The sequence below is a fragment of the Piliocolobus tephrosceles genome, chromosome 8, assembly GCF_002776525.5.
Source record: "Piliocolobus tephrosceles isolate RC106 chromosome 8, ASM277652v3, whole genome shotgun sequence".
Classification (NCBI taxonomy): domain Eukaryota; kingdom Metazoa; phylum Chordata; class Mammalia; order Primates; family Cercopithecidae; genus Piliocolobus; species Piliocolobus tephrosceles.
The window spans coordinates 126,349,116-126,493,294 of NC_045441.1; the positions used below are offsets into that span (position 1 = coordinate 126,349,116).

General features: G+C 37.8%; 1 protein-coding gene and 1 non-coding gene across 3 annotated transcripts; one reads left to right on the plus strand and one right to left on the minus strand.

Annotated features, from left to right (window-relative positions):
- Positions 1-8,699: 8,699 nt before the first annotated feature.
- Positions 8,700-118,617, minus strand: PTN (pleiotrophin). Of its 2 annotated transcripts, none has more exons than XM_023190092.3 (5): positions 118,224-118,518; positions 36,049-36,164; positions 34,656-34,829; positions 32,365-32,526; positions 8,700-9,432 (listed from the first exon to the last, which is right to left on the minus strand). In XM_023190092.3, exons 2-5 carry the CDS (start codon positions 36,161-36,163, stop codon positions 9,380-9,382), a joined length of 504 nt encoding a protein of 167 aa, XP_023045860.1. In that variant the 5' UTR covers position 36,164; positions 118,224-118,518; the 3' UTR covers positions 8,700-9,379. The 2 variants fall into 2 exon arrangements, with proteins under 2 accessions (XP_023045860.1, XP_023045859.1); XM_023190091.3 differs by having other exon boundaries at positions 8,961-9,435; positions 118,224-118,617.
- LOC111524809 lies at positions 61,966-62,043 on the plus strand. The gene has a single exon (XR_002725879.1). It is a non-coding gene; the product is annotated as a small nucleolar RNA SNORD81 (small nucleolar RNA).
- Positions 118,618-144,179: the final 25,562 nt, after the last annotated feature.

The window sequence follows — 144,179 nt, forward strand, 5'->3', positions numbered from 1 at the left end:
TTTAAATGTTTAATATGTTAATACTTCATTGTTAATACCTCATTTCTATTTCTACAGGTGGGCCTTTCTTTGAAATATTGCCCTACTAACTTCATTTCTGTCTGATTCTGATGGGCTGCTGATTGGTTTGGCTCTGTGTCCCCACCCAAATATCACTTTTATTATAATAATCTCCATGTATTGTGGGAGGGACCTGGTGGGAGGTAATTGAATCATGGGCATGGGTTTTCCCGTGCTGCTCTACTGATAGTGAATAAGTCTCATGAGATCTAATGGTTTCATAAAAGGGAGTTCCCCTGCACATGCTCTCTTGCCTTCTACCTTGTAAGGTGTGCCTTTGCTTCTCCTTTGCCTTCTGCCATGATTGTGAGGACTCCCCAGCCATGTGGTGTGAGTCCATTAAACATCTTTCCTTTATGAATTACACAGTCTTGGGTATGTCTTTATTAGTGGCGTGAGAACAGACTAATACAGCTGGCAATCTGAAGACCATCAAGTTTTGACAACAGGGGTGTCACACAGTCCAAGTTAGGCCAACCAGAGTTGCTTTCTCGGGAGGAATATCCCAAGAATGCAAAGATGTGTAGGGACCAAAACTGATTGGAACTGAGTCATGTGAGAAATTCTTGAATTGCTGAGATGCTCAGAGTACATGTGTCGTTTATCTTTCTCAGTGTTCCTGATCTTCTATCCCTCCCTTGACTCTCTACTCAATTCTGTGAGCCACCTAATATCCTTTTAGGAAAATTCTTTACACACACACACACACACACTTCAGTCTGAGAAGAGTAGTTTCTATTGCTTGCAATAAAAAAATCACTAAATGCAAAAGTATAAGGGTGGAGAATGGAATTAATTATTGAGCTATATGTCATAAAAAAGCCATAGAACTGATATTAGTATTTTAAGCTGAGAAATTAAGAGACTAGTGATATATAGTGGAGAGCTGGTAAATAATGTTATTGATTGGACTGCCTGGGATACTAAGGATGAAATTCTTCTGAACTAGTAGTTGTTGCAATAGATGGATAAATTAAACTGAGAAAATGATGAGCTCAATGTTAAATTTTTCAACTTGAGGCATGGACTAAAATCTAGAGCCTTCCTGTCGCCATGCCCTACGTCTCTTTTTTGACAGCTGTCATAGGATGGAGGCTGATGAAAACCAAATTCAGAAATGAATCACATCGCTTGTTAAATTTGATAAGGTGAATTGACACATATCTTACATGAATCTTGAGGATAATAATGGGATATAAGCTGTTTAGGAGTTTTATTAGTGAGGATTTTAGGAACCAGAAAACCTGAACCACCAACTCTCTCCTCAACATTCCTACTTTGAATCCCTTGCTTGAGGATGCAGTGTCTCTCACAAGAAAAATAAAATGATTCCTTTAGCACCCAAACCTCAGTGGGGCCTCATTTCTCATTGCTCTGATGATCTCTTCCTCCTTTTTTCCTTTGCTTTCTTTACTTCATTCACCAGCTCCTTGTTATTCCTGGAATTTGCTAGAAACTTTTATCTCACAGCTTTTGTACTCACTGCCCTCATGGCTCTCTCTGCTTGAAATGTTCTTTTTCCCAGGAAACTGCATGAGTTACTCCCTTGCCTCCCCCAGGCTTTTGAACACTGGCATGTTGCCTGCTTCAGGCCTTGCCTGGTTACTGCATTTAAAATTCCAAACCCTGCCCAACACTATGCACTACTCTTCCCTGCTTTCTTTCTATTGAATTTACCATCATCCAACATACATTTTACTTGTTTGTATACTTTGTTCCCAAACTTGTCCTCTGATTAACTATACCTCCCAAGATTCACTTTCTTGCGTAGTCGACTCTCCTAGAATCTAGGCTGGACCTGGGACTGATTTAATTATTAAAATGTGGCAGAAATAGTGTGGGGTCAGTTCCTGGCCTAAACCTGAAGAAGGTTTGATGGCTTCCAATTGTGTGATTTGGAGAGTTCTATGCTGCCACATAAAATGGTTGGTTACCCTGACAGACAGACCATGAAGAGAGAGATTGATGCCTTGTGGGAAGAGTGAAGCTTTGAGACTACATGGAGAAAGAAAGAGACCTAGTCATTCAGTATCCCACCCGAGTCCAATTTTCAACTATTTCCACGAAGAAGTTAGACATGTGATGGATACATCCCAGCCCCTCAAGCTGACATTTCATAAAGCAAAAGAACCACCCCAAGAAGTCTGGTCAAACCACTGGGAGAGTCAGGGAGTAATAAGATGATTGTTGTTTGAAACCATTAGGTGGTTTGTTATGCAGCAGTAGATAAACAAAGCTCTACTCCCTTCTGTGTCCCCCACAGAAATGTAAACTCCATGAACACGGATTTTTGTCAATTTTGTTCTTTGCTGCATTCCCAGAACCTATGAAGTGTTGAGCATTTAATAAACATGTTAACTAAAGGAAAGCATGGATTAGTTAATGAATTTAAACTAGTAATAGTAGTCTATGGGGTGAAATGCATAATCAGAATTTGGAAAAGGAAATATACCCAAAGAGATTTTTCATGAATTAATCACCATAGTCTATATAATTAACATAGAATTGTATTTGTTCAAGTAGACTTTGGAGAATGAAATTTCTAAGAAGATAGAATATTATTTGGGATATGTTATAATTTCTTGATAAGGATGAATTCACCAGAAAGTCTGAATTCAATTTCCTCTAGTCAAGTTTCCTCATTCAATTAATGAAAACCAAACCCAAATATTGCTAAACAAAAAAATGCCTTGGATGGCCAGAGAGATTTAATCTTATTATAAAGAAAAGGCAGTCAAAGAGTTCAGACATGCTAGGTAAGAGCAATTACTCACATCTTGGCCATTCTTTCTCTTGAGTACACCTCAGAATCTCTCCCTTCATCTTTACTATGAGACAATAGAGTGATGATTCTCTAAATGAATCAGAAAGAATTTCCATTATTGGTTATTCTCTTTTGGTCTGGAAAGCTTGAAATCTAGAATGCTAGAAATTCAACTGAAGTTTCCATCAAAATAAGTTCTTTTATGCTAGCTGGAAGTGGAGAAACTCTGCTAATCAGGCCAGGAGGGGGCAATTAATATCTGAGTTGATGTGGGCTTGCTAATCCTAAAAGCACACCACATGAGGAAGGATTTCTTTTGCCTGGTGGGCATGGTACTTCACTTTTACCCTAGACACAGAAAACACCAATGTTTTGACTCCATGTCACAATCTAATTCATTGACTTCCTCAACGTACTTCCAGATATTATAAAGTTTTACAGCATTTACAGCAACATGCTGATATGACTTAAGTTGGAAAGAATAAATATTCTAGATGGATTGGTAAGATAATGTGCAAATGGCAGGAGTTAAATCTTGCAAAAAGAAAGAAGCTTGTTACAAATGAAGACTGCTTCACAATAGTCAACAGAACTTCATATTTATTTGGTTGGTGCAAAAGCAATTGCGGGTTTTAACGTTTCTTTTTTTAGTGATGGCAAAAGTAAAATGCCCAAAGTGAAGAGTCATAGTAATTTGCTCTCCAGGACAAACATTATGATTCTGTTATAGATCTTTGATGTTTTCTTCCCCTAGATGAATACTGAAACCTCCTTACAAATTCTAAATATTTTGCTAGTAGGTCTTTTCTCATATACTTATGGCTACCCTTTTCAAAGAGCATATGTGAAGTATGCTAATTTATGATTATGCATCTTCCTCATCTAATCTTCCTTAACTGTCATGAGGATCTTCATCCCCCTGCTAACCAAAAGGTAAATCTAGGAGTATATCTAATATTATACTTAGATGTAACATAAAGTTTATAGGATTGGGTGTTAAAGAAGTATCTTCCTCCAATTCAGTTCCTTTAAATGGAAAAGTTTCATTTGTATATTCAAAATTCATGTTATCACTCACAATACCAGTCACCATAGTAAATTTTCCTGGGTACAATGAGTGGGGACATGTGAAGATATTCCCTTCAAAATGAAGAACAAATTATGGACTTTACAAACCCTAACAATGGAAAGGAAGTACATTATCTCATAGTCCCCCTTGGATTTTGGAGGGAACATATGCAGTATTTGGAGTCCTAATTGCCCTACTTACCTATATCTAAAAAGCTACACATTTGAATGAGTCCCAAATCAGAAGCAGGCACTACAGTTGGTAAAAGCAGATTTTCCACTTGTCTTCTGTGACCTGGCAGATCCAATGATTCTGGAAAGCTTGAAATCTAGAATGCTAGAAGTTCAACTGAAGTTTCCATCAAAATAAGCTCTTTTATCCTAGCAGGAAGTGGAGAAACTCTGATAATCAGGTCAGGAGGGGGCAATTAATTCTGAGTTGATGTGGACTTACTAATCTTAAAAGCACACCACGTGAGGAAGGATTTCTTTTCCTTGGTAGGCATGGTGCTTCACTTTTACCGGAAAGACCCCAAAAAATATAATTAGCAGAATATTTTAGAGTTTCAAAGTAAATCACACTCCTATGTCAGTCACAGTCCTAGCAGGTAATAGATGGCATGCTCAAATAAAGAGTTTAATCAAAGGACTATTTACTTCTTAATAACCAGGAGTGCTATATACTTCTTCTGTGCACAAAGAAGTATAAGGAGAGAGAAGATACCAGAAATACAATCATGGTGAGAGAGAGAGAGAGACAGAGAGAGAGAGAGAGAGGAAGGGAAAAGAAGGGAAGAGAAGGGAAGGGAAGGGAAGGGTATGGCATTATAACAAAAATGCTAATTTACGAACAATGATGGTACATTTTTCTATTAGAGAACTTTTATTATGATAACTAATAATTTCTATTTGTTCTCAAAATGATCAATGCTTAGTAGTGCTCCTTCATATCCAATCAGCATGTGAAATACAAGTGAGACAAAATGTAGGTTGAAAAAGGCAGAGATTGCTCATAATACCAGTGGTTGCTGATGTAGAAATAATAGATAATGCTTGAATATATCTGACAAGTCCAAGGATAAGGACAGCAAGGATTATTTTTTCTAAAAGGCCAGGAAAAAAATGTTTGCTTAATCCTGAAATTTAATTGTATATTTCTTTATAAAAGTCACCACGTGATACTATCCAATAGCTCAGAGAGTAGTATATACTTTATTCCATCTTCATCAAGAGACAAAATTTAAAAGAAGATACATTCGTTCTGAAGGGTCTTGTTGCTAGTTTTTTACTCCCTCAAATTGAGTTCAAGGTTACATCCTGGTGGAGTATTCATTCAATCCTATGATCCATGAGGAACACACAAGAAAATATTTACAACTACAACTGCCATGATAACAAAAAATAATAACCTGATACTCATCGTGACAGGAATAAGTCTTCAAGAGCAGTTTAATTTACATTCACGTTCTTTAAAAAATAGTGTGGTATCTTTTTTTTTTTTTAACAGAAAGATTATCAGGCAAAAATGACTACCTTAAAAGCATGCAACTTTTAGGATTTAGAAGTCTAAAATTCATGTCATTCATTGCAAATATTTCAATCTGTTGATTATTCACAGTAAGGGATGCATTCATGTAATTATCCAAGAATCTCATGAACAAAGATAATTGAAGGTTTGCCCTATGTTTGATGGATCTGACAATCAAACAATCAAAAAAGGGAAAAAAATTATTCTCTGTGATTATTTATCTTATGTAACATCTGTATCTGCACTAAGAGCAGGTTGAATGTGTGGATACAATCTCTGTGTGTTCTCTAAGTTATCCCAGGAGTTCAGGGATAGGATGGTCAAGATTTTTCATGTTTTCATTCTCTAATAAGGTATAATATGGCTTCCATGCACATTTTCAAAGAACAAAAGAAAATATGAAGTGATAATCTACACATAAACCTCTTTAGCCAACCCCATGAGTAACTTAATACAATCATTGTAATAGATACATGTGTAAGAAATACATCAATGTTCTGCCTGTCATGGTTTCGTTCTTTTTTAAAAAAATGGCTTTACAAAAATTAAATGTTGGGAGCTAATTCTTTATTTTTCTTTTTAAATAATAATAGTTTTTAAAGTAGGTCTGCTTTTCTAATGAGTACTGGAATGCTTATGAATTACGTTGTTTTACTTGTGACCCCAACAGGATGAAGCATTTTTACTTTCCTTTTGTTTCTCTGCTTAGAAGAACAAAAGATTCGGAAGAACAGAAACAGTAGAGGACAGGTGAGTTTCTAAGAGTAAGACATGTTTTCCTCTGATTAAAAATGCTCCATATATCTTATTTCTGGTAAAAATAGAGTGCAAATTTTGAAGCAGGCATTCCTTGCTGAATGCTTAGAATAACATTATGCCCTTTTCTTCTTATATTAATATATTCCAAGACTCTTATCACTGCTTAAAAAGTAGCTTGAATGCTTTGATATTCTATATCCAAGGATATTGATCTGCCTTATTATTTTTGGAGAGGTTAATGAAAAGAAAGTCCCTTTGCTTCACTCTATTAGAAAACCCCACGACTCAATGTAGATAAAGTTCTAATTTTTATATTTGGAAACTACTTTAAAATAATTCAATTTGCAAAAGACAGTATTTTCTATTTCCTTTTTCAGTGCTTTCTATAGCCTATTTACCTCTGTTATTCACTTAAGGAAATTATATAATAATTCATTTAAGACTTTCAGAATTATGGAGCCAATAGATGTTACAGAAAAAAAAAATCTGTATCTCTTATTCTTAAAGAAGTATCTGTCTCCTCAATGGAAAAGAACTATAGCCTTTTCTTTCTCAATAAGATTTCTCATGGTCAAGTATAATTATTCAATTTTTTTCATACCCACATCTTCCCAATTTAGGAGAAATTCTCTTAAAAAATATTTAGAGCTTTAAACTCTGGTTGAGTTCCACTTCTACTAAGTTAAGAAGATGTTAATATGTCATTCCAGGAACATATGAAGTCAAAATGTCTATCCAAGATCCTCTTCTTCACAACCTATATATAGAAGAATGTGACAGCATTCATATATCCTGAATAAATTAGAAAGTCTATCAGAGAACAAGTGTGAGAGATACCAACTCTGAGCTGAATGAGGACACTTTCTCATCAGGGAAGATTTGTTTTTGTCTGCATCTTGGTAAAGTTGCTTTTTACCCTCTCAATTATTGGACAGAAAGTTTGTCTTCCCCCTAAGGCCATTTAAAGGAACACAGATGACTTCTTTACATTTTCCTTCCCTTCTTCAAGGCTTAATGAACTTTAGGGTGAAATTTATAAAGCCCAGAACAGAGAGTTTGCTCAAGAACACTGTGAAGTGCCCGATGACGGTCTATTTTTTCCTATTTGTGAGAATCAGAGACGTGGAGAGCTTGTCCTTTTGCATTTATGTTTCAACACTTCGGTGTGACTTAACAAGATGTTTAAAGCTGAGGCTGGGGTAGAATAATTCTTGAGACTTAAGGGATGTTGAATTTCACACTCTATATAAGGGAGCTTAGCATACCAATCTTTGCTTTAGGGGAGAATCAGGGAGCTATTCTAGGGCTTGCTAAGTATCATAGTTGACACAGCAGAGAAATCTTTCACTTTTGGCTTCCTGCCATGCCCTGTGAATAAAGGAGTGTGCCACAGTTATTTACAGGACTGTTTTTCCCTTGGGAGATTTAGTTCTAGTTCACCTTAACTCATTACTGATTCACGGGCTGCTGCTTTTGGCTAAATGTGTTAGAGGAGCAACATTAGCTAAGAGGTTATCAAAATTTGCAACAGGCTCTTCCATCCTCCCATCCTTTTGGAACTTTGCTGTCAAAAACTCCACTCAAGACATTGCCTTTCTTTCTTCTCTTCCATCTGTCCCCATGAGTACTTTTTCCAATTAAGGTCAGCTTATAAAAGGACTACATTTACTATTCATGTTTCTATCCTTTGCACTTTACAAGGCACTCTTTTTATTAAGCACCAGTCCATAAAATGCCTGGAAGTTCATCCTTTTTTTCTATTCCCCACTGACAGGTGGCTTTGATGTAGAAGGGAGAAATGGATCTGCTGAACATTCCTAGCTCAAGTAGAGTCATAGGCTAGATGGCAAAAGTAGTTTAGCTGCTAAGACCCTTTGGCTGCATCATTAGACCAGCATGTAATTGTGTATTTTATAGTTAGCCCGGGGTAGGCTGAAATCATCATTTCCCAAAACGGACTTAGCAATTATCTTGGTAGATTGGTGTTTGTTTATTGAGTCTTATCACTTTAGAATTAAAGAGTATGTCAAGAGAAACACTTTAAAGATAATCCCAGAGAATTTTCTATTATTCCCTGAATAATAGGATAACAGACTTGTTTACTTAAAAATTGTGCTCAGAGACCAACAGATAAGGAAGTTATACAGATTGCCTTTGGCACTCATGGCATGTAAAAAAGTGAAAATTTTCGGTTTATGGAAACTAAGCCCAAACTACCTTTTGCACATCATTACAGTGAAACTGATTTGGACTGGTGCGAACCCAAATATATCCACTGTAAGAGTGTTTTCCTGCTCCACCAAACCCTAGACTATTGTGAAACTTTTGTTGAATTCAGTAGTACCAATTTAACCTATTAATTACTGATAGAAAGTACAAAAAAACTGTGTGGCATTTGTGCCCAAGAGTGACTTAGCTAGTTTGTATGACAATTTATCTGTGCTAATAAGTTGACTGGGGGAGTATAAATGACTAAAGGAGTAGGATTACAAAAATTACATTATTGAACACAAAAGCAAATTTTTTTCAGCATCACCTTGATTTATTTTCCTAGTATTTTTTTCCTCAGATGGAAAAATAATTTCATCAAGAAAACAAATTCTTCTGCCAAAGTGAAAGAATTTTACGTTTTAATGTTTTTCTTTAAAAAAAAAAAAAAGTCAACATTGAACTAGGGCATGCGCTGCTTCCCCACCCCCATTGTGCTGACTACATTTTAAAAAATCTATTGGCAGAAAACAAGATAGTTTCTTCAAATAGAGTGATTATGTTTTATTGCTATTTTGTTTAGTATATATTTTTCTCAATTGGGAAAAAAGTCTAGGTGAAAAAAATTACCTAACAAGAGAAGTAGTTTACATAGTCATAACATTTAAATTGTTGCCCAAAAACTGTAAAAAAAAAACTTAATGTAAAATGTCACATAACTTCAAAAAACTTACCTCAATTGTCTATCATTTATCATGTACTGTAAGTCAACTTCCTAAATAAGATTACAGTCCTTTATTATAAGCCCCTAGTGGTACTATAGTATACATTTAAAAAACACTACTACAAAAATTTTCTTTTCTTTTTGTTTTTGCTTATTGTGTACTTAGCTATAGATAATTTTTGAATAAAAAGCCTACGGTACATATAAATGCAATAGTTAACTGATCCTGTTTGCTGATGTCCTTTTTATATTCCACAGGTGACATCTTTTAATCCAGCATCTTCTCCTGTTTCTTGCCTTCCTTTTTCTTCTTCTTAGATTCTGCTGTGATTACAAAAAAGAGAGAGAAAGAGAGAAAGAGAAAAATGTCAAGTTATTAAATTGCAGGGAAGAAATAGCCACATTTCTTATAATTGACCAGGAATGAAAAAATCAGATTGATACACAAGTTGCTTGCTCTTGGCAGTTCTCTTGGTAAATTGAGAAAAAACTGTGTGTGTGTGTGTGTCTGTCTGTCTGTCTGTCTGTCTGCTTTTGCCAGAAGAGTGCCTATGAGAGAGGGCAGGAGGAACATAGCCTGCTTCTGTATTAATTCTATAAATGCCTGTTATCCTACTGGTTGCCTTTGCTTGATAGGCAAGATATTGCTTAGAAGGTCCTGCTTAGAAAATAGAAATACAGCAGACATCTCTTAGTAAATTACCCAGGGCACTGCTCAATGGAAAGCTATGAGAGCTCTGCTTGGCACCTCATATCCTCTACTCCCTTTCTGTGGGACTCTTTAGTAGTATATTTTCTGAGCAAACAATTCCAAAGTGGTTCTACTCCAGGTCGGCCCTTTGCTTATATATTTAGCCACCTATCTATGTAGGAAGAACCAGCTATAAACCATATGTACTCTCTCTGAAGCTTTGCCTACAGGAACTCCTAGTTTGGGGTAAAACAAATGGAATGTGTCAACATAGGCTGTAGGAAAGTAAAACATTCAGGATTTCAATCAAAAGACTCCATTCTTTCCCATTCAATCATCTTTCCACTTCTCTTTTCCTAACAGGAGAATGCAATATAGAATAGAACACATCTAATTTGGCTCTAAAGACAAAAATGGTCAGAGTCACTGGGCTAGCAAGTGAGTGGATATTGCTAAATATTTCTGAGCCACTTCTCCAATTTGGTCCATAGTAGCGGTAGAAATAGACTGGTTAAGTACAAGCTCTGGAGTCAGACTGCTGAAGTTTAAATCCTGGCCACATCATTAAGTTACTGTGAGACACTGAGAAAGTTAATTAATGTATTTGTTTCTTAGATTACTCATCTTTCAATAGGCATATGAAAAGTATCATAGCATATGATAGTAACCACAGAGTTTATATGCAAATTAAACTTATTGTATAAAATCTACTGAGAACAGAATATGATACAATAGCATGTGGTCAGTTAAGGATAGCATTTATCATTAGTGTGGTAATAGAGCAAGAACAAGAAATCATTATCCTGTATAATTAAAATCCCTAATGATCATCAAGACATATTGATTGAGCAGGTCAACGAATGTGCTAAGCAACATAGGGTCACTGGGACAAAAACAATGACCAACAGGGATTAGGTCATTGTTCACTGGAGCATACAGCCTGTGTCCAAGAGGACCGTAAGACTTATGATGACAGAAGATATGATATGATGCCAACAGAAATATTGTATGTTTCTCAGCTCATACTTAAGTAGAACTGGAAACTTTTCCATTTCTGTGTACTATCTCCATGACCTCTTCAAGTAGGTTCCAAAGTCCATTACACCCTAGTAGTATTTCTGCTCAATGTAATTGTCCTAATCTTCCTTTACTCAAATTTCAAGGGTACACTATATGCAATTGGGTCAGCAGTTTCTAAACCCAGGCTAAATTGTTGCCCATAATTGTATTCATTTCATTCATGTCTTCCTAAGTTTGCCCCACTTCTATACTAAAGAAATTTAACCTTTCACTCTCTCTAGTTTTTTTCGTTTTCTCAAATATCTTTCTTTCACCCTGTGAGAGGTGTAATAACCAGAATTTCCAAGTGAAAGATATCTTTTAGGTCAAAGGAGATATTCCATGTAATTTCTGAAAAATTATTCAGTGTCTGAAAATGTAATAATTCCCAATTTTTGGTCAACATTTTAGGCAACAGCTGTATATTAGGATGGTATCTTCAGAGAACAATGTCAGATTTCAACTGAGACCTAACTCTGGTTTTTCCTGTCTCAGTTTCCTCATGTCCCTTCCTGGGAAACCCTCAGGAACTTGTTATCTTTTAGATCTCCAGTAGAGTGGATATCTAAGTAGCAATTTCCATATTTTGGCTAACATGTTCCTATTTCATACATAAGTCTGAGCGGATGACACACTAATCAGGTTTTTGTATAAAAGTTTCATAAAACTTAAAATTATTCTGAACATAGGACACTATTTTATCTGCTAATGTAAGGTTGTCCATTTCAAAGAACACTTTGGGAATAGGAATCTGTCACCAAATTCTTCTTGGTAAAGGCAACAGCACACTCTCTGTTACCTGAGCCTGACATTGGTGTTTTATTCATTAACTGACAACTTTCTAAATCCCAGGAAATCAACCACTTGCTTATTAAATCTGCACAATGTCAATCAACTTATTCTTCTGACACAAGTGGCAAGTCATCATGGCACTGCCTGGACACCTTGCAGAACTTGAGTCCACTCTGGGCTCAATCTAAAGAGAAAAATGAAGACTCTTCAGTAAAAAGTAGTGGAAGGAGGGAATAATTCATATTTGCAATAAGGTCAGTTTAGTTTCTTACATAAAAAAGTGTTCAAATTTTTGTGAAAAAAAATCAGGTCAGTATTATTGCTTCTAATCAAAAGCAGTTTTTTGTGACTTTTATGTGCATTCAACTGACAGACTAAATGAGCTTTGTCACTGCTTATCTCTGTGGCCTCAAAAAGTTATTAACAACCTCTCAATCTTTACCTAGTATACATGAGGGGTTTAAAATAGTATCACAAAATCTATGATCTAGAAAAAATGTGGTCCAACTGCCTTATGTAACAGATGAAGAAACTGAAACATTCACATCATCCCTCTTTACTTCCATCTTCATACTTATGCTTATTTTAGTTCCCCAAATACATCTTTCCTGTTTGTCTCTCTCTAGTCTCTGGCCTTCAAATTCACTCTTCATTCCATCAACCCCACACTTCCACTACTACATATGTCTCATTAATGCCTCCCATTCTTCAGGTACCAGCATTGACATCACTTTTAGTTTGCTGACCTCTCAGTCTGAGTTAGAAGTTGTTTCTCTTTCCTGTTCTTGTTAGAGCACCTATCTCTAGTATTGTAATTGCCACCAAAATACTAGCTGTGAGAATGTGCAGTTTCTACTCTCTGTTGTACCTCCAGCCCATGGCACAGGGCCTTGTGTATAAAAGCTGATTAGAAAAGCTTTAGTGAAAACAAATGGATCCATAACATGGCGATAATATGTCTCACCCATCTTCCTTATGAAGGTTCTTTGAATTTTCTTTGCTTCTTTCCATCTTATCCTTTTCATATTATTTCCTCTTGGCCTGAGTGTTCCTTCTCCTTTTACCCCAGTTTGCATAGTCAGCACCTAGTCATCCTTAAAATCTTAGCCTCAGCTTCATTTTCTCAGGGAAGCCCTCCAAGAGCTCTCAGATAAGCAGATTCCATGCACAGACACTCTCATTGTGCCTCTCATTGATTTTTCCAAAATTAGAACTGAACTATTAATTTTGTCTCTAATTATTTAGTATGTTTTTCCCTTCCTATGACAACAGAGACCCTATCTGTATATTCCGTGCCTGGGACATAACAAGCACTCATGAAATACTTGCTGCATGCCGAGTAGATAAATGAATACTTGAATGGGAAATAGTTCAACCCATTACTATGTAGAAAAGAGTGTTTCTCAAGGAAAGTAGGGAGTGTAAATCCAATTAGAATCTGGTCAAATTTCAGTCTATCTTTAAAGACAAATATTTTATGAAGAAGAACATTTACAAACACACGTATATGAAATTTATCCAGGTTTCTTAACACTTTGTCTTTAGAATAGAGACCTGATTAAACTCTGTGGGTAAAACTGTCCCAGTTTAGTCGCCTTTCAAGGTTAGAGTGAGAGAAATGTTTACTATGAGATGTAGGTCACAAATTAGCCTGGAGTAGGGCTATAATTAGTTAAAGTCAAATGCTTTTTTATTGAAGCCATATAGTGGCTACTCTAGAAGGTTCTGAGAGCCAATAGGATTCCTACCCTGATGTGAACAGTAGGGCACTTTAGTTCACATTGAACAGAGCCAAATCAAGAGAAGGAAGTACACACACACCACACATCAAATAACACCCAGGGCCACACGTCCCTTGTTCCTGCCTGGATTGAGGCTGCAAAGCAGAAATGGATGCAAACAGAGAATAAGCCATTGTCAACATGTAAGAGTAAAGGGCACCTGCCTGAAAGGTGACTTACTCTGTTCCTACCAGGACATCACTGCACTGGAATATCACAGTAGTGCCCTGGGTACATTTTAACTTCCTGGATTTTCAAACTTTCATCCTTTCTTTTTTTCTTTTTCTTTTTCTTTTTTCTTTTTTTTTTTTTTTTTTTTTTTTTTGAGACGAAGTCTCGCTCTGTGGCTCAGGCTGGAGTGCAGTGGCCGGATCTCATCTCACTGCAAGCTCCGCCTCCCGGGTTTACGCCATTCTCCTGCCTCAGCCTCCCGAGTAGCTGGGACTACAGGCGCCCGCCACCTCGCCCGGCTAATTTTTTGTATTTTTTAGTAGAGACGGGGTTTCACCGTGTTAGCCAGGATGGTCTTGATCTCCTGACCTCGTGATCCGCCCGTCTCGGCCTCCCAAAGTGCTGGGATTACAGGCTTGAGCCACCACGCCCGGCCAAACTTTCATCCTTTCTTTGGCCAGTTTTTGAGGTGATAGAGGCTAGTACTCATAATAATTGGGATACAGAGATGAGAAAAAAATAGTAGGTGTGTATTTTTGTATTTCTGTAACTTTGTGGGTTTTTAAAAATATAAATACATTGTTTTAAGATATGTTTGAAAGTGTTCAGAAAGTCCTAAGGCTTTCCTAAGAAAAAGTGCTCTAGAAAGGATTTCGGCTTCTTATATTGCTATGAATCATAGGATCCAAAGGGCCATGTTCACCATATTCTATCCAGAAAACTCAGAATTTACCCGAGGAAATTCTTTCAATGCATAAAAACTCCTGATAAGAAAGAAGACAGGCAGCGATATGTTTTGACTCTGTGTCCCCATCCAAATCTCACCTTGAATTGTAGTCCCCATAATCCCCACGTGTCAAGGGCAGGACCAGGTGGAGGTAATCGGATCATGGCAGCAGTTTCCCCCATGCTGTTCTGTGATAGTGAGTGAGTCTTATGAGAGTTGATGGGTTTATAAGTGTCTGGCATTTCCCCTGCTTGCACTCATTCCCTTTCCTACCACCCTGTGAAGAGGTGCCTTCCACCATGGTTTCCTGAGGCCTCCCCAGCCATGTGGAACTGTGAGGCAATTAAATCTCTTTTCTTTATAAATTACCCAGTTCTGGGTATTTCTTCATAGCAGCACGAGAATAGGCTAATCCAGTAAATAAAGTGAGAAAAATGAGTAGAAATTAAGATGAGCCATGTTACAGTAAGTTCTGAGCCCGTGTGGTTTTTTCCATGCTGAATACAAAACAAAATCTTGATAAATGCTAATGTATTAAGTGACACCATGGCCTTTAGGTACAGTGAGACAATGAAAAAATCATGAAGTTTTTGTTAGAATCATACTAAGAACTAAGTCCTAATCTAGAGAATTGGTTCAAATAGATGTCTGCCACTTACCAGCTCTGTGATCTTGTGCAAATCAATCATTCTGCCTCTGTTTCCTATAAACTGGGGATAATAAAACCTATATCCTCCTCAGGGGGCCATTGTTAGTATCATGTGAGATTACGTCTTCTGCAATCTCATCTTACCACTCATGTTCAAAACAGATTAATTTATTGATTCAGCAAATATGCACTCCATCTCCACTATTACAGATGCTAGGGTATAAAGGTAAATAAGACAAAACTCTGCCTTCACACAGCTGACATTACAAATAACACTTTCAAGGTGGCTTTATGGGAGAGTCTTTCAAAATTGTAAAGTGCTTTAAAGTACATACTAATATTAAAGATCATGGGTACGTGACAGCCATTTTTATGGTTTTGAGACCTAGTTTTCTTGTTGCTAATTTACTACTACAATCCAGAGACATGTGTTATGAAAAATAGAGCAGCTAGAAGGAGGATTAATTACTAGAAAGAAAGAGTATACCTACAGTAGATTTACCCTGAAGAAAAAGGAGGGTTCCCCCTCTTGGGGTTATTTCATTTTTCTTACAAAATATTAATTACTTGTCTCACTTAAAAAGTATTACAGACTCATAAAAACCAAAGAAACACAGACACACACACACACACACACACACAGATATATACACACACACACATACACACACACAGAGAGATTAACTTCACAATGTAGAAACAACACTTTTAACAATGAGTTCTATTTATGTTTTCTTTCTTTGACTTTACTTAGGAATACTTTGACAGTTGATATAGCATTTTATGCTAAAAATTCAATTGTATCTATTTTCCATGCCATTGCATATACCTTGAAATGTGACCAAGTAATATTCCTTTATATTATCCTACTCCATATATTTTGTAACCTTTTATCTTTTGTAGGTCAGTTGGATAGTTCTTACCTCTTGTTATTATAAATAATGATGCAATGCTGATTTTGTTCACAAATCATTGAATGTTTAAATTTTGCCTTAGTTTAGATTATTATAAAAGAATGTACTGGATCCAAGGGCAGGACATTTTAAAAACTCTAGATATGTACTGGGAAATTTAATCTTTGCAATGAAGTAGTAATTTAAATTCTTATCCGCAATTTATATGAGTCTGTCACAGCAAAGTTACTCTTGAACAGCAAATAATCAAACAATATGCATCATCTGTTTTCTATCTTTTCACCGGCCCTTTGGAAGTAGAATTGCCATGTAGTTGGTATAAGTAAACATCAACTCCCCACTTTCAACATTAAGAAAATCTCGGAGAAATCAGAATGGAAGTGGACCTTAAGAGAAAGACATCTATTTAAAGATTTTTCAAAGACCTTAAGGGGAGATATTTTTCAAGAAGTAAGAAAGTAGAGAATTCCGAAATAAGCTTATCTCATTTTCTCAGTAAAAGGTCTTGCTTTGATTACTTATTTTCAGATGGCCTGCTGTGTATACAGAAAAACTAAAAAGGAAATTAGGAGATGAAATGATTTCAGATTGAGGGGAGCCCAGATTTTAACTAAAGTGAGTCAGCCCCTGTTTGCTGCTGACTTAAATAAAGTGTCTTTGGGTCATTAAAGCAGTGAAAGGAAGTACTGATTAGAATAGAAATATAAAATTTGCACCTTCTAGGAGACAGAATTCACTTTAGCTAAAAGAAGCTAAAATCATTCAGAAATGCACATTGCAGAGGTCAAGAGAGACAGCTGAAAAGGAACAGCTGGAGGCATACCATCGAGACCACTGAAAGTTCACTTTTGAAGCCATGTTCAATAAATCACAAGGACTTATTACAGAAAAAGGATCATATCCCTGTCAAACAGTACTATCACAATGTAAATATGTTCAAAAGCCTGGATATCACCAAGATCTTTTTAATGCTTTGTGAACCTATTTAAAGTAACTCACCTGTGCTTAAGAATTAACTGCCTAGTCATCTAGAACTGCCTAATCCCTCGCCCCATGCCAGCTATGCCTCAGAACTGATAAAAAAAAAAAAAAAAAAAAAAAAAAAAAAAAAAAAAAAAAAAAAAAACTTGTCGAATTGTGAACATATGGCTCGGTGATTCAGGAACTAAAATCCAGGTACTGGTTGACTAGGCTGCCTAACATGGCACTGTTCATTCAATTTCCAAATATTTCAGTTTAAATTGGAGTAGCATAAATTAAGTGGCAAAATACAGAAAAATAATTCTGTTAAAAATCAAAAGTATAATCTTTTAAACATTTGCTTAATGTATTATTCACAGATATAGTTCAGTCTAATGCCTATGTAATAATTTTGTTGTTTCTTCTTTGATTTCTTATGTTGTAGTATCACTTCCTTCATTTCCTCTTTTATGGACTCAATGCATTTACTTCTATGATATGCGTGGAAAACATGTGTATATGCATACTGTCCCTCAGTGCTACCCACATGCTGATACTTTGCTTCCTCCACACCTCTTCTTTCCCTCACTGTCCAACTTCCTCTTCATTCATCAATCTATTTCATAACAATACCTTCTACTCCTGCTCAACTATCTGCTCTTTCGCATTCATTTGCTTTCTGATATCAAGTATATGTGAATAAAAAATAGTACACATATTTGTGTCTAGATGCAGACTAAAAAACACGTCTAGACAATTTCAGGACCTGTTTTGTCCCCACTCACTTTGGGAGCCGGCTCAGCTTTTAACTGCATCTCCTCAAAATAGAAAGTTTAGCTATGAAAGCACTAGTGAATAAAGCAGATTTAATAGAAGGTTTAGTGAAGATGAAATTACTTCATCAACCATACAGAACAAAATGAATAAAAGTCCCCAACATGTCAGTTATTTTTCAAATGAACTCACCAGTTGTATCATAGACTAATCCATCTCTCTTCACCCAAACACTTCTCTCTACCATCTTTTCAAACTCTCCCCACTCCTGTCTCTCCATTTCTCCTTCTTTATAAGAAGGAATTGAGGTATCTTTAGCTTCTCCAAGTCATAAGGGGCCCATTTAGGATGCACTTTCTTTATACAGTAGAGTCGGGGTGGGGGAATTAGCCACACATGAGCGTGTTGGGATCAGTCCCTGATCCGACCCATACGCACATGTATACCAAGTAGAAAATTGTCAATTAAACTCCTATTTGTAGCTCAAAACATGCATATCATCCTTATTTGTTATTTATGCACACACACATGCATGCATGTGTGCATGCACCCACACACATACACATAATGAGAGAGAAAACCACAGATGTGGAATTAATGCTGAGTTTCTTTTGTTTAGCAAAAGCCTCTGCCCTTCCTCAATCTGTAGACCACTCTCAAGATTTTACATTTCTTGACAGTGACCATCCCACAAGATTCATCGACTTCTATACCCAAACACAAAAGAATGATTTATCTCTGAGATGACATTTAAACATTTAAGAGCTTATTTCTGCAATAATGAGGGCAGAGGTAGAAAATTTGCCTTATTATAAATTATTGTACATTAGAAATGAAATGTAGTATTATAAACAGTAACAAGTAGTTCCCACTTAGCTAATCATTATTTTCTATGATCATATCTAACATTTACTTTAATATAATATAGCCAGTACCCCTAGGAAATCAAATTATAATTTGTGAGAAAAGGGCAAAATTTGAACTCCAATATATTTAAAATTTTAGTAGGTACAGTCTCATAAATGTTTTTCCTATTCATTACCAAATAAATGTTTCTTTTGGTTCAAAAAATTGTATATATATATAGTTAAATAGAATCAGTTATTATGGCCTGACTTGCATCCCTCCCGAAAATTCATGCTGAACTCCTAACCCTTGTTTCTCAGAGTGAGAACATATTCTAGAGATAGAGTCTTTACAGACGCAATTAAATTAAAATGAGGCCATTCAGATAGACCCTAATCCAATGTGACTGGTGCATTTACAAGAAGAGGAAATTTGAACACAGACACATATAGTGAGGACACAAGGAAAAGATAGCTGTCTATAAACCAGGGATAAGGGCCTCAGAGGGCACCAACCCTGACAATACCTTGACCTCAGACTTTCAGACTCCAGAACTATGAGAAAATAAAGTTATATTTAATCTACTGAGTCTATGGTACTCTGTCATGACAGTCCCAGCAGATGAATGCATCCGTGAATTCGATTTCAGACTATATTTCATTTTTGTGTACCTTCAGAGCATTCTCATCAGCTGTAGAGGTGCAAAATAGGATGTTAGTTTATTGTTATTTTTAAATTTGTCCTCCAGAATTAAATTAATTTTTAAATTTTCAGTCATTTAAATATGTAACTTAGGTGCTAATATAAGGTTTTATGCTCACCAGTGATTTCACAAATCTTACTGCATTAATTCCTTCACCCTCTTCAAACATGTCCTCCCAGCTGTAAGCAGGTGAGTTATTCCCCACTACGTGATTTCCTCTGCCCCAAGAGACCCAGCAGTCTGTCTATAGCAGCAGCAGCAAAAGGTAGATCTAAAGATCTTTGTTTATACTTTACATGTTTTTAGACAGCAGCCTTCAGAGCAGCTTAATTTATTACTCTTGTACATCTAGGTGAAGATCCGAAAACATTTTTTTCTATTTTCTGTAAGAGTAAAAATAATTTTTGAAAGCCTAGCAAGAGAGAGGGCCATGAATGTGTTAACCTGCCATCAATACCTGTGGGCCTTGCCGCCTGCATGCATGAACACTAGGACACTAGAACAACTTTACTTCCTTCTTGCTCTTTGGATTCCTGATGAGTTCTACAAATTGTTTGCTCCTCTAGAAAAAGTCTTTATTCTTTTATTTTCATGGCCTCTCTGCACTGAGCAACAACCAGCCTGCTCTGATTTCCCTGTAGGTTTGTGTCAGTGAGAAGCAGAGCAGACTGGGAGTGTGCCAAGTGTCCCCACCAGCAGTTCCAGTTACCAAGAGAGCCATCCCTTGAATCGTGGTGAAGCACTAGAATTGCTAGGAATCTCATAGCGGAGGGAAGACAATCATGAATCCAGGCCAGGGCCCAGCCTGGGAGAACTCTGGGTTAACAAGGCACCTTGCTGCTCACCCGTACTCTCAAGGAACATAGCTGCTGTAAAGAACCCCGGATTGAAAATGCAGCACCAAGAGCGATCATTTGTTTTCAGAGTAATTTTTATACAAAGACAAGCTCAGGCCAGAAATTATCCAACAGGACTCAATCAATCATAAATAACTCTGAATATGCTTATATGAATGTTTAGGATTATCATGGAAACAAAAAACAAATTATTAATTTCTTTTAGAATACCTAAAGAGATCCAGCAGTGATCAGTTGGTTTGGGAAGCACTGGTACAATGGAAAAGAACTCGAAACAGATTGTCCTGACTTCAAGTTCAAGTCTGATCATTCACTGTCTGGGTAACTTCGTGAAAGTTGCAACCTTAGTGTGTTATTTTGTAAAATACGAAGATAACTACTTTAGGCTGCCATGCGGCTTAAGTGAGACAATGCAGGCTAAGGGCTTATATAATGCCTGTCATATCATAAATACTCAATAAATAGGATATACTTTTATAATACTCAATAAATAACAACAGGTATAACTTAAAATACAAGTAGAAAGCCTCAATTCAGAAGTTCGAAGAGAGAAATGCAAAAGCTTCAGGAAGGAAAAAGGAGGTCCCGAAACCCAATAACTAATATGCAGCTTTCCTTAGTACTAATTATTCTATAGCTGTTTTGTGAGTATACAGCTAATGATCCCTTGAGCATGGAATGTGCTCCGGGAGATGAAAGCAGACACACAAGTTTGAAGTAAACCTACAAATATTTAAAGCTCCTAGTTCTCACATCTACCCCAGCAATTAGGACCAAAAATTCTTTAATAAGGAGGGAAGTAAAACACAAAAATGACTGATTCCAGGTGAGCTCATTGTGCCTTAACAGTGATTTCTCTACACATTTTTGAAGCCAGTGTGAATGATGTAGTCTAGTGAGCTTTACCAGGACAATTTAGTTGGATACATCATTCATTCATTCAAGTCAATATTCTTCCTTGAGTTTTCTCATGGGCGAGGGACTATGAGATGTAATTTTCTTTTTTTCTTTTCAATTATATTTTAAGTTCTAGGGTACATGTGCACAATATGCAGGTTTGTTAAATATGTATACATGTGCCATGTTGGTGTGCTGTACCCATTAACTCAATTTTCAATGGTGAATAAGAGGTAGTATTCAAAGAGTTTTCCTGTTAGGAGAGGTAAACATGCCCTCGGTACAGCATAATGGATGCCTTATCAGAGGAATGACATCTCCTCTCAGAGGAGACAGTAACTTAATATTTGGGAAGGGAAATCTGGCAAGTTTTAACACTGATCCCTTTTCTAGTCATTGCGCAAAACAAGCAGTTTTTGACCTGAAGGATTTTGAACTTCCCCTTGTTTCATTTAGAACACCAGTATGGCTAGTCCCTTCTCTCGCTTCCAAACCAACTTCAAAAGTTACCTTGTCCAAGAGGCTTTCCCGGATTACTCTATTTCACGTACTCCTTTCCTATCACTCTATCACTTGGCTCTGTTTAGTTTTTAAGGTCACTTATGCCAAGATGTGCTTGCTGATTTATTTTATTGTTATTATTTATTTCTCTCTTTCCTTCATTGTCTACTCACCACCACCACCAGTAGAACATAGCAGTCAGAGGGAAGGAAGCATGTTTGTCTAATATCACTAGCACTTAACATACTGTGTGCTCCATTGCAGGCTCTTAATAGATTTTATAAAAACCTGAATACATTAGAAACAATGCTAAAGGACTCTCCACTTCTCTCTCTCATAGCATTTGCCACTCTATGTGGTACATTGGAATTTATCCCTCTGCTTCTCCTACTACGCTGTAAGACCAGTAAGGTCACGAATTTATCCCTGGTGCTAACTAGAGCACACAGCACTTGCTCGGTAAAATATTTGTTGAAAGAGCAGTAGAAATGTGTGAAAGAATAGAAGAAGGAAAACAGTTCCAGGTTTCAAGAACTACAGATGCAAAGAAATGGACACATAAGACATCATGGCCCAGTCTGCTGTCTCCTGGAGTTTGGGAGTTTGATATGGCTGGGGCAGAGCTTGTAAGCAATGTCTAGAGAAAGGATCAGGCAAGTACCCAGCCAAGAAGATACATTAGCAAGACACCCTGGTAAGGATTCAGGGCGGGTCTAAAATTCATTTGCTTTCTGAGGTAAGAAACTTAGATACCTGTATAAAATTGACACAGAGGAAGGAGCTGTGCATGCTGCAGGAGCTCTAGAGTTGACTGCCTTGCATTTAAGTCTTCTGCATATTAGTGGTATAACTTTGTGCTAGGTATATGTATTAGTTCATTTTCACACTGCTATAAGGACACTACCTGAGACTGGGTAATATATAAACCAAAGAGGTTTAATTGACTCACAGTTCTGCATGGCTGGAGAGGTCTCAGGAAACTTACAATCACAGCTGAAGGCGAAGGGAAAATAAGGTATGTTTTACATAGCAGCAGGAGACAGCAAGAGCAAGGAAGTACCACACTTTAAAACCATCAACTCTCATGAGAACTCACTCACTATCAGGAGAACAGCAAGAGGGAAACCACCCCCATGATACAATCACATCCCACCAGGTCCCTCCTTCAACACCTAGGGGTTACAACTGGAGATGAGATGTGTGTGGGGAAACAGAGCTATATCATTGTCTAAATTCTCTATAGCCTCAGTTTCCTTGTATATAAAATTGGATATCACAGTAACTATTTCACAGAGCTTTGTGAATATTAAATGACACCCTGTGTGAGCAATGAACTAAACTTTACTCAAAACACACTAAGCTCTCCATAAATATAAACTATAATCACTATTGTTGTAATCACCATAATTCTCCTTTTGCCTGAAAAGGTGCTAAAGGAAAAACACCTACTTCAAGAAATTCATTTGGAAGAAAGGAAATAGTCTTTAAAATACTGCATATTTACCAAGCATTCTTACTTACAGTGCTTCATTTTATCTTTATAACAATGGTATGGTGTATTCGCTGTCAACTCTAATTTAGAGAAGACAAAATAGGCATCATTCTACCAAGAAAAGGACAGAATTAGATCTCTCCATTACCAGTACGGTATTATGGATGGAAAATAAAACATAGGTGTTGAAAGACGTTTTCTCAAGCAGAATAAAAAAGAAATAAAAACTTGAGACCCAACGGAGTACAAGTGTTTTCCTCTGATCAAGAGGAACAGAATTTCCACAGGGTACCCCATGTTGCCTCTTCTGGCCAAGTACAAGGGCAGTAATCATCAACATCTTTAGGGGGCCTTGGAGGGGAGGGAACCAGTCCCAGGCCAGCCTGTGGTAGGATTCTGCCCCCTCACCTCTCTCAACACAGTTAAAAGTCTCCCAGCCTAGCAAAGCCCATCCATGCAGTGTTGCCATGCTCACTCCTAAGGGATGTCAGAGCCCAGAACATAGACAGAAATGTTGGGGGGAACTTCTTTTATCTTTAAAAGAACTAACAAAAGAATCTATTTAGCTGGGGAGAGAATTGAGAATGCTGGGAATATCACTTTCCTGACCCCTTTTTTTCCCATGTAATAATCAGCTGCCAAAAGCTGTGTCCTGCACAGAGTTGAGTCTTGCACTTAAACAGTTTCTGTTCTTTTGATCTTTAAAGATGAATTGTTAAACATAAGAGAGGGCTAGGCGGCTTTCCAAAAAAGAGCAGCAAGATGGCAAAACTTTTAGAAATAGGAAGAAAGAAAAAGAATTGAGGTTATCGAGAGCAGGAAAATTGAATGAGGATCTGGTAACAGCAGTGTGTAGCTTCGTATGGACAGCAGGAGGGACTGACATTCATTCCCTGACTCACTTGTAGCACAGACATCTCTCCATGTGTTCCCATCTCTGCTGTCCCAGAAACAATCTGAGAATTTCCCTTTTCCCAACAAACTTGGAGGCTGGCTTATCTGTACTAAAAAGGGCTTCACAGTACCCTTCATTTATGTGTCTGATTAAAAAAGCAACAACTAGTAATTGCCAGGTGAACAATAACCCCAGACACTAGAATGTTCCAAATGATCATTAGGCAATATCAGCTGTGGCTGGAAGGATCCTCTCAGCTCTCACTGGAGCCTCTCACACAAGCCACAGCCCCTGCTTCAGCTTGGCTCTGCACTCCAGTGACAAATACCGGAAGCCTGCTCCATGGGCTGCACCATACCCTGACCCATGCAGACAGGACTGCCTATAGAAGAGCCACAGCACCCCCACAGATGGGTCCATCCGGGCAGGGATGCTTGTTCTTGCCATCTTCTAATTCCATCGTGAGCCATCATCTAAAGGGACCACTGAAAAACACGTGTGGCTTGGAGAAGAGTGACTTGCCCTCTGAAGAGTTCTCTGTCGCCAGACTAGAGTGCAGTGGCGCGATCTCGGCTCACTGCATCCTCTGCTTCCTGGGTTCAAGCTATATCCCTGCCTCATCTTCCCAAGTAGCTGCGACTACAGGGATGCGCCACCACACCCAGCTGGTTTTTGTATTTTAGTAGAGATGAGGTTTAACCATGTTGGCCAGGATGGTCTCAATCTCTTGACCTCGTGATCCACCCACCTCAGCCTCCCAAAGTGCTGAGATTACAGGCGTGAGCCACTGTGCCCAGCCTACTCTGACATTTTATGCAAAGCTGTTAGCAGAGACAGATTCTATTTTCCAATTTTCTTCATTGTTCGCAGTTCAATTATTCCTGCAGAAAATAAAAAGTAACTGGTAATTCCAATGAGGAGAGATCCAACTCTGTGTATAATGGTGTAATACCAGTTCTAATATAAGATTACCGTTGGCAATTTTTCCCCATGGGGTGGCATCAACGCATCATCTAGCCCCAGAGGAGAGAGAGGTAAGTCTAATGATATACTCCACCACATTTTGACATTCTTGCACACTGTGGTAGATTTGCTCACTACATGCCATGCAAGACCCTTGAAGCTTCCCTTCTTGTGTTTAGAGGTAGAATCTAGAAAGTTAAATACTCATTTTCCAGGCTCCTTCATAGCAGGATTTTCCATGTGACCAAGTTTCTATCAAGCAGGCATGCTTAAATGAGATGTGGAGGTAGAAGATACCAACTAGAAATAGGGGTCAAACGTGGGGACACTGGATAGTCCCTCAAGAAAGGGGACAGAAGTGTCTGGTTTTGGAAGGACACCTGTGGTGGACTCTCCAGTCTTCAGTTCTAAATATTGTGTGTGCTGAACAGACAGTAATTGCAGCAGAAAGGTTTCTGCTAGATCAGTGACATGTGGTGTGAGTAGATATTTCTCGCAGATCTGTTGACTTTGGCTGCATTATTCCTGGTCTTGCAGCAATCCAAGCCAGATCTTTGGCCCTCCTAGAGATTCTTTGAGCTATATAATACCCTTGAATAGACCTCTTTTGCTTAACGAGCTAGAGTAGATCTCACTGTATGTAAAAGCTTTTGACAGATACAATGTTTTATCTAATTTAATTAATCTACATTAATTAAACTCAATCTCTTTTCTTAAGAAATTAAAATCTCAAGTATCCAACACAATTGTTCACCAATTTATCCCTGCCAGACTCTGGTAATCATTAAGCAAATTCCAGCTACAATCTTTCAGTCAAGCAATGAACCTTTCCCAGAGTAATATTGCCTCCATCCCTGGGAAAGCTAAATTCCAGATGTACACCTTTCAATTCTTATTTCTGGATAAGAGCATGAATACTCTCTCTGCTTCTTAGTATAGAATATCAAAGTGGATAACTAAAAGCTCATCTCAGGTTAAGTGGGATTCCAACCCAAGACAATCTTCAACCAAGGGTTTCCAACTTCACATCTAGTGTCATCAAAATTGCAGACTGAGGCTAGAGTGTGAAATCTGTATGACATTGACATAGCAATAGGAAGGATTGCTTTTATACTTCAAGAGGTAATGCTGTTAGAATGGACTATGATGAATTTTAAGGCAATTTTTAACCAAAGTCTGTGGGATATTTAGTAATTTCCTGGTGTTTGGATAGCAACGCTCGATATTACGCTTCTCCCTACCTCCTAACCAAGTCACTTAATCTTTTAGCTTTATTATTACCAATCAAGTAGCAAAGATATTCTCCAGCCTTTCCTCAATTTAATGCTGGGTATTCACCGACTTGCCAACATATTTATGTTTCATTCTAAAATTTAAAGAGTATGATTTTCACACTGAAAACCAAGTGGTTTGCATATTAACCCACAGCCATTTCCCAAAACAAAAGTGGTCAGGAACTAAGCAAAGAAGTTCTCTAAAATGAAAAACAAACAAAAGTCAAACAAAACAGATCCTGATCGTACGTTTGATTAGAATGATAAAGACAGGAAAAGAAGGCACTTTCTGACGATGAGCTGAGTGACTAGATTATACGTAATACAGTTACGCACCACATAGCAATGTTTCAACCAAGATGGATCATGTATAGAACTGTGGTCCCATTAGGGTACAGTAGAGCTGAAGAATTCCTATCACTGATTAACATTGGAAGGCGGCACATTACTCACATGTTCATGGTGATGTGGATGTAAATAAACTTACTGCACTACCAGTCTTATAAAAGTAAGACAGACAATTATGTACAGTCATAATACTTAAGAGTGATAATAAATGACTATGTTACTGGTTTATGTATTTACTATACAATACTTTTAATCATTATTTTAGAATGTATTCCTTTTTCTTGCTAAAAAAAGTAAAAAAGCTAACTGTAAAACAGCTTCAGGCAAGTCCTCTGGAAGGTATTCCAGGAGGAGGCATTGTTATCATAGGAGATGATGTGTTACTGTCCCTGAAGACCTTCCAGTGGGACAAGATGTGGAGGTGGAAGGCAGTAATGTTGATGATCCTGACCCTGTGTACACCTAGGCTAATGTGTGTGTGTCTTAGTTTCAACAAAAAGTTTTAAATAACTAAAAATGCTTATGGAATAAAGATATAAAGAAAGAATATATTTGTTATAGTTATGCAATGTGTTTGAACTTTAAGCGTTATTTTAAAAGAGTCAAAGGTTAAAAAAATTAAAAAGTTTATAAGCTAAAAATTTACAGTAAGCTAAGGTTCATTTATCGTTGGAGAAAGAAAAATATCTTCTCGTAAATTTAGTGTAGCTTCAGTGTACCATGTTTATAGAGTCGATGGTATTGTACTCTAATGTCCTACGCCTTCACATTCACTCACTGTTCATTCAGTGACTCACCCAGAGCAACTTCCAGTCCTGCAAGCTCCATTCATGGTAAGTGCCCAACAGAGAGGTACCACGTTTTCTTGTATACCATATTTTTGCTATATCTTTTCAATAATTAGACATGTTTAGATACACAAATAGCTATCACTTAACCTACAGTATTTAGTACAGTAACATGCTGTATAGATTTGCAGCCTGGGAGCAATCGGCTATCCCTTACAGCCTGGGTGCACCGTAGGCTACACATCTAGGTTTGTATAAGTGCACCCTATGATGTTCACACGAGAATGAAATTACCTAAGGATACATTTCTCAGAACATATCCTTGTTGTTAAGTGACACATGACTGTAATTAAACTCAAATTTTGAAAACTACTGATTTTCCTCATGACTGCAATGCCCTTTACTAACCACTATAAAAAGCCCCTTTCCTATCATTCTCATGTTTGAAATAAGGCAGAAAAATGACATCAAAAGAGAACAAAACCTGGGACTGACTCCACTACCAGAAAACAGAATGGACACGGATAAGTCATTGATTTTCTCTGTCCTCATTTGTTCTATGGGTATTAGGTCAGACATTAGGCAAGGTCCCCAGAAGCTCTGCCATTGAAAGCTTCTAGACATAAAGATTCATCTAATAAATATGACCAGAGTTGCCTGAGTTTATAATACCAAGAAGCAGTATTGTACAATTGAAAGGGCAGTGGGTCTTTGGTATCCGTCTGACTTTAAATTTGAATCTGGTTGTGCAGCTTGCAAGCTGTGAAACCTCAAGTGAGTTGCTTAACATTTCTGAGCCTATGCTTTTTCATGTATAAAGTAGGATAAATAAAATGTATGCTTAAAGTTGCTTTAAGGCTTAAATTAAATGACTGGGAGCTCCTACCCCAGTGTCCAATTCAAAATTAGTGAGTTCCCGACTTCTCTCTATGTCCTTCACATATTGAATTAAAATAAGAAAAAATCTTGATGATGTACTCTTTCCTGAAGGAAGAAATAATTTATAAATGCATCATTTTGAGAAAAGCTTAGTTAAATGACTACTGCGGTTTCCACCCAAAAGAAAGGAAATCAGTATATTGAAAATGTGTCTGTACCCCTATGTTTGTTGCAGCACTGTTTACGATAGCTAAGATTTGGAAGCAACCTACGTGTCTATCAGTGCATAAACAGATAAAGAAAATGTGGTACATATACACAATGGAGTACAATTCAGCCATTCAAAAGAATGAGATTCAGTCATTTGCAACAATATGTATAGAAATGGAGGTCATTAGGTTAAGTTAAACAAGACAGGCACAGAAAGAGAAACATTGCATGTCCTCACTTATCTGTAGGATCTAAAATCAAAACAAACTCAAACTCAAGGACATAGAGAGTAGGATGGTTACCAGAGGCTGGGAAGGGTAGTGATGAGGGGTTAGGATGGTTAATGGGTACAAAAAGTAGAAAGAATGAATAAGACCTACTATTTGATAGCACAGCAGGGTGACTATATAGTCAATAATAAGTGTACATTTTAAAATAACATAAAGAGTGTGATTAGGTTGTTTGTTACTCCAATGATAAATGCCTGAGGGGATGGACACTGCATTCTCCATTATATGCTTATTTCATATTGCAGGCCTGTATCAAAACATCTCATGTACCCCATAAATATATACACCTACTATATATCCACAAAAATTAAAAAGAAAAAAGGCAAAGTTCACCTTCTCCTATTTCAAAGGAAATTAAAGCCCAGGGAGGTTAGTTCATACCCCTTTGTGATTTAGGTGAAAAATCAGCAGAATACAAAAGATCACACGGATTTAGAGTTAGACGAATCTTGGCACTGTCATTTATTAGAGATATACCTCTGGTCAAATAAATTAACCAGTGTTCCTCAGTTTCCTTCATAATAATACCCACCTGCAAGGATATATGGGACTTTCTAAGTCCCATATGAACTTTACTGTATGGAAAACACCTAGAGCAATGTATAGCAGTAGGAACTGAATAGCGATAATGATAGTACAGATTCCATTCATTACTATTTGCTTTCCCATTGACTAGTAGAATGTGAGCTATCTTAAAGTTAGAGATGTGCAAAGGAAAAGCTGTAATATCTATCCAAGTTTATTTGAGAAAAATAGTACAAAAATAAATACAACTCACATATGCCACTCATTACATTTCGGTTTAAACTAGGAAAAATATGCCATGGAATGTGTGTGTGTGTGTGTGTGTGTGTGTCCCCTACAAAGATTTTATATCTGACACATCTTCCTGGTTCAGCTCCTACAATAAGAATATTCTTTTTCCCAGGCACGGTGGCTCACGCCTGTAATCCCAGTACTTTGGGAGGCCAAGGCGGGTGGATCATTTGAGGTCTGGAGTTCAAGACCAGCCTGACCAACATGGTGAAACGCTGTCTCTACTAAAAAGACAAAAATTTAGCCGGGCATGGTAGCACATGCCGGTAATCCCAGCTACTCGGGAGGCTGAGGCAGGAGAATCACTTGAACCCAGGAGGCGGAGGTCATAGTAGGCCAAGATCGCGTCACTGCCCTCCAGCATGGGTGACAGAGTGAGACTCTATCAAAAAAAATATATATATATATATATTCTTTTTTGCAGAGTGTCTCAGTGCCAAAACAGCATTTATAAAACTGTCCACTGTGGGGATGGAAAAGACTGGTTAGTTTTAACAAAGGTATGTTATACACAATGGGAAGGATGAATTTTAACAACCTATAAATTGCATAACTGGTAGTTCGAAATGTAGAACTCAGAGTAATCACATTTTCAATTAATTATATCAATTAATTATATACCATAATTTATTTATATATGACTATTACAGAATGTCTACCCACTTGAAATATTTTAGTGTCATTTTTTCAAGCTGAAAGCCTGAAACAAACTTAACCTTCATTATTAGATGAGATACTGTATAAAGGTGAAATATATGACAGTTCAGGAAAAAGGAAGACTTCACTTATTTCCTACACATCCTTTAGGGTTCTCTCTTAATCATGTTCCCTGCTGTGTTCCATTTATTCCAAACTTTTCACCATTTTATGTGTTCATCTAGCCCCACCATCTTCCACCTAATCATGTCCCGAGTTTTTCTCCCTTATTATTAAGTTGAATTTTCTTTTTCCCATAGGAAATAACAGGACAGTGCACGTGTGTGTGTGTGTGTCTGTGTGTGTGTCTGTATGTGTGTGTGACATGTGTATGCATGTGTGTGTGTGACATGTGTATGCATGTGTGTGTGTCTGTGTGTGTGTGTGTGTGTGACGTGTATGCATGTGTGTGTGGTCTCTTGTCAATGGATTCCATACTAGGGCAGCAGTTCTCAATTTTGGCTGCATCTTGAAACCTTCTGAGATGTATTTACAATTTTTAAACTACTGATGCTGATTGGGTTAGTCTGTGCTATACTTGGGCACTGGGAATTTTGCATGTTCCCACACAATATTCTAATGTGCAGTCCAGGTTGTGCCAGAATGTGGAAGCTTCTTTAATTTCTTTTCCTTTCAATTCTGTATTGATGCTGCATATTTTGGTTCTACAGCTGGATTAAAAATAAATTATTTTGATGACAGTAACTCTGAGTTCTGCCATTTTTGGAAATGTTTCACTTAGTAGTTATGGCCCTGATTTTGCTTAGATTTATGTGGTTGTCTCTGGACAAATGACATTTGGGAAGTCAGCATAAGTACTCACTGCAGTCACTCCAGCCCCGCTTCATGCCTTCCTAAAACCATAAGACAATAGGTAGAGATTTCCATGATCTAGAAAGGGCAGCCTTAATCCTAGATTCACCATTTGCAGGTCCAGCCTGTACCTGGCCATCCTGAAGTTGGAGATAACCATTTCTATGGACAACTCCATCAGAGGCCAAAAAGCCAGGCCTATGAAAAATAAAGTCTTTTCTGGTCACCAGCAAGAAACCAGCCAATCTCCCTCAGCTTCTGCAGATTTTTTTTCTATTTTTATTTATTACGAGCATTTCTTACATGGTCATTTCTCTGAATCTCTCCTTACAATTTCTCTGGCAGTATGAATTTTCAGGACCATCTTAGAATTGAAATATATGAGTAAAGGCCAAGAAGATATTTGAATTTGGAGTTCACTGAGGCCCATTTTATTGGCTATAGCTGCCATAACAAAGTACCACAGAGTTGGTGGCTTAAAAAACAGAAATTTATTTATTTATTGTCTTGCAGTTCTGGAAGCTACAAGTCTAAGATCAAGGCATCTGTAGGGTTGATTTCTTCTGAAGGTTCTCCCTGTGGCTTATAGATGGCATTCTTCTCCCTCTGTCTTCACACCGTCTTCCCTCTACGTATTTCTGTGTCCTAATCTCCCTTCTTATAAAGACACCAGCCACACTGGATTAGGGCCTACCCTTGTGACTGCATTTCATCTCAATTACCTCTTTAAAGACCCTGTCTCCAATACAGTGACATTGTGAGGTACTGGGGGTTAAAACTTCAGCATATGAATTTGGGGAAACACAATTCAGACCATAACATCCATGATAAAAGAGTTTATTTCCCTCAGTTGGGATCCTTGTATGTATGAATTCATGGCCATAATGATTGGTTTTACCTTCTCCAGCAAGCGAGCAGAGCCTGACTTTCTGGGAGATACAGATCCCTGTCATTAAAAAATTCTGTGATGAATGTAGTTGGTAAACAAATTGAACTCAAAAAATATAAAGGCTCTGAAAAGAAGTGCAGAACCCATTAAGTTATGCAGTGATTAAAGGGAATTTTTCCTGATTTTGTGAAAACTATATTTCAGATAATCTGGGAGAAGTTTGAGTTAAAATTGTCCCCTTTATAAACATTCTGAGTTTGTTTTTCTTGTCAGGATACAGTTCCAATTAAGAGTTTGGAAAATATATGGTCATCATACAACTGTCTTAGCTGGCTTCTTTTGCTATGTTATTTATTTGGGTTAGGAGACTGTATCCCCTCATTTATGCAGAGGACTTCAATTTGCACTCACAGACTGCCTGCTTAAAAGTATTTTTGTGATTCTCAGTGTAGGGGACTTTTTCAGTCACTTTCTTCAGGTAATTCACCTAATATTTCCTTCTGGAAAAATGTGGGTTTTCCAGATCTTGCCTGAGTCCATCAATCCATTAAAATTGTGGTATAATGGCAAGGACTTACCTTGAGGTTTGGGCTTGGTCAGTTTGCCACAGGGCTTGGAGATGGTGACAGTCTTCTGGCATTCGGCATTGTGCAGGGCTCGCTTCAGACTTCCAGTTCTGGTCTTCAGGGCCGTGTTCAGGTCACATTCTCCCCAGGCCTGGAACTGGTATTTGCACTCCGCTAAAGGCAGGGTAGAAAGAAACAGAAATCCTTGAGAGATCCCATTGTACTTCCAGGATAATAAAGGCACACTTTTGTTTGTAACTTTTTTTATTGAAATAATTATAGATCCATGTGCAGCTATAAGAAATAATACAGAGTGTATGCGTCTGTATTGAGTTCTGTTCAATTCTATCACATGTGTACATGCATGCAATCGCCACCAATATACACCATTAATATACATTAATATACACCACCAATACACTGTCCCAACACAACACAGGGTCATTCTTTATAGTCATGGCCTAGCCACCTTCCTCCTTCCCCACCTCCTTAATCCCTGGCAACACCTAATCTGTTCTCTAGCTCTATCATTTTTCTAACTGAAAAATGTTGCATAAATGGAATTCTATACTATGTAAACTTCTGAGATCGGCTTTCTTTTTTACTTAGCATAATTACCTGAAGATCCACCGAAGTCAGGTGCATCAATAGTCTGTTTCTTCCTATTGCTGAGTAGTACTCTACAGTACCAATGTACCCTGGTTTGTTTAACCATTTATCGGTTGAAGGACATCCGAGTTGTTTCCAGTTTTGGGTTATTACAAATAAAACTCCTACATAAATTCATGTATAGGTTTTTGTGGAAACATAGGTTTTCATTTCTCTGGGATAAATGACCAAGAAACTGCTGTGTTACATGGTAAATGCATGTTTCATTTTGTAAAAAACTGCAATACTCTTTTTCCACTGTGGCTGTACCACGTTACAATTTCCACTGGCAACATATGAGGGATCTGGTTTCCCTGCACCCTCACTAGCATTTCGTCTTGTCACTATTTTTTATTCTAGCCACTTTGATAGATGTAGAGTGATATCTCATTATGGTTTCAATTTCTAGTTCCTTAATAAGGAAAAGATATTGAATACATTTTCAGGAGTTCATTTGTTGCCTATATATCCTCTTTGGTAAAAGGTCTGTTAATGTTTTTTCCCCACTTTCTTATTGAACTGTTAGGTTTGGTTTGTTTGGTTTTGTTGTTTTGTTTTTGTTGCTGTTGTTTTGTTGTTTACTGTTGAATTTGAGAGTTATTTAATATTCTCAATATAAGTCTTTAAGATAGACCTTTTAAACTTTTTGAAAATGGGTTTTTAAGGTGCCCAGATACAATTTAAGACCAAATGTACCTGTTCTCCATCACACTTTTATGGAACCTATCTATCTCCACTCAAATAAAAAATACTCCAAAGATTACAGAGGGAGAAAAAGATATACGTGTATACATCCATTGTCCTTCCTCACTTGTCTATAGGCCACAGTGCATTTCCACAGAACACAGGTAGGACATTTCAGGAATCATGTCCCCCCATGGCTAAGAAAGACAAAAAGTCTGGATTGTGGAAGAAACAGGTTATTTGAGGGTTCAATATTGGATATAAAGTTGAAAGTGTTGAGAGATCCTGTCTCAGATAGATAGATCAGGCCAGCATAAGACTGACTCTAGTCAGTGGGAGAAAGATCTATGAAAAGTGGCTGTGAGCAGCCCTGCTGGACTCAATAAGTGAATCTGTGAACCTGTGTGGAGGGTGGGGAGGGATCAAATGAGAGAGAAGGCCTGAAAGTGACAGGGAGGGACATGGAGAAGAAGGAGAATAAATAAGAAAAGGGGAAAGGAAAAATCAAAGGAACTTAGAAATAGAAGAAAGGAGAGAGAAGATAGATCAACGAACATTATTAGGAGGAATCAAGGATATATTTTATGTCCCTTTGGAAAGGCAGTGGTTCCCAACCAGGGATGATTTTGACCACAAGGGGACATTTGGCCATAGATATTTGGAGACATTTTTAGTTTTCACATCCGGAGTGGGTGAGGAATCCTACTGGAAACTAGTGAGTAGAAGCCAGGGATGCTGCTAAATACCCTAAAATGCACAAGACAACCTCCACAACACAGAATTGCCTAGCCTGAAATGGGACCAGTGTCAAAGTTGAGAAACACTGGGGTTGGGAAAGATGTCTGGTCACTTTGTGTCTGATAAGATAAAGTTATTTAAAATAAAAAGTACTCATCCTTAAAAAGACATTTGGTGGAAAAATTTGAGAATTATCTTAGGGTAGGAGATTAACTCAGTAGCATGAGGCTTACCTCCAAATTGCTTCTTCCAGTTGCAGGGAATCTTACATCTCTGGGTCTTCATGGTTTGCTTGCACTCAGCTCCAGTTCGAGTGCCTTCCCGCGTGCCCAGTCCACAGTCTCCACTGGTGGGCACACACACACTCCACTGCCATTCTCCACAGTCAGACTTTTTCACTTTTTTTTCTGAATGAAAGGAAGAAAACCTAATCAACATACAGAAAACTCCTTAACTTCCAGATATAACCAAGTTCATTCCTGAGAACCTTAATTGCAGGATCTATGTTTTTTTTTTTTATCTCTATCCTTATTGTCCAGTGAATAATAGAAATATGATGAATATTAACCAAAGTATTGAACCAAAGAATGATCAAGAGAAGAGAGAAAGAAAACTGATAAAAGAGCTAAAACTAGTATTAATTTAACTCCCTCTTACTATGTGCCAGAGACTTTGCTAAATGATTTAGTGGCATCTCCTTTTAGAAGCAAATATTTCTATAAAAGAAGAGATGATCAAAAATAGTTAAGACTAAAAATCGAGAAAATATTCTATCAGAAATAACAGTTGTCAGCTGGGCCCAGTGGCTCATGCCTGTAATCCCAGCACTTTGGGAGGTCGAGGCAGACAGATCATGAAGTCAAGAGATCGAGACCATCCTGGCTAACATGGTGAAACCCTAACTCTACTAAAAATACAAAAATAAGCTGGGCATGGTGGTACATGCCTGTAGCCCCAGCTACTTTGGAAGCTGAGGCAAGAGAATTGCTTGAACCGGGAGATGGAGGATACAGTGAGTTGAGATTGCACCACTGCACTCCAGCCTGGTGACAAAGCAAGACTCCATCTCAAAAAAAAAAAGGAAAGAAAGAAATAACAGTTGTCAAATGAGCCATTTCAGTGCAAGTTATTGTTCCTTTCTCTGTCTTGTAGAAGGAATGACATCATCCATATATGGTGGATCACAGATTTAAACAGACTGTCAGTTCCACAGCCTACTTATGACTTTGTGAGTGGCATAGAGAAGGTGCTTTAGGTTCTCTGTGCCTCAGTTTCCTCCTCTGTAAATCTGAAATTAAGGAGAAAAACAAGTTGCAGTGCATTTTTTTTGAGGTAGAGAGGTAACATAATAAAGCACCTGATTGCTGGTCAATGTTCTATACATAGTAGCTGCTAATTTGATCATTATATTAATCATCATCGTCGTCATGCAATCCAGGACTTGCAATGGGAGACAGGATATTTCTTAGGTTCCTCTAAATAATTATTTTTAAAAAGGGAAGATTGAAGGAATAGAGGAATAGGAAGGGAGAGAGGCAGAGTAGAAGAGAGGAAGGAAAAGCAGGTAATTAGGCTAGATGGACATTAATCAATGAAGCATCTTGCCTTCAGAACCCTACTGCTTACCTGGTTTCTCTTTCTTCCCTGCTTCAGCAGTATCCACAGCTGCCAGTATGAAAATGAATGCCAAGAAGGCAGCTGCAAATTTTCGACGCTGCTGCTGGTACTGTTGAGCCTGCATTCTAGGAATAAACAGAGAAAGAGAAGAAGGTGGCATTAACCTAAGTCAGAGAGGAAGACTCATTGAACCCCTTGATGAAAGGCTCCACTTTCCATTTCTGGAATGTTAGATTTCAGGAAGATTCATATCAATTATCTTGGGTAGAATTTTATCTATTCTCACGAACAGCCATTGAAATAAGTGCTCTTCTGCAATCAATCACGTATTCACTGACAAAATGCAACAGTTCTTCACATAAGACTTCACAACCATTTGCTAAGTATGACTCAGAGATTGTGGAAGCAAAAGAACTTTGAAGGCATGCATTTGAACACAGTTCTACAGCCTTGCTGATAGCATCACTTGGTAATATCGTCAACTATAGCCATCTTCAAAATTTCTGACAATCTTAGAAACAACCACAGCAATGGCATTGCAGTACACAAGACCAATCTGAGTAGACATGATGAATGAATTACCTATACAAGTATATGTTTACTGATTCTATTTAGATGCATACAAAACAACCAGTCTCTCTGACCTTTTTAAAATCATTGTCATAATCATCACTATCATTTTATCATTATTCCGTTACTTATCGATCTAGCAAAGAGTGAATCCCAGAAGTAGAGCTACACACCTGTGACACATCTCAAACACACTTATAAACTCACACGTGCTAAAAATCCTCAAATGTTAGGATATGGTAAAGTCTTCACATTCACCCATAATAGGAAATGCTCACATTTGATGTGAATCAAAAATCCCAAGATATCACTGGAAAGACTCTCCTAGAACTTGAAGCCACCTGTGACAGCCTAGTGTCAATATGGTCACTTGGCGGAAACACCCTTGAGGAGGTCTAGTCCAAGCTCCAGGACAACCCACTTCCCAATGGCTATACCAAATCATGGCTGTAGCAAATTGCCTGGCAGTTATTGAGCTACATCTGCTGTGTTAGCGGTGTTTTACACTTCATGTAAAAATGGTAGTAATGATCTATGGTCATAGGCTGATAATTTTTTTTCCAGAAGTAATAATAGATTAGTTTACGTGTTTTAACATTCTCTTTAGTGTGAACAATAAAACATTTCATGTATATAAGGGATTGAGGTTATTCTGTTCTCTAATTTATTTTTCTCATTCAAAAATATCTGAGATGATATCCTTGCCAGTGAATTTTTCTACTTTTCTGTGGCATTGGATATGCTGTCTCTTCTTAGTGTTACTTTTATTTATTTATTTATTTTTAATTTTACTTTAAGTTCTGGGATACATGTGCAGAACGTTACATAGGTATACATGTGCCATGGTGGTTTGCTGTGCCTATTGACCAGTCTTCTAAGCTCCCTCCCCTCACCCCCCACCCCTAAACAGGTCCTGGTATGTGTTGTCCCCCTCCCTGTGTCCATGTCTTCTCAATGTTCAACTCCCAGTTATGAGTGAGAACATGCGGTGTTTGGTTTCCTATTCCTGTGTTAGTTTGCTGTGGACGATGGCTTCCAGCTTCACCCATGTCTCTGCAAAGGACATGATCTCATTCCTTGTTATCGTTGCCTAGTATTCCATGGTATATATGTACCAAATTTTCTTTATCCAGTCTATCATTGATGGGCATTTAGGTTGGTTCAATGACTTTGCTATTGTAAATAGTGCTTCAATAAATATACGTGTGCATGTGTCTTTATAGTAAAATAATTTATATTCCTTTGGGTATATACTCAGTAATGGGATGGCTGGATCAAATGGTATTTCTGGTTCTAGATCCTTGAGGAATCACCATACTGTCTTCCACAATGGTTGAACTTAAATTCTGTAATTTCCAGAATTTACAAGAAACTTAAACAAATTTATTTTTGAAAAAACATCAAAAAGTGGGCAACGGATATGAACAGATACTTGTCAAAAGAAGACATTTATGCAGCCAACAAGCATGAAAAAGAGCTCAACATCACTGATCATTAGAGAAACGCAAATCAAAACCACCATGAGATTCCATCTCACGCCAATCAGAATGGCAATTATTAAAAAGTCAAGAAACAATAGATGCTGGCAAGACTGTGGAGAAATAAGAACGCTTTTACACTGTTGGTGGGAATGTAAATTAGTGTTGTTTTTTAAAACTGATGACTTTGAATTCCAGCGTATAGATGAAGCATACTTCACTTATCAATTAAAATTAATATTTTGAATCTTTAGTTTTTTCCCTGAATCACAAGCCTAGCTTAGCTACTCACCATCTCCAGCACTTTCTACAATATAAGATAAGGTGCTTTGGTCTTTCTCCTGAGGCTAAATTCTTATTATATTAGATTGGTGCAAAAGTAATCATGGTTTTCACCCTTAAAGCAATGGTAAAAACCACAGTTACTTTTGCACCAACCTAATTCCTCATGAATGATCATACAGAAAAGTTTCTACTGATTCTGAGGCTTTTCCTCTGCTTTTAGTTGGGTGTGAATGATAAAAGAAGCCACTCTAGACTCACTAGTTTGCAAGTTTTTTCAGAGTTCTTTGAGTTGGGCACTGGCACATCAGTACTGCTATATCTTTTCATAATGTATTCAAATATATTTAAAATTATTAAGTGTAAAGTAAACCAAAGTGGAAGTCTTTGAGCTTTCCCCAGAGGCTGCCTGAGAGCCTTCTTTCTGCCACTTTGGCAAAAACTTTTCATTTCAATTTTTTAAAAGGGCAAATTAACTTTCTGGTTCAGAACTTTTAAATTACAATACATTTCTTTCCAAGTTAAAATTCACCTGCGTTTTCAACAATTACTTACAAATATCAGAAGTATTTAGGTTGTTATGAATTAGATTACTGTGAGAATTTGGAAATTCCCATGGAGAATGCAGAACTCTTGAGAGAACTTGCTGCCCAAGCCATGGGATGCTCCTCCATAGTCCTATGATACCTACAAGCAGGAAAAGAGGCCAGAAGCACCTCAGAGCCCACTGGAGAAATATGATAACTTGGCAGAAATAGAAAGACTCCACCTTCCATAAATAATACAATAACACACATATACACACACATGCACACACAGAGTTATTCATGCCAAGGTGCTATCACTGGCAAGTTTTAACCTCAGCAGTTCTAGTTTTATTTTGTTAAACTCTTGTTTTCATTATTATTTTCAAAAAGATTTCTCTTAATCCAGTTCTATTCACTGATTTCAAGGAAAAAAAACACACAGGTCAGAATTTCCAAATCAAATAAATTTTTTAGTATAGAATAGTCTACTAAACAAGTCATTATAACTGAAATATGAGCTGACTGGAAAGAAGGAAAGATAAGTAATGGATGGGAGTTGGAGAGACAGTAGAACGGAAACACACTTTATCTGCCTCTGACGTTAATTTAGAATAATTAAGAATATTAAGAATTAAGTAAATGGTGGAATTTCAGCACTTAAATCTGTGAAAAAAATGCACACAAGTCCCTGTGTACAGTGGGTCACCTGTGTACAATACGTGTTCACCAACAGCTTTGAATTGGAGAACATGGTTCTCAACCTCTTCTCCCCTTCCTTCTATTTTGCCCATCATTCTACTTAAGCCTATATTTTGAGAGCTTAGATTTTTCTGGGTAGAGAAATCAATAAAGGTTATTTAAAAGAAGAGAGTAAGGAGGTTTAAAAATGCAATGATTAAATTTATCCAAAAATTCAAGTATGCCCAAAACAATACGCAACTAGCCTGCTGGTGCCTTGCTGTTGTAGTAAATACTTGAGTAATTAGTATATGGGTAGATAACAGTTCCCCTTGCTTGTGATATTTGCATAATTGATGGTTTATTTGTCCTTAGCACCAAATGAGGGCAAAAGCTCTTCCTGTATGAAGTTTAACCCTACCTGTTCTCCAACAGACTGAGTGTCAAATGAGAGGAGAGGCAAAAACATTGATTCTAAGGAAGTGATCAGGATCGTGTCATATTTTTTTAATCTGGGGAAAATAAAATAGTGCAAGAATAAAGCCTTACTAAATTGACTCCATTCTTTTGAAATATTTACTTATTTCTCACCCCCTTTTTTCTACTGCCATCATTCTTGTACTTGCCCTAATAGACTTAACTGCATATTAACAATTAAGTTGAAGACTACCATATTTGGGTGCTGGTGCCTGGAAATTATTGTTAAGTTATCCAATGAAATCTGAAACTCAATGATTAAAGGACATTAAAGAAACCAACTTTAAGGGAATGTGTTTATCTATTAAATCTCAATCTCTTTTCTGGATAAATAGCTGACTAGGAAAAGAAAGCTCCCCTCTTCCTTAGTATTTTAATGAGATGTAGAATTTTCAAATGGTAATATCTAAAGTAAATACACGGAAATGATGCTGGAAACTGTACTTTAGCAATCTATTTGGGGGATTAATACAGGATCTGGAGGGAAAAGTTTTGGCCCAAACTCCAGCTACACCACCTACTTTTTGAGAGTGTCCTTCAACAAATTACCAAATCACAACGGATTGAACTGTTTTGACATTTGCAAAATGGGGGTGGTTGCAACAATTACTTGAGAGACTTGTCGTGAAGATTACAAGATATAGACATAGAGATAACCAGAATATGAACAAATATAGTATTAGCTGCTGAATAAAATTAGTGTACCCCTTTACTCTTATTACTTACTACAAAGAAGTGTTTTTTTATTTAAAAAAAATTAAGCATTACACTTTGTTTTATCTAGTATTATCCAAAAGCAAGACAAAACAAACAAAAAGGGACAGAGAGAGACATTATTTAATTGAGACCAACTAAAGTTGTGTTCAGCCTTATCGGGGCACAAACTAAATCTGCCTTTGCTTCTTGGAAGCTTAATAAGAACTCAAGGACCTTCATCCCCAGTATTCCTTTTGAGTTCACTGAAGTCAAGAGGTCCAATGTTGCAATGTTGATAATTAGGAAATACGCAAATGCAACTTAACTTATATGAAATGAGAAAAAACATCTCACTTTGCAACTACATATTATACCCTTCATATGATAAAACTATTACACCTCCCACTTTTTATTTAAAGTACGTAAGATTTTAAAATAGGTACTACACATTACATATTGCTAGTGGAAAATATCACCAAAACATGGCATTAAACAGAGGAATGAATAGCCATAATAAAAGATTATCTCTGTCCTTTGTCAATATCTGGGGATATGTAATTTACCAAAGTGCTAGAAACAATCAGTTTTGAGAGCAGCCTCATATGACAGTAAATGATTTGTGATGCTTCTGCATTATTTGTTTCGCATTGCTAGATCATTCTAGATATTGTGTGATTCAGTTGTGTAAACTCTCGTGAAATAGTAATTTTCTGACCTCTTTATTGTAAAACAAAACACAAGTTATAGAAAAACTACATAAACCCACTAAAGAGCTTAGCAAATTATTATAAGATTTTTCCAGTCATGTGAGAAGGCTTTACATGTTCCCCATCCCAATGACAGTCCCATCCCTCCAAAAGTAACTCATATAGTAATTATTTATTTGTATTATTTGAAGGTTTTATTCAAGGGTGCTTCCCTAGACTTGCCTAATTTTATTTTATTTTATTTTTAAGCTGATACATCTTTCAATTTGCTTTTACTATACAGGATTATCCTTCATCACTTTCTTTTTCTTGCTTTTTACTTTTACAAAACCCAGGCCATTTAATCATTAGCATCCCATAGTCAAGATTTTGATGATTGCAAATTCATGGTGCAATTCAATATTCCTCTGTTCAGCTGCAAATTGGCAGCTGGAGGCAGAGGTTTAATCAGACTCAGGTGCTATCCCTTTGGTAAGAACATAAATAATATTGCGTTCTTTCCCCATGAGCTACAAAATATTTGGGTTTTGCTCTTTTGTGATGTTAACAGCCGTTGGTACTTAATGAGTACGGATGGGGGTTGCAAAATGATGATATTCTCATTCTAGTCTTTCATTTTCATACAATACTTGACATAATTCCGTAAAGAAATGTTTTCCTTCATCTAATATTTTGTTAAGCTGTTTAAAATTCATAAAGATATATAGGATAAATGCTTGATTCTTTCCTTCTATTTATCTAGTTTTCAAGATTATGAATTTGCTCTCTACTATTATTAAAATATGGCCAATCACTTTTTCTTTTTTTAATTTTATTATAAATTCATGCATTTATTCATATTTGATAGGTTTTAAGCCATCACATTCTTTTTATCTTTATTGAAGCTCTAATTGTCCCATCTTTGGCCTGTGTAAGCTTCACTAAATTAAGTTGTCTTGTGAATTATTTTAACACTAGCCTTATAATCTTTTACAAGTTCCATGCTTTCTGGTATATCAAGATTTTCCAGGTTTATCCTTCAAGAATCTTTGTTCATTTTGATTATAATAAATGATATTTTAAGACCAAAATCTGGGCACTAGGGATGCTCAGCTTTGATGAGTTCATCTTTATTTCCAGGCCATTTTCTGTGAGCAGAGTGAGAAAAGGACAAAGGAAATGATAGAACTAAACATAAAATTAATCATTTATCTTACATTACATAAACATTAGTCTCATGATAATAATATCAATACTAAACCTACCAATTATGAATTTTAAAAGCAGTTAAAATGATTTTACATAGGTGATCTCCTTTTGGCTCTCATTTTTATGATTGCTTGACATCTATGTAATCAGACATTTTAGTCATTACATACTTACAGGGGCCAAGGGAAAATTTCCCCTTTGCCCAGCAAAGGTTACCTAAAAATCACTGAGAAAAGGTAAATAAATAGGAGAAATGGCGTATCAATTTACTTGATCATATTTTTACGTGACATGGGAGCATTCAGAACAAAGACCCAAAGATTCAGGAGAAAAACTATTTTTATGCCTAGGCTCAACAAAATATGGACAGCTTTGTAGAAGTATGATTAGGCAAAAGGTATAATCTAGTGCTACCAACAGGCTGAATGAGGAAACCCAGCAAGGCCTCCCTGTTTAGAGTCTTCTTGTTCTCTCTCTGTGTACCTTTGCTTTCTCTGCATGTCAGGCAGGGCCCTCTCTGGAATGGAGATCTTATGATTTACATTCAAACAAAGTAGGTCAGATAATTTATTTATGGCCACTTTTTACACAGAAAGCTGTAGGGAAGTTAGAGTAATATCTTTAGGTTCTATGGCTGGTTTTGGGGAAAAAGAGTTCTAGCTTCTATGACATGCCTTGCGGAAGAGTTTCCATGACTATTCAGAATCTATTTTACTTTCCCTTATAAATATAGTATTATTCTAGCTGAGATGCCCAAAGGATTTTTTTCTTTAAAGTACAAAAATTTTCCTGAAAAATAACTAGGTGTTTTTCATTTTGGTTAAATATTTTCAGACAGTGATAGAATCTTTGCTTTGCCTATTTTCAATATTTGTCATTTTATCTCAAATCCTTTTTATATTTTTTATTTAAAAGCAATTGCTTTTTTATCTTCAATTTATCTTAAGGTATTACTTGTGTGTATTCAATCTTGTATTCCTTCTAGTTTAGTCTTCATTTCTAAAACAGATTTCTTATAATTCTTATTATTTCCTAGTTTTGTCACCTCATTGCTGAGTTTTTCTAATTATGATTTGTGATGCTCTTTTACATTTTATATCATTTTCTTAGTGTTTTCTATTTCATTTTGAAACAGTAGGTTACAAAGAATTTTGTTGTTCTGTTTCTTGAGCATATTCAGAAATTTTTGCATCGCCCATATAAATAATGGTCTTCCCCTTTTTCTGTTCATTCTCTCCTTTTAAGTTACTTTATGTGAGATTTGACCTCAATACATTTCTCTTGTTCATATTTATGTTCACATAGCTTTTCTAATTTCACTAAATCTGTTCTTCTGTTCTTTCATATAATGGTGAAAATACGGTATCTATCTTTCTGAGATTTTCAGGTTCTGTTCTCTTCTTGCTTTTATCATCTTTCTCTTTCTCTTTTGTTTCTGTTGTTGCTCTCTTGATCAATTTTCATTTTGTTCACAGCAGTTTATCCTTACAGTGGGTTCCTGTCCCAGAAGGGAGTCCTTGTGGGTCAGCTTTTATTCTCACATTGGCTCACCATGATCTGCAGTGCACTTGTGTGGGCTGTTTTGGGTTCTCTCCCTGTCAGATCTGTCTAATGTTTTGTTGCTTCTCCCTGTCTTGTTTTGTTCAAACACCAAATAGCATGCAAGTCTTGTGGTTACCAGTGGTTTGCCTCCATCCACTTTCATATTCAGGTTTGCCAGAGAAAAACTGTACTCATTTTTGCTTTAAATCTTGACCATGGGTTTTGATCTTGCTATTTGTCAAGCTGCTACATCTTTTTTTTTTTTTAGACAGAGTCTCGTTCTGTCACCAGGCTGGAGTGCAGTGGCACGACCTCTGCTCACTGCAACCTCTGCCTCCCAGGTTCTCCTGCCTCAGCCTCCCAAGTAGCTGGGATTACAAGCATGCACCACCATGCCCAGCTAATTTTTGTATTCTTAGTAGAGACAGGGTTTCACCATGTTGGCCAGGGTAGGTCTTGATCTCCTGACCTCGTGATCCGCCTTCCTCTGCCTCCCAAAGTGCTAGGATTACAGGCATGAGCCACTGCGCCCAGCCTGCTTCATCTACTTTTATGTGAAGATTCAGGAAGTTTCCAAAACTATCTTGACACCTCTTTCCAATCCTAATTAACACATTATTTCATTAAACATTTTGGGGGCACCTACCCTATGCCAACCACTGGGTGGTATTCTCAAGACACAAGAGTGACAAGTGATAAGACAGATATTTTGGCTTGTTCTCATGAAATTTGTACTCTAATAAAGCATCGGTGACAAGTAAATAGCCAATTATAATTCACTGTCCTCTCATAAGAAGTACAGAATGTCATGAAGTATAAAGGAAGGGCAATTATTTTGCATTTCCCTTTATTGATTGTCAATTTCAAGACAGGGATTCAGTTAAGGCCAAGGATTTAATTTCCCTGAAGTTCCCTATAAAGTGAACAAAATCACTTATAGGTAGAAGTTCTTTTATAAGGTATTAGCTATTAATAAATGTCCTGATTATTTTAGTCATACAGTCAAATGCTTGTCTTTTCTTACTCACCAGAAATAATTTTATTTTAGTTTAAGAAGTTACAGTATTCATTTAGTTAACAAATTTATTTATAGTACTTACCATATTCAAGGATCTGTTTTAAGTACTTTACAAATATTGACTCATGGTAATATTAAGTGATATTTGGATCATTACAAATAGTGTATCCATTTACTAAATTATTCAAAAACTTTGTATTTGTAAGAGTTGCATCCTTTGTGGCATACATTACTCTAGACAACAAAAATAAGGAGTTGAACAACATAGACAAGATTCCTGACCACACAATGCTTATGTTTAGTGGGCAAGTGAGAAAATAACATGTAAACAAACAGACGAGTAAAGAGATTCATAAACAAGGTAATTTCTGATTATGGTAAATTTGTTAAAAGAAAATAAAAATGATATCATAAAGAGTGACCCAAGGAGGACTATTTAGGTTGGGGGTTATGGGTGGCTTCATACCTACAGAAAGAGCAAGTGAGGTATGGTATCTCTACTGAAAATAGTTTGCATCATGGACTCCAAATTATCACTTTTCCTTCCTCATTATTCTGTTCTGAGACTAGAAGGCCCCCAAGCTTTTAACAAGCTTCTAGAAGTCAGTAGTTAGCCATCCATTTCTTCTGATCAACATTGTTCTCCCCAGTCTACCGCAGGCTCTGCATCCACATAATCTTCCTAGCTTTGACCAACATCAAACAATTTCTCACTCTTATTGACTCACTAAGTAGGCAATCTGATCAAACGTGAAATTGTACCAATTCATAATCTGTATTAATATCCCATGTCATATAATTTCAGAATTAAAAACAAATCACAGTTTTAAGAAATGTTTACATTTCCCAAGAAAAATAATGACCCTTTTTAAATTTAAACATGGTATCACAAAGTGTTCTTTTCCCATGTGTTCTGACTTGGTAATATAGTAGAAAATCCGTTTTGACTAAAAGCATGGAGCCTTATCACCTCTGCTCCCTATTAATCTTTACAAGGATGAGCAGGTTTCATGAAAACTGTCTTCTACTTCAAATTCATCTCTAATTACTCAGAAGCACACAGGCATAAGAAAGAAACAAATAAAGCAACCAAAACAAGTATTCAAAGAAAATGTACTGGGTTTTCTCTTTATAATATAACTGTGATAGTAAAGGTATGTTTGTTCGGCTATTCTGGGGAGCCAAATGAGTTCAAAGAAGACTCGGCTGTTTGTATTATTCCTTTACCGCTTTGATTTATTAAAATTGAAAAGAGCTGGAGACTGACTTTGAGAATCATAGAATTGCTTAGTTTCCTCCTACTCCTTTTCATGTCTATCTGCTGCAACGTGGTATAGGGGAGAAAATAAGAGTTTTAGACCAAGTCTGAGCTGAGTGAGAATCCCAACTCCGGCTAGGGAATGTGAAGCAATACATTTAATTTCTCTGAAACTTATTTTTCTTAGCAATAGACCTGGGTATAATATCTTCCCCACAAAGTTCTGGGATTAGAGATTACATATGAAAATTAAGCAGCACAGTTCCTGGCACACCGCAGACCCATAATATCTTTTCTCAGTAAGCTTTTCTAACTTCAATTGCAGCCCCCTTGCTCCTTCTTCTTTAATTTTACAAAGTCAATAAACGGACACAGCGGGTATAATTCCCGTATACCAGCATGCAAAACACTGAATGTTCCTTGGGTAAAAATAGCAATCCAATTCTTCCTTTTACCAGATTATTGTACTATCTTCCTAATTCATCTTCCTGTTGTCTTTCTTATTTCCTTCTAAACCACTAAAAGCTTTCCTTCCTGGAGGCACCTTTCAGTCTGTCTTTCCCCCTCCTGCACCCAATCTATGTATCTTTAGCCAGAAATAAGTACTTATAATTTTTTACAGCCAGAAATGTCTTAATCATCTGATCTCTATCCTGTGTGATTAGAAGTTCTTTCCCAATCCCCTTTCCTGGCAAATCCTTATCACTGTCCAAGGTTTAGCTCAAGGCTTTCACCCTCAACAAAGCCTTTGCTAAAATAATAGTATCTCTATCTCTGGAATACATTGTGCCACATCCATTCCACGGACCCTCCTCATTCACAACCCTGAATGTGCATGTGGCATATTATTGATTCCATAAAATGTGGCATATAAAACTGAAAAGGAAATGACATGAGCCATCGAGACCATTATATTTAGTAACTATCATGTCTTTAAACCTCTTCAATTTCTCTTCTTTGATTACCAATGCTAGCAATTGTCTTTCTTTTAAGGAGTTATTTCTCTCTTAAAAAACTACACTAAAAATAAAGTCCCACATTATAATTGTAATACATAAAGGAAGTAGAGAATAACAAAGCTGTCCTGAAAGGTAGATACTGAAAGTTCACTATAGTTCCTTACTAGCTGATTGATTGGTTCACATACACTAGCCAGTAAGTAAAAACTATCAGCAACACAAGTCATGGAAGTTTGAGGTCCTGTTAGAATAACTGACATTTAGAATACTGTCTGCTGATGAAGTTCTATCAAAAGCCTTTGGATAATAATGTAATTTTCTGTGCATGCATGTGTGATTGTGATTGTGTTTGTGTATGTGTATATATAATAGTGTGTATGTGTATACACAAACACTTGTATTCATCTTCCTTCAGTAATCAATACATCTTTTAAGGGAGAGAACAGTATCTCTCTGTTATTCATTTGTAAGGTTTAGAACAGTGTTGACACATAGATTTCATTTATATATTTGTTAAATAAATGAATAAAATAAAGAAGAAAAATGGCCTTGGTAGTCAATATAATAACTGACTATGGTATCTAAAATAACACCCACCTACACATCTCTGTTCCTTCACGGGCTTTACTTTTCCCTTAGCATGAATTAATGTTGGATGTTGTATTCGTCTGTTTTCACACTACTATAAAGAACTGCCTGAGACTGGGTAATTTATAAAGGAAAAAGGTTTAACTCACTCACAGTTCAGCATGGCTGGGGACACCACAGGAAAATTACCAACATGGCGGAAGTCGAAGGGACAAGGCGGCAGGAAGGAGAATGAATGCAGGAGGAACTACCAAATACTTAGGAAACCATCGGATTTCATGAAAACTCAAGTAGAAGGATCACGAAAGCAAACGTGTGGAGGTGGCATTTATAAAATATTCAGTGACAAATGTGTAGAGTCTAGAGCACACAGTAGCAAGGAACAGTGGATGCACCTCAAAAGAAGACAGTGGAAATGAGTTAATCCTGAGAGCTGTGAGGGGGAGAAGAATAGAGACAGAGTCATTAAGTAGTCTGGAGAAGAGACAAGGAAAGACCACGGAGAAAGGAAAAGGCTGTGAGCTGTATGAACATGACTAAAACCCTAAGTTACCACCAAGGGGTCAGCCGCCATATTCAAGAGTTCCTCAAGATAGCCTTTGCATAGTTCTGTGGTTATTGTCCTGGTTTGTCTTTATTTTTTATCAGTTTGTGGGTGTTTTAGGTACTTCAGTTCACTTTTACTTATTTGTTTATTACAAAAGTACTATAATTAGGAGTCCAGAATAAGCACTAAGCCCTCAAAAATTCAGAAATGCACACACACACACACAAATAGACTCTTTATTTTCATTAGGAAACAGAGCACTGGTGTTTCCACAAGGAAGCACCAAGGGCCGCAGCAAGGCATTAAGAGAGGCCTGAGAAGGTGCCCTGACCACCCCGCCACACCCAATAGCGCCCCCTCCTTACCCCAGCTGTGCCTACAGCAGCACCTCCTTCATTACTCACTGACTTCCTTGTAAAATTCCATTTGTCAAAAAAAATGAAAATTAATTAATTAATTTATTTATTTATTTTATTTTATTTTATTTTTCTGAGGCAGAGTCTCGCTCTGTCGCCCAGGAGTGCAGTAGCACGATCTCGGCTCACTACAAGGTCCGCCTCTGGGTTCACGCCATTCTCCTGACAGCCTCCCAGGTAGCTGGAACTACAGGCGCCCGCCACCATGCCCGGCTAATTTTTTTGTATTTTTAGTAGAGATGGGGTTTCACCAGGTTGACCAGGATGGTCTCAGTCTCCTGACCTCATGATCCTCCCACCTCGGCCTCTCAAAGTACTGGGATTACAGGCGTGAGCCACCACGCCCGGCTAAGGAAAACACATTTAAAAGCCACTGGTCTACCCAATGTCAAGGTCTATCTAGTTAAGAGACACAATAGTGACATAGAACAATGTTTTTCTTATATACTTTAAGTTCTGGGGTGCATGTGCAGAACATGCAGTTTTGTTACGTATACATGTGCCATGGTGCTTTGCTGCACCCATCAACCAGTCATCTAGATTAGGTATTTCTCCTAATGTTGTCCCTCCCCTAGGCCCCTACCCCCCGACAGGCCCTGGTGTGTGATGTTCCCCTCCCTGTGTCCATGTGTTCTCATCAGAACAGTATTTTCTTAAAAGATAGAATAGGAAAAATGCCTCACAGATGCTGATGTAAATATGAAATCTATTATTAGTATGAAAGATGCCTTGCTCACATTAAGGTACTCAAAAATATTTGTGAAATTATATCTAAAAATAGAAATTTTATAGTTAACTATTCTATACTTTATAAAGTCTGAAATGATTTCATCTTGTCATCAAAGATCAAACACATGCCTAACAAGTATGATTATAATCATGAAGAATTTATGACAGAACATTAGAGGCCTATTTTAATATGGTGGAAAGGGAAAAGGTTTTGAAGTCAGAATTTTTCACACTGGCTTCATCACTTATATGTAGGCAAAGTAGTCGATTTCTTTTGCTGTCAGTATCCTCATCTATGGAAACGCAGAGTTTTAATATGCACGCTTATAATTTGTTTGAAGAGTACAGTGAGATAACATATAAAATGCCTGGCATCCTGTGGGACATACATTCGGTTCTCCATCGAATGGTAGCCTTTGTGGTTCTTTGAGGAAGAGAGGGGAGGTGAAGAAATGTATATCTCCCCCCAAAAATGTCAGAGGCAGCTTCTCACAGAGGGTGATAATGCAGCCTTTTAAGATGGTTTAGACTTTGATAAGTAAATCTAGAATGGAAAGCATTTCCAGTGGAAGAAATAGAATAAGCCAAAGTTTCAGGTGAGAAATCAAGAGAACAATGCAAGTATATAGGTCAGTTTAGTAATAAAAGAAGAAAGTATAGTACAGATGAGCTGAAGCCCTGGGATTATCATTAGTATCAGCAACTATTTCATAGACCACCTACGAAGATAGTATCACAAGATAATATCCCAAGTTATGAGGGAGATACAGATGGGAATTACATATGATGTTAGAAACCCTACAAGATTACAGGCTCATTAAGAGGGTTGAGACAATAAGATTATATACCACGTCTTTGTGCAAGATATAAAAATGCTGTAACTAAAAGCAAAGTGTTTATGACAATATTCTTGCCAAAATCTCTTGTGGGAAATTAAAAGGACACTTCTCAATTTTTGGCAGTAAATCTTTAAAAACAATTGTCTGTATTGGCAAATTGAATTGAGTTCTGAAGGCAAGACTCTCTAGTATTGGCACGTTGCAAATAAATGCCCCACGTTGACTAAAAACACAAATCCATAATCATTCAGCCTAACTCAGTAAGAAACCACATATAAAATTGTAGAGATCTCAGTTTCAAATTAAAAGGTACTTCTGCCATGATTCCACCACATTTTCGTACACTTCTGAAACAACTCAGTATAGCTTTATTAGCTACTGACTTCAGGTGGCATTTCTAATAACTGGTGGCTTTATTTGTTCAGAAGAAGTGACTCAATTAAAAACGTAATTAACAAAACAGCATGCAGATTTTCAAATTCACTGCCATACAACTAAGCAAATGAAGAGTGTCCCACATTATTGTGTATTTGGGAGGAAGTAACAAATAGCTATTGCATGGCTGCTCTTGGTTATGTGTGTGAGGCAGAAATGTCTCAGGTCAGCATCAAGCCCCAACTCAGAGAAAAACCTCTCCAACAAAGGTCAAACACCTAATGAAAGTGCCCATCCAGGAAGTGAGAATTTTGAAGATGAATCTAAATTTGTTAATTGATCTGTTACAGACTATGAAATTTGTGCCAGAAAAGGAATCGATTATTGCAAGACAAGTCCCTGGATGACCCCAGAGACCCAGATCTTCCTCCTTTCTCTAATGTAGTTCAAGAGCAACTGCAGAATGTGCTGAGAATGCAGCGCCCTGAGATAAAGAGAAACTATTAGAACAGTCCAGGCTCTGTTCCCAACCCTCTTAGAAAAGGATATGCTGCAATGCTTTAGCTCGGAAATTCCAGTTACCCCTGGATATAAAACCAGGGTGAAATGGGTTTTGAGGGACCCTCAGCCGCAGTGTGATATGGGGCACATATACATAAGACTTCAACTGCCTTGGGCAGTTTTCATGAGGTTGGGGGCCTGGCTTGCCATTCATTCCAGGCATCTATTGTCCCTTGCTGCCTATCTGTGAGTAATATAGTTGCTTTGCTTCACTTGTGTGAGTGTTTTGTTTCACCAGACTCATGCAATTGACTGATACTGGTGCATGGTATTGGTGAAGTGTTTAGAGTCCTCTTCTTGGATGTATACCAGTGCACAGTGGACTTGCTTCACAATTATTGCTTTTAACAGAAAAAAAAAATCACAGAAAATATTTACTCAGTAAAGTTTGATTGTGTCTGAAAAGCTGTACCAGTTTTCTCAATTTGATACTTAGAATTATCAGAGCCTTAATGAAATAGTATTTTATTTACAATTCAATGGAATCACTAAAAAAACTACCAGAATTGATAAGTGAGTTTATTAATGCTACAGGATTCAAGGTGAGTACACATATATAAATTATATAACTATATGTTTACAAAATATGTATCTGTCAAATGAATTTTATCTATAACATATCAAGAATAGTTACAACTCAGTAGTCATAAGAACACTTAATAAAAATTATGGGCAAAAAACTGGACACTTTATCAAAGAAGATACTCAGATGGCAAATGAGGACATGAAAAGATGCCCAGCACTATTAGGAAAACTTCAATATGATACCACTATGTAGCCCACTCAACCAACCAAAACTTACAGACCGACCAAACCAAGTGTTGTCAAAAATGTGGAACTTTAACTCTCATACTTTGCTGGTAGGACTATAAAATCATTGCAACCAGTATTGAGAACATTTTAGACTTTCCTTTAAGCATATTAAAATACACCTATCATACAACCCAGCCACTTTTCCCAAGAAAAATGAAAATTTAGGTCTACTCTAAGGCATACACAAATGTTTATAGCAGCTTGCTTTATTTGTAATAGCCAAAATGTCTATCAACAGGTAAATTGATGAATAAATTGTAGAATAGTCAAATAATGTTATCTCAAGCAAGAAAAACAATTTTTTTGAGACAAGGTTTCAGTCTGCCACCCAGGATGGAGTGCAGTGGCATGATCATGGCTCACTGCAGCCTTAACCTCTCAGGTTCAAACAATCCTCCCACCTCAGCCTCTCAAGTAGCTGGGACTACAGGCACATGTCACCATACTTGGTTAATTTTTCTATTTTTCATATAGACAAGGTACCACTATGCTGCTGAAGCTGGTCTCAAACTCCTGGGTTCAAGTGATCCTTCTGGCTAAGCCTCCCAAAGTGCTTGGATTACAGGCATAAGCCACCATTCCCAGCCAAAAAATATAAATCTAGATAGACAGATAGATGCAACAACATGTTGCATGATATAAACTAAAATGTTAACCATAAATTCATTTTTTAAAAAATGACTACTAATCAGAAAGCCAGATTTTTAAATTAGATAAACAAGCAAGACCCAATTGTATGCTTTCTAGAAGAGATCTGTTTTAAATATACATATTTTCTAGAAGGTTGAATCTTAAAGGATGGAAGAAGTTATTTCACATAAATAGTTATCATAAGAAAGATGGTGTAGGTATAGCAGTATTAGTCAATTTAGACTTCAAAATAGAATTAACAAAATAAAGAGGGTTATTTTATAATTAGAAAGGTTTATATTGATCCAAAAAACATAACACTATCAAATGGATTTGCAAACAACAAACTTTCAAAATACAAGGATTAACTTGGCTGGGCAGGGTGGCTCGCACCTGTAATCCCAGCACTTTGGGAGGCCAAAGCAGGTGGATCACTTGAAGTCGGAGCTTGAAACCAACCTAGCCAACATGGCGACACCCCATCTCTACTAAAATTACAAAAAATCAGCCAGGCATGGTAGCACACACCTGTAATCCCAGCTACTCGGGAAGCTGAGGCAGGAGAATTGCTTGATTGCTTGAACCCAAGAGGTAGAGGTTGCAGTGAGCTGAGATCACACAATTGCACTCCAGCAAAGTGACAAAGTGAGACTCCATCTCAAAACAACAACAATAATAATAAAGAAACAGGCCAATCCAGACTCATAATCTGAAGTTTAAAAACAAACTGAGAAATTCACATGAGTAGAAAAAACTCAGTATGAATGAACCTGACCTGATACCAAAACCTGAAAACACATTACAAGAAATTGTATACCAATATCCTAATAAACATAAACAATAAAATCTTTAAAAAATATTATTAAAGCAAGTCCAACAAATGCAAAACTAAAGCTAATAAATCATAACTAGTGATGTTTACTCTAGGATGCAAGGTTGATTTAACAATTGAATGTCCATGTATTTTACCACTTTAATACAATACTGAAATAATGGAGAAAAATTGCATGGTCATCTAATCAGTTACAGTAAAAATATTTGATCAAACTCAATACTGTTTCCTGATGAAATTAAGATGCACTAAAATTAGAAAAGTGCTGTATTAAAATTTTCTTTTAAATTGGAATTTAATAATTACGCAAGTATGTTCATAGAACTTAAGAAAAGCTTCCAGAGGAGCATAATTTTGAGTTTAGTCTAACTTAGCAGATTAAGTTAGAAGAGGAAGAACTTTCAGAAAAAGATGTGGATTTGAGTAAGTGTGATCTATTTCAGAAGTCAACAATTAGTTAAGTATTGCTGGAGCATCCATGAGAAAAATTGGAAATAAGAAATAGACTATAGAGGTAGAAAAGACTTAGCTTATGTTTCTTTCTTGTCATATACAAGGGTTATGTAAAAAATTTAGTGACGCTATATTTTAAGAAATATGGATCCATGAAGAATTTTGAACGAAGAAAGGCCACTATTAGATGTGAATTTCTGAAAGAACACTCAGCAGGCAATAAGCAGAGTGAGTGGTGGTTGATGAGGCGAAAGCCAGACAGGCTGACAGAGGGCCACTTGACATAGTACAGGTCAAACATTACAGACTTAAACTGTGACTTTGAAAAAAGTTGCTGAGAAGAAAATAAGTTAATTTTTTTAGGAGATAAACTTATTGGACTTATCAAATTAATTGAATATTTGATGAAAGGAGAAATCTAGGATATCTCCCAGAATTCTGATCCTCAATCCAGAGATAAGTTGTCAACATATAGAATATGGGTTCATAAACAGTTCCCTAAGTAATGTATGCTATGAGCTATACTAAGGAAAATAGTCCAAGCATCTGACTTATGTTACATGTGATTTAATTCTTAGAAAATCTAATTACTTGTATTCTTTTACTCTCTCTACTTTTAATACTAATAATTATGGCTTAAATAAGTAAGTAAAGTTAAGGAAAGGTAGTAAAGTTCTGTTTGGATATATTTAATTTAAGGTGCCAGTAGGACATCTGGGTTGAAGTAGTTGGTAGATATGGATCTGGAAGAGAGCTCTAGTCTGGAGATAGAAATTAAAGCTTTGTCAAAATGTATTTGAGTAAGTAGGAGGATTTGATATTGCCCAAGGACACGATAGAATAAGAAGACATAGAGCAAGGACTGAAGAAGTAAGCAAGAGGCGGGAATTCTAGTTCTTATATAAGTGAATTAGGGGAATTAGGGGTAGCAGCCAGAAGAGTAATAAGACACAAGCAAAGATAGCAAACAGAATTTGGGAGGCCGCGGCGGGTGGATCACTTGAGGCCAGGAGCTCAAGACCAGCCTGGCCAATATAGCAAAACCCTGTCTCTACTAAAAATACAAAAAAAAAAAAAATAGCTGGGTATGGTGGCACGTGCCTGTAATCCCAGCTACTTGGAAGGCTGAGGCCCAAGAATCAGTTCAACCCAGGAGGCAGAGGCTGCAGTGAGCCGAGATCGTGCCACTGCACTCCAGCCTGGGCAACAGAGCAAGACTCTGTCTCAAAAAAAAAAAAAAAAGGAAATTTTCAAAAAAATAAGAACGCAGACCAAGGCCAAATTCTTCAGAGAGGTTCTCCATAGGGATTAGCAATAAAAAGTCACTAATAACCTTAATGAGAAGAGTTTTAATGAAATTGTGAAGTTAAAAGATCTCATAGCCGTCTCAGAAACATTCATTTAAGATAACGTTGGTCTAGAGACTATTTCTTGGCTACTGGATAGCCTGTGGGATTCAGCCAAGTTATGTTAGAACAGCCTAATAAATATGCCACATGACCTAATGAAAGTCTACAGGAGCTCATAGAATATAAGGGAAAAGACTGTCCAAGAGTCAAGGGACCAAGTGCCAACTAAGGGGCCTGGCATCATTCAAAAGGACAGAAAAAAAAAAAAAAACCACACACAACTTAGAAATAGAATCCTATGTGATTCTTCCAGATTTTGGTTAAAGCAATAAAGCTTTTACTCATAAAAGAGAAAGATATAAGAGACCATCTCACTGCTTTCATTTATGATTCAAGGAGTTCAAGGAGCAAAATCAGCTACTGTGTCTTTTATAAAGCTCTGAGGATGATATCCACACCTCTCTTCAGAATCCCTATGCAAGGCCACTCTCAGGGCAGGGTCAGAAGTGTGGGCCTCACCCAGGTGCTTGTTAGAAATGCAGACTCTCAAGTGTTACTCCAGCACTTTTGAATGAGAATTTCCATTTTGACCAGATTAAGATCCCCAGGTGAACTCTTATTTCTGCACATGAAAGTTGGAGAAACTCTTCTAAACCACAATTTCTTTAAGGATAAAAAAAATTCAATATTTGGTAATTATTTGCTTGTTGACTTATTTCATTTATTTATAGCCCAAATTCTTCAAATAGGTGTTTAAGACACTTTTTAAAGATATATATGCACTCTAGAACAATTTAAAATAAAAAAAAAATAAAGACCAAGGGAAATAAGAATAGGAACATTTAATAATCAATATGTATTAAAGACTTTGCCTATGCTAAGAGCTTTATTTCTAACTTTCATTTTCACAATAACTTTAGAAAGTAATCAACATTATTTCAATTTTTCAGGTGAGGAAAATGTGAGTTAGAGAATTTAAGTAACTTGCCTAAGATTACAAAATGTTACAAACAGGGTTTGACCTCAGGCCTGCTTAATACCAAACTACACCTGTGCTCTCAATCATAAAATTAAACAGTAAGGTCAAAATACAAACTACCTGTTATTTACTCAAATCTATTTATAATGACTCACCCTGCATTTGGCTTTAAACTTTCAGAAGCTCATGTGAAGAGAAAATATCAGTGATTACAACATTCAGAAAGTCTGTATTTAATGTTCTGCCTATCATAACATTAACTGTGTGGCAGAAGAGAGCTATCACTTTTGTTTTTAGAGAAGCTATGTATTCTTACAAAAGTGTGAGCTCTGTAAAACCTCAACAGAATGAAATGCATACCATGACATTAAGGTCCTGTTTCTTAGCTAACGTGTATATAAAATATATCCAGAGAGTTTTTAATATTTTAGCATAATCATATACAAACTTTACATAGGTGACTGATAATTTATTATTCTGAACTAGAACATGAGGAGACAGGTGTACAAGCAGTAGCACAGAGGCAGAACACAGAGTCAGGAACTTGCTCCCTCATCATGTCCACTTTATCCATCAGCCATAATAGAGCAGCCAGCACCTTAGGCTTTTTGGAGGCCATCAAAAATATTTGAGATACAAAGAAAAAAAAAGTGATGTAACTAAAACAAGAAAATACCAATAATTGAATTGATAATGCAATTAAAAAGGGCTACATCACAAAGCATCACATTAATTTAATAAAGTATGATATTTAACAATCAGAAAGTTTGCTATATTTGAAAGTCATCTTTAGATTAGATTTTCTCTCTTTGCAAGGATTTTTCAATATACTTAGTGATGAACTAAAAGTAAATTAGTTGGAGGCAAATAATTTCCAAAAGCAAAATTGCAAATAATTTCTACTCCAGAAAATGTGGGTGTGTATGTGTGTGTATGGAGACATATGTATCTCCCACAAAAATAGAAGTCCTGGCCCTTAGCATAGGTACCAAAGTGAATGAGGATGAGGCTATTTGATTTCCAGAGCTCCTAGTTTCTTCACTGTCTGTAATTTAGGCCGTGTGCTAGGCTAGAGTGGAGCAGGAAATATCAAAGAGCCTGAAGGCTACCCCCTCCACTCCTATCTCCACAAATGATGTAAAATCCCTTTCCTCACAGTTCCCACACTGCTAGGAAGTGTCCACATGGGTACTAAGGCACTGCAAGGTAAAGATGAGATGTGTATTTTCTTGGTTTAACTGGCAAAAAATAGGTTATTAATGCCTGGTTCCATACCAGGAACAAAACCCTAGAATAATCAAACAATTGCCCAGGAAGCCATTTGGATTGAAGTTAGTTACTCCTTCAAGAACGGAAGAGCTGAACTTGCCAGCTTTGATTTGCATGCCTTTCAGCTACTATTTCCAGCCGATTCAGTTCATACAACTCCAGCTTTCATTTAGGGCTGAGCTCATTGACTAAAAAAATAAAGAAGAACTGAAAAAAAAAAAAAAGAAAAAAACAAGAAAAGAAATCAAGGAAAGGCTTCATTGATTATTCAGAGTGTTGCTTTGGGAAAGAGAAAAATCTTGTTAGAAGCCTGGCAAACTTATTTCATTAGAGACCCAGTGACATCTTCCAAAACTAGAACATTACATGAGGTTAGTTTAAAACTTCAAGTGGCCTTATAGTTTGATAAGGATACCCATCCTCATCCACTCTGCTACATTGTTTGCATTCATCATATTTTTTGCAATGGTGAAAGATTTGCTACTAAAAAGTATGCCAAAAGAAAGAAGGAAATGTGACTTACTAGAAATTAGGAATGCTAAAATCAGGGACGACGATTCTGATCACTCAATGTGTCCTCTAAAAGTCCACTTTTCTTTCCTTCTAACATGGTCATTTGGACCTCATTTCACCATCCTCCTCCCTCATACACATAGTCCTACTCCATCTCCTTCTACCTAATGATTCAATGCATGCAGTGTTGATAAATGAATGTGAAAATGAGCATGAGATTTTATAATGGTATGTAAGAATCGATTGCTTCCCAACCCTTCAGAAAGACCCTTCCTGGTCTTCTGAAGTTTTGCACAATTACCATGTCAAAAGAGAGGTCTTTTCTTTTCTTTTTTTATAACTTTCTTTCCTTGGAAGCATCAAATGCTCCCACTCACTGACCTATCTCTTTCTCAGAAATAATTAGCCTAAAGGCAAAACTACCATGGAAATTTATCAAAGAGTAACTAAAAGATCAAAATGGTTTGGTCATGACAAATAAACTTCATTTAGTTCTGTGAGAAAGTGGTTAATAATAGTGATTTTATTGCCATAGAGTATCTTGGTTTCAGGAAATTATTTGACAAATACTCTGAAAATACACCACTGAGATAGTGGTGTTTTAGTTAGACAATAATATTATGAGGTACATGCACTGTTAGATGACTACATTCTGGAGAAATCAACTTGGAGAGGTGTCTACAAGAAACTGATAGAAGATTCCCTCCTTCACCTGTTCTGTAAAGACTTAATAATTAGAATAAAAAACATCAAAAGGATTCTAGTTCAAGCAGGAACATAAAATTGGAATAAATGTGGAATTACATTGGTGAGATAATCAATATTAACTATATTCTCAGTGAAGTAAATACTGACCTGAAATAAATTAACATCTAAGAATAACTTTAAAATCCTGCATTTGAATACATTTAAATCAACAGCTTAAATAAATATTAGAAGGTAACTTGTTTCACATTGGTTCATAGGATACACTGAAGGTATTACTTGACTACAAGTTTTTTATATATATATATACGGAGAGAGAGAGAGAGAGAGACAGACAGAGATGGTAAGTATACATAAAAAAGCAAAGCTAATGAGCAAATCAGTACGTTCCAATTTTGAGAAACTCAAATTGTTAGAAAGTTCTTCCTTATATTGAGCTGGATTCTATACACGAAATTTCATTTAATTTTTCTCAGTGAGAAAGGAGGTTGAATTCATAGCAACTCATACATAGATAATGGGACACAGAATTAACTCTGATTATAATATAATGTACCTGATGTGACTATGAAGCAGGAACTAACACTCAAATAGATTAGAGACTATTACCTTGCAGTTGCAAATTTTAACTGAATTTAAAGTAGTTGCTAACCTAGGTCAGGCGCGGTAGACCACGCCTGTAATCCCAGCACTTTGAGAGGCCAAGGCGGGTGGATCACTTGAGGTCAGGAGCTCGAGACCAGCCCGACCAACATGGTGAAACCCTGTCTCTACTAAAAATACAAAATTTAGACAGACATGGTGGTGTGCACCTGTAGTCCCAGCTACTCAAGAGGCTGAGGCAGGAGAATCACTTGAACCCGGGAGGTGGAGGTTGCAGTGAACTGAGATGGCACCACTGCACTCCAACCTGGGCAACAGAGTGAGACTCCATCTCAAAAATAAAAATAAAGTAGTTGCTAACCTAGATCACAGTATTTCCTTTAGACCATAAAGTAACATCTTTTTTTAATTAGAGTGTAAATCCAGCAACTTCATGTATCTAGAAATACGTGTCCTATATAATCTTCCTACCCCTGTCTCCAGTAAAGTGCCCAGACATGTGGCAAATAGTGAATAAGTGAATGAATTTTAAAAGACTGATCAGCCAAACCCAATGAAACAATAGCATGTGGCTGATACTCTTAGAATACCAATCATTATCTTTTGAATATTATGTATGTTCTACAATCTTAGTTATCTAGTTTTCAAGTCTGTAGGAAATAGAAGGAAGAAAAATAAATGCTACAGCCAAGTATATTGGTATCCAAAAAAAAATAAAGGAAAACATGGGGAAATTATTTTTAAAACTCATATGCACCTAGTTTAGAGTCATTTAGGGTAGTGTCAAATAACTCTCAATAACTCAGTTTACCCTAATAGAGGCACCCACAGACTTCACAATATTGATATTAAGATAGATAAAGCCATTGAGGTATATTTGTAAGGCATTATGTAATCAGCAATACGAGAAAGTATTGCAATACCTTTTATAAGACTATACCTGCAAGGTTTGTTAGTTGAAAAAATTAGTACATAAAGGCATGAACCCTTAGCTCTCTGAACAAATCCCACTATTCATGGTTACTTGCTCCCTCTGGCCTACTGTTTCATTACACTTTTAGAAAATCTCGATAGCAACTTATGTTACCAGCTTCCAGCAAGAGATTTTTCTTATGATCAATTCCTATTTTCACCTCAATTATCATAATACCTGAGAGGGGTAGAAAAAGAACATCATATCCAACTTATGAATATGTAAACCAAATTAACACATATAAGAGTAAAACAGGAGAAAAGTGAGCCAGTCTATCCATCGAAGATAAATAATTTTTTTACTTAATTATTCATTTAGACTGAAAAAATTTATAGTGTGAATGCATAATAAATACCAGGTACCAGGCCGAGTGGTGCAAATGTACAGATAAGCACCTTGATTGGGAAAAATACATAAATATTTGGAAGAATAGTTTCAGAATGAGTTAAAAATCAGAAGTTACCATATATATGGTACTAAACTTTCTTCTTCAAAGCATGTTTCCATACTTAGTTGGACTAAATAAGCCTTAACTACTGTTCAGTCCCCAAATGGTATGATTCTATCTTGCTCAATTCTACAAAATCACTGTGAGATAAATATGGCAGGCATTGTTAATTTGCAGTTAATAGACTATAAAATTGAAGATTTAATAGATTGCATTACTTACTCCCAACCACACAGATAGTTAATACCGAAGCCAGATAAGAAGTTAACTTGATTTGAGTCCTAATTATTCTATTTATTATGTAAAAACTCTCATTTGTGTTTCATGAAAGTTATCATCAGCTATCCCATTTCATAGATTGAAATCTTTGTGCTATGTTTACAAAGCAGCACATTGAATAAACGAGGCTTGTTCCCCCAAATGATGTGATATTTGCTGTTTGGTTAGTAAAAATGTTTCTGCTGCTTCCTTTGGCATTTCACATGCACAATTTATGAACAATTCGCTGTCACCTCGACTTACAGTGTTTCTTTCAAATAACTTCTATTTCCAGAGGACTTGTAAAAAGTAATTTAAGTGGCCCAAACCTGATCACTATGTATATTTAAAGCTTCTTGGCTATTGTTGGTATGACATGGAGTTATTTTCTGCTTAGGGTCACCCAGGATGTGAAATAAGTAAGACAAAATACGCATTTTTTTCAGATAATTTTTAAAAGGGGAGTGACCTTAAATTGGTCCTTAAACTCCTAATCCAACAACCAGAATTTGTTTAGTTCGTTATATACAAGATTCTGTGGACATATAAAATACACTATATGACCCTCATTCATAAAGAACTTAAACTAAAACTTGAAGGTTTTCATGAACATGTGATAGTGCCTATATTCAATATGACAAAATATTCCATATAATTAAAAGTCTTAAAAATACATGATGATCTCACCTCAGTTTGAACTCTCTCACTGACTACTTGATGACAATAAAAAGATCTGATATTGTGTCAAGAAAGAATAAAGAAAAAAAAGGGCTTCCATTGTATGTGCTCCAAAATGTCTATAGTACAGTTCATTCTGAAGCCAGAGTGTGTGTGGGGGGGTGCTATTAGATGACTTATTTTCTTTAATAATGTTTTTTCTAGACTATAAAAGATATATATGATAATTACTTTCAACAGTTGAGTTCCCCTAGAAAACCAACCAAAAAAATCTATTGACTAAGCAAAGCTAATTTTATTAAACCTACAGTAGCAGCAAAGAGGATAACCTTGACTACATCTTAGTGTCTCAGAAGGAATAGGTAAAAGAGGATATTTCCAGGGCTTTGGGGTCAGGTCTCAAGTGGTATAAGTTGAATCTTTCAAAGCAGGGAATTGAGTAGGATTCAGCAAAGTTCATATTATAATAGTTCAGTGAGGTGAAGGTCTTAAAGTGAGTCTTAATAAAGGAATTGCTTAATAAGCTGTTGCCCCAAATAATTTGCCCAGATGAGTTAACTGTTTGGATATATTGGCTTTCAAAAATTTTATGATGCAACAAAGTTATGAATTGGTTATACTGCCTCATTTTCTTGGCCCAACATTTGCTAAAATAATGGGAGTAACTCAGGAGCTCTGCCTGGTCTTCATCTTAATTTTGTCCCTTGGTTCTCAGGAGACATGAAACACACCTTGCCCACCCAGTTTTCTAATATGCTAAATGCAATTTGTAATTATTGTTTATGCTTTAAAGGATATTTGACCACATTCCAAGGGCCTCCAATGAAAACAGCACAGATTTTTATCATCAGATGTATTTGCTGAATTTTATCTAAAGCTAAATGTGTTTTTTAAATTTAGCATTGGGACCTTAAAATCAAAGAATAAATATTTGCATAGAGATGGAAAGAAAAAATTTGCTTCTCAGCCTTTTGGCTAAGATCAAGTGTAGAGATGGAAATAAACATTTATTTAGGGGGAAGAAACCTTTTATTTGAAGTTTGAAAACTTTAGACCTATTATTCCTCAAGAAAACTGAAGTTATACATAGCGTATTCATTAATAATGATATTATTATGGGAAAAGACTTTCAGTAAAAGTACAAAAAGGGCAGAATCATACCTTCTGCTGGATGGTGGACTTAATTTTAAAACACCAAGAGAAGAAAATACTTCAAATCAGACAATAACGAAAGCCTCCACACTGGATAATAATATAAACCTCCCCGCTGAAACAATGTTAAGATTACTATTTATTTTGCACTTACATGCTGGTGCTATAGTAAGATGTGTTTATATGCACACATATTCTTCTTTAATAGTCACAATCACCTTGTAAAGTAGGTAGAATTATTACCATTTATAGATGGCAAAGAGAATCAAACAGGTTCAGCATGTCACTCAACTCAGGAGAAGTGGTAAAAGCATGATTCAAACTTGGTATGCTTGACTTCTAAACATATTCTCTTAGGATCGATAAAAGAAAGGAACATAGCTATTGTCATGAAATTAGAGCCTTGGTATTGAAATGTGATCTCGAAGCACCCTAGCATTTTATCTTTCAAATGACTTTTACACTGGAGGGTTTCTTTTTTTATCAAAGGGAAAGAGCAGTCCTGTGAATCATTGGAAGAGAGCTTTGGCTTTCAGGTACATATTAGGCAGAATTCAAAGATACTCCCAAGAACACACGACTTCTCTTATCGATCAAGCAGCCATGAATCCAAGTGTTGCTGTAAAGGGATTTCACAGATGACACTACGGTTCCAAATCAGTCAACCTTAAAGTAGGGATATTATCTAGGTTGCCCTGACCTAATTACATAAGGCCATTAAATCTGGGTCTTGTGGTCAGAGACAGAGAAAGTCAGAAACTTCAAGTGTGAGAGGGAGCTGGCCCAAGGAAATTCTGCTGGCTTTGAGGTGGAGGGATCATATGGCCAGGATGGTCTCTATGAGCTAAGTGGCCCACAGCTGACAGCAAAGAAAGAGGGACCTCATTCCTGTAACTGCAACAGACTAAATATGGTTGATGATCTGAATCAGCTTGTAAGTTTGCTCTTCCCCAAAATTTACAGAAAGAAGCACAGTTCAACCACCATCTTGATTTCAGTTTCAAGACCCTGAGCAGAGAACTCAATCACATCATACCTGAACTTCTGATTTACGTAACTGTGAGTTAATCAATAAGAATTGTTTTAAGTCATTACATTTATAGTAATTTGTTATACAGTGTATTCGTCCATTTTCATGCTGCTGATAAAGACATACTGTAGACCAAGCAATTTACAAAACAAAGAGGTTTAATTGGACTTATAGTTCCGCATGGCTGGTGAAGCCTCACCATCATGGTGGAAGGCAAGGAGGAGCAAGTCACATCTTATATGGATGGCAGCTGCCAAAAAGAGAGAGCTCCTGCAGGGAAACTCCCCCTTTTAAAACTGCCAGATCTTGTAAGGCTTATTCACTATCATGAGAACACCATGAGAAAGACCTGCCCCCGTGATTCAATTACCTCCCACCACGTCCATCCCACAACATGTGGGAATTCCAGATGAGATTTGGGTGGGGACACAGCCAAACCATATGATATGGCAATAAAAACAAATGGTGTTCTAAGTAGGAAACAAGGGTTAACCTGTGATTGAGACTTTAATGGGTACTTCTGGTTAACGTGAAAATGAGCTTGCTTTATCTGTAAAAAATATAATCAATTTCCTACAAACACATTGCAAGAAAATATCAATAGTAGTAGGTTCATCAGATTCCTCCAGTTATCTGATCATATGGAATTATAAATAAATAATGGTTATATGAATAATATGTAAGTAGTGCTTTAGAGTGTCCAATGTATTACCACATTCATTGTATCACCTGGACCTTATTATAACCAAGTAGAGTAGACAAATTATTATTATCTCTTCTTATAGTGCAAGAAATAAATACATAGGACAAGCGACTGACTCAAAACCAACTTGAAGAATTTAGAGGTGAGCTGGGGTGGCCAGAAGATGACATTCAAGGGCTTTTGACTTCCCTCAAAACCACATTTCATTTTCAGGGCTGACTTAAAATGTTTCAGCAAAACATGGCATTATGTTCCCCTTTCCTATTCTCTTCCAATTAAAAGAAAAATAAAAAATAACATACATTTTTACTTGAAATAAGTATTTTTCTCCCCCACATCAAACATTTCTCTTCATCACACAATGTGGAACATTTTAAAGGTATTTTTTAAGCAATATTCAAACTGGTTTTATAAAAGTTTGAACTATGGTTTCAAAATCATTGAAGTTGAATGATGAAAAATTGTCAATAACCAAAATGGGATTCATTAAATACATCTATAAAATGTGACTTATAGTTATGCACAAAAATTATGATATATATTTATTCCCATGAGAAGTTGTTGATTCTGTCTGTATATTACAAACCCATTTTGTTTAAAAAAAGTGCAAATGTATACACACACATTCACACACACACACACATGCAATATGACCATTTTTTGAAAGAAGTTATCTGTGGAATGCGGGGCATTTAAAAATTACTTTTCAAAAAATTTCTACATTTTATAAATACTATATTTTATCGTAGTTTATTATCAAGAAAATGGCACTACAGTCATTTTCATTTCACAAAATAATTTGATTGAAACTGTGCCTCAGTCTAGTTGTATCAAAGCAACATGATTATTATTAAATATCCAACAGTCTTTATGAAAGTTGAAAATTAAATGTAGAGCAAGGCTCACATCTTCATCAAATCACTATTTGCTCACATGAAGGCAGCTGGGCACCTGTAGCTCACAGGCTGGGCATCTATAGCTTTAGTGACCACTGCCTATGGGTCTCTCATTGCCCTTGACCACCAGTTTTGACTTGAGTATCAAGTGCCAGTTGACATCCCCAACAGCATCCCAGATCTGGTCAGACACTCAGAGTACCCGAGTGAGCCTGAGGAAACATGTATGTCCTCTGACATAAGCGCTGACTCCATTTTTTCAAAGCTCCTACTGAAGTAAGTTGAGGGAAATTGTCTTACTTTACTTCTCCTTCATATACTATGAAAATGCCATACTCTGAATTGAGTGTCCCATCTGAATTGTTGAAACATAAATTTCTAGCCAGAGGCAGTGAAATTAGAATGACTGTGGGTTCTTTCGACATACTTGAGAAGTAGATGTAACTTGGCCAGGGTTTCAACCACTCACCCTTATTGGAACTAGATTCTTTGGCATCCCCCTCTAGTAACCCAATGACATTTAGTCTCTGTGTTCCCTTGTGTCTGCAGAATAAAACTAGGATTCTGATAAAGTGTGAGAAACCGTCAGTCTTTGCCTGCTCTGAACCAACAAAAATGCACATGAATTTTGCTACTTTATTACTTTATGTTCATTGCTACTCATGTAAAACATGGCCATCCCTTGTTATTGGTGGGGGATTGGTTCCAGGACCCCTGTGGAAACCAAAATCCGTGAATGTTCAAGTCCCTGATATAAACCAGTATAGTATTTGCATATAACCCACACACATCGTCTGCATACTTTAATCATTTCTAGATTATTTATAATACTGATATGATTTGGCTCTGTGTCCCCACACAAATCTCATCTTGAATTGTAGTAATTCCCATGTCATGGGAGCGACCTGGTGGGAGGTAAGTGAATCATGGGGGCAGGTTTTTCTGATGCTGTTCTCATGGTAGTGAATAAGTCTCACAAGATCTGATAGTTTGAAAAGGAGAGTTCCCCTGCATATGCCCTCTTGCCTGCATGTAAGCTGTCCCTTTGCTCTTCTCTCATCTTCTGCCATAATTTTGAGGCCTCCCCAGCCATGTAGAACTGTGAGTCCATTAAACCTCTTTCCTTTATAAATTACTCAGTATCAGGTAAGTCTTTATTAGCAGCACGAGAACAGACTAATACAAATGCCTAAAACAATGTAAATCCTATGTAAATGGCTGCTATACTGTATTGTTTAGGGAATAATGACAAGAACAAAAGTCTGTACATGTTCAGTACAGATGCAACCATCTATTTTTCTCTCCTGAATATTTTCAATTCAGGGTTGGCTGAATCCACACACGTGGAACCCACAGTCAGGGAGGGCTGACTATATTCCATTTAGGTTCAAGTGGGTGGGTGAGTTTTGGCATGTTGGTGGGGTCATTTTCCAAAAGGAAAAAAAAAATCAAAATGTGGAATAACACAATATTTTAAAAACTTGAAAAAGAAAATAACTGAATCTTTATTCTTAACACCATACCAAAATTGTTTTAATTTCTAATTACCTTCTATCCTTTACCCACATGCATATTCATTCATTTTTACATAGTTGCCATCTCATGACACTTACCATTTTGCATTCTTCTCAAAATGTAACAAGCCATAAGGCTTTCCTCTCCTCAAACCACTCCTGGTCTCCTAAATGAGTTAACATAAACTGGGTCTTGTGATGGAGCTGAACAGCTGAATTGGCTTAGGCCTAAAACTGCTCAATGGTAAAGGTGAGAGAAGAAAGAGAAAAGGTAGAATCCATAAACAGATGGAGTGGAACTAGCTCCTACTTCCTGACTCGCTCCTACTTCCTGACTGATGGGATGAGACACAGGTGATTGAAGCTAGTGTGTATGCATAGGGGGCAGCCATCCTTCCACCTCCCAGGCAGTATAACCATACTGAGGAAGAATTTAAAAAGCAAACACTCCTAAATACCTTTAGAAGTTATTCCTCATATGATTGATAAAGTTTCTGGGCCAGCATACTTGAAATGCTAGTAATTAGAGTGGAGTTACTTGTGCAGGGTGCTGAGGATGACAGAAATATTTTATCTTGGAATGTGAAGCTGTGGATGATTCTACCATACTCAGCATCATAAAGATGGCAAACTCATGTCCTGACTTTACTTTTTTTAAAAATAGACTTTATTTCTAGCACAGTTTTAGGTTCACTGCAAAACAGAGTGGGAAATAGAGATTTCCTGTATACTCCCTGCCCCCGCACATGCTTAACCTCCCCCATGATCAGCATCTCCCACCAGAGTGGTACGTATGTTATAATTAATGAACTTTCCTTGACACATCATCACCCAAAGTCCGCATTTACATGACGGTTCATTCTTGGTGTCATACATTCTATGGATTTGGACAAATGTAGAATATACCCACCATTTTAGCATCATACAGAGACGTTCCACTGCCCTAAAGACTCTCTGTGCTATGACCTCCCTTTTTAAACAGAATGATTTAAAATTGAAGGAAAAAAAGTTTTGATATATCACGCAAGCAAAAAATGTTAATGGAGAATTACAATTATATTTTCAGTCTGTTCTTATACATGTATTTGCAGAGTTTCACCATCTTTTTCCCCTTTTATTTTACTTCCTAGAAAGGAATAATACCCATTCAGGCAAAAATTTAGATATATAAAAGCGTCCATATTTTAGACCTTTGTTGCGAACTGATTTCTTTTTATTACTGTTGTATTTTTTGTGGCTTAGCCGGACAGGGAGTTCTTCCTTCTAGCCATAGCTCGGATGTTGAATACAGCCTGCTTAGGTCCTTAGTAGGGCTGGTGATGGCCCATGAAGTGCCCTTGAACAAAATTTCAGAAGGCACCTCTCCCTCCAGGTGAACACAAGCTCGCAGAGGAGTACACTGGGTATCATACAGAGAAGATCTCCCAACTCTCTCTCTGGCTTGGGCAGCCTTGTGCAGAGCACAATTTGCATCACGATGGACAATAGTCTTGGTCCTGACATTTAAGTTTCCTTTTTAAATTTAGACTCTGTCTGCTTTGCTTGGCAGTTAAGTATCTAGTCAGAAGCCAAATTAGAATCACCCACTCCCTACCAGGCCATCTCATGCCCTACCAAGAGAGTCTGGCTTGTCAGCAAGTTTCTGTGCCATCCACCTCAGCTACCAGAAAACAGGCCAAGTTGTAGTTACTGAAAAGCCCAGTTATGTTGTGTCTTGAACTCCTCTCAGTGCTTCTAGCTATGTATTCTTGTGGCATGTGTATTTGTACATTTGGAGGAATATGTGGAAGGCAAATAAAGATGTATACCATTTCCATTAGCCAAATTATTTGAAATAGTAATAAAGATGGCTGTTTTAAGTGGGTCTGGGATTAGGTATGGACATCAGATATCACTGCTGTTTTGTTTTGTTTTACTTTTTTTATATAAAGTGACTCACAGAACTTTAAGTTGGAACTCATGCCTTCAGAGAATTTGGCAAACAATAAAAGAGAAATAAAATAACTTGCCCTGGGTCACCCATCTGGTGACCAATGTTGATGACAGAGTCAGTCTTGTATCCCAACAATCTAGATCTCTCCTGTCTAACACAGTAGTCACTAGCCACTTGTGGCTATTAAGCCCACAAAATGTAAGTAGTCAGACTGGAAATGTACTATAAGTGTGAAATACACATCAGATTTTAGAGACTCTGTGAACAAAAAAAGAATGTAAAAATATCTCAAATATACTTATTCATTCAATCAGTCATTACACATAGAACAATGAGTAACACAGGCTCAGTCCTGACTTTTGTGGAGCTTAAAGTGTAGTAGATATTATTCAAAATGCTCTTTTTTATTGCTTGGACTTTCATATGAATATTTTGATTATCTGCCTGATATTCTCAAAGCAGACACCATCGTAGCTCTGCTGAAATATCGAGGACTGGGATGTGAGCTAGGAGTGCCTTACCAATTGCTGCCTGGCCAAGATGCAATTTCTCATCTGTTCTAGAGCCTCATTTTTAAATCAAATAGGCATTAGTCCCATGTGACTGGTGAATACTTAAAATGTGGCTAGTCCAAATGGAGACATGGTGTAAGTGTAAAATACACACTGAATTTCAAAAGCAGTATGAAAAAAATGAATATAAACTATATCATTCACAAGTTTATATTGATTTAGATGGTAAAATAATATTTTGTATATATTGGATTAAATAAAATATATTATTAGCATTAACTTCATCTGTTTATTTTTCCTTTTTTACATGGTTATAAAAAATTAACATTACGTATGTGGCTCACATTATATTTGTATTGGCCAGTACTTCATATACTAATTTTTTCCACTTCACCAGTGTTAAATGGAGTTCTGCCCTCCAGAAAGCTGTGGAACAAACTGATGAAGAAACTTGAACCTAGCTAGAGAACTGTCAGCTGCCTCAGCCCCTGCTCCCACCTCTTCTGCTTGAAAAGAAGCAGAAAAGAAAGGTCACTTGAAGGGTCACTAGTACCCTTCAGTGATTAGTGAACAAGATTCAAAAGCCTAGGTAGCATGATGTCACGGAGAGGCAGTAGAGTTTAATTGGAAATCTCATTCCTCTGATCTCAGAGTTCTTTCTCACTTACTTAATGAAAATTCCAAAGCAAATCATCAGATCTTGCCGAATCTCCATCTCTTTAAGTATAAGTATTAAAAGAATCTGTCCTCTCTATTTCAGATAGAATTATAGCAAGTGAGATAAACGTCTGTGAAATTATCTGATAAGCTGTAAACCATATTGCCATTATCATCATTTATAATAATCATGATAATAAATATTTCGGTAAGCAATCAAGAAAAACTGTGAGAGGTAAAAGATTAAAATACCATACTCCTGGGGAAATTCCAAAACCAAGAAAAATTCAAGTAGACATGTTAAAATACTAATGTATAAATAGAAAGGTTGACAAAGGAAGAAGAGAGTTAAGGGAATGGGGAACTAGAGTGAAGACAGGAGAAAGAGTAGAGACAACTTAGTTTTGGAGCTCACATCTCTATCAATTGCCAGATGCCAGGAGATCACTTTGATATTATCTGCCTTTCCAACAAATATTCTCTTCTAGGTTCTATTAAAAAGCTACTGATTAAAAATAAAACCCTCACCCTATTTATATTGTGGCCAATTGTTTGGGGATTTCTGTGGTGGCGGGGGTGGAGAGTAGAACTCTGATTTCACACTGCATAAGTTGAAGCTTATTGAAACAGAGGGGACTCTGTACAATTTCTGGCTTAGCAATACCAGGCACCACACCACTTAGGCCATAATTGCATACTAGTGAAACACAGAGGCTCCATTATTTTTCTGAGGATCGGAGCTGATCCTAACATTCCTGGCTCTCCACCAAACCCCCCAAATCGAAGCAGATTGGATGGCCTAAGAAGTCCTATGTAGATGTAGGTTATGCTTGTAGTTGTATGGGAAGTTTGTTATAGTGTGGAAAGTTGAGCTATTTTATGCTTACTTGAATGCACAAAAGATTCAAAAAGTATTCCAAATCAGAGCTAATTTAAATCAGCAAATACATTTTCCAGTGTGCATGGCAAAGAGCTTGATGCCACAGAGAAATTCATAAAATGGAAAGAAATAGACTTTGCCCAAAGAAGCTTGCATAAGATATGGACAGACAAAATAATGTTGACAAAAATACTTTTAAAAATAAGACATGTTATAAAATAGTACATGATCATTTTTTCCCAAAAAATCTGTCCCGTCATTTTGCTCACATAAGCATAGTTAAATTTGGTTTGGGTATAGTCTGTGGGATAAAGGGGCATAGGCCATTACATATGTGGAGGTGGGGAAGCCACCATGGATATCTCAGACACTGTGAGTAAACCTGTCTAAATAGAATAGAAGTTTTACATAGCAGCACTGGAAGAAGAGTCCCAGCAAGAGGCAGATGGCATACTCAAGTGGATGCATTGAGGGTAATTTCATGAATGCATTGTTTAAAATTGCATGAGCTGAGTTAAGGAACACCAAGGAGAGACTGTTGGAACATACTTAGATGAGCAACAAAAAAAAAGATTTATCACCTTTAGATCTGAGGTGGAAACTAGAAGGGGTCATTGTCAGAATCTACAGAGGGAAGGAGAAAGCAGCCTGAGGAACAACCTCTAAATACACACAACAACAACAAAAAAGCAGGCAGTGAGAGAGAGAAATAAATAGCCCAGGCGTATTCTTATCCAACACTTTGAATTCCCAACAGTTCCTCCATTGGCCAAGGCAAAGCAGAAGCCAGATGGCAAATGAATCTATTGATTTTTCCATGAAGGTCAGCCTCCTGATAGAGCAGAAAAAAGGTGGTAGGAGAGTAGAGCTGGAGGTGCCAATAGAAGATATCCAGAAGAGCTGATAGTTAGATCAAGAGGATATCTAAGGGGCTAGATGCTTTCCCATGGTGGGCAGGAATGGGGAATGTTTACAGGCGTTGTTTACTGTCTGCACCCACAAACCCTGTCACGAGCTTGCTCCACGTCTATCTCTAATTGTTCACGTGTCAGAAATAGCTCACTCTGTAAGAACAGGGACCAGAAGCTTTCCTACTGAGTTCCAACATAAAGTACCTGGGTCAAGGATTAAGGAGCAAGAATTGATAAAACATAGATCCACACGCAACTTTAAGAGCCTGTAAGGATTCTTAAGTATAAAAATATTGTTGTTTCTAATCTTGAATTTTTGACAGTCCTGAGGTTTGTGTTAATCCAAATTTTGATTAAATTTTGATTGAACTAATCCTCAACTCTGTATTCATTAATTCAGTAAATATGCTTTAGATTTTCTTTTTCTTTTAACTTAGCCAAATATTGACCTGAAACTGTCCAAAAGTTTACTGAGTTTCTGATTAAATATTAAACAGAGGTCAGGCGCGGTGGCTCACGCCTGTAATCCCAGCACTTTGGGAGGCCAAGGTGGGCAGATAACGAGGTCAGGAGATCGAGACCATCCTGGCTAACATGGTGAAACCCTTTCTCTACTAAAAATACGAAAAATTAGCTGGGCTTTGTGGCGGGCGCCTGTAGTCCCAGCTACTCAGGAGGCTGAGGCAGGAGAATGGTGTGAACCCGGGAGGCAGAGCTTGCAGTGAACAGAGATCGTGCCACTGCACTCCAGCCTGGGCAACAGAGTGAGACTCCGATTCAAATATACATATATATATATATAACAGAAAAATGACTCCAAGCTATTTAATACAGCAGTTTCTCTAATGTGGAAAAATTTTTTTTTTCAAATTTTCTAATCCTTCCACAGGTTTTAACATAAAAATAACTGAAGTGTTATAAACCTCTTATAATTCATGTTAAAAAAATGAAAAAATGCATGGGCACTGGGTGGCTGGTCACTGAGACACAGTGAGATCCGGTCAAAATTCTGTGCACACTCTTGGTGGCTCAGCACACCGTATTGAGAACAGATTGTTTCCATAGAGGCTCTACTTTATTCCTAGCTCTGTTGCCTATAATTATTGTAAAGCAGGACTATTTCCTGCCTTCCTACCCAAAATAGCAGGAAGCATCCAACTCTGTCAACTCCCTTTGCTCTTGGCACCACCTCTCTGCAGGGGTTAGGGTTTCCTGCCAGGAATTTCAAAAAAAGTAACTCTGTTTTGGTTTCTTATCCAAAATTCAGCTTGCAAGCAAAGAAATGGAGCAAGATCTATAATATAGTCAGGGATCGGAAAAATTACATGGCTTTTGGCCTGGTTAATAGCACCAAGCTGTGGCTAGACTCATTGTGAGAATCAGTTCCAGGTAAGACTTGGTGAGCTTTGGAGTAATTGAAGCAATTGAACACTCTAAAGAGTGTTTTATTAAGTACCGATAGCAAAGAAAACATTCATTACCCGTGGGGTTTAATGAAAAATTGCACTGAGCATTCCTACATACTTCCTCTACGGACCCATGCTACGTCTCCGTGGGCACATCGTATTCGCAGCCAGAATACTGTTCATCGCTAATATGACTAGCCCTACTTCCAACCTTTGATAGCTCCCGAGGTCACGTCCTTTAGGCATCTGGTGCCTAAAATGAACGTCGTCTAACTACAACAAAACTCTCAACTATCATAGCTAACATTAACTGGATTTTGTTGTTATTGATGGTGGTGGTTATTCTCTTTGGCTCTAGGCATAACACTAAATGTTTTTATATGCTTGTATCTCAGTTAAGTTTACCATAACTCCATTAGGGGATGACTGTCAGTCCCCATTTTACAAATGGGGAAACTGAGTTTTAGAAAGATCCAGTCATTAGACCAGGTTCATAAGGAACAGAGCTGGGGCTTGAAGTAGGCAGTGCTGCACTCCTCACCATAGGGTCCCCATGGTACGCTCCTCTGAGAACATTTAATGGCACAGTGCAGAATAAAAAGGAGCCTTCCTGACGACCCCACCAAATATGAGGGGCAGTTATTTCCAAAGAGGAGACAGAAAGTGCTGATATTACAAAAAACCATGCTCTGGTATGAAAGACACACTTCCATCAAATGTACAAGCTTTAACGTTCAAGAGACACCGTTCCCTGACTCCTCGCCCCTGTGCCTACCCTTGTGAAAGAGACAAATATCTTTTTCTCTTCTGATTGTATACTCCCAGATTTTGTTACTGTGCTTAAGAATCAACCCTGAAAAATTCAGATCTGACTCTTTTGCCAGAGACCCTGTCCTGACCCTAGAATCCTGGTAGCCTCCAAGTAAGAGGCATCACTCACTTAAAAGGCCAGGGAAGACCCAAATCATCATACATGTCAAATACTCAAAAGTCCCCTTCATTGGGTCTAGATTTAAAATTCTTTCATGGAGAGCTCATGGCCTTTCATCCTAAGTCTTTGAGCTAAGCACATGAGGAAGAAAAGCCCAAGATGAAGTGGCTGCCCCTCCATGAGAGCAATGTCACTTCTCTCTTTACAACACTAATCTCTCTTTCTCAATGAGTAGATAGATGACAAATAGATGAACAGGTAGATGGATAGAACATTGGTATTACATTAAAATTCACAATTCGAACATTTTTATATCTTTTAGCCCATTTGACTCAGAATTTTGTGACCATCAGAGTGGCCTTAGGGCCTACGGCACAGGTGGCTGATTCTAGCAGCATAATATGAGAAGCATAAAAATTCATCAGGTATTTCAAATAAACTTGATTTTCTCTTAGTTCTTCATGCATTCATTCTTATGGATATTTATGAAGTGCTTTGTAGGTGTCAGCCCAGGTGCTAGGGACCAGAGACAGGGCAAAACACAGTGCAGTACCTGCCCTCAAAGATCACAGCCTGGTAGAAGAAATTGACAAACAAGCTGACAGTAACAGAGAGGATATTGGGGCATTGTGGAAAGAGACAGGAGCAAGAACCTAACTCTTCCTTGGGAGGCAGGGGTGAGTTAGGGAGTTTTTCAGAGATAGTAAAGCCTGCCAGACCTGGAAGATATGAGCAGATATTAGCGAATTTGATAGCAGAGACAAAGAGGTGCTTGGAACTGGCAGACCTACTCAGCACAGTGAGTCTCCCAAACAATATGGGGGTTTGCAGAACAAACGTTCCTAGTAACAACACAAAGGTATATCTTCTCTGTCTCAAATTCTCTTCACAGAGCTTTGATTTTCCTCTGCCTCCACCCTGCTTCAGCCTGAAAGAATCATTAACTCCAGTTTCTGAGTATTACCTTGCAATCAGCTGAAGTTTCCATTTTCAAGATCTCATTCTGAATATCGTACAAAGTTCATTTAACTTACTCTTGCCATCTTATTGGGGATCAGCTCCTTTATGTTTTCATCCTTCCACCTATACCTTAAGCTGAATTCTCATCCATTCCCCATTCTTAATGCTGTCCAAACAGCCTCTTAAAGGATAGTGTGGGTAATTACAAAGAAGTCAGGCCTAGGTTCCAGGGATAAAATGGATAATGAGTATAGTACAGTATTTAGTAAAACATAGCTTCTGCTAACAACATCCTTACACGACTAGAGTCTCCTAAACAATTTGCAATATGTGTCAGAGTGGAAAATAAAATAGGCAATGTGGGGAATAGAACTGCATGAGAAACTAAAGCAGGACTATAGGGAAAGACTGGTATGGGGAGAATGCAGGAAAGAGATGGCCCTAAGTGACCACGAGCAACCCAAGGGCAGTGTAAAGACCACTGGAGATGGCAGACAGGGTAGGCTGCTCATAGCACCTTTACCGTAAATGCTCACAAATCCATCCAGAAGGAGACAGCAGTGAGAGTTGTCATCGTGAACAACTATGACAGGTGAACCTATTCATGTAAAGATTGGACTAGATGTTTTAAGAGACAGGAATAATGAACGATATTGGTCAATTCAGATAGTGTAGTAACAACTCAAAGAGTCCATCACTCTGCCTTGGATGCCAAGACAAGCTGAGAAATTGTGTATATTGAGTCAAAAAAGTGTATAGTGTATAGCAAGCCTACCCAGTGCAGAACACCATGCAGAACAGAAGCTTAAATGTTGGATTCCCGTGGAAAGTACTGATGAGCTCCTTTATAGACACAAAATGAGCAGGACTCTGGGAACTTAGATTAAAACAAACAAACAAAAAATCAAACATGCTAACAGTTTGCTTGTTCTTTGAATTCAGTAGTAAAAGCATGTTTTATCCTGTTTTGTTCGCTTTTTAATTAATGTAAAAATTTTAAAATGTATCTTGGTATTTGAAGACTAAGATCTAGCTAGGTAGAGGTAATGGTGAATCTCTTTACTCTTGTGTGTCAAAAATTCAGGATAGTAATTAAAATGTTAGTATATGTTCCTTAAGACTTCTAGTAACTGACTATTTTTGTTATTGTTTTTTCAACATTAAATCTTAAAAGCATTCTTTTCAAGAAATCAATGGCATTAACAGTTATTTCTGTAAAAGTAAAAATTATCTGGAGATTTAAAAGAAATCAGTTAAGTAAAGAAAGAAAGTAAATCCTAATAAGTCACTTTATTTATATAGTAATTTATGGCTTAAAAAGATGTTGTGCTTATTATCATATTTGACCCCAACCGTTTTGTGAAGCACACAGGACAGCTTGTATTATCCCCATCTTCCACACATGAAACCTAACCCTCAGAGCAGCTAAATGCCATCAAGAATTTGACACAGCTAGTAAGAAAAAAACCAGAGGCAACGTACCATGTCCTCTAAGTTCTAGTGGCCAAATTGCATGAACCTTGTCAGTATGGTAACATAATATTTAACTACTGGTAAAAGGAAGAATGTGGTTGCTTTTAAAATAAAAAGAAGCAGCAATCAGATTTTAGCAATCAGCCAAAATTCAATGAAAAAAAATCAGAAGGATAAATTAGACAAAGCAATGAAGAAAGGAATTCGGAAATGGATGCAAAAGAATTGGGTTTATTGCCAACTTATCCCAAATATCACAAGGAGTCTTATGAAACTATCAGTGCCCTCCTCTCTTCTCTACTCCCTTGGTATGTTTTCCAGGTTAATATTTTTGATAAGGAATGTCCGAAGTTGTCCAATATTGTTAGTGCTGTTATTGTAGTGAAATTTTGTTAAGAACAATGTAATAGTGAACTCCATCTTATATTTATCCACTGCTTTTATAATTCTAAGGCATTTACATTTGAATTGTCTCATTTTCTTGTGTAGGGGGTAACTGGAACATATAGGATGTGTCATTTAATGGTAGGGCACAGTGGCATAAATAGCTCAAAATAACTCAAAAGTCTATCAGTTCAGCTCTGCTTTCCCTGTTCTCAATGTAAGCTGTATGCAATTTAGTTCTTTCATCAAACAATAACTATTACTTGTATGGTCTCAAAAAGAAAGCACTTGATGTTCATGTTTATTCATTGTATAGTATTTATTGTAATCATATCAATAAGGCACTGTTTCCATAGGCCAGCTGCATGAGACATGAAAATGTTTTGTTTTATAACATTCTCACTGTACTTTTCATTGTTGTCATAATGGAATTTTATTGTATATGGCTCTGAATTCCACTATGTGTTTCAGACTTGAAGAGTTTACTTGCAAGATTCATTCCCTGTGACAGCAGTTTACAAATAAGCTTCACATCTGAATCACCAGTTATGAGACCTAGCAAGAAAAAATTTATTTCCTAGGTAATTCTGATGAGCTATACAATTTGAAAAGAATTTTTCTATGTAATAGCCTTTTATTTTATTGTAGACTCAGGTTGAATCATTATATTTTGGGATTCAGTCAGATTATAATTATTATTATAATGGAATCCTTTCCCCCAGACAAAACTAGAAGGCTGATCACATGAGACTTCTCTTAGTATGACTCTCAATTTGCATTGAGATTATTTGATATAAACCAAGTACTATCCTAGCATATACAAGTGCTTAAGATATTAAAAAAACATAAATTGTATCTGTTCATCATTTACCGTTTCTACACACAGTTATTAAACACTGTAGATGTCTGTGTTATTGGCATAAAGACAAATAAAATGGAAAGTAAGCCCTTAAAAAGTCAGTAGGAAAATCATAATTTGATTCTGATGTTAATCCAATTCTCATCAAAATTATATTTAGGGTGTTAAACAGCACAAATGAGTTTGAAAAAGCAAACAAATTTCATTCGTTGACGATTTCTATAGAATTTCTTGCAGTTTAACTATGAGACAACCACTAAGAAACTAAATCAGCTAAGCTTAAGTTCATATATAACGCCCAAAAGGATACTAATAGCCTCTTCAGTGCTGGTCTTGCAAAGTCTGTAAGAAGTGACAATAAATTGCATATGTTGCATTCCTCCCAACACAAAAAAAGATTTGATGTTGCACAATAGTTTGCCACATAAATTGTTTTAAATAAAGTTGTGTATAAGGTGGGAAAGCTGTAATTTTCTGTACCTAGACTGCACAATGTACTTCCAAGTCCAACACTTGGGAAGATATGCAGCGTGGTTCAAAGAATAATGACTCCCATACGGAGTTACCAAACACTATCTTAAAAAACACTGCAAATATTGTTAACTGACCCCAAGATTTGCATTATTCTCCTTTCCTCTGATCTTTCCCTTCTTTTTTCTCCTCCTTCCCTTTGCTTTGAGCCTCCTGACAGCCAAGTACTTGCACAGTTACTTTGGGTTACAATATGCTATCCACAGTGGAAATCAGAAACTTTAATTCAAAAGGTGGCCACTCTTGACCTCTGACCCTGGTGCCTCCCACCCTGCTGCTCTCTTCCACTTTCTGTCTCCATGGAACTGAATAGCCAAGTGGAAAAATGGGAGCAGGCAAAGTCTATAGCTATTCATAGACCACCCCGCTCCCCTTCCCCATCAAAAAAAGAGAGAGAAAAAGATGAATGAAACTCATTCATCAATAAGCAGGAGATGAAGAAGAAAGCTTTATTGCCTAAAAAGAAAACTAAAAAACAGGGAGGGCAAAAGAGAAGGAATGCCAAGGAAAGAAACGGAGAGAAGTAAGGAAGTTCATGTGGAATGCAAGCTGTGAGTTCTCAAAAATAAAAACTCTGAAGATGAAAAGCAGCATAGCACATCTCTCCAAACTGAGGGGTTAATAGTTTCAAAAATGAATGCCTACTACCTGTTTTACATCTTCTTAAAACAAAGGCATGCATCTAGAGGAGAAGCAAAAGGAAAAGCCACAGAACCTCTGAGTTTGTCTTCTTAAAGCATCCTGGTGGCACTGTTTGGGAGCTGACAGAAAAAAAAGACATTTGCTAAGAGTTGGGAACTAAAGACTCCCATAAAGTTCAACACTCATCTAAAGGAAATTATTTTACATACCAGAGAGAAAGTTATAGTGGCCATATTATTTAGACTACTCATGCGGTTAGTGTGTATTTTAACAAGCATGGTTGAGCAATTCGATGTGCTCAGAACCAAACCACAACATAAGAAAGTGACGCAAATCAGACAGGCCAATATCCTCACATTCAGCCAACTTGATAACAACACAGAAGCTGACACACACAGAGTATATCCTCTCAGTTTGAGAATGTTAGAGCTTAAAATATAAAAATCAGCACTAAAGTCACATCAACCTCAAAACTAAGTAGAGCTCAATAATTCTGTAGCATTCACCATCTTCCCTCTCCACAAGATGAAAATGTTCTTTAACCTATTAATCATATCTGAAATCCTGTTTTGTTTTTATCATATGAATGCTGGCTCTGAGATTAGTACACCAAAGCGTTTTCATTCCATATGAATCAGAGTAACTACCACATGCTTCAGATCAAATACGGTGGGGCAAGACGCTGTTTCTATCACCTTTCAGACTATTCTCCTTTTACCAAAAGGACATCATCTACACCATTAGGGCTAGATAAAGATTGTTCTTGCAGCAAATAAAGTTCCCCTACTTCTTCACTGATATATTCCAGCTACTTTCAAATAGATTTTTTAAGTATTTCGTCAGGATATGTGCCATTAGTCCTAAATAGCTTTTTGCATTCTTCCTCTTATTTCATCTCTACTGACACTCTCTGAGTATATTTTCTAAGACTGTCAGATTTGAAGAATATAAGAATGTGCATGAAGAAGATGATGTATTATGATTGGAAAAAGATAAAGAGGCTGACAGTCAAATTGGCAAATTCAAATGAGCTCAAATCAAATGGCAGCTTTATGGACTTCAAGTATACGGAGTTACCACCACCTGGAGCAGGGAACTTCAGCATCTCCAAAAATTCCAAAATAGGACATAGAAATAAGTGTGGAAGAATTCCTAATAGAAGAATCAGAGATTCTATCCATTGTCACTGTAATAAGAAGGAAACTGGAGATGAATCTGTAGCAAATACTCTTGTGAGTGCCTACTCCCTGCACTGCTTCCTCACCTCCTCCCCTTATAATTCTACAGATTCTCATAAAAAGAACCCAAAAAGGGACTAGAATGCAGAGGCAAAGTGGATTCAACTCATTTTGGGCCACTGCCAGATTCTCATTAGGTCCCGGACATGTGAGCCAATGCTGATTTCCATGGCTGATCTATCCTAAATCTGCCCTTCCTGAAACACTAGCCTTTGTCCTTCCAGTCACCCTCTTTAAATGGGGATTTGGGTGAGAGCAATACCAAGGGGACTGTCATTATTCACCCATTATTATGAAATTGATGGGCTCTAAGTCTCTCTAGCTGAAAGCTCTGACAGGGTGAGATCACACTGGATTGCAGAATCATTGCTTTCCCTGGTAAATCGGGTTACAAATGAGAATGAGAGTTGGGAGGGAGGGTAGAAAGAAGAATAAAGGAAGAGTGTTTTTCCTCAAATTCACCTCACTTCATGCTGGAGTGAGAGGCCATCCATACTCACGAAAGGCTAATTATATAAATCAAATGCCCTGGCTGAGTTTCCAACCCCCTGGGAGCGGGGAGAGCTAGGAATAAATGAGGTCTTCTGCAAAATGAAAGAAACCCTTTGAAAAAATGCCAAAGCCAATACAGCTCAACTCACCAATTTTTTTTTTTTTTTTTTTTTCTTGTAGAAACAGAAAAATCTGAACCAAGGATAACAAAAATAGCTGAGTTTTCATCTTCCAGCAGATTTGGAAATGTATTCACAATTTATTTACCTCCTTGCTAGAATTTATTTATCTTTACTTTACATCACTAAATATGACAACCCTTGAGCTAAATACATCTTCAAAATAAAATCTGACTTACTGTTTTGGAAAGATCACATTCATGTTAGTATGTCATGAGAGCAGACCATTATTAGGTAGCCAGGACTAAATGTGGCGGGAAAATCACTGCACTAGAAACAGGGATATCCACCTTTAGTGCTGGCTTTACTATTCCCTGGCACACAATCTTGGGTGGTCACTTCACCTTCCAGTGCCTCAGATTCCTCATATGAAAATAATGGGTTTGAGGTCCACCTGCAACCCTTTGAGATGTGCCAATTTTCCATACATGCCACAAGCAGTCAACACTCAGCAGAAAAACTGAAATTCAATCAGCTATCAACGGCATATGTGGCAGCTACTTTGAATATCAAATTTAAAGGTTGGGCTTTGGTTCATGTGACATTTTATCTTCCCTATGGATAGTTTCAGCCTCCACGAAAATGTATTCTTATTCTTGTCCCTCCTCATTGACACTTCATCGTGCTGGGCCCACTGAAGCACAACATCTGACAGCTGTTCGGTTCCTGACAATCTAAGTTTCTTTTTAGGGCAACTCAGGAAAGGTACCTATACATATTGTACTAGTAAAGTTACCATTCACTGAGTTTCCAAACCTGGTACCTGGGAGTAATTCAATATACGTTTGCTATAATAGAAGAAATCATTACACAAATTTTTTAATGAAAAGGTCACCTACACTTGATTTAAGAATGCCTCTAGTTGGATGAAGAGCTGATTTAGTCACATTGATTTCTATTCCAACAATCCATTTTTTAAATTTTTATTTCTGACCACAAACAGCTCATTAAAATTCAGTCCATAATTAAGAACTCAAACTAAATATGTCTATGACTATATATATATTTAATAAATATACATTACATCCACAGATATGTATACACATATATATATTTAATGTGAGTAATCCATTTTGTTGTTTTCTGTATACAATATGGCTTATGATTCTGAGATTCAATTTGATAGTGTGCTTTAACAAACACAAACCAATGCCAACAACCCTGCCCAACGGAAAGGTAGACTAAGTAATTTGCCCAAGGTCACTGATGAAGGGCACAGCCAGAGGCAGAATGTACCCTTGCACTCCACTTCCAATCCCATCCACAGCTGCTTCTACTTCTGCCCTTGTTCCTGCCATGAGTTACAGGGAAAGGGTATTACAAGATTTTCTGTGTTCTTTGGAAGGGAGAAACAGCTTCATCTGTTTATGAAATCTCTAAAGCACATAGGATTATATTTTCTGTCCTCTTTTATTAAAAGGAAAGGGTACAGGATCCCTAGTGAGGGACACACCTATGTCTTTGCAATCTTACTCTTTCTGACTGCTTTTCTTACAGCCCGCATCTTTATCTAGCCCAGAGGGAGGAAGAACTACTTCTCAGTGAGCTAATTCATTGTTTATTTTCTTTATGAATTTTATGCCCTGAAAAGTCATGAATTGTTACTCAAAAGTCATGAATTGTATTCTCTTTACCTGTGCTCTGCCCTCTCTTGAGAACTAAATTATGATTTTGTCTAGCCATCCAAAGGAAGAAAGGTGATAGGAAGACTGGACTTACCAATAGGAAAAGAAAAATCAGTACAGAATGAATCCTGCTATTTAACATCACTATGTCACAGAAATACAAATGTACATACGTACATATATACAAACTACAGTGGTGACTAGTTTCTCAATTTGGATGACTAAAACCTTTTGAGACCACTTGAGGGAATATCCATCTACTTTCTTTCTTTTTCGTGGTAGATTCTGCCAGGCTGCTACTGGGTATTGTGGTTCAGAGCTTGGTAAGTTGAATTTTTGTGACAGATATTAATATCATGGTAGGGTGATCTGGTAATAATTACAGTCTATATCCTAAGAGGTGGTGAGGATTAAACCTTTATGACAGGCAGATGATGACCAAGGACAAGATGCTCCTGATCCAGTCTTCATGTCTCCATCTCCCCTCAGCACATTGGCTCTCAGTAAGTTCTGTGGGGCATAAACACTATTCTAGGGATCATAAATATTAAGCAGGGATAGGAAGATTTAAATCAATCAGATAACCCTAAACTTACTTGGTTTCCCTAAATTGCCTGAGACTGACATTTTGACCCCTAACAGGCCCAGATGAAAATTAAGTTACCTCTAAACCTAAAAGGTTCACTTATTCTACCAGTTCAAATGACCATTTGATGCAGGGACTGAAAGAAAAAATACGAAAGACAGGATCCAAAGTACATACTGAAATAGATCCTACAGCAGAGTAAAGAGTGAGGGTTACATACAATTTTCTGTGACCTGGAGGACTGGAATGGCCGAGGAAACTGATTTACAGCCATACCTTGGAGATACTGCATGTTGGGTTCCAGACCACTGCAATTAAAGTGAATGTCACAATAAAGCAAGTCATACAATGTTTTTGGTTCCCCAGTGCATACAAAATTTATGTTTATACTACACTGCAGCCTATTAAGTGTTCAGTAGCAGTATGTCTTTAAAAAGTATTTATCTTAACTTTAAAATGTTGTATTGCTAATATATGCTAATGATCATCTCAGCCTTCAATGGGACATGACCATTTTGCTAGTAGAGGGTCTTGCCTAGATGTTGATGGCTCCCGAGTGACCAGGGCAGTTGGTTACTGAAGTCAGGGATGGCTGTGGCAATTCCTTAAAATAAGACAACAATGAAGTATGTCACATCAATTCACTCTTCCATGAGTGATTTCTCTGTCGCATGTGATGGTGTTTGATAACATTTTACCCACAGAAGAACTTCCTTCAAAATGGAAGCGACTCCCCTCAAAACTTCCCACTGCTTTATCACTTAGGTTTATTAATATTCTAAATACTTCGTTGTCATTTCAACAATGTTCACATCTCCACCAAGTGTAGATTCCATCTCAAGAAACCACATTCTTTGCTCACCCATAAGACACAACTCCTCATCTGTTCAAGTTTGATCATGAGATTGCAGCAATTCAGCAATATTTTCAGGCTCCACTTCTAATTCTGGTTCTCTTGTTTCCACATCTGCAATTGCTTCCTGCACTGAAGTCGTGAGCCCCTTAAATTTATTCATGAGGGTTGGAGTCCGCTTCTTTCAAACTTTTGCTAATGTTATTTTGACCTCCTCCCTTGAATCAGGAATGTTTTTAATGGCATCTAGAATGATGAATCCTTTCCAGAAGGTTTTAAATTTACTTTGCTCAGATCCATCAGAGGAATCACCATCTATGGCAGCTATAGCCTTGCAAAATGTTTTCATTTCTTGCAAAATGTATTGCAAAATGTATATAACTTGAAAGTTGAAATGACCCTTTAATCCATAGGCTGCAGAATGAATGTTGTATTAGCAGGCAGGGAAACATTAATACAATCCTGATACATCTCCATCAGAGCTCTTGGGTGACCAGGTGCATTGTCAATGGGCAATAATATTTTGATAGGGATAGTTTTTCTCAGTAGTGGGTCTCAACAGTGAGTTTAAAATATTCAGTAAACCACGCTGTAAACAGATGTGCCATCATCCAGGCTTTGTTGTTCCTTTGATAGAGCACAGGCAGAGTAGGTTCAGCATAATTCTTAAGGGCCCTAATATTTTCAGAATGGTCAGTGAGCAGTGGCTTCAACTTCAAGTTACCAGCTGCATTAGCCCCTAATGAGAGTCAGCCTTTCCTTTGAAGCTTTAAAGCCAGGCATTGACTTCTCTCTAGCTATGAAAGTACTAGATGACTTCTCCTTCTCCTTCTCCTTCTCCTCCTCCTCTTCCTCCTCCTTCTTTTTTAGACAGTCTCACTCTGTCACCAGTCTGGAGTGCAGTGGCACGATCTTGGCTCCCAGCAACCTCCAACTCCCTAGTTCAAGTGATTCTCCTGCCTCAGCCTTCTGAATAGCTGGGATTACAGGCCACCATGCCCGACTAATTTTTTCTTTTTTTCTTTTTTTTGTATTTTTAGTAGAGATAGGGTTTCACCATGTTGGTCAGGATGGTCTCAATCTCCTGACCTTGTGATCCACCTGTCTCAGCCTCCCAAAGTGCTGGGATTATAGGCATGAGCCACTACCGCAGGCCATCTAATAGAAATCTGTTTCATTTATATTGAAAATGTGTTATTTAGTGTAGTCACCTTTATCAATGATCTTAGCTGGATATTCCGGATAACTTGCTGCAGCTTCTGCATCAGCATTTGCTGCTTCACTTGTACTTTTATATTAAGAAGATGATTACTTTCCTTAAATCTCATGAACCAATCTCTGCTGGCTTAAAACTTTTCTTCTGCAGCTTTCTGTCTTTCCTCTGCCTTCATAGAACTGAAGAGTCCAGGCACGGTGTCTCAAGCCTGTAATTCCAGCACCTTGGGAGGCCGAGGTGGTGGATCACTTGAGGCCAGAAGTTCGAAACCAAACTGGCCAACATGGCAAAACCTCCTCTCTACTAAAAATACAAAAATTAGCTGGGCATGGTGGTACACACCTGTAACCCCAGCTACTCAGGAGTCTGAGGCAGGAGAATTGCTTGACCCTGGGAGGCGGAGGTTGCAGTGAGCTGAGATCGCGCCACTGCACACCAGCCTGGGTGACAGAGGGAGACTCCATTTCAAAAAAAAAAAAAAAAAAAAAAAAAAAAGGATTGAAGAGAGTTAACTCCTTTCCCTGAATTAGGCTTTGGACTGAAAATTGCGATTGGTTTGATCTTGTATCCAGACCACTCAAATTTTCTCCATATCAACAATGAGGCTATTTTGCTTTCATTCATTTATTTACTGGAGTAGCATTTTTAATCTTCTTCAAGCACTATTCCTTTGCTTGAAGGATGTTTGGCAATTTGGCTGTTTGGCACGAATGGCCTTGCTTTTGGCCTATCTTGGCTTTTGATATGCCTTTCCTCATTAAGAGTAGTCATTTCTAGCTTTTAATTTAAAATGAGAGATGTTCAATTCTTCCTTTTATTTGAACACTTAGAGGCCACTGTCCCATCGTTGGGTTACTAGTTGGCTGAATTTCAACATTATTTTGTCTCAGCAAATAAGGAGGCTCAATAAGAGGAAGAGAGGCAGGGAAATGAGCTGTCAATGGAATAGTCAGAACACACACAACATTTATCTATTTTAAGTTCGCCATCTTATACAGGTGTAGTTCATGATACCCCAAAACAATTACAACAGTAACATCAAGATCACCGATCACAGATCACCATAAGGACATAATAATAATAAAAATTTTGAAATATGGTATAAATTACCAAAATATGGCACAGAGACACAAAGTGAGCACATGCGATTGGAAAATGATGCTGATAGACTTGCTCAATGCAGGATTACCACAAATCTTCCATTTGTAAAATATGTAATCTCTGAGAAGTACAATTAAGCAAAGCCTGACAGAATGAAGAATGCCTGTATATCATCAATGGACCATGTCATACAAAGTTGATGGACTTGGTTTTAAGACACAGGTGGCAACTCCTAATCCCTAATGCATAATCCATAAAATCCCTAATCCCTAATCCATAAAACCTACCTGACATTGCTAATGAGAGACCTGTGATGTCTCCCCATTTAAAGGACAGGAAATTAATTATTGTCAATTTTGAGTGCCAATAGCGAAGGCAGTTTTTTAATTATACAGTTTTAATCATTCTCCAGTGAAAGTGAATACAAATTAGGCTGTGCAGCAATGAGGCATTCAAACGAATCCGTCCATTTCTCTTTTGGGAGTTTCTGTGATGCACATTTCTTAGAACAGCTTTGCTTAAGGGTGCTTTACTTGCTTTTCTACCAGTGACAGAGAGCAGGTAAACGAGACAAGGAACTAAGCAGCAGGAGCCTACTAAAATGAGAAACAGAAGATGCTCAAAGATACACTATGCCTGCTGACATTTTGCCTGGGTGGCTTATCCTGCCCGTTCACTTCCTTCACCTGATGCTTACTTGCAGTCTCCATAGTCTTCTCAGCTTTCAGATTCAGCTTAAATATTCATCTTTTGGAAAACTGTTGCCATTTAATTTTCTTTTTACCACTCCTCCACCCCTCTCTCATATTTATTGAATAATGTGAAGCTATTAACTACAGGAGAGATTTTCAACACCTGGTCCAAAAACAGACAAAAAAGTAAGAAAAAGGCTAGAAAATGCCACTTTTAAAAAGAAAAAAAATTGAAAACTCTTAAATTTTCAAAAAAGTTACACTTCAGTTTAAAATAACTACCTATACAACAAATATGTAAAACATATAAATTGGGTAGTGAATGAATTAGGTGATATTAAAACTAATTCAAACTAATTTACTACTCTTTACCTGTCACACAGTATTATTGTGATAATCATGAAAACTGTAAAATAATTTTATACTGTGATATTTAATAATTTATATACTCTGCCAGGTGTTATTTATAACGTGGTATTGTTACAAAATACTTCTAGGTACTTCCTACAGGGTTTTTAGTAGATTCCTTTAGCTCCCTTCAGGTCCCCCACTCTCACCCATCTTGTTGAAACTGAGCCCTCCTGGCAACCCTCCCCACATATGTCTCCAAAGAGACATTTCACTGAGGGCCTTCTGATTTCCCCATCTCCAAGTATGTATCATGTCTTGGCTTGCTCAATATCCACTCCAACTCTCTTCCAGCAAGCAGAAAGGGAAAAGTAAAAAGCAGAAAACAAAATGAAACAAACTTTTAAAAAGAAATAACAACTACATATCCCAGCCTAACTCACAACTAGTTTGGAGATGACTTAGGGAATTGCCGTTCAGATGCGTTCATAAGCGAATTGAGTCACGAGGGGACACAGGCACGGTGTATGGCATCTGGCTTGCAGGTGAGGCCTGTGTCTCCACTGTGTGCTTTTAAGAGCTATTCCCAGAAGTCCAGCTTTGAATTTATTCATTCAGCTATCCCAGTAATTGTGGGAGCTAGCTCTCCCCTTTAATCCATCTCTCACTATTTAAACTCTAATAGCTGGAGGAAATTTTATTGTTTGCAACTTTAAAAAATTGACCTATACTCACTCTTTCCCTTATTATCAAATTCTGCTCCCAGCCAACACTTTCATAACTATCAAAGGATTAAATAAATAAATTCACACTAAGATTTTAAAATTTCAACTCACACGAGTAACTAATCTGAAAATCATGAGGCAAGATCCTCTCTTATCTCCTACAAGGTTATAAAAGCTAATGTACTACAGATATCCTATTTGTTGTACTGATAAGCTTCATTTAATCCACTCAGAAATTCAGAAGAACCTATGCCTTCTGGGAATTTAATATCTCCTCAGAATTGGATGTTCACCATGCACAGACCAACTGGACCGGGCCAGACGTAGGTTTATTATTCAGGCTTTTTCATCAGGTGCTGGTTTCTGAGAAGGGTCTGAGAAATCACATTTGGAAAGCAGAAGATAGTTTCACCTATTTTATTGTATTTTAAATTACGTATTATTTATTATATTTTCATCTATAATTCTATTGTTCAGCTGCTGAGTGATGAGCAGGACTAGAAAATCTCATTTAGAAAGGCAGAAGAAAATATGTATTTTTAGAGTCACGGTGGCTCAGTGTTACACAAGGAAGCATTGCTAAAATTTCCAGAAGGCTCTATAGTACCCTAAAAGACACAACCCCAAGACAGGAAGACAGGCTCTCCAGAATAGAGCGTACATTGAGTACTCCATTCATTAAAGTGGCCTTAGCAGTATCATGGGTCATTCCTCTTTTCTGTGTGTATTAACTTACTTTGTTCCACGAACTAGGGCATATAGCAAAGACAAATAAGATCACCAATGAGGTACCAGCAATTGATGGATGGTAGACATATATAAAAATATGTGTAGCACAATGCAAAGTTTACATGGCAGAAGCAAGTGAAAAGTGCTGCCATAACACAAACTCTTGCGAGATTGGATGGACTTAGAAGTCAAGGGAAACTGTATATACAGATGTGCGGTACACATTATGCCTATTTTTATGGTATTATCTCTCAGGTTCAAATCCAGCTTTTTGCATGATGCTTTTTTTTTGTTTTTTAGACAGAGACTCACCCTGTTGCCCATGCTGGAATGCAAGCTATGGCGTGATCTCAACTCACTGCAACCTCCGCCTCCCAGATTCAAATGATTTTCCTACCTCAGCTTCCCAAGTAGCTGGGATTACAGGCACCCACCACCACACCCAGCTAATTTTTTAATTTTTAGTAGAGATGGAGTTTCAACATGTTGGCCAGGCTGGTCTCAAACTCCTGACCTCATGATCCGCCTGCTTTGGCCTCCCAGAGTGCTGGGATTACAGGTGTGAGCCACCGCACCCAGCCCATGCTGCTTTGTGATACTAGATGACTCCTCCATGTTTTATTTCAGTTACATAATTAATAACTTTAGACATTGTTAACTATTATTCATGTTCATTCTATTAAAGTAATTGATGTGGTGTATTTCTTGGCTGATCCTGACACATAGAAATTGGTAGCTGGCACAAGGTCAGGTATCAGACTCTCACAGGTGGGATACAGGGATTGGTTTGGCTGTGTTCTCGGGCTTGAACGGTGATGGGCTCCTTGCCAATGCAAAATAGGATGCTAATAATTATGCCATGCAATGGTATCACCACTAATCAAATGAACACCTGTGGTTGATTGTGATAAATTACCTCCTGAAGAAAGTGCCTTAAGAGCCCAGATGGCTTTTGTCCTTGACCATTACAAAAGTAATGATTACTATGAGGACTGTGGTGTGGGATGGATTCTCCTGAATGCCCCAGAACACTTACAGGAAAAAAAAAAAAAAAAAAAAAGTGCAAGCTCTAGTCTAAATTCTTATCACAAACCACAGATGAGGACTTACATGGTAGCCTTCAATGAATCTCATCTCTTGAAACCTCTGGGCTGATATTATTGAACAGCAAGCACAGCATTTAAGTGTGTGTGTTGCAGAATTACAAATTAAGTTGAAGTCACAGTTTCACCAATTCTCTCATGGGCAAGTTGGGACATTGGAAAGGGAGTTCCTGAAATGTGGAAAGGGGAGATCTAGCCGGATTCGAACACCCAGAATCCTAAACCACCTAGTGACTCTGGGTTTCCCTCTCACACTCCTTACTGACAGCCTGCTGTGGAGCCAACTGAGAAACAGAAATATTCTCTGACAGGGTCACATCCCCAGCACTCCAGGGTAGAGTATAGAGGCCAGGCGCGATGGCTCACGCCTGTAATCCCAGCACTTTGGGAGGCCGAGGCAGGCGGATCACGAGGTCAGGAGATCGAGACCATCTTGCCTAACATGGTGAAACCCCGTCTCCACTAAAAACACACAAAAAAAACTAGCCGGGCGTGATGGTGGGCGCCTGTAGTCCCAGCTACTCAGGAGGCTGAGGCAGGAGAATGGCGTGAACCTGGGAGGCGGAGCTTGCAGTGAGCCGAGATCGCGCCAGCCTGGGCGACAGAGCCAGACTCCCTCTCAAAAAAAAAAAAAAAAAAAAAAAAAAAAAGAAGGGCGACTTTGGAGCCGGGACACGAGAATGTAGTAAAAATATCCCATGGTATAGCTGATGGGAGGTAGCATTACATGCTGGGATGGCCTAGGTATGCAGTTCTGTGATCCTAAGTCTCTGCCTCTGCCTCTGCCTCTTTTTTTGCATATTGAAAATAAAATGCACTCTACTAGATTGGTAGTTCCACTTTTATTTTAAGTAGCAAAAACCTCCTATCAAATACAACCATGTCTAAAACTCCAAAATACACAACTGATAAAAATATCTGCTCTGATCATTTCTTGTGCTAACTGGGAGATCTCCTCTTGCCTGCTGCATCTACCCTGAGGCACCTCTTCAGAATCCTCAGCCTCCACTGAATATAGTCAGTAAACCTCTGAAGAGAATCAGCTCTTAAAGCCCTTGTTGCTCTCAAGGCAGCTCATTCCAAGATTCTCTCTGCAGGTCTGAAATACTTTTCCCAGACGGTCAATATCACCATCAACTGGGAACTTGTTAGAAATCAAAATTCTGAGAACCCTAAACTCAAACTGCCTCAGCTCCATTCTCAGTCTCTCCATTCATTTCTGTGCAAACTTAGAGCAAGGTGCAAATCCTACACCTCATTTTCTGCCCCTAGAATTTTGATCTTGAGGGCATCGTCCATATTCAGGGAACGTAAGTCTTACAGGAAAGCCTCTTTGGAGGCCTAACAAGTGTTCCTGAGAAATTCAGAGTGAAGCATTTTTCATGATTGCATCTGTCAAGTGAGGTAATGGAAGAGAACTTTATAAAGGCAGGCCAAGGTCACCTTTCATTAATAACAGGGGCCTCATGCCTTTCCAACAGGAGGGGGCAGATTTTGAAAATGACCCATGTCAGATACCAGAGGATTGAGCAGTCGCAAAAGAGAGTGGAGATTACTTTGCTTTCTGCAGAAAATATCCAGGCAATTCAGCAAGAGCATAAGCAGGAGAGGAAAGCCCTCCTGGGGATCATTGGGTTGCAGACTGGGCTGCCAGAGCATTACCTTTCCAGCAAATTAGCCAGCTGCCAGGTTGGGTGAACATCATAAATCTCTAAGAACAGGGCTGCACTCATGAGGTAACCCAGGTGTTTGACCGTCTAGGATGTGGAAATATGCAAGGCAGCGGCGCCCGTGCCAAATGGGTCACAGCCACTCCTCGGTGTTAGAGTTTCCCAGGCCCCTTAGTGGAACTGCTCACAATTAACTGCTTTGTCTGTCTCCAAGCCCAGCCTCTCCATTTGAGGTGGGGTTCCTCTCAGGTTGGTGGTCTCTCTCTTTCTCTCCCCCTCTCTCTCTCATTTCCACAAATGCATGCAATCTTAATCAGAAATTACATCAGACACCTAGAGCGTTTCTGAGGCTGTGTTTGTAAATCTATCACTCCATATGTCAGGCTTTATGAAAATCAGCCTGGGTGAGTCAGGGAGAGCAGAGGCTGGCCATTCAGATTCAGGCTGTGCTTCCTCTGTTCCTGGGAGTTGCCTCCAGCCATGGGGGACTATCTTCATTCCATCTTTGGGTGCCCTCAGTGCAGAAATCAGAATATGATTTTTACGTTTTTTTCCTATGTAGTTAGTGAAAGTTAAATTTTAATATCAAGAATTTTATAAATGCCCAAGCACCTCCAGAATCATAATGACTTCTTTAAATTTTCTAACCAAGCAGTCGGTGTGAGTATGTGGGTAAAGAGTGTGGGAGGAATCCCAGAGATCCCCCATGTAGCAACCCCTATATCTCACATCTCCTGACCACACACATGGGAGTGCCATCTTTGGGAAATCCTATAGACTTTGGAACATTACTGAGTTCCTTCTCATCTCAGAAATTGTAAAATGTTCTAGTCCTACATCAACAAATGCTTTGATGGGTCATCATGTGTTTATTTTCTTTCTTTCTCTGAATTGCATAGGGCCTTCTGGAAAGAATTCTGTACTTAAATGATAATTACATGTAAGGCATTCAATATGTAAACAATACTGCATGGTAGAGGACTCTGGTTTTCTTTTTCAGGGGGTGGGGGAAGGCATCGTCCCTCTCTCAAATATCATAGTTTATAGTCTTTGCAGGAAGATGCATCAACCAAGGCATGAGTGACCAAGTACAGATGAGGAAGGTTCAGGATGAGTAAGTGCCCTGGGAGTTCAAGGAGTGGGTGGCCAGGTAGGCTGGAGGGATGAAAGAAAATTTTCTAGACGAGATAGACTTGACCCTTTCTTCACAAGAGGAATCATGGCCAGGCATAGTGGTTCTGGCCTACAATCTCAGCACTTTGGGAGGCCAAGGTTGGTGGATCACTTGAAGCCAGGAGTTTGAGAACAGCCTGACCAATATTGTGAAACCTTGTCTCTACTGAAAATTTAAAAATCAGCCGGGCATGGTGGCACATGCCTGTAATCCCAGCTACTTGGGAGGCTGAGGCAGGAGAACTGCTTGAACCTCGGTGGCAGAGGTTGCAGTGAGCTGAGATCATGCCACTGCACTCCAGTCTGGGTAACAGTGTAAGACTCGTCTTAAAAATAAATACAATAACAGAGTAATCTAGTGGCCAAGAGCACACTGAAGAAAAGGCTGTGAATGAAGCAAGTACTCCAGCACTTCATCTCTCTCATGCTGGCCCTAATTGTAACTCCAGCAATTCCAGAGACTTCAAAGAGCAGAAAAGTCAGGTAGAATCCTACAGATTATTTCATACAGCATTTTATTATCTGTGGCTCCACATTAAATATTAACTTTTTTATATACTTGCACTCATCATATATAATTTTAAGAAAACAAATGGTAGGCTCTACGTTTCATTTAACTTTCTATTTCCATGACTTTGAAAGGTGAGGCAAGTCAATGTGTACGTTGTGAATGAATACATGAATGAACAAATGACTACAGGCCTTATCTGAATGATATGATCCTCCTCCCCCATCTTTCTGGGTGTCTGCCTTCATTCACCATGAAGTTGTAAACACAACATTGATTTTGGAGTCAGACAGCCTAAGTTCAAATTTAGCCTTTGCTAATTACTGGCTGAAATCATTGAGAAATCTACTTAACCTGCCTGAGACCTCAGTTTCCTTATTTCTAAATGGCATAGTAGTGCCTCAAGTGAGACAAGGTATGTAAAAGCAGTAAGCATTGCCCTCTGTAAGTGGAATAAACTCTCCCTCCCCACCACCATCACCAACACCAAGATTTTTTTGTCAGCTTTCTGGCATTTTAGTGACTACTGTCATGCTTCTTCCTGTTTAAATTACTGTAGGGAGACTTTTTTCTGATCCATCTATCTTTCTCTCTACTTTATCCACCACTCTCTACTTTTGTCCACCTAAAAAGACCTAAGCTTTCTAGTTCAACAGATACCTCATCATTGCTGACTACTTGAGTTCTGGAGTAATAGGAAATAACTGCTTTCAAAGTCTTTGTATTTGAAACCCAAAGACCTTCTGCAGTTTATTTAACATCCCTCAGCCTCGAATTCCTCATCTGTAAAACGGGATTAACTAGTTTCCACACTTTACAGAATTCTTGTGAGAACTAATTGAGTCACACAGATAAAGCATTTATCAGTCTCTGGTTTTGGTAAATGTGAGATATTACAAAGGGTTATCTTTTACTTTCTTCCATTTGTTCTCAGAAAGCTTAAGTCTCCAAAAAGGGAGACTTAATACCACACAACCCGAGAGTTCTTTGGGTAGATGTTCCTTAAAACTTGACATTGAATCAAGGCACTCCAAGGGACTGAAAGCAAACATCTTTGTCATTTCACCAAGACCACAGTCCTCCTCCTTCAGCTTCCTCTATAGTCATTGAAATGGAAAACTCAGGAGGTCTCCCTGGAGGGTTTTGTTTTCCATTTTATCAGGATCTCAGAATGTTTCTGTGTGTCCACAAAGGTATTGAAACCTGTACAGATGAGAAGCAGGACAAACTGCCACGACTTGGAGACCCCAAAGCTAGGGGCAAGACCTGTGTATTTTTGCCACAATGGGCTTCATACAGCTTTGCTGGGACTCCTTGACATTACGGTCTTGTACATTTAGGATAGCATTCAACTAGCTTATAGTGTAACATCCAAGGGCCAAAGGGAGTCTTACGTGGTCTAGGTCAGTTTTTCAGTCCATACTCAATACTTCTAGGTAATCCCCTCCACAAGTATTCTGCTAATTAAAAGGCCGCATGTCTGTACGTCTGTGTTCCCAGGATATTCAAAAAGGCAGAAAACAAATCTCTCTCTCCTTCTAGCTCCAAAATTCCCTTGCACGATATGTCTCTGCTAATTTGGAAGACATAAATATATGCATTCATATTTAAATGACAATCATTAAGCATCCTCAATTGTGTGATTATTATTATTATTATTTATTTATTTATTTATTATTTTTTTTTTTTTGAGACAGAGTCTCGCTCTGTCGCCCAGGCTGGAGTGCAGTGGCTGGATCTTGGCTTACTGCAAGCTCCGCCTCCCGGGTTTACGCCATTCTCCTGCCTCAGCCTCCCCAGTAGCTGGGACTACATTAGCTGGGACTACAGGCACCCGCCACCTCGCCCGGCTAGTTTTTTATTTTTTAGTAGAGACAGGGTTTCACCGGATTAGCCAGGATGGTCTCCATCTCCTGACCTCGTGATCCGCCGTCTCGGCCTCCCAAAGTGCTGGGATTACAGGCTTGAGCCACCGCGCCCGGCCGTGTGATTATTATTTTATACCTTTATGCCATGGGAGAATAAAACAGTATTCTAATTGTTTCTGTTTCTACTCATCTTTCACCAAAATTCACCCACACACTCACAGGCACTCTCTCTTCCTAATGCTCATACTTACTTCTTACCTTCCTGATGGAAAGAATAAGGCCCACACAGGACTGTAAAATCTTTCTCTAAAGCAGAACATTTTAGTGTCAACTTTAAAATGAAGACTCCATTTTCTAACTAGCTTATCTACTGTAGTACAACTGTAACTGGATCATTTCACAATTCTAGGAAAATTTAGCATTGTGCTTTTCTCTTTGAGTTTAACACTCTTCCTTGCACAATCAAGTATGTAGTGACTTGTATTTATTATAGAGATTTAGAGCACTTTTGCTCCATGGCAAACTTAAAGCTATTGTTGACAGAAATAAAAATGGGAAAAATTCCCTGGGAATGTGTTTAGCTAGGAGAAAGAGAACTAAAGCAAAATTTAGAATTTATTTTTTTTTAAAAAAAGGACTCCAAACACTGAATACAGAAAAATGAACTTTTATAACATTTATAGGTTTGGGGATTTTTTAAAAAAAATTTTGCATTATACGCTTTCTTTTGATTTTCTGACACTGGCTTGTCAATTGAATTTTATTCCTAACAGCAGTTGCCTTACGGAAACCTGCTCTGCCTTCTCTAGTCCTGCAGCTCATTGTCAACCTGCCCCACAGGATACCCTGTCATTCCTCTTCACACATCTTGATATGGTGGTTATTCATCTTGCAGAGCAAGCTGGGATTGGAAGAACCCTCTGTGTTATAACTTCAGGCTTTATTTTTCACAGACTCAAAGTAAGCTTTGAGGTCAACTGTGTTGTGGTTCTATAATGAATATTCAACAATGTACTTTGTGTCCACAGGTGTCCCATTCAGAGCATCCAGGCTAATGGACAGTTAAGGAAACAACCCAACAGCTATCAGGGCTCCCTTGCTATTGCCAAGCTTGTTTTCATGCTCCAGGCGGTCCTGAATTATATAGCACATGCACAGCTAAACAAGCAAAGACCCTGCATGTTCACCACACTCTCTCTCCTCTAAACTCTGAGGTTAATACCATTTGTCAAACTGGCTTACAGGAAGACTTTATACCTGCTCACAGCTTGGCTAAGAATCAAAGAGATGCTTGTTTTAAAAGAATAAAATCCTTTAAACCAAATATGGTTTGCATCTTTCTTTGGCTTTAATATAGTTTTTAACCACATCTTTTATATCGATTTCTCCCTCTCACAGTTCATATTTCATCATCTAAAAAAGGAAATCCAATGTCTTCATTCATGCTCATGTGTTAATTGCAAAATTAGTGGCAATATTTCTTCTGGTACTAATAGTGTTTATCATTGATGCCAAATTCTTGGATGGTAGATGTTCAAAGATATTTTATATATAGGTTTATAATTTCTGTATAACAATGTGATTTCTGCTTGATAGTAATTAAAGACTGGGTGGCTTTTCTTCTGTTTAATCACTACCAGAAATAATTTTTTCTTCTTGTCACAACACTATTTAGTAATCATTTCTCAGTAATGCTACGGCCACAGTCTTCGGAATTCAAATATGTGACTCCAGATTTAAACATATGTAATCAGCAAAAATAAAATATTCTTTAATGCTTAAATTATGGAAGTTACCATAGCATAGAATTAATGTTCTATTTATAAATTAATTATTAGCTTTTAAAATTTGTTTTACTTAAAATAGGCCCTGTGTGACTAGGATAATTAAAAATTTAAAAAGTGTTTACTATTGATTAAATATTTATTTAATTTTCAAAAATACATTGTACAATAAGTTATAAAGTAAGAACTTTGGACTTAATCACTGAAACAGTTATTTTATCTCGGCCCATGAACAGAAACGTGTTTGGTTGAAGCTTAGAGGCCTTCCCTGGCACTCTCTTTCCTAAACCACCCCTCCTTCCCTCGTAGATACAGTCATTTTCTATCTCATTATCCTCTCTTATTTTCTTCCTTAATACTTGCTGAAATTTTTCCTACTTGTTTGCTTTTCCTTAATTGAGAATGAAAGCTCAATGAAAGCAGATACCTAATACCTAATATCCTGTGCTATCAGGGCTTAGAAGAATAACATGTGGGCATTCAATAAATATTTAATTGAGGGAAGCAATGGATGGAGGTTTTCAATTGGTGACATCTCTAGCCCATTTTAAAAATATAAAACATATCAGCTCATACAGTTATTTTTTAGGAGTGATGTATGAGTTCTGGAGTAATACACTTGCTTTCAAAGTGTTTATATTTGAAACTTAAGATATTCAGGCAGTTCCTGCTATGCATAGTAGTTTAGGACCATAAAACTCACCTTGTTTTAAGATCAACCTTAACTATCAATAGGAAAATTATGTTTTTTCTATGACCTATCATTAAAAACTCTGTATTCATAAATGTACAGAAAAATTAAAATATAGTAAAATTGATATGTATTTAGTATACTGCCACATAAAACATTAGAAATATTGAGATGTAAAACGTTTGGTTTTGTAAAATATTTATCAAGAGTCATTAGAACAGCTTGCTTTTCTTTTCTCATAGTACACATTACATTGCAGAATAAGCATTTTTCCATGCCTTGGCAAATCATCATACACCTTTCTACACTTGAATTAGCTTCCAACGTTTTATTCTTCACTCTTTCAGTGTCATAAAATAAATCCAAGAATCCACTGAAGTGAGTTACTGTCAGCATCAATTCCCTCAGGACAGTTTCATCCTCTTAGTCATAATCCGATTTCCTTATTTATAGCTATTAATTTGCCTTTCCTAAGTGCCTTTGGCCGCACGTGGAGAGTCTCTCCAGTGGCAGCAGCATCAATGTTCCCACCTTCAGTTACTTCTGTAACTCCACTTATGTTTGATTTGAGTTTCCCTTCCAGTGTTAAATTATTCCTATTTTCTTGCCTGCACTTTCATCTTTTTTGGCCAATTTCTTCTTTGGATTACCAATTTTTGAAAAACGTCTTGTGAATTTATCATTGTGAGACAAGGAGGCAACAAAAGTACATGGTTTGCTGCCTGTGCCTAAAGTAAATAACAGATTCACGGTGACCAATTACGACAGACTATGAAAGAAGGGATGTGATGGGTCACTAATTATAAAGCAAATTTGTTATGTATGTGGTGATTTGTAGATTGAGCAGCTAGCAGTGAAATTTGTATTTATGCAATGTAAGTATTTTGTATACTTTTAGTTAATATACTAATAAATTATGTTGTTAGGGGACTGGTGTGAATTAATTTTACTATGGTAAAGTGAAGACTGTAATTTAAAACTTCATTTCTTTGCCAAACTTTCCAACGATGTCTGAATACCTTAATGTATGAGAGAAGCTACTTTCAAAACATGGAAAGTTCAGTTTTTACCCTTGGAAGTCATATATTAAAAACAAAGAGGGATTTTGCTTTCTTAATGTCTTTCCCTGTGAGACAGATAGCAGTAGATAGTCATAGCCATAGCCTAAGTTTAAGAAAACAAAATGTTGTAACTGTGTAGTTATATGCTTGAATTTACTAATCAGGATTATCTCAATGGTGTCAAACTTGATCATGTATTAGAATCACCATGAGGGCTTATTAAAGAGCCAGATTGCTGGCCCTACCCTCAGAGTTAGGGTTACTAGTTGAGAATCTGCATGTCTAATGAGTTCTTAGGTGAAGCTGATGCTGCAGAGCCACCAACTTAAACATAATCAGAAGAGTATTCCATGGGGAGAGAGAAGAGAATCCACAGATCATAATCTAGGAAGAGCACAGACACTGAATCAAAGAAATTAGCGGAATCTTAGAGATCTTTTAGTGTAGGTCATTTGTTTTACAAATGAAGAAATAGAAGCCTGAAAAATTCAGGTGATTTAATACAAAATTAGCCAGTTGTAGAGGCTGGTCTAGAACATAGAATCTATTATATTCCAACAAATTCTGGAAGACTTCTAGTGCCATAGTAGGTCATATTTCCAATTGATATATGCCAAATGTATTACACACACACAAAATGGTTCTCAAATTTTAGTGTGTCTGAAAGTAGTCCTGTGGCCTTGCTAAAAATTAACATTCTTAAGCTGGGCAGTGTGGTGCCCACCTATAGTCTCAGCTACTCGGGAGGTGGAGAAAGAAGGATCGCCTGAGCCCAGGAGTGAACTCCTGGGCTCAAGCTGTAGTGTGCAATGATTATGCCTGTGAATAGCAACTGCACTCCAGCCTGGGCAACACAGTGAGATCCTGTCTCTAAAAAAACAATAAAAAATAGAAATAAAAATTAACCTTCCTAAGCCCTCACCTAAAAATTCTGATTCATAGATAAAGTATGGGACACTTTGAAACCACAGCCCCATGAGATTCTAAAAAACAGGTAAACTGTTATTTAAGAGACAATGCTCTATGATTGTGTACGCTGATGTTTTAAGCCAAATAATGCATACACAGAAAATAACAAAATGCCAACTTTTAAGAAAATTTTTTTGCGAAATACTTTCACAGGTTATGATAATTCCCTCCAAAGATCCTGTAAGGTCAGTGAGGCAACTGTCACGCTCCCTTTTTGAAAAAATCTTGGAGAACTCTCCATTCTGGAAACCTCCTTCTTCTCATCTATGGAGAGGGTAATAATACTAAAATGGATCTCATAAAATTGTTTGGGGGATAAAATGAGATGAGATATAGGAAGGCAATTTGTCAATAATAAAATATTACATGGATGTTAGCTGTTAATGGAAGGCCAAAACAGAGTATGAATTGTTTCAGAGTATGAAACAGAGTATGAAATATCAATTGGGTCATCTGCAGATAAAAGAGTTTTAATTGTACTGTAATAGGCTCATCTTGCAGAAGCTTCCTGATTGGTCAAAGGAAGCAGATAAGGCAAAGCTTCAGTGAAATTGCAAGATTTTACCCTCCCGGGCCCCAGATTATCTGGACCAGGAATTGCTGACTAAATCTGAATCTGGAACAACATTAAGTATAACATGCCCTGTGTTAAATGGCTTTCTTAGAAAAGATCTTGTCTGATCTCTGTCCCCAGGACATTTCCTGCCTCTTCTGACTGATAATTAAATTGGGGATTGGAAGCCAGACAATATTTACTTCCTGAGCGTTCTTTTCTTTTAGCAAAGCTGAAAAAATAATTTTAAAGGAAGAAAACTGAAAATGATCCATTTACCACTGATTCTGCCCTCCCTAGGAAGAAGGATCCCTGGAGTGAGAAAGAAAATACAGAAAAGGAAGGGAGTGTCTTCACATCCCAGCGGGGCACGTGGAGGAGGAGGCGGTGCTGACTATGGACAGCAAGAAGCAACATCACCAACACAAAACACTCACCCAGGACAGGGGCCCTTTCAACAAGGAGCATAAGAGACTGTTTCTGCCTCTGATAAAAGTTCAACATTTTGTTTTTCTCCACATATTTTAATCAATATTTACCAAGCCATAACAATCTGGCTTTCACTGTCACCCTGGGGTTGAGTTCCATGAGTAACTACCTTTTCCACTGGCTGCAGAAATAATGACTCCATGCATGATTGGCAGAAGGTCATTCATTTGAGTACAGGAAAATGAGCAGTTTCAAGAAAAGAGCTGGCATCTCTGCATGGGTGAATCAGTGCAAATCTAAAATGCAGTTACTGAAATTACAGAAGCCTCTCCTCGGCCAGTTGGCCTCTTTTGGAAGACATGGCCTCAAACCATTCCAGTGCATGTGAAATGTCTAGACGTGATTGTAGAATTTTCTTGAAAGCTGATGCATCCAAGGAACATTTAAAGTAAGAAGCAAAGTAATTAAAAACTTTTCTCAGAAAATTAAATGGTTAATATGGTCTTACCACATTTTCTAGTGAAAGTATGCTGTGAATGCTCAGGAGGAGGAAGGTGCAGTAATGAGACTAGAAATTTACAGCTTAGTTGGGAACCCAGTCACCAATTACCAAGTGCTACAAGCCTGAGGCTACTTCTCATTAAAAGGCCTCCCAGGCATTGTGGGTGTCCACAGTTCAGAGAGACCTCAGAAACCTGCACCTAGTTCATGCTCAGTTCTTAGGATAATCCTGTCTCTCCACAATTCCTTTAGGCTTGCAACACTCTCTTGCCCCAAATCAGCCCTTCGTCTAGATTTCCCCTTTCTATCAATGGCACTAGAATTCTCCCAAATTGATCAATTTCAACATCTCATTTTTTACTCACCCTTCACGTACTCACCTCCCATTGTAATGTCTAGACTACAGACAGCCTTTATTTTACCTCATGGTGTGTCCAGAAAGAATCCGTCATAACTACCTACTTACACCAAGGCATCAGCAATTCACTTATTTATTCATTCATTTGTTATTGTATAAAGTATTGGCTAAGAGATCTATAGTGAAGTGGGGAGAGATAGTGATTTAAGATAACTGTTATAAGATAAGAATGAGTAAGCATTCACACCGTTGCCTCTACCAGAACTCACACTTTCTTCCTTATATTTTTCAATATTTAAACACAAGTCAGGAGACACTACCTCCTGGAAGCCTCCCCTGAATCCACCCTCAGCTGACTAAAATGTCTCTCCAATGGGCTTTCATATGTGCGTATCTAGTTCATTGCACTGAAATTGCACTGATTAGCTGTTCCTGTGCCTGCCTGCTCCCCCCAATTAGACTGTCCGATTCAAAAACAGGGACTGTGAAGTATTCATCTCTGTATTCCTGATACTTAACATAGAGCCCAGCTCACTGTGTTCATTGCATATTTTTAAATGGATGAATGAATGAATGAATGAATGAATGAATGAATGACTATAAAAGGAAAACCATAGAAAGTTGTGAAACAGAGAAAGGGGTAAGTAATCATTTTAACTAGGGGAATAAAGGTAAAATTTTCATGGAGGTGACGGTATTTAAGCAAAACATTGAAGTATGCACAGGATTTCCAGAATGTGAAATGATCAAGGGGTGGGTGAGGGGTGGTATACAAAGCACTACTTTTCAAAATGTAACTGATTCTTTCCACCTCTGATCTGTTACTTCTTTAAAAATAATCTTTTTATGCCTTACTTTTACCAATTCTTTTCTTCTCTGTTGTGGAGAACCTTCAGTGATTCCTTACCATCTAACTTGATACAATTCAGGCAGGTTAGCTTCCACTTGAAGGGTCTTGCTATCATTCCTTTTTTGTTTTTCTAACCCTCACTTCCACTCTTGGCCACTCACTCTCTACACCAGGCCCTTCTGTTTTCTACCTCTGAGGTCTTGCCTTGGATCATCTCTTTGGCTTTCCTCTTTCTTCACGCGTTACCTGAGATGCTTTCCTCATGACTTTCTGCCATGCACAATGCAACTCCGCCTTTGAAAATCCTACCCTTTCCCAGAACTTTGGGATGCGACAGCAGGAGGCTTGCTTGAAGCCAGGAGTTTAAGACCAGCCTGGACAATATAGGGAGATCCCATTTCTAAAAGAAAATCTATCCTTTACATGCAGCCACCCTTTTTCGCTCCAGACCAGAATGTCTTGCTTCTCTGAAAAAAAACCCACCGAACCACTCTTTTATCATTTCATTTTATATTCGATTTTCTAGCTCTAAGTCTGCTTTGTCCCTTTTATGAGGATACAACTAAGATGCCTACAGGCCAGGATCATGGACAGCATCTTGTTGGAACATGCCCAGTGTCTCAGACAGACATTCTATTGATTAAAAATCCTGGATAACTGAAGCAGCCCTCTAAGGATATATGAGAGACTCTTGACTTCAGGTAGACACCTTGTTATTCAGCTACTGGATGGTGGGTATGGGTACTTGCAGTAGATTTAATATTTAATTCAGTGAGAAGAAATATAAATTACGTTATTAGTTTGGTAAAGGAAATCATTAACTATATTATAAAATAAAAATGTCTTACTTCCCTGTTTCAGCTGTAGAATTATAGTCATAGTTATTTTAACTTCTTCCATGCTGCCAGATTAAAGACCCTTTTATAAATTTTACTGTGTGACTAGCCCTTTAAGATAGATGCATCATTTTCACTGCTTTTGCCCTAGCTGTTGTAATCCTGGGATTCCTTCATGCTTTGCAGCTTTCTAGGTTTTGCCCTTTGTCAAACTACATCAATACCAGTCTCAAACCTGAATCATAAAAGACATTTTAGAGAAATAGAGGCTCAAGGCTCATGTAAAGGAATGACCTATCACACACAACAGGCTGCAGGGCATGGAGAATCCATCACCTAACCTTTCCCAGCCTCTGTTCATCTGTGTCCCACTGTTGGATGTCCAAGCTTGACAGTGAATGCTTTCCAATGGGAAACTGTAGCAGGATTTTTTTTTTCCCCATCCTTTGGTCCCTATTGTATGTTCAGCTGCACCGGAGCTAGCTGCTAATCAAAGCCAGAGACTCTCAACACAAACAAACCCGGCATTGTGGCCTCCCCCAGGGATAGAACACAGCAATCCAACAAACAATTTAGTCAGGTGATAGCAGGCCGGAGAAACAGACTGAGCGGTTCCTAGACACCCTCCTGCTTGTACTCCCAGCGGTCCCTTTCCTCAACGGAGGCATGTTGAAACACCATGCCAGGCAAACTGGTATTTGCGAAAACAATGGGAATGAAACAATCATATGCAATCAAGGAGGGTAATCTAATGGCAGCATTCTTTATCCAAAACACGGTAATCTCTTGATCATAAGGAGGTAGAAATAAATGACATAGTGTGAAGAAATATTCCTGGATACTGTCTAGAGAGAAGAAAGGAATCGTGAACCAAAATATCTTCAAGTACTCACTGGACCCTTGACATTGAATAGGGGAATGGAGGTAGACGAGTATGACATTTAAAAATTTTGTGGTTAGAAATATTTGGACTACACCCTCAGTTTTATTTTTTACTAGCTTTTGATCTTGGACAAGTTACTTCTGAGACACGGTTTTCTCATTTAGGAAGAAAAATAGCCTTTACCCCATAGGGCTGCTGGGAGCATTTAACCCAGCATTGAATGTAAAGGTCTAGTATTGAGCTACCCACTGTATAGAAAGCACTCAATAAGTAGTAGGTATTATGACAGTACTATTAATGCTGGTGAATTGTGCTCAGAAATTTAAAATGATGAGAAATAATAAGAACAGAAAGCAAGGTCTTCAGCTTCTATAACTAGCTGGTGATAAGGGAGCAAGTCTCCTTGCTCTTAGTAGTTCCTACGAACAACGTCTTAGAGGTGCTGGCAGGTCTTGATTTTGACTTATTGCCATGGGTCCTCAGAACACAGCAAGGGAAGTTAGGGACACATTGTCCAGGGTGAAGGTAGAGGACAAGGTATTCTTCAGACAACAGCAGAAGCTTGGCTCCAGGTACCTGAGCACTGATGACGGAACCATCCTCTAAGTACAAAGGACAGAGCAGAAGAAAAAAGCTGGAGATGCCAAAGAAAATGATTACTCATGTCACAATTTTGCACTAGGCCAGCCAGTTAATACTAATTCTTGCCAGAGTTTCTGGAGGTCCAGACATAGGACAGAGAGGAATAGAAACTAGTAAAAGGTTACTACAATTCTATGCAACAATAAGCACGGATTGAGTATTATATGCAACTGGCATATAGTGGGTACTCAATCATTTTCAGCAATATCCATATTCAATGCATATTCAGGAAGTGGTAAAGTAAAGGACCTAGACACAATTGTAGGAACAAACAATGGGGTTCAGCAACAAGAAACATAGCCAGTGAAACTCAAAATTAATATAGTGACTTCCTTTAAATATAAAAGACAGTGACGCAAGATTAGCAATTGAAGTAGCTTCTTATGGAAACCTCCAAATGAAAACAATGCCAGTCGGTCGGGTGTGGTGGCTCATACCTATAATCCCAGCACTTTGGGAGGCTGAGGAGGGTGGATCACCTGAGTTTAGGAGTTCGAGACCAGCCTAGCCAACATGGTGAAACTCCATCTCTACTAAAAATACAAAAATTACTCAGGTGGGGTAACATGCGCCTGTAATCCCAGCTCCGTGGGAGACTGAGGCAAGAGAATTGCTTGAACCCAGGAGGTGGAGGTTGCAGTGAGCTGAGATCACACCACTGCACTCCAGCCTGGGCAACACAGCAAGACCCTGTCTCCAAAAAAATGAAGAAGGAAGAGAAGAAGGAGAAGAGGAAGAGGAGGAGGAGGAGGAGGAGAAGGAGAAGGAGAAGGAGAAGGAGAAGGAGAAGGAGAAGAAGAGAAATACCCAACCTAAACTGTTTCTGAACTGAAACAGAATGTTGAACATCACACATTACAGCAAATAGCAATCAAGGCAGAAAACCAGTCCCCAAATCTAGAAGGCATGTGTGCAGCAAAGCCCTGGCTGAAGGAACCCTGATGTGCTCCAGCCCACAAAAAGCACATTTCAGTCTCCTGCTTTCATGATCTGCCACTAAAAGTGAGGAGGACATGAATGAAAACAATGTGTTAGAGGGTAGAAAGGTTTATGGAAGAGTTGGCTTCAGGGACCAGACTGTCTAACTCCAGACTCTGCACCCAAGATTCTTCAGGCCCTGTTTTGGGAAGGAACTCTTCATTAGAACAGCAGATATCGCTTTGTCTTGAAACACTCCCTCTGAGAAGAACAAGAAGAGGACCAGGTTTGCTCCACAGAGCTGGAATGATTCCATGGGACTTTTATGGCAAGATGCACCTGGAGCCGAACAGATGTGGAAAACAAAGAAGGCAAATTTACGCTAGAGCAATCTCCTTAGGATACACCATGACAGCCAGATGGGCCATAAGGGCCCTATGGCATGCTTAATACTTCCTTTTTAGTGGCAGAAGCCTCAGTGCTATCTGATAGAATTTTCTGTGAGGTCTGCAGTTCCTCTCTCCACGTACAGGGCTTCTATCTATGGAATTCTTGGATGTTTTCTCTAAAGCCTCAGTTCAAGTCCAATGCTGTTTCTTTTGTCTTATTGGTCTTGCTGCCTTTGATATAAAGGGCTTCCATTGAACATCTTGTGAAAGAATGTCACTGGATGAGACATCAGAAACCCACAGAGTCAGGCTGCTTTTAGGAAATGTGGATCTGTCTGTTTAGAGAGAAATTGGTAGAAATGCACATCTACCCACTTACTCCTGCTGAATTGCTTCTAGTCTGCTTCTCCAAACCACATTCACTTATGACAGCCTTGAAGCACATCTTTAAATCCCCAGATATCATGTATCAGAAGGCCAACTGTAATTCCCTAACCATCAGACTAAAGCCGCAATTTAAAAAGGCTAAAAAATCACTTCAGGCCAAAGTTGGTGGGAATCCCAATACTGGCACAGATACTAAACGCATTTGACTTTCACTCCTCCTCTGCGATCGGGAATGTGGTGGTCAAACCCAAATTTGATCTGACTCACTTTAAACTCAAGCCAATTGTTCACTAGTCATTCCAAATAATAACAGAGCAAATAACTCCCTGAAGGATGCCAAGCCCTGGAGCGACAACGCATCAAAGAGGTTTGCTGATCTTGCAGTTTACCCACCTGCAGTGCATCAGGCCCACTCCCTTGGGCCCCACAGCAACTCACAAGTTTCTCAGGCTCTTGAGAGGAGCTAAGGGGTTGGATCCAACCTGGGTGGGACCAGGCAGCTGTGTCTTCCCTGGGGGAGACTTTTACCCTTGGATATACGGAAGGGTCCTTTAGGGTAAGAAAGAAAGACAGTGTGTACTCAGCTTGACCTTTAATTGGTACACACTAAGTTCCCCAGGATTATTTGTTCCCATCTAAACAGCACATCCTTTGCAGGGATAAAGATTTGTATTTGTTTGTTTGCTTTATGAGATGTTTATTTGTTTGCATTTTTCCAGTGCTGGCTCTTTTATGAGCATTCATAACATTAATTTACTTAGCAGTTTTTATGATTCTAATTTACCCATATCAAGCTAAATAAATTGAATTTCCATCTTAATTGGCTCATTTGGTAGAATCAAGTGCACATGTTAACATGTGCATAGCTGTTAAGACATATTGTATGCATCAATAACACTGTTAAAAAGCAGGACACCCAATTATGCATCTAACTATTTTTAAAAGTTACATCGGAAAAACTGTAAAGATGTATCAGGGTGCTAACAGTGGAGACTATTTTAAGAATTATAAGTAAGTCTTCTTTTTTTATAAAATTTGAATATCTTATACCACGAACTTGTATTTTTGTAGAATGGGAAAAATAATGTGTTTCTTCAGGTACATTTGTGATTTCCTAATAAGCAACCTCATAACGGAAAAAAAATCTTTCATTATTTTTCACATGGTTAAAATTAATCAAACTTTTCACACATTTGACCTGCATTGAGCTATATTTGAGAGTCTGCATATTCCCAGAGACATTATTCAATAATGAAATGTATATTGTAAATAAGAAAAGATAATGGGAAGAAAGGCTTTATTTTATTGTTTCAAGATATAAGCATAGACACGAGTTAAAAGTAGCCTCATAAACTACCCGTTTCTCTCCTCGAGCAGCTTCAGGCTTGCTCATTTGAATCCCTTGAAACATATCTAAAGAAATACATTGCACAGAGAGGGGCAATTTGTTTTTGTAATAAATATTTTTTGAGGAGCTGACTGGACCCTTGAAATCAGGTTCTTTCAAGATGCAAGATATGTTTTTTAAGTCAATGATCTGATGTTCGTAAGCTCACAAATGAGGATCACCATATGTTAAAACCTTAGAGATGATTCTGCTACTGGGTACAATGATCCCATGGCTATGTCTTGAAAAAAGCCATATTCACATCAAATAGGAAAGCCGTGATGAAAACACTGTTCTAAAGTTTTGTGTGGCTTCTGCTACAGTTTGGATGTTTGTCCCCACCAAACCTTATGAGGATATTTGATTTCCCAATGTTGGAGGTGATGCCAGATGGGAAGAGTTTGGGTCATGGGAGTGGATTCCCTCATGAGTAGATTAATGCCCTCCCTGGTGGGGTTTGGGAGGGGGTGAATGAGTTCCCACTCTTAGTTCCCCTGGGAGCTGATTGTTAAAAAACAGTCTGGTACCTTCCTGTCTTTCTTGCTTCCTCTCTTTCTGTGTGATGCCTGCTCCCATTCCCCTTCTACCTGAGTGGATGCCATCTGAGGCCTTCACTAGATGCCCAATCTGGAAACTTTCAGCCAGCAGAATCATAAGCCAAATAAACCTTTTTTCTTTATGCATAACCCAGCCTCAGGTATTTCTTTATAGCAACAGAAAACAGACTAAGATAGCTTCTATTTGTTTTAGCCTGAGTGAGGATTTTCTCTGTTACCTAAGACTGTTACCACAATATGCTCCTTATTAATTAAATCTGGACTCCGAAGCAAAAAGCCCTGGTTCTTTCTCTGGGCAGCCCAATGTCTTCAAGGAAGTCACAAAGATGGATGATTCCTGGTCTAGTTCCATTATGGTATGGAAGGAAAGAGTCTAATGCAGTTATAGAAGTTAAAATGTGAAAGAAGGGAAGACTCTAACACTAAGTCAACATATTACATATATCTTTTTCATATTAAGAATGAAATTTTCTAAACACTTTTCATTAGCTTTTAAAGCAAATGAAGAAGGCAACATTTGGATCACTGACACCCTCTCAGAGAGAGACCCCAGCAGAAGCACTGGGAAGGAGGCCCAAGTGCAACATCTGGCCAGGGTCTTTTTATGCTTAAGGGAACTTCAGTGAAGTCAATAGCAAATCAGGTGGTGTCTGCAATTTTCTTTCATAAATAATCATACATTGTAAATATTATTTGGTCAAAGATATAAGTTTTAGAAGATTTTGCATATAGCAAGAAGCATTACTGACAATGATCCTCATCGTTTTTATTAAGCTATGGACATCGTGACTGGAGAGTTCTGATTTGTCTCCTGTTCCCTCAAGTTTGTTGAATTAAACTGTTGTGGCTTGCTACTCAAAGAGAGGTCGCCAAGCCAGCAGCACTGCAGTCACCTGGGAACTTGGTAGAAAAGCAGACTCTGAGATTTCACTGGAGAAGTCTACTGAATTTTGGCAAGAACCCTGGGTGACTGGTAAGCACATGAAAGTTTGAGAAGCACAATTATCCTGCTATCATGTAAATGAACTGCTGCTAGCCAATTACTAAGGGTTATATTTAGTGAGAATAACCAATTCAGAAAAAGTGACAAGTAGCTTCTAAGACACTTCGGAAGGAACTATAACATGATCTGAAGTAAAAGAAAGCATGCCTGTTTCAGTTTAGCCTCATTTAAGATGTCTTCCTGCTTTTTTTTTTTAGTATGACTCATTTCTTTTTCTTCATTCCTGTCACACATCTTACCTCCTCCTCACTTTGTCAGTCAAACTTACCTTCAGGCATCTGAGGCAATCTCTGGGTGTCCTGAGAAAATGACAATGACAACAGCAGGATTGGGGAACCAGAAAGGCAGAACTTGCCCCACTGACTTTATTAAGTTCAGTTCATGTTCAGTATAATAATTTGGAGCTTATAGACGTTACATCGTGACCATCGACCTTTACCACCAACCTATGAGGTTGGCAAAACAAGTAACATCATCATCATTTCTCACTTACAGCTAAAAAACCTAAGATTCCAGGAGATTCAGTAACACATTCAACAGCCCATGGTTCCTGACTCCAAACCTTAACTCCTTCCCTGGACTGAAGCCTCTATCAGCAGGGGTCAGAGAGAATGTGGTTATGAGCATCACTAAGGTCAGCAATAAGATGCCTTTCTCTTGGATTGGGAGTCTCCTGTATGCAAAATGCTCTCCTAGACCTTATGGGAAAGCATAAGGTCAAAGAGTCTGTATTGGAGACTTTGCCTGCCCAACCCCCAGGCCTTGAGCATGATCACATGCTCCATGCTCCATATGCTTCCTTCCAGAAGAAAGGATTTTCAATCTGCATTTAGAAAGAAGGAAGAAAATGCTATGAGCATGTGGATTGGCGAGACCTTTCAAGAAGCATGGAATTCCACCTAGGATTTTGCTTGTATCTTTGTTGCAGATGCCAAGTGGGCATGAGAAAGAAAAGCAATTCAGGAGGGGGAAGAAGTGAGAACTTGCATCTGGTGCTGCTTCACCATGATCATCATTTTCACCTTCCTGCTCAAACACTCCCAGCAATCAGACTGTACGTTCAGTACTTCATATTGATTTTCTCCATTACTACTTAGACGTCAGTCCTAGAAGGTAAGTATGTGTTCCCATGTTAGAGATAAAAACATTGAAATAAGGAAGACCACAATATTTGCTCATGGTCACAGAGATACTAAGAAGTGTAGTACTTTATATCTCAATATTTTGGATCTTGTAGCTCAAATATTGAGCCACCAAGGCTACCGTTTCTTCTTTTTTTTTTTTTTTTTGAGATGGAGTCTCGCTCTGTTGCCCAAGCTGGAGTGCAATGGCACGATCTCGACTGACTGCAAGCTCTGCCTCCCGGGTTCATGCCATTCTCCTGCCTCAGCCTCCCAAGTAGCTGGGACTACAGGCCACCACGCCCATCTAATTTTTTTTTTTTTTGTATTTTTTAGTAGAGATGGGGTTTCACCGTGTTAGCCAGGATGGTCTTGATCTCCTGACCCCGTGATCCACCCGCCTCAGCCTCCCAAAGTGCTGGGATTACAGGCATGAGCCAATGCGCCCGGCCAAGGCTACCTTTTCTAATGTATCATCTGTATCCACATGCCCTGTCATATGTCCAGGCTTCTTGATTCCACCTCTTAAATCAGAACCACTGAAGATGGGCTCCAGGCAGTTGGCACCTACACATGACCCTAGTTAATCTGATAAACATTGAAGACAGGCAACTGCTTCTGTAGGTTATTTGACCTCTAACTGTACATACATTGGACTTGGGGTTTGACATGAGAGACAAATGGGAGATATAATCAATTTATTAGCCTAAGAAAGATGGCATTATATTACCGAGGAATAAACTCAAACCAGGAATTTTAAGACTTTTGTTTTCATATCTGTATGTCATTGAATGTGGCCCCCTTAAGTTCTCTAAGCCTGCATTTCTGTATCAATTTTTTAAAAATCCCACTCAGTCTACCTGAGTAGAGTCACAAAAATATGACGAAAAAATAAATGTGAAACATTCTGAGAAAAAGACCTTATAGCTACATAGAAGTTACAATGAAAATGACCCAGCCATCCCACTACTGGGTATATACCCAAAGGATTATAAATTATTCTACTACAAAGACACATGCACATGTATGTTTATTGCGGCACTATTCACAATAGCAAAGACTTGGAATCAACCCAAATGTCCATCAGTGACAGATTGAATTAAGAAAATGTGGCACATATACACCATGGAATACTATGCAGCCATAAAAAAGGATGAGTTTGCGTCCTTTGTAGGGACATGGATGCAGCTGGAAACCATCATTCTTAGCAAACTATCACAAGAAGAGAAAACCAAACACCACATGTTCTCACTCATAGGTGGGAACTGAACAATGAGTTCACTTGGACTCGGGAAGGGGAACATCACACAATGGGGCCTATCATGGGGAGGGGGGAGGGGGGAGGGATTGCATTGGGGAGTTATACCTGATATAAATGATGAATTGATGGGTGCTGACGAGTTGATGGGTGCAGCACACCAACATGGCACAAGTATACATATGTAACAAACCTGCACGTTATGCACATGTACCCTAGAACTTAAAGTATAATATATATATATATATATATAAAAGAAAAGAAAATAATGCTTCAAATGACTAGCTTTGTCACTTTGAATAAACGGCTTGTTAAAGAAGAGGTAAGTAAGGTTTTCTGCATTCTGGAGGTAGTCTTGAATCAGCAACTATGAAAAGTTTAAAATTATCAAGGTGAAATATGATTAGGAAGACACTCTAGAGAACTGGCAAGTCTATATGACATTTGGAATGAAGAGAGTGAAGGAAAGAGAGTGGGAGAAGTTTCTGGAAGTTCAAAGTTGAGCATGGGAATGCTTGGGGCTAAACAGGAAACTGGCACCAGGTTGTTTGGTAAGGCGAGGGGATTAGCATAGAACACAGACGGTCAAGGTGGGTGGAACAACACGGGCAAAGAGAATGAATGGCATTTAGAGCTGCCTATTTATTTTCTCGCTCATTTGCCATCCTCAATGGTTCTATGCTAAATATGCTAGGGTTCTTGAGAGAATGAGAGACAGCCTCTGCCTTAATGGGGTACATAGGTTGGATGGGGCGGGGCTGGTGTCAAATGGTGAGAAAGGAGGAGCTGAAGTCACTGTAAGGGGTGATGAGGAGACTTTGAAGAAAAGAGAAGGGGAGAAATACAGCTCCACCTAGAGGGCCATTTGCCTTGGAAAACCTTTGGTGCCTTCAATTTCTGACTCAAGATTTCATCCAAATTCCACAGCTGAAGTACAAGGATTTGCCTTCTTTTCCTTCATGTATATGTTTTCATTAAAGGACACTCTTCTCGTCTGGTATAAATTTTCCTGAAAAGGACGTCTACAGTGAGTGCCATGCCTTAAAAATTGTATTGATTCTAAATAAAACTCAGTCTGAATTCTTAAGATGTCACTTCCAATAATTTGTTTCTGCTACATTATGTGGCAAATGTGAAATGAAAACATGAAGGAATTAGGAGTTCAATTTCTCTTCCAGAATAAACAGCATTAAAGGAATTAACAGACATAATGCTTTTGAAATAGATGTTGGGCACCATTTAGCCTTTTGTGAGCTCCACTTTCCTTTTTCTCATAAAAATGTGATCCCTTTGTCATTGGGACTGCTTAGGGCAACAGTTGTACATATCTTATTCTAACTTGTGTTGTAGTAATTAGTGTTTTAACATTCTTACATATATATTGAGTAGATCATTAGCTGCTTGAAGACATATTTATTTGTCCTGTGTCCCTCACCATACCACCTACCATATAGTACGGCAGTCACTATCCATAAAAGTCTGGTAGGGATAAAAATAAAATAACAAGAAGTCCTTTACTTCAATCTCCTCCTCCAAATAGAATTGTGCCCGAATGATTTCCTTCAGTATTCATTGAAAAAATATTAAAAATGTGAGTCTAGAGCTCATTAGAGAGAATCTTCCTTCAATTCTCTTCAGATTTGAGAATTTTCCTTGTGAAAGAGTTAAAGCTCAAAGAATAGTTGTGACAATACTGAAGCATTTGGAGAGGAGAGAGGAAGGCGGGGAACTGAAATATTTGGAAATAAACGTACACATTTGGAAGATGAGGGGAAAAAAAGCAAAACAAAATGTGAAAAAAGGAGTGCCCAAAGAAATGAGGAAAACATTAAGATAATAACATATCAAGGAGGTTACAGTATGAGATAATCACAAAAGGTTGGGGTTAGCAACCTGTGACTTTTAAAGCATCTTTTCCAGAGATGGGTGAGGGTATAATGGATTTTAATTGAGATCTCCTTTAAATACATTTCTAATAAAGAATTTCACAAGTTCACACCACTTACCAAACACAAAGTATTAGATATTGTAGAACCATAGAGACAGACACCATGTGCTATTTCTTAAACATGCTACATTGTCTAGCACAATGTAGTATTAGGCATCCAACATACATACAATAAATATTGTTAAACTGGCTGGCCATAGGAGCAAGAAAAATTGTATTGTTGGAGTAGGACCCCAAGAGGATGTGATGGAGATGAGTAAATCTAGCTGCACCACTACATTGATACTGGGAAGCTGAGAAGAGAATGAGGTCAACACATTGCAGTGATGAAAATGTTGGCTGACCCTTAGCCAGGGTCTTGAGTCAAAAAAGAAAAGGGAAAAATACCACTGAGTCAGTAGAGAGGGCATTGGTGTTGAAAACACCAGCTAGGAAGGTCCAAGTTTCCAAGAATGCCAACATATGGGCAGACATTCCTGGTACATCTGTACATAGAGAAATGTATACCATTATAGCAAGAGGGAATTGGGCAAGACATTCTGGGACCTGTTGGGTGGGAAATAGTGGCAACAGAATTAATAGAGAAATGAGAGAAAGGAGGAGAAATAGGTAAACATAAAAGCAGGAAGAAAAGGGAGCAAAGGGTTAGAGACCCAGAATGCTATTTGTGTTTTAAAATGATGTTTTGGCTTTTGCTAAGAGCAATTCTTAGAATTAAGAACCCAATTATCAGTTACTATGACTCACTTCTTTCAAGATTAATATACAGAAATTGATTTTTTGTTACACCATGTGTGAAGTTAAAAAAAATATAAGAATTCCATTTTTAGAAAACTGGATATGATGTTTTTTCTATTTGAGATATCACTTTATCTAAACCACTATGAAAAAAAATGGTTCAATAAATAAAGCCTAGAAAAATGAATTAAATTTTATTTCTAAAAATATCTCAAACATGAAGGAGTAATTGTATTCCTTGTCCACTCTGAAGAAATAGGGATTTGTGGTGAATGTGATCTACATAATTAAGTCCACAATATTACCATGTTTACAAAACCCTCTGATAATGTTTCAGCATAGCTACCCTTTTAAGCTACTGTTTTAATCTCTTATTTAGTAAATGCCAAAATAGAAAAAAAAAGAGGCTTGTCATATTTTACAATCTAGAAATATTTTAATGACACCATGAAAACTCTGCCGCACACTAGACTGGCTTGAACTGGATGGAAAAATTGCCCAGTGGGTGGAAACTTGAATTGTCCATAAACATCAGAAGGAAAGACAACTTTCCATGAGGCCATGGCCCAAATTCCACTTAAGCCAATTGACTCCGGATGGAAAAAAGCAAGCCTAGCTCATAAAAAGAAGGTTCATATCTGAGTATCATTTTACCTCCCCTCCCACAGCAGTGACATGACCTTGTGCCAGAAGGAGACAAAATCTCTTCGATTATTCCTTTAGGAAAGAAACCAGAGGAAAAAACATTCCTCATCCTTGTGAAGAAGCCCAACTCAACATCACTAGCAAAGCCATGGAACAAACGCCATTGGAGGGCTACCACTCAGCCTCATGCTCCAGAGAAAAGCACATCTCAAACTGGGCCGAGTTGCACTCAGGTGTGGAGGATGTTTGCACTCATCACATTGGGTGGTTTCAGTCTGGACACCTCCTTCCGGAGAGAAGTCAAGAACAACTCCCCATATCATTATGCTGCCATATTAAAAAGGCATAATTGTTTAGAGAACTGGAATTTGTATTCTGAATTCTGACTTCAGGCCTTCAATCTATTGTTAATTTATCACACCATTTTCAATGAGCCAGGTAAACTCAGTTTTGTGGGAAAGTTTTGAATAGTAATTAAAAACACCACATCACAATGGGAAGATGATCAGAATTCATGTGAGAATGCCATGTAAGTAAGAAAGCAAAAATATCTTCAAAGGAAAAATAATATATTTGAAGTTAAAATATTTGATATCTAAATTGATTTTATTTAAAAAAAATGATTCAGCTATCTGGGGATCTTATTTCTCTCTGTTGTTTTCAACGACTAGGTTTTATGAAATTTTAAACCAGGCCCTTGACTTGACTGAAATTTTAAAAAAATGAAAATGTTCATTAAAAAGAAATGTAGATCTTGTTATGTGTTGCTATATGTGAAGCCCAAATAAGGCACGTGGAAAATATCAATAAATTAATAAGTTTATTATTCCAAATCTCATGATCTCATGGAAAGAGGTCTAAAAAAACAGAGAATTATATATAATACATATAATACATTAGACTATAAGTATAGTTAGGTATACCTTATTACTCTAATTCTCTACAATATCTCATTTAAAGTCAGATAATTAAAAAGTTATGTATTTAATAGTGCTTTTATTTATCTCAAGCTCTAGCTTTGAGAACATAATGCATTTGTATCCAGAAGCAAACAGCTGGAACACAGCACCTAATGCTGTTATATGTGACTTCGGGTGGGAGTTCCTTATAGTGGCTTTTCACTAAATGCAGAAAAAGATGTCCTAAAGGGAACCAGTGATCAGTGGCAGAAAAAAGATCACCTTCTACGTATTTAAAGTACAATTAGAGAACTTAAGGCCCATGTTTCTTAAAACACAAAAGAATGGTATTAGAGTTTTTTTTTAAAAAATACTACAAGTTTTAAAAATCTCACCTTCTAATTTAAATGAAAGAGTACAAATATTGCCTGTCTGAAATAACTCAGGTCCCAAAGGAAGAAAAAAATTCAAATTTCCTCTGAATTTAACTGGACTATATTTTTTAAAAGACTTGGCCTTTAAAGTGCATAATTTACTTAAAAAGAAACATAATGAAGATGGAAAACATAGCTTTATTTTCTGCGTTGGGAGACTTCTGTTTTGTTTCACTGTCATTACCTTTTAATATTCCTACATATCAACGCATTCCCAGATAATTAAGGGGCTAACATGGGCCCTGCTGTTTCATCAATTCCACATTTGCCTAAGATCATAAAATTGCTTCATTATGTTATTAGTTCAAAAGTTCTTTTTGGTAATTCCTGAATCTCCTCCCATACCCCTCTCTCCAGCACACACACACACACACACACACACACACACACACACACACGCACATGCACACATCACCCCTTTCTCAAGCTGCTAAAGCAAAATGCCTGATAACTCTTAACTTGAGAGATGCTCAAGGACTGGAGCTTTAATGTTCTCTCCTCTTAGGACCCCTACCCTTCCTATTTTCTGAATGTGTCCCCAAACTTACAAAGCAGCTCTTAACAAATACAAGGGTGAGTTAACACTAGAGTGTATATAAACTGCATGTGTGTGTTCCTGTGTGTGTGTTGTGTTGTGTTATGTCATGGAGAAAGGGGTGTGTGCGTGTATGGAGAGGAGAGAGAAGGCTTCACTTTACATCTATTAAGTAAGAAAGGAGTTGAATATATTCCTCTCAAAAAATATTTTCTTAACTTATTAGAAACAACAACTCAGAAACTCTAAAAATCTAGTAAATTAGGAGCAAATATATCCTAAATTTATGTGGGTCAAATTAAAAGTTTAAGGGGTCTATGTACAGGGCAGTTCTTTAAATTTGCATTCAAACGAGAGACGGGACTTCAGGTGTGTCTTCCAAACTTCGGATCTAACCATTTCTGGAACCATTCCTGGGCTGTCAGGTGGGAAGACGGGTGCCAGTAGTTCTGTGAGAGACGTTCCATGTCAGCTAGCACTGGGAGGAACAAACCCCCACAGCTTACCTAGAAATGCCAGCTAAGAGTCATGGGCTGGCGGGCCCTGGGGCAATCAGAGAATCAGAGAGAGGTTGGGAAAATGAGAGCTGCTTGTTCAGGCCGCCGTACTTTCTCTCCAACTACCCAGCCAGAGACACACCTACCAAAGCTCCAGGTTTTACAAAAAGCAAAGATGCACTCTCCAGCCCACCCTGGCTTGCTCTCCAGCTGGTAGCTGGAACACGGTCCAAATGCATGCTTAACATCACAAAAACTTCCTTCCTTTCACTTACCTAAGCACACCCTAACTAACCTAACCTGAAACCCCCAAAATATGCCTCCCTTGGCCTCTGGAGCAAGTCAGTTTTGAAAGCAGTCCTATCAGCAAAGACACCAGGCAGCCTCTCTCACTCCTACCACCATCACCTGCTGGTACCCAGAAAAGTGGCACAGGGTGAAGGCAAATTCGATCGAAGAGCCCTCCGAGAAATCGCACATTCCTCTCACTTACTTTGAGTTGCAAACGTCCCCTCTGGCGTTCAGTCTGCCTTTGTTGCAAGGGGCGAGGTTGCTAAGGCTGAGTCCAGGTACCCGGCTTGCTGCAGCTCCTGCTTGGTCTGCCGCTGCTCTCCCCGCCTTCTGGACGGATGACTCACTGGTCTCTTTCTTCCCCTCTCTCCACTTTGGATTTTCCTCTGCTCTGGGGCTCTCTTGGCGGGATTTTTGGACTGGAAGGCGGGGAACCTGATCCTGCCTTTGACTCAATTACGCCCTGACAGGGAGGGAACGGAAGGGAAATGGAGAATGGGAGGGATGAGAGGAGCGGGCCAGGAGGACGCAGGCTGGGCGAGGGAGGGAGAGCGCTTTGCACTCGAGAGCTGATTGGGAAGCTTATTAAAAGCAGAATACTCCAGGGGCAGTCTCTCCCCGCGGAGCAAGAAAGAAAACGGATTTGAACCAAGAGGCCATGAGATGGTACCTTATTTTGTTTCTAGCAGAGACCAAACAAAACATTTCTTTTCCAAACTCCATCCATGATCTATTCTTCAGATGAGTGCAAAGCCACTTTGCCAATTAGGATATTTTAAATGGACAATTGATGGCATTTTAGGTTACAGTTTTGGCCCCCTACAATCCTTTAATGATATTCAGGATGAAAAAGCACTCTCTTCAAACCAGCCTCTTCTTCCACCCACGAAAGCCCTCCCTATACACACAGGCAGTTACCCAGCTGTCAGTCACATCTCACCTGCAAAGCACAAAATGTACAAAGTACTTTTCCTCAATTGTCACAAAGAGTGACAGACGTCTGAAAGTTCCCAATTAAGTGCTACTTACCTTTAGGGAGAGCGCTTTCCTTTTTTGGTTTCCTTGGCGCCTTTAGCAACCTATTCAGTAACATGCCTTTGACACCCAAGAATTTAGAGGATTCGTCAACGTAGCTCAAACTCTGAGGTCTGTAAAACTTGGGAGGCTGGGCTTTGCATCTCTCTGGAATTTTCATGTCATTCAATTGAGGAAAGATGCTAAGGCAATGCATAGGTAAATATTTATGATATAGATGAGATAAAAGTGTTGTGTGAAAGGATTAAGACGTATTACACAAATTCACCCAAACATTTTCAAAATGTAAATTTCAAGATTTTCTGCCACTTATCAGCTTTTCCTGCTCCTTGGCTAGTTCCTTTTACCTACTTTTACGGCTCAGCTTATCATTTGATGGTGTCCATCCCAAATTGCTTGTAAAATAGACTGGCATTTTTCATAGTTCTGAGGTTACATCCCTTCATTTCAATTTGACAAGTATTTATTAAGCAACGTATTTACTTAGAAGTATCCTTAAACCCCCAAACTAGCAGCGTTGTCTTGTGGCAAGTAGTTTTTAGGGACTTGGGGCTCTTATGTTGACTGCTACCTGTAGAAATGTCCCTTGGAGAAGTTAGCTGGAACCAAAGAGGTGGCTCTACAAACTCAATCAAGCAGTCAATCAAGCTTTTCAAAAGGAACAGCATCAGAGATGCACTTACACACGTACAGTTTATCCCCCTTCCCAAAACATTCGTACACATACCACATACAATTCTCAAATGAAATAACTAAATAAGGAAGCTGTGTTCCTTTCTTCTATACACAGGCTTCAGGTTACCTATTTTCCTTTTGTGATTCCACTTCAGTATGAAGAAAGCATTGTTTGTTTTAATCGGATTTCACCTGTATAAAGTGTGGAGGAATGCACATTGTCATTTTTATTAGTATTTTGCCCAGTCCCTTTACAGAAAAAGATGTCTCAGCATTCTATTAACACTCCACAGGGGCAAAGTTTCTAAGGCATTGAACAAAGAGCTATCCATTTTCTTTCTGTTCTTCAGCTTTATTTTAACATACACAAATGTAACATGCAGCTAGCTACCAGTTAGGTGAACAATGCTGGCTTGATTGAGGTGCTCTCTATAGGGTTGATAAAGTATTCAGGAGATTCCTATGATTTCTACTCAATTACATATGTTATATCAAAAATATCACCCTTTATTCAGATAGGTATATACTAAAATTGCATACATCAGTGATTATCAATTGGCAGCAATTTTGCCCTCCAGGAAAAGTGAATAATGTCTGGAGATAGTCTTGGTTGTCACAAATTGGGGGAAGAGGTTGCTCTGGCATCTAGTGGGTAGAAGCTGGGGATGCTGTTAAACATCATACAATGCATAGTTAAACATCATACAATGCCTACTCCACAGGCAAAGCAACCCCAGTGGCTGCTGGCTATCCACCTTTATGGTCATTTCCTGATTGTGTGCTAAACAAGGGGTAGTTTATTCATGAATTTTCCTGGAAAGGGGTGGGCAGCTTCCAGAACTGAAGGTTCCTCCCCTTTTTAGATCGTATATGGTAACTTCCTGACATTGCCATGGCATTTGTAAACTGTCCTGGTGCTGACAGGAGTGACTTTTGGTATGCTAATGTGTTATAATTAGCATATAATGAGCAGTGAGGACAACCAGCGATCACTCTCCTGGCCATCTTTGTTTTGATGGGCTTTGGCTGCTTTCTTTACAACAAGCTGTTTTATCAGCAAGTTCCTTATGACCTGTATCTTGTGCCAACCTCCTATCTCATCCTGTGACTTAGAATGTCTAACCTCCTGGCAATGAAGGCCAATAGGTATCAGCCTTATTTTAACCAGCCCCTATTCAAGATGGAGTTGCTCTGGTTCTACCGCCTCTGACACCTCCACAACAAAGAATTATTTGGCCCAAAATGTTAACAGGGCTGAGGTTAAGAAAACCTAATGTTATTCACCATGGTATTTTAAAAATGCAAAGACAGATTAAAGAGACTTTGGTTTTTTTTTAATAAATAGAAATTTATGAGATTGAGATTAGTCATAATTTAATTCAATCCAGCATTTTCATGAAAGTTGAAGTAGAATATGTTTTTTAATACACAGTGAAATACTCAATTTCAAATCCAAATTTCATTCTAGGGCATAGTCTAGGATCTATTGATTCCAGAGTCTAAGTTATTTCATTCATTAGGCTAATATCCTTTAAGCACTTAAGTCTTTAGCTTAATAGAAACATGAAGAAAAACTGTTGAAAATCCCTACTCTCAGATAGCCTATGTTGTTGTTCTTTCTTTCTTTTTTTTTTTTTTTTGAGATGGAGTTTCACTCTTGTTGCCCAGGCTGGAGTGCAATGGCATGATCTTGGCTCACCCAGGTTCAAGCAATTCTCTTGCTACAGCCTCCTGAGTAGCTGGGATTACAGGCATGTGCCACCACGCCCGGCTAATTTTGTATTTTTAGTAGAGATGGGGTTTCTCCATATTGGTCAGGCTGGTTTCAAACTCCTGACCTCAGGTGATCCACCCACCTTGGCCTCACAAAATGCTGGGATTATAGGTGTGCACCACTGTATCAAGCCCTATGTTGCTGTTCTTAATGAGTCAATTAAAATTTTTTAATAGATGTGATAAGTAACATGAAAAAATAAGGCAATGATGGAAGATAAAGTGTCAATTTGGGGGAGAAAAGTCTCACTGGGATGATATTTGACAGAAGACTTAGAAGAATTGAGGATGCTGGCCAAGTAAATATTTGGGGGAAGAGCTTGTAGGCAAAGGCATCAACAGAGGCAAAGACTCTGATGTCTGACCTTGCCCCAAGTTTTTTGGGGAAGAAAAGGAGGCCACCATGGCAGGAACTCAGTGAGAGGCGGCAGGCATTAAGGGAAGTAATGGGCCAGATCACCTAAGACCTTTGTCCACTGTAAGGAATTTCATTTTTGCTCTGAATGAGGTGGGGAGCCATGAAGAGTGACTAAACCTGACTCTGGTTTAAAACATCCTCTCTGCTGTGTTGAATAGAGCACAAGAGGATGAGGATGGAAGCAGAGAGCCCAGTAGGAGGCTACTACACTAACCCACTCCTCAAAAGTCTTCCCCTTGTTCCTGTTTCTTGTGCAAAATAATCAACTCCAAACTTGCTCTTTAGTACTTTCTCTGCCCGCACAAGCTCCTGTCAGCAGTATCTTTGGCTTGCTAATGTCAGTTCTCAGCCTCTCCAGGTGTAATGAACATGCCCCTTGCATGAGTGTTACCAGGCCAAAATATAACTAATGCAAGGTGACTTGAAATCACAGAAATTATAACATGTCCCAAGGGTATTTTGAAAATGAGGTTGCTGATTTTGCAGTGGCAAATGCAAGGAGCAGTGTGATCAGCATGAAGTTAAAAAAGGTGAAGGAACCTGATGAAAAATTTGTCAGCTTATCTCTTTGATTGCCTACTTGACAGGATGTTTAGAATTCTTAATTGCCACTCCAGGTTCTTCAGTATCCCTAGAATGTAAAAGGACAATTCATCAAACTTTCACAGCATTCTAGAAGCCCCATTAATACATCTCTCTCCCTCTCTCTGAAATATTTAAAAGGTATTAAAAACAAACCTCTTACTTTGTTTTCTATTGATGTGGCAAGATTACAAAATTTACTTCTATATTAGATATATTTTTATAATAATTACGATTTTTCATTAAAAAACATAAAGCAAATAAAAATGGCTTAGAAATTCTAGGAATTTATCTCACAAACAAAACAAGTGGATAGTCAATGCTTCAAAGTCTTCAAGAATGGAAGTCTTTCTATCTTTTGACTCGGCATTTTCAAATTTGCAGCCCAATGCTCTTTAATATGATTTCAAGGAGCTCCAATCATATTTGGCTTAAAAAGTTTAAAATAGACCGAAATTATAGTGCAGAATAGGTCAGCTTCTCTAGTCACATAGCCACACAGACCATGTCAGCACAAGGAAAAGGCAAACAGAATTTGGGAAGCAAACAAAGCTTGCTATAATTTCACCCAAAAAAAGTTATAAATTTGGACTTTATCAGTGTCTTATGAATCTAAGCAGCTTGACTTAAGACCCTCAATCTTGTCTTTTTTGCCAAGAACTGCTAAAATCAAAGTTCTGAAAGAGCAGGTCTTAGACAATGACCTCACTCAGACTTACACAGTAAACTACACCTGAAATGTCAAAAGAAGTTTGATCACACATTACAAGAAAACCAGATATACAGAGCAAAATATAAAATGAACATGGATGCAAAAGTCTTTAACAAATATCATTATATCAATGCGATTAATGTATAAAAAGTGCAATACTATGCATCATATTGGATATTTATTTCAGGAGTGCAAGTTTGGTTTCACATGTAAAAAGTAAAATTCATATTTAAAGATTAAGCAGGGGGAAAAGGGAATATGTTAATATATATAGGAAAAGCATCTGACAAAATTCAACATCCATTCAGAATTTAAAATTCATCAACTTAAGAATATGAATGACTACTCTTGTTCTGATGAGAGATATCCACAGAAAGCTAAAGGATACTTAATAGGAAAAGTAAATGCTTTCCACCTAAAATCAAGAACAAGGCAAGAATGGCCACTCTTACCATTTTTATTCTATATTAAATGAGAAATATTAGCCAATAAAATAAGTCCAGAAAAAGAAAAAAAAATGAAAAGGAGGGGCATGGTTGACTTTATTTTCAGATAACTTGAGTATATACATAGACATTGATCAAAAATGCACAGAACTAATTTGTGACTTTACTTGGATACAAGTCAATATTATAAAGATCAATTTTATTTCTAATGATGAACAATTATCAAAATATGAAATATTTGGTGGTTTATGCCTGTAATCCCAGCACTTTGGGGGGCTGAGGTGGGCAGATCATGAGGCCAAGAGATCGAGACCATCGTGGCCAACATGGTGAAACCCCATCTCTACTAAAAATACAAAAATTAGCTGGGCGTGGTGGCACCCGCCTGTAGTCCCAGCTACTCGGGAGGCTGAGGCAGGAGAATCAATTGAACCTGGGAGGCGGAGGTTGCAGTGAGCCAAGATCAAAATATAAAATGAACATGGATGTAAAAGTCTTTAACAAATATCATTATATCAATGTGATTAATGTATAAAAAGTGTAATACTATGCATCATATTGGATATTTATTTCAGGAGTGCAAGTTTGGTTTTACATGTAAAAAGTAAAATTCATATTTAAAGATTAAGCAGGGGGAAAAGAGGCTCTGTTGCACTCCAGCCTGGCAACAGAGTGACGCTCTGTCTCAAAAAAAAGAAAGAAGGAAAGAAAGAAATACTTAGGGATAACTTTAGCAAAATATTTTCAAGTCTTATTCATTGAAAACCACAGAACATTTCTGAGATAACTTATAAAACACCTAAATAGAGAGATTCATCATGTTCCGCAATTTGAAAATTTAAGATTGTTATGACATACATTCTTTGTATATTTATCTATAGATTAAATATCATTAAAGCCAAATCCCAATAAGTGCCTTTATAGAAATTGACAACCTGAAACCAAAATTTATACAGAAGTGCAAAGGACATAGACTAGGCAAACAGAAGATTGAAATAAAAAAAAGCTAGGGGACTCTACTTGGTCTCACTATAAACCTACAATAATCAAGATTATTATACAGTACTGGCATAAAGATAGACTTACAGAACAATAGGAAACAATGGTCAGCTCACAAATAGAAATAAACATTTTTCAATGGGGAAAGGATCGGTTGTCCAGCAAATGATGCTGAAATAACTGGATATCCATATGGAAAGACATAAACTCTGAGATCATAGAGAAAAATCAACTCAAAATGGATTAAAGGGCTAAACATAAAAGCAAATGCTATAACATTTCTACAATGTAATAAGAGAAAATCTTTGTTATTTTGGGGTAAGCAAAGATTTCTTAGCTAGCATGTAAAAATTACAAACTGTTATTAAAATATTGATAAATTAAACTTCATCAAAATTAAAATTTTACTCATTGAAAGCCATCATTAAACATAATAGGCCAGGCACAGTGGCTCACACCTGTAATCCCAGCACTCTGGGAGTCCAAAGCGGGAAGATCACTTGAGGCTGAGAACTGGAGACCAGCCTGGGCAACATAGCGAGACCTCATCTCCACAAAAAATAATTTTTTGAAAAAATTAGCTGAGTGTTGTGGTACATGCCTGTAGTCCAAGCTGCTAGGAAGGGTGAGGTGGGGGGGTCAGTTGAGCCAAGGAGTTCAAAGCTGTAGTGAGGTATGATCACACCACTGCGCTCCAATATGAGGGACAAAGCAAGACTTCGTGTCAAAAAAAAAGAAAGAAAGAAAAGAAGGAAGGAGCGAAGGAAGGAAGGAAGGAAGGAAGGAAGGAAGGAAGGAAGGAAGGAAGGAAGGAAGGAAGGAAGGAAGGAAGGAAGGAGGGAGGGAGGGAGGGAGGGAGGGAGGGAGGGAAGGAAGGTAGGACATTAATTAATAATCATAATAAGGCAATCCAGAGAATGCAAGTATTCTCGTAATACATGTCTGACAAAGCTAACCGAGTAATCAGAAACCAATCAATCCAACAAAAAATAGGCAAAAGATCTCAATAGACACTTTGCAAAAGAAAATATATAAATGCCAATAAGCATATGAGAAATGCATACCTTCATTTGCCCTGTCAAAGAAAAGCAAACTAAAACTTCAATGAGCTGCCACCTACACACCCACCCAAAGAGCTAAAATTAAAAGGACTGGAAATCCCAAGTGTTGGTCGGAATGTAAAATAGTACAACCACTTTGGAAAACCATTTGACAGCTTCTTATAAATTAAACGTGCACCTACCATATGAGTAGACTTTCCTAGACATATTAGACTGTTCATTCTTAGGTATTTGCTCTAGAGAAATATGTGTTCCAAAAAGAGGTTCATACATAGATGCCCATAGCATCTTAATTCATAATAGTTCCAAATTAGAAATCCATCAATTGATGAACATATTATTAAAGTTTAGTAGAGCCATTCAACGAGACATTATTCATCAACAAAAGAATAATCTACTGATAAATGAAAAAATATGGATTAACTTCAAAAACACTGCACAGAGAAAAGCAAGCCAGACACTTATGAGCACATACTGTATATGCTGATTTCATTATATGAATTTCTAGAAAAAGCAACCCTAAGGGTTTGCACTGGCAAAATATGGATCAGTGGTTGCTTAGGACTGCAAGTTGGGGAGGGGGAGAGAAATTGATAGAACTACCAAATATTCTACTAATGTGGTGATTACATGGAATAACACTTGTCGAAAGTCATCAAACTGTACTCTTAAATGGGTGCATTTTATTGTGTGTAACTAAAATTCCGGACTGTATCTCAATAAAATTTATTTAAGAAATAAAATAAGCTGGGCACTATGGACCAAGACTGTAGTCCCAGCCACTGGGGATGCTGAGGTAGGATTGCTTGAGTCCAGGTGTTCAAGACCAGCGTGGGCTACATAGCAGGACCCTGTCTCTAAAAAAGTAAATAAATAAAATAAAATAAAGAGATAACACGGTATAATGGTTAACACCATTGACTGTGTAGTCAGATTGCCTGATTTCAAAGCCTAGGCCTTTTACTCACACTATCTGTGTGACTTTTGGTTTGTTACTTAACCCCTCTGTGCCTTAGGTTAACATTTGTAAAGTAAAGATAATAATATTCCTTGTCCCATTTGTTTGCTAAAAGTTAAACATTTAACATGTTTAGAATGCTGCTTGGTAATTAATACACACTGTATTATCACTTATCAAATTAAAAAGGATCTTTAAAAATACTCACATTCTGGGCCAGATATTGCATTAAGTTGGAACTCCATTCATGTGAGGAAAAAAAAAAAAAAAAAGTATGCTGTGAAGTAACAAATCCTTTAAACATACATTCTGTTAAGGAAAAGTTGTATCCTGAGACTTTCAAAAGTAGTTTCTTCATTTTAAGAAATAGATTTTATTTGTTCATTGCTCCAAGTAGACTCTGAACTCCTATTATTAACAGATACTCAATTGGTATCAACCAGGAAGGATGTCTGCAGTGTGTAAGTGCCTGGCCAGTCAGCCCTTTTGAGATTCGGCTTCAGGACTAGCTCATCCAGGACAGCAGGTGCTCTGTCCTCAGAGAGATTACGTACATGGCACTACGGAAAAATACATATGAGTTTACAGTGATAGGTTGTTTTCTTGGTCCAAAAGAGAAAGCATCTAAGATTAGGGAAAATGAAAGAAGACTCAATAGAAATGAAAGAGTTTATACTGGGTTTTGAAAAGGGGGTTTAGAAAAAATGTGATGAGTGGAGTCGGTGATGTCTATTATTCTAGACTAGGAAGCCCCAGAACTCCAGGAGGAGTTCTGGGAATGGTTCATAGGACATTTTGGTGGAAGCAAAGGGATCAGATCAAGAAGCAAACCTGAGGTGGGGTGAAGTTTACCTTGTGGCAGATCTTGAATTTGCTTTTATTATAGACACTGCAGTGGCTTGGGAGTGTTCCAATACAGACTGACATAATGCAAGTTCTATTTAGGAAGATTAATTTGGCAGATGTGTAAAGCATGGAGTCAGCCTAAAAGAAAAGAAATCTATTAAGAACTTGTCAGTTTGTCTTTCAAAACTATAAACTTTTATAGCATTAGGCAAAATGTACTTGAAAGGCATTATCTAAAATTTGGCCTTTACTAATGCACATGTTTTTTGTACAATCTCCAGTGCATTATTTCTCATAGCCATAGCCAGGCAACTCTCCCCAGTGGCCTCTGTACACAACGTGCTTTTTCAGGCCTCATAGGTTCTTACTATTTTCCATACCTATAAGGGCTTTCCTGATCTGCTACATGTACCTAAATGCTACCCTTTAGTCAAGTTCTCCCTAAACTGTAAAGCCTTTCTAGGATTACTTGGTCACGCTGAGCTGCCCAGTATGGCACTACCTCTCTCAGAGCTCACTCTTTATTAAAAAAACAAACAGTGAGTTGTCCTTTGAAAGGCATGCAGATACAAGAATCTGGAGTTAAAATGAGCTGAAGTAAGATTCCCTTGATCTGCTGTTGAGTTGTTTTCTGACTTTGGATAAATCACTAATGGCTCTTGACCTTCATTTTCTTATCTCTAAAATATGATAAGACTGGCAATATTTAAAATTCCTGCTGTTCTGAGTATGGAACTAGACACTTTACTACAATTTTAGGAACTTAGAAGCCCTTAAAGATATAGTCACAGGAACACACCCCCTTAAATATTGACATCTTCAAGTACTACAACAACACTGCCTTCTCTGAATAATGTAAGTTTTGCAAAGTCTTCCACATACATTTTATCATTTAATGCACATCATGTACCCTGAAAGGTTAGACATCATTATTCCTACTACATAGCTGAAGAAGCTAAAGTTTAATCCTCTAATGAAGAGGGTGACAACTTTTCATCAGGGCATTTATGTGTTATCTAATGGTTCTTCTCCCCCTCTTTGCCTCTACCACTCAGCTGGTTCCAGAAAATGAGAGTATTTTTGTACCTGGAATTAACTGATTTCTCACTAATGGCAATTCTGTAATATAATGAAAAGGAGCAAGGTTATCTACACGTATCCAATTTAGACCTTATTTAAGGCATTAATATTTCTATTTGTATTATTTGTATATAAATTGACTTTTAAGGGAATCAGGCAAAGAGATGAAAGCTTGGTCACTTTGTTAAGATGTACTGGAACTCTGTGGTTTATTTTTAGATGAGTTGCTATTTAGGAATTAATGTTCTTGGTTTTATTTAGAAAATTACTTTCAGTTTCTGGGCATAAATATCTCAGACAAGATTATTATTATTCAAGATCAAAGTTTACTCTATGGAATTCAGCAGAACATTTTCCAAGACTCAAGCAGAATGTGGCTCTAGGGCATATTATTACTGATGGATTTTGCAAAGCATACACCACATACATGCACACAAATACACAATTACACATGCACATATAAAGGAAAGACATGAAGGAAAGTTGTCAACAAATGATATATATGGCTTTTTTCAAAGAGTACACACACGCACTCACACACATAAACACACACACACCCCTAGGAATTGAAGAAAATGTGCCCACAAATTATGTTCACCAAATTGTTCTTTGAGATGAAATTTCAAAACAGTCACTGGTTCATTAGGGAGGGTGAAAGAGGAGAAAAGAAGAGAGAGGGAGAAATAAAAAGAAGCCATAAGATACCGAATACCTTGTTTATCCAAGGTTAACTTGCAGTATCTTATATCTTTAGGGCACTTCTCCTTTCAAGGACATACCAGACTATCCACTTCCTGGTTAATGTGCATAACAAAATACATACAGATGTTGGATAGCTGAATTGGAAATGGACATTTTCTTCTTTTTCTTGGGATACAAGAGCTCAGAGTTTGCAGTAACTTCTGCTTCTGCACCCCCTTGTCCCCCGCCTGCATGGGGCAGCAGGCAGGGGGTGGGGGCGAGTGGGTTGTAAATGAAAAGGGAGATTCTGTGACTAATATCAATGAGACAAAGAAATGAAAGCACTCTAATCCCTGGGCCAGGCGCCAGCCATCCCACTGTACGGGGCCATTGGCCAGAAATCCCACTGTATACTGGGCCTCAAGCCAACCAGAATTGGATACAATGAGTTTCACAGCCACCTTTTCAGAGCTGACAGCAAATGTCGGGGCACCAACACCCTTTGATAAGAGTTCCAACTTTCTCACTAACATTTCTACCCCATAATAATAAAGCTTTTTTATTTATAAAGCGGTACTCTCTTGAAGATTGCTTAGTGCTTTTAGAGACATAAATTCATTCATCTCAATACTTATAGTGAGAAGAGGTGGGGCTGGTGGCCAAGACTGGGAAATCAATATTCTCTTCCTGTTTTGAGAGAGAGAGAGAAAAAAAACACATTACTTTATGCAACAGTTCATTCTATTATTGAAATTTCTAGACAAAAGTCTCACATGAATATTCTTCCTTAAATTAAATGTGTTTGTAATGAGCTAACCAAACCTTGCTGTGTGATTCCTAATGAGTTGTTTACTTAAAATGTCTTCTCTCCTCTTAAGACTAGGTTTCTTTGAAAGGCCAAACACATACACAAACCAGTTAATACTGGCACCCCTCCTTGAACTCTCTGGCTGTTTCAGATTTAAATATTGATTTCTTTCTCTCACTCTCCACATCTCCCCATAATGGCAGCAGCTGCTAGGAAGTTGGGAATTTCTTGCCAGGAAAGCACCCAAGAGAATGTGAACACCATTAAAATATTTCTTACCTTTTACTTTATTGTTTTTCTCTAAAGCTCTTGAGTAGCTAGCTGAGTATTGGGTAACCAAGAAAGGCTGTTCCTTCACTAGAGAAACATTGGATCTGATTTCCATTAGAGATGCTGAATTATTTAGTGGTAACTGAGTGCCCCAATCAGCTGCTTTCCGAGTGGTTACCTTTCAGTGTCCATTCACATTCAGTTTGTATTGAGGCTTTCTTCTCTTGAAAACAGAGCATGCACAATTTGCAACTTGTTTATTTTAATTCTGAATAGTTTGAAAAAAGCTTTCCAAGAATTGAGGTGAATATAGTATATATCCAGTATGCAATGTGAGGCTTAGTATATTGAAAATTAAAAGTATTGTAAATACCTCATTTAATTACTACCTGTTCTCATGTCATAATATATTATCATTGTCACAATAAATCTTGTCATAATATATTCTGGCATATGATTTTCAGAGTTTTGCATTTTTTTCAAACTGCACATGAATAATAATTGTTATAAGAAGTTAAATTCTTAGCACCCATATTACCTTGCTTACTAATTTGTTTATATTGAATGGATTGATGTCTTCAACTGACACTGATAGAGATTACAGTGGAAATTGAGACAAGAAAATGAAAGGATGAATTGAAAGAAGTCTCTCTCTCTCTCTCTCTCTCTTTATATATATGCATATATATTCCTTTCTATCTTAGCATATGTGTGAAAAAGTAATCAAAACTGAAACAAGACAACTAACTCCTTCTTATAGCTTTGCCATTTTTTCATTATCTAACAAGCAAGAGATTGTTATATAATGAGATTATATAGCAAGAGATTGTAGGGGATGAATCTGTAAAGATGAGCATGGACAACCTTGCCAGTATTATTAAGAAAGTTAGACTTGATTTTATGTTTATAGCAACGTTTTGATATCTTTAAGCCAGATAATACTATATATCAGATTTGCATTTGTAAAAGGTCACATTCTAGCTGCATCGCATAGTTAGAGTAGAAGGAAAAGATGAAGCCTGGATGAAGCACAGCAAGTGAGCCCCAGAATTGGGGCTTAGCCTGAGAGGGTTCTTGGCTTCACCCAGGAAAAAACTCAGGGGCTAGCCAGTGGTGAGAGAAAGCAACTCTTATTGAAACAGTGCTGCTCCTTGTGGAGCAGAGCTAACTGATAGGCAGTGTGCCCAGAGTCTACAGCATATGGGCCATTGGTGGCTGAATTTATACCCAATTTATTTTATTTTACTTTATTTTATTTTAATATGTTTTTATTTTATTTCATTTTATTTTATTTATTTCAGGATACATGTGCAGGACATGCAGGTTTGTTACATAGGTAAGTGTGTGCCATAGTGGCTTTTCACACCTATCAACACATCACCTAGGTATTAAGCCCCACATGCATTAGCTATTTATCCTGATGCTCCCCCTCCCCCCACCACCTGGACAGGCCCGCAGTGTGTGTTGTTTCCCTCCCTGCATCCAGGTGTTCTCATTGCTCAGTTCTCACTTATAAGTGAGAACATGTGGTGCTTGGTTTTCTGTTCCTGTGTTAGTTTGCTGAGGATAATGGCTTACAGCTCCATCCATGTCTCTCCAAAGGACATAATCTCATTCCTTTATATGGCTGCCTAGTATTACATGGTATATATGTACCACATTTTCTTTATTCAGTCTTTCATTGATGGCCATTTGGGTTGATTCCATGTCTTTGCTATAGCAAATAGTGCTGCAATGAACATACACATGCATGTATCTTTATAAGTGAATGATTTATATTTCTTTGGGCATATACCCAGTAATAGGATTGCTGGGTCAAATGATATTTCTGGTTCTAGATCTTTGAGAAATCATCACACTGTCTTCTACAATGGTTGAGCTAATTTTCATTCCTACTAACAGTGTAAAAGTGTTCCTATTTCTCCACAGCCTCACCAGCATGTTTTATTTCTTGACATTTTAATAATCACCATTCTGACTGGTGTGATGGTATCTCATTGTGGTTTTGATTTGTATTTCTCTAATGATCAGTGATGCTGTGGTTTGTTTCATGTTTGTTGGCTGCATAAACATCTTCTTTTGAGAAGTGTCTGTTCATGTCCTTTGCTCACTTTGGTTGCTTGGGGTTTTTTTTCTTGAAAATTTGTTTAAGTTTCTTGTAGATTCTGGATATTAAAACTTTGTCAGATGTATAGATTGCACACATTTTCTCCCATTCCATAGGTTGTTTGTTGACTCTGATGAGAGTTTCTTTGGCTGTTCAGAAGCTCTTTAGTTTACTTAGATCTCATTTGTTAATCTTTGCTTTCATTGCAATTCCTTTGGATGTTTTTGTCATGAAATCTTTGCCCATGCTTATGTACTGAACAGTATTGCCTAGAATTTCTTCTAGGGTTTTTATCATTTGGGGTTTTACACTTAAGTCTTTAATCCGTCTTGAGTTAATTTTTGTATAAGGTGTAAGGAAGGGGTCCACTTTCAATTTTCTGCATATGGCCAGCCAGTTTTCACAGCATCATTTATTAAATAGGGATTCATTTCTGCATTGCTTGCTTTGGTCAGATTTGTCAAAGATCAGATGTGTGGTCTTATTTCTGAGATCTCTATTCTGTTCCATTGGTCTATGTGTCTGTTTTGGTCCCAGTACCATGTTGTTTTGATTACTGTAGCCTTGTAGTATAGTTTGAGGTCAGGTAGCATGGTTCCCCTAGCTTTGTTCTTTTTGCTTAGGATTGTCTTGGCAATACAGGCTCTTTTGCAGTTCCATGTTAATTTTAAAGTAGTTTTCTTTTTCTAATTAGTTGAAGAATAACAATGGCAGTTTAATGCGAACAGTATTGAATCTATAAGTTACTTTGGGCATTATGGCCATTTCCATGATATTAATTCTTCCTATCCATGAGCGTGTTATGTTTTTCCGTTTGTTTTTGTCCTCTTTTATTTCTTTGAGCAGTGGTTTGTAGTTCTTGAAGAGGTCCTTCACATCACTTGTTAGCTGTATTCCTAGGTATTTCATTCTTTTTGTAGCGATTGTGATTAGGAGTTCGTTCATGATTTGGCTCTCTGCTCATTAATTCTTGATGTACAGGAATGCTTGTGATTTTTGCACATTGATTTCATATCCTGAGACTTTGCTGAAGTTACTTATCAGCTTAAGGAGCTTTTGGGCTGAGATGATGCAGTTTTCTTGATATAGGATCATGCCATCTACAAGCAGAGACAGTTTGACTTCCTCTCTTCTTGTTTGAATACGTTTCTTTCTCTTGTCTGATTGCCTCGGCCAGAAGTTCCAATACTATGTTGAAAAGGAGTGGTGAGAGAGGGCATGCTTGTGCCAGTTTCAAAGGGGAATGCTTCCAGCTTTCGCCCATTCAGTATGATATTAGCTATAGTATCCCCACTTTTAATCATATGTTAATTAAGGTGCAGGTTATTCAGAACTTTCTGGAAAAGGACAGAGAGTTTCCAGAGTCATATAAGATAATTTCCAGGCCATTGCCATGGTCCACAACCATGGCATTTGTAAACTGTCATGGTGCCTGTAAGAGTATCTTTATGCTAATGACCAGTGGGGCAACTAGAGGTTGCTTTCATTGCCATTTGCTAGTTTTGGCTGGGTTTTTCACTGCATCCGTTTTGACCAGAATTTGCTTCAATCAGCAGGGTCTTGACTAGAAAGCAAGTCCTGCTAGCCTTCTATTTCATTCCTCCCCTCAGAAATTATACACTCTTCCTTAATCTTTAGGAGGTTTCAGAAGGACAGCGGTCCATCTTCTGTAACTGCTTCTTGTTGATTTCATGGGCATAGGCCCTCCTAGGTTGGAGGAGCAACAATTCCTGGATACCTGATCTAAGGGGACCAAAGGCATAATGTTTTCATTTTCCAGGTCAGAAGATGGGATGGGTTCAAAACCTTTTGCCAGCTTCATCTTTACATGGAATTGTTGTAACCTGAAAGACACAAACTTTACAAAGGGGTTAAACAAGCAAGGGCCAAAAATTAGTAGCAACACAATAGATAACAAAGGTCCTAGGAAAGGTCAACACCAGGTAAGACTTGGAAAAGCAATTTTAATAATTGACCAGATATAGTTGGGATCAGTGCCCTGGTTATATCTATGTATCCAGGTAGCTTGTTCATCATTTTTTTGAATGTTAATCTCCGTTTATTCAGAGTTATTAATATAGGTAATGGTCCTTCTCTTGAACTTGGGGGGACTCATAAGAAACAGGCTTAATCCTGAACAGGTGTACCTAGTTAGTGATTCTCCAAAGTTTAACAGCATTAGGAGTGTTTAAAAATACCTGACATAGGCTGTTCCATTTTAGTTGTAATTGATCCTCAGGAAATCCTTCTTTCCAGGTTTTTATTGGGACTAGATCTTCTGGTTGAGCAGGGGAGCTAATATTTTCCTTAGTGGCAAAGGGTAACTCAATTTCCATACTCTTGGAAGACCTTTTGAGCTTGGCCTAAATTCCAACGGGAGGCATAGTTAGGAATGTCCAATCCTGTTTCTTGCCATAGCCTGAATTAATTTTTCAGGTTTCTTATAGCTGATTAAATGTTTTAGGCCAGACAGAAGTGGAGGTAGGCAGGCACTAATTTACCCTTAAAACCGTTTTAAGCAATATAAGTAAAAAACCAACAGCCAAAACTAAAGTTACAAATTAAGAAAAAACAAGAGTACAGAATCAAGTTATACTGGAGGAAAACTTTGCTTTTATAGTCCTCTAATGCAAAGTACTTTAGCATCAGGCCTATGACAACCATTAGAACTGGAGAAGAATAAATTACAAAGGCTGATGAAAAAGCTGAAGACAGTTATTTTAGGCCTTCTCAAAAGGAAAATATGTTAAAAGTAGGGAGACACAACAGTTGAATTTCTGAGATATGAATCTGAGAAATGTAAAAAAAAAATAGGTTATAGTATTGAAAAGCAAAATTTCTTGAAATTTTATTAACAGCAAATCTGTATCTTAAGAAAACCTTATTTTAACATAGGAGACCATCTTCTAGAAAGATTATTTTAAACAATTGCCTTTGAATGACAGCCAACTTAATCATACACAAAATTCCTTCATAAATCCCCCTTCATGAACCTCATCACGACTTACACAGACCATCTACAACATGCTTGAACTTTCTGACTAGTCCTATACCACCTCTTTTATAAATAACCAGTCATTCTACTGGAGGACAATAATTTATCTTACAAGATCCTTTCTCATACAAAATTCTTTTATATTTATGTCATCCTTTACCAAAAATATACCTTCATATCCTTATCTTTCTTCATATATCTCTCTCTCCTACTTACTACTTTCTGCCTTATTTCATAAGTCACCTTCTCACGTCCATAATTTTATTTAACCTGTAAGTACTTTTAAGTGATGCAAAAACAGTCTTTTTCACAAGAAGAGCACATCGTAACTTAGTATTTTTACCTGCCACACCAAGGGTTGCCCAAGGTTCCTCTGTAGAGATGGTGAGGTGTCTAATGGGAGTCATGGGAGATATTGGACTGTTTAAATCCTCTGCTCCCTTGCAAATGATGGGTTTGGGTAGCCAAGGCTCCCTTTGGAAATGGGGGCAGTGCCTTTTCCAGTGGCCCTCTTGTTTGCAGAAGACATATTGATTCTAGCTTAAGGGCTGATGGATTAGGGGTTCTCATCTGAACATCCCAGACATCTCTCAGGACACTTATTTGGACTGAGTAGTCCTGAGGTATCAGGGGGCTTAAAACAGTCACTAACAATTGTATTTTGCCTATTTCTTTTGATTTTTCTCCTCTTCCTCTGCTCTGCTCTCATTGTAAATTCTAAAGGCCATGTTTAAGAGGTGGCTCGTAGGAATTTGAGGTCTCATTTCTGCCTTTGATGTCTTCTTCCTAATGTCAGAGGCAGAATGAGTGATAAAATGCATACACAGGAAAGTTTGCCATTCTTGGGAGTCTGTTTCTGTATTAGTATATTTCCTGAATGCCTTAACCAAATGCCCTCAAAATATAACAGGAATTTTAGCCTTGCTCTGAGTTACTTCTTTAATCTTGTCATAATTAACTGGCTTAACTACATGCTTTTTCGTATCTTTTATTAAGCAAGTTACCATGTGATTTTTGCATTTGAGATCTTTGGAAGCCCTCTGGTACTGGCACTGAGGGTCCATGTCTGGAACTGTATCTCCTTCCACATGATAACTGGCATGGTCTAAGTTATGTGTGGCCACTCCATCTGCATATTTATGGACAGTACTCAGATCCTTCTGTTTCTTATCTATGGTACAGCAAGTGGACAATCATTTTTGTAAATCATGTGAAATTAAGTCAGATGACATAGTCAACTCAACAAACTCCTCAATGAACTTCCCTGGATCCTCCAAAAACTGGCCAAAGTACTCCTTGCATAAAGCCAAATCACACATAGAAAAAGACACATGTACTCTGATTGATTGTCCCTCCCATCTCCATCAGCTATCTCCCACAATGGACACAGGTTTCATTTTAGGGGCTGATATAGGGGTCCCCTCCTGGTGGTACTTGTAGGGCTTACTTCCTTGGGCAGTGAGAGGTATAGGCTGGGGCAAGTTGGATAAGGGGAAGGGGTGCCTGATAACCTTGTGGTGGAATCCTGCACTAGAGAACTGATGGGTCTCCCCTTAGAATTGGGAGACAGAGGAGGCTCCAGGGGAGCACGGAACATCAAGGGGGAATAACTAGGAGGAGTCACCTAGGTGCAGCTTCTTGGTGTCTGAAAGTAACATGAGCCAAACACATCCTACAGTTGTCCAGTAAAGGGCCATAAAAACCATTACATAAGGGATCCCTCCCCATTTTCCTTCCTTTTTACATAATAAGTCCAATTGTAAAATAGTGTTATGACATAAACAACCATTTTCGGATCTAATTTCTTGGTTTTCCAATGTGTATTGGACCCAAATGATGTCACAATAGAAAATGAGTTTGTTTTCTTTTAATCCTTCTGTACTGGTCCATTCTCATTCTGCTATAAAGGACTGTCTGAGATTGGGTAATTTATAAAGGAAAGAGCTTTAATTGACTCAGAGTTATGCATGGCTAGGGAGACCTCAGGAAACTTACATCATGGCAAAAAAAAGAAGGAAACACATCTTTCTTCACATGATGGCAGGAAAGAGAAGTGTTGAGCAGAAGGGGGAAAGCCCCTTATAAAACCATTGGATGTCATGGGAACCCTCTCACTATCATGAGAACAGCATGGAGGTAACCACCCCCACGATTCAATTACTTCCCACCAGGTTCCTTCCATGGCATGTGGGGATTATGGGAACTACAATTCAAGATGAGATATGGGTGGTGCATTAGTCTGTTTTCAGGTTTCTAATGAAGACATATCCGAGACTGAGTAATTTATTAAAAAAAAAAAAAAAGGAGAGTTAAAGGACTCACAGTTCCACATGACTGGGGAGGCCTCATAATCATGGGGGAAGGCAAAGGAGGAGGGAAGGCACATCCTACATGGTGGCAGGCAAATGAGAGGAATGAGAGCTAAGCAAAAGGGGAAACCCCATATAAAACCATCAGATCTCATGAGAACTCACTCACTATCACAAGAACAGCATGGGGGTAACTGCCCCCATGATTCTATTACCTCACACCAGCTCCCTCCCATGACACGTGGGGATTATGAGAACTAAAATCCAAGGTGAGATTAGGGTGGAGACACAGCCAAATCATATCAGTTGGGAAGATTTAGAGAACACATGTAACATCATCCTGTGGACTGCCTCATTCTAGAAGTCACTAAGAGGAAGGCCACTGGGCATTCCATAGCAACCACAATTTCCAACATAAGATTTATCAGTAATAAAGATAATATTTGGGTTTCTTATTTTCTTCATCTTATTTTATTTTTATTCATTTATTCATTCATTAATTTTTAGTTTCTCAATTGGCAGAGAAATTGAGCAGTAAGGTGGTGGTTTATTTACTTGGTCCTTCTTGAATACCACTAATAAACAACTTACAAACATAATTCCTTCTCTTTCACACCATAACTACTTGACTTTATACAAGCTACTTAAATTTTAAGCCTTGGTTTCCTCATCTATAAAATGGGGTTTTTGATAGGTTCTTACCATGGAAGGTTGCTGTGAAGATTAATAACGAGAAAATAAGTGTAATATGTAGTTAGTGCACATCACAAAATATAAAAGACACTCAATAGGTGGTCATCTTTCTCTGTTCTTTGTATTGCCAGTTGAATCTTAAATATATCATTAGTATAAACAGGAGGGTGTCATTATCTGAGAATAACTGGAACCCATAAAATATCTGTTTATATAAGGGTCTAAAATTTCATTGTAAATTAAGGATTTCTATGTTAAGGAACAAAATTAAAATAGGTTTATATTATTTATCAAATTTAGATCATAACTACAAATAAACATTGATTATTAACCCAAAGAATAAATCAAGCATTAATTTATTTTTTACATTTTCATTTCTGTTCATCCAACATCATTATATAGGACAATATAATATGCCTCATTTCATATTTTAATTCTGCAGCATGATTATATTTCTAATCATATGTAAATATTTCATTAATTTTTCAAAATTTCCTCATATTCTTTGCTAGTCACATTATTCTCATATCCACAGACTACCCATCATTGTCCTCTTTTTAAAAGTTCATGATTTGTCTCTATAATTGACTTCTCTTGTATTATATTGAGTTGTTAGGGCATTACAGCATTCAAAAAATTAGCAAGAGACTGATCAGTAAGATCCTGATTGGTTGAGGATAGAAGTTTGTGCCAGGAACAGAAGGCTCTTTGAATGGAAACTAGTTTTATTAGCCATGTGCTCAAAAGTGAATGGTGCTAGATCATGGCAACTTTTGATTCTTGATTTTATGCATCTTTACAACTACAGAGATTTGGATGATGATGACTTCAGTAACTAGAATATTACTGGTTAACCACATTAAGTAAATAGTAAATTTGATAAAATATGTCATAAACTGTTTTTTATAACCTCAAAGATATATCATAAGAAAGGACATAGAATATAAAATAACTTTTAGTAGTTTAACCTTAAATATTGTGCTTTGTTTTTACCCCACCTCCCCCCCCACAGTTAGAGGCTTTTCAGGCTGACATACTCGGGATTTAGAAACTCATAAATAACCCCTGTGCTCCCTCCTTCCCAAGAGTCTAAAGTAGCTCTCCATTAGGAGCCTAAAACTCCTTCAAGTCATTGATTGATTTTCTATCAAAACAGAAAGAAGGAGGGAGGAAGGAAGGAAGATAAACAGGGAAGAAAGAAGGGTAGAGGAGAGAGAAAGATAAAGGGAGAAGAAAAAATATAAGCTGGAATCTAAGTGCTCTGAAAAAATGAGACTGCAGCTCCCTAAGTCATCATCAAGACTTGAAGCAGAACCCTTGAATCAGAGAGTATTCACATTAAATACTCTTTTAGGGAGAAGCTACTGATACAATTGCTGTTTTGATGAGGAGAGAAAGTAGATAGAGCCATTATCCTACCAATGTATTTTCAGTCCTTCCCTTCACCATTTTCCTCTCAAAGACTTTATTATCAGCATATACTATATGCTCTGATGTGGATATAATCATGGATCTGATGGCTTTAGATGAACATTAGAAGAAAAAGTACAATAATAATAAATTCATACTAACTCAGCATTTACTATGTTCCAGATGTTGATCATCACGATCTACTTCCATGAAAGTATTAGAGACCACTAGAGTCAACATAAAGCAGATACTGGGAGGAATTGTGAGACTTAAATTCTATTTCTAGACCGCTAGAGTCAACATAAAGCAGATACTGGGAGGGACTGTGAGACTTAAATTCTATTTCTAGCTTAACTTTTCTGTACTCTAGTTGTTTGCTTTTGTTTGCTTTTGTTCTTTTAATTTTCAAAATGGGGACTTTGGCGATGCAGAATAAATTGACCCACTAACATAAACGATGCATCGCAACTAGTCAAGTCTATTGGGCTGTCTCTTTTCAGATATTGAGAATCTGATTCAATTGTCTATTGCTATTACAAATCAATCAAAACTTGGTGGCTTTAGAATTCAGTATTTATTTGTTCATGATTCTGCAGTTTGGACAGGGCTTGTCAGGGCAGTTCTACTCTGCTATATGCTAGGACTGGGATATTCTAGATGGCTTCTTCAACCACCTATCTGATGATGCCATCACTAAGATGGTTAAAACAGATGCGAGCTGGCTGGGCATCTTTTCCTGCATGTCTCCCCATGTGGCTAGCCTGGGCTTTCTCATCATGGTGCTGGGTTATAAGAAGGCGCATACCCAAAGGACAGGCCCCAGTGACTAGCAAAAGGGACAAACTAAAGTCAGTGTGAGAAGACTATACAGGACATTAATATCAAAGGGCAAAATTCACTGGAGGCCTAAAATAAGAGTCAACCAGAGACACCCATTTGGGGTTTCTAGTTCAAACAATTTATATCACTGTGTACACTAAACCAGCTTATGTCCCAGGTAACTACAGCCTGTTTAGTTTTTCAAAAATAAAAATTACAATAGAGCTAATAAATCTCTGAGAAATCAATTTTTCTTGAGTGGACTTCTTAAATGACTAGCACTACTGTGGAACACTCTGATGAAATTTGGTATTGTTGTTCATTCAACCTTAAGTCCCTACTTCTTTTTATACAAGATAAATAGAATGAAAGATACGAATTAAGTTTGGTTTATGGTTAGAAGATTTCATTCTTTCAGTACAAGCATTCTCTTGACAACCTAAACAATCACTTCACATTTGGCGATTAAGTGTGTACTTTTTAACGGGGTAACTGCAAAAGGAGTTGAGAATCTCATTCTTAATGGCCTCTGTTGGAGGAATGATGGTATCACTGGCAGACACAACAGCTGAAACCTCTCCCTACAGTCAGCCAACAGCTCACTGAGCCAGCACAAGCTGCCGCCATTGATTTTTCTGCACAGGTAATTGAAAACCGCCATAAGAGCCTGTATTTCATACCCATCATCAGTGACAATGGAAAGACCTTAATTCACATAAACATATTATAGTCCTCGTTTAAAACTTCAACTTGGCGCTAAGGAGGCATTTTTCTTTCTGCGGAAGTACAAGGAAACTAAATTCAGAGGAGACGGGCGAAATGTAATTCCAGAGCTGAGATGAAAAATTATGGATAGAGGAAATGTAAAGATAGGTTTCCAGTACTGTGACAAGACAGAAACTGAAACTGAACCCTATGGGATATCTGGAGTACCTATAGAATATCACTACAACTAGAATGTTGTCAGAGCCTTTAATGTTATAAAACAATCTTGAAAAGTTTGACTCTAAGACATCTGAGTTTGGAAATCTGATGATTCTCAGAAGAATGAAGATAGTTTCAAAACAGGCAAATTTAGAATAAGAAAGCTATTCAAAGACTTGAAAACTAAATAGTCAATATGGGATGTGTGTCCCTGCATTTTGAAAGAGACAGCACAGTGGTTTCTTTTTAAAGCAATGAAGTCCACAGACTGACATATTATGAAACTAGGTTTAGGACAAGCTGATGATTGTTTTCCTTCTATTTTCATTTCAAATGAAATGGGCGTATTTATTCCACATTTTCTCTCAATGTAAGTTTTCAGGATTGTACCTTACTTATTACTGTGAAAATCTATACATCTTTCATTTTGAAAACATTTTTACCAGATAGAGGGGAAAGAAAGGATTGAGGCAAACTATAGGTTAGGATTTCATAGTCAGAATAAAAAGAATTAGGTAAACTGACTAAGACATCCAAGACAAAAGCATTCAGGCTCCTCTTCTTTTGCCTGTTCTCTTTTCCACAGCATAAAGGACGGTGCTCTAGAAATATCATAAGGCTTTCAACAATGTAGTCATCTCCAGCATATTTCCACTGCTGCAATTTATCAGACGTTTACTATGAACTCAGCATTGTTCTTAGTATTTTTCCGGCTAATATTTCATTTCATGCCCACAACAACTTCATTTGGTTGATGTTATTGTTTTCTCTATTTCAGATGAAGAAACTGAAGCTCAGAAAGAAAAAGAATGTTTCATGACCAAAATCACCCAGTTTGTAATAGCGATGTAAGGTCTGTCCAAACTGATTCAGAAAATGCCAAGCAGAAAAGAAACCCCGCTACCTAATTAGACTGATCGGAGAAGGGGAAACCCCTTTCCTCCTATCATTATCACATCCTCAATGCAGTTGTAACACATAACAGTTATTAAGCATCTGTGTTCCGTGTAAATTCTGGTCCTTTCCATCTGTATGAAACTGAGTGCTTTATTTTTAAGCCTTTGAAGTGATCGCCTATAGAATCAATGAACTAGCAACATGGGGCTGACCTCTATCTTTACAAGATAGAGGGGAAAGAAAGGATTGAGGCAAACTGTAGGTTAGGATTTCATAGTCAGAATAAAAAGAATTAGGTAAACTGACTAAGACATTAGAGACAAAAGCATTCAGGCTCCTCTTCTTTCACCTGTCCTCTTTTCCACAGGCGGAGCGAAAGGAGCTTTCGCTCTTTTCCACAGCATAAAATGAGCACACACAGAAAATTTCTTGAGGAGATTGCAGTCTACAAGGGCTATGGGCTTTAACCCTTGTAGAATGTAGATATATTATTTTTTAATTTTGCATTTTTAATACCAACCAATTATGAATGCTATGACAAATATCATTCAAACAATACACTTTGAGAGGTGGTGTTAGTGGAGATTTCCAGTGTGAGGTCCTTGAATATAGACAATTTTGAAGCTTTTCCCTTCTTTATAATTAGTTGTCTATTAAAAGATCCCCTTCAGAGAATTCCACCACTTGAGAGAAGGGAGAGTTCCTGAGACCATTAATCCTACATTCTTATTGTGCACATAAGGCAATATGGGTCCAAGCAAAGGAAGAAACATGTCCAGCTTCTCAGAAGCAGAGCTGGGATTGGAATTCAGGTCTCCTCTGGCTCAGCGTATTCTCTTTTACCAGAAATATCTCTTTGATTTACCTCAATAGTGCCTTTGGGTGGAATTCAAAGCATTTGAACATGGCATTATGATACAAGTTGCAGATGAGGAGTCCCTGTGCTTTGGTAAAGTCTCCCTATCACTAGCCGGTTGAGTAATCTTAGGAAATGTTTTAATCTTTTTAAATCACAGTCTTCTCCTCTGTAAAGTGAAGTTGTTCGATATGATTTTTATAATCATTTTGCTTCATAACGTGTGACTCGTTGATTTTAACCTGTTATATTTGTGAGTTAACTTCTACTTTTTCACAAAGCACATGGGCCCTCTTTTCCTTCATTAAAATTCTCTGGATTGCTGATAAAAATGATGTTGAAACCAGACAAACTCTAAGGACAAAATAGACATTTTCAGACATGTAAGAACTCAGAAAATTTATTTCCCTAGGGCCTAGTTTTAAGAAGTAATTTATGGCTATACTCCAGCAAATCAAGAAGCTAAGAAATATGTGAGTCAAGAAGTGATAAGAAAATCCTAGGGTGATAAGTATATAACATGCCTATGAAACAATTCATCAAAATTAGAACAAGCCAGTGTTTTCAGAAGAAAAAATGAAATCAATTCCAAAAATAAACAGGAAGCTAAATGACATTAGTCGCATGTTGAAAAACATGTTTGCGCCGGGCGCGGTGGCTCAAGCCTGTAATCCCAGCACTTTGGGAGGCCGAGACGGGCGGATCACGAGGTCAGGAGATCGAGACCATCCTGGCTAACACGGTGAAACCCCGTCTCTACTAAAAAATACAAAAAAACTAGCCGGGCAAGGTGGCGGGTGCCTG

What these genes read in the sequence shown, in the direction of transcription:
- PTN (XM_023190091.3), bottom strand. Translation starts at nt 36,163, where the DNA reads ATGCAGGCTCAACAGTACCAGCAGCAGCGTCGAAAATTTGCAGCTGCC. An exon ending in AGGGAAGAAAGAGAAACCAG is followed by an intron (nt 34,830 to 36,048) that starts GTAAGCAGTAGG and finishes CCTTTCATTCAG; the next exon opens with AAAAAAAAGTGAAAAAGTCT. An exon ending in GACCAAGCCCAAACCTCAAG is followed by an intron (nt 9,436 to 32,364) that starts GTAAGTCCTTGC and finishes TTGTAATCACAG; the next exon opens with CAGAATCTAAGAAGAAGAAA.